Source organism: Pleuronectes platessa, chromosome 3, assembly GCF_947347685.1.
Source record: "Pleuronectes platessa chromosome 3, fPlePla1.1, whole genome shotgun sequence".
In the NCBI taxonomy this organism is placed as follows: Eukaryota; Metazoa; Chordata; class Actinopteri; order Pleuronectiformes; family Pleuronectidae; genus Pleuronectes; species Pleuronectes platessa.
The window spans coordinates 5,913,890-6,041,803 of record NC_070628.1 but is presented as its reverse complement, the minus strand read 5'-3'; the positions used below and the strand labels follow the sequence as shown (position 1 = coordinate 6,041,803).

Genomic DNA, 127,914 nt, shown 5'->3' with positions numbered 1-127,914 from the left:
GTGTAACGATGATAATGTCGGCCAGTGGGCATCTTAGTACAAAGTGTCACAGAAGATTACACAGCAGGAGGAAAACACGCTGCTTTCCGCGGGAGACAAATTGTCCCAGTGAGGCTGCGTCAATGTGGCCCTCACTCATCGCATTGACCAGACCATATGGAGAATGCTACAGTGTCGCCTTTACAAAGGTCTGTGAGTGTGTGTGTGTGTGTGTGTGTTTTGTCTGCATCATTTAGCCACCCAGCTCTCTTCCTCAGTGGTCCTCCAGGAGCTGCAGCAGATGGACATTATCCTTACAAAGCTGCAGTTTCCCCATTCACAAGAATAATATCCCAAAAACCAGACAGCGTGTTTCAACAGAATGGCCAAACAGGGACTGAAACATACAAGTACACAAACAGATGTACACCAGAATACAGGGAACCATTTGAGTCAGTTGATTGTTTAGTAGTTGATGGCTTTGTTGTAATGAAGATCTATTTTATCATGAGGAACTTTAAATATTTTACTTAAGAGGGCTAATGTCACATCTTGGAAGTGATCAATCTTCAGTCACATATGTGGTATTACGTATGTTTTTTAATCATTTTTAAATATCAAATAAATAATTTCTATATTACAATTTAGATTGAGCCTCTGTCCTCTCACCTGAATCTCAATCTCCTTTTGTAAACTGTCAAAATATGAGTAGAACATATACCCCAGATTGCAAAAGTGTGCTGTTGGAAAACAAGGGAAAGCATCACATTGCACACACACATGAATTTCAGTTCCCTAAATATTCCTGATATTTATTTCATCACGATCCTCTGATTATTCCCTGTGAAATTTGGGGGAAATGCCAGATTTCGCGATGTTGGAGAAAGTGATAAGAAATCCCTTCGCTCTCTCCGATCCACGCCAAAAGTATATTGAAAATCCTTTAATTATTTTTTATGTAATCCTTTCTTTAAAACAAACAAAACCAATGGTCGAGGGGGGAAAAGATTTCTCAATCCAATCCTCTACTCCCGAAATACTCTCTTCAACAATCACTCCCTACAAGAGAACTGTCTCTCTGGTTTCCATTAGCCAAACAAATAACCCCATTACCTTTTTCTCTCCCCCAGATAAGCCAATGACTGATCATTGTTCTCTTTATTAACCCAACGGTCTGATGCCAACTTCCAACCACAGCATTCCCCACCATCACCAGGAGAAAGTCTCGATCAGCAGTTGGCCGATGGTCAAACCGGGAGCTTGTGTTATTGTCTTCAACGATTCATCCCCATTAAGGGCTACTATCCCCACATAAGTCTAATCTAGGTTTAATCAACAACACTGAATTTTTAAACTGCTCTCCTGATTGAAATCGTTACATGTGCTCTTTCTCTCCAGTTTTTTTTCGAGTTGTTCGATGTTAATGGAAAAAAAGTGGCACAAGTGTGCTTGTGGCTTTTAAGAGCTCAAGGGGAACCTAAAAATATATCACCGGAGTGGAAGAGTTCAGCTGTAAATATTTTCAGGTTCACATGTTCACTCCCAATTCCATCGAGCATCTGACTGAACCTGTGTGCTGACAGTCAAACAGCCTGACCGGCGTTTTATCCTCACTGGAATACAAACAGCCACAGTTTCATCTTTCCACCATAAACAGCTCATAAGTGCAGACAAACTTTTCAACAGTGAAATGAATCTTCTATGCAGAGGTCATGCAGTCTGTCCTCTTATCAACAAAATCTCAGTTTATCCGGAAATGAACAGTGCTTCAATCTCACACTCGGCCTTTTTGTTATCGGCAGTAAGATAGTTAATGTCCCCTCTGGCTACGCTGATAAAAGAAAAGCCATAAAAAGTTACAGCCTCAAGATGAGCTACGTTAAATTGTTCTGTGGACTGAGACAATTAGTTTGATTTGGCTACTGCCTCCGACATGGAGACGCTCTTCTGCACCAGTTCCTCGACCACAGCGCCCCCAGGTACCAGATGTACACTCCCAGCACCCCAAGAAGTTCCCCCTCTTCATATGCAAAGGGGATTTCCTGTTGCTTTTTGACTTCCGAGGTGTTAAATTGGGAAACCGGAGTGTGCCCTGGTGCTTTAGGTGCAAATTAACTAACACAGTCTAAAAAGTGTACTTCCCCCAGATCGAGGCCGTGTCCTCGCAGCGTCTCTACGTGTGAGGTCCCCGTGCTACACCGTGACCTCCATATCACAGCAGCAGGCATCAACTTGTGCACGCTCGAGTTCATGAAACCTGCAGGTCAGTGCAGAAGTGTTAAAGACACATTTAAACTTTCAGCAATCGGTTTATTTGCTCTCATATCAAGAGTTAGATGACAAGATGTAAAGCAGTGTCACCTTAGCCCAGTCGATATGAAGGTGGTGTCTGGTTAGTGAAGCACGAAGAAAGGAAAGCAAGGGAAACAGCAGACTTGACTCTGTCCAGGGCGTAGTGATGTTGGGAAGGAGCCACGGTATCGAACTCCCTCTAATTCACTTGCTTGCCCAATTGCAAATCAGTCTGAGCTGTCAATCATCAAATAACAAATTAAACCCCAAACTTATCAGAAACATGAACACTTATATTTGTGTGATGAGACCTAACATGAGAAAACATCTTTGGGAAACTTTTTGTTTGACTTGTATCTTTACGGCTGATTCCTCCTTTGTATAGAAGATACACCAGTGTGCACAGCGCCAAGTATTCATAGTTGTGCGTAGACGTGTGTGAGTCGTGCTGCCTTTACTCCACCGAAACACTAGAGGTGGTAGAGTTTCTATGCTGGTGTTGAGTCTCTTCAGGTTTCTGGTCCGCTTATTTACAAATGCTCTGTTTACTTCAGTGGCGAATGTGCGGATTGAGTTTGGATTTGGAGCTGATAGATTTAAAAGATCAAATACTTTTTCTTGAAGAACTGCAACAAAGCAAAGAAAGACATCGTCCTTATTTGTTCCTTCAACTTAATTAAAAATGATTCTGTCTCTGCCAGAAATGTGACGCTACCAAGCGGACCAATCATAGCTGGTGTGATCTGCGTCACCTCGATGTTTGAAGTTTTTGGCGAGGTGCACGTTGGTACAGCGTAGGGCTCTGTAGGGTAAAGTTCTACGCGTAGGCTCCGATGTAGCTTTGATGCAGAAGCATAAATTGGGCTTTATTTTGTTCCAAGCCCCATCCACTAACATGGGGGAGGCAGGGTTTATGATCTATACTTCAGCTAGCCACCAGGGGGCGATCAAGACCATTTGGCTTCACTTTTGTCTTCCATCTTTATACTACTACGGTCTTTTGTCCAAAAGTAAGACAACCTGCCCACGTCCACTTCCAGCCAAAAAGGGATTTAGATATTTATGCAGATTCAGTTAATCTTATGGTTCATGGTTCTGTTGGGAACGTGAGGGCAGATGATTTTCATCAAGACAGGTCCCAGTAAAGCCTCAGAACTTTATAAACTCTCTCTTGCAATTAATTTAAAATTAATTAATAAATTATTGACTGACCTTTTCGAGCTAAGGATAATTGCTGATGTAGCCAAGTGAGGAGGACACAGCAGTGCATCACTCGGAGTTAATTGATTTGGCTGCTGCACCCCTGAACTTTTCACTTTGATCGGCACTGTGACAGGAAGCAATCACCCATCGGCTCTCCGGTGATTTACAAAGGCGCCAGAGGTAGATTGATCAGGATCATCCTAAAGCTCGCAGGAGATCCAAAGCACAGCACACTGCCCCTGTCTGGCAGCAGGAAGCAGTGCCGTCTGTGGGAGAGCTCATTCCAGGTCACCCACTCTCTGTGGGCGAGAAAGCCAGAGAGGGTGGAGTGTTCCAAACGAGAGAGAGAGAGAGAGAGGGATGGAGAGACGGAGGGGGGGAGAGAAAAAAAGCCAACGATAGAGAGAGAGAATATATCTATAACTCTAAATGCCAGCTTTCACACTGTTCTGCTCCAGATAGAGAGCCCTGAATATATATCTTATTTTGTTGCCATTTATTGACGGAGTGATTCATTTCCTGAGTCTATATAAAGCCGTGTACTGTAGCTACAATGCCTTCGTGTCTTTGCCGTGGCATTGGCATCGGGAAGAAGAAAAAAAAAAAAAGAGAACCCCTTGAAGAAGAGTCACGATGGTTGAATGAAAGACGGCAATGTGTTTTGTGGGCTCGCCTCTGAGCTCATCACACACTAATTAGGCAGAACGCAGCCCACCTACCTTCTTCACCAAACCAGCTTTACTTCCAGCTGCATAGAAACACTGCGAGTGAATCATCGCACTTTTGTGTTCGCCCGTCACTCAGCTGCATCAGATAAGACTGTCAGATAAGCTCCAGTGTGAGCTGGTGTGCGAAAGAGGATTTAAAATAAAACTGGACAAACTGCAAAAGAAAGAAAGAAGAAGAAGCAGAAGAAGCTGTTCTTAAAAACACTCGCACTCCAATAGTAAAAACACAACAATGAAAGTGTGCCACCAGGTAACAAACAAGATTAAGATACATGTATTTGTCCCAAACAAATGCAGGTAGGGCAATTTAACCTCTGCTTTTGACCCATCTGGTGAAGGACACACAGAGCAGTGAGCAGCCATGTACGGTGCACAGGGAGCAGATGTTGGGGGAGTAAGGTGCCTTGCTCAGGGGCACTATACAGGGTAGGCAGAATCCTCTTGGATTTTTGGACAGATCAATCCAGGTTCGTCTTTTTGTTGTTTCTCCGTGGAGTCGAACCAGAGACCTTTTCTGCCCATAGTCCAAGTTTCTGCCACTAGTCCACCACCTCTCTCACAATCTGTTGTGTTGTGTTTTTCTTACTAGAGAGATTTTTAAACCAAGTTGACAGTTGCAGGTCTGTTGTTGGACTGTGTGTTTGTTTGTTAGCCGCAGAGCTAATTAGCAGTGGGTGCTTTCAGTCAGTTCCATGCAGATGGCTGCAGCCGGGTGGCGTGTGATCACCGGAGCTGCAGCACATCAACGTGTGAATGAGCGGCAGCGTCTTCTTGGCAGCAGTGAGCGTGGCCACTTGTTTATGAATGGGGGGGGGTCCTCATGCATATGTCCACCACCTTTTTTGGTATTTAGGTTTTGCCGTAAAACAAAAGTGGTAACACTCGGAAGAAGTCAGTTACCATGGATACAAAAATCTATTGTGTAATCGTTTTCCCTGTAATTTATTTATCTATTTATTCATGTTTTTATTTATTTGAGTTTGTTTGGGAGCCTGCCTGCTGGTTTCATACTTGGAGTTTCTTTAATTGGACTCTTCCTTCCTTCCTTCCTCCCTTCCTTCCTCCCTTCCTTCTGATTCATTGGAGGAACACTGGCGCCCTTGCGTCGGCTATTAGGCAAACAACGTAAGTGAAGTGAGCTTTTGTCTTCAATAATTATACAGAGTAATAACAGAATCTTCAGCACGCCGCTGACGCACTACAAGGCAATAATGGCTCTCCCCTTGTTTTTCATATTTCATAATCACACACTTGAATGAGCTATTAGCAAGGGCCTCGTGAAAATTAATCAGACAGCCGAAATGAAGAGGCAGAAGTGCGATTGGCTCGTCCGGGTGTTCGGATGCTCCGAGTCGGGTTTTGTGTCCAGACTCGTCTCATGCCTCGGTAACTTCACTTCATTGTGCTGCTGAAAGATGCATGACGCCTGAGCCCGGCAGTTATAAAACAGTTCAAATAACAGGGACATATGTTCAGACAAGTCCAGCACTTTGGACTCCCCCCCCCGCACCCCCACCCCCCACCCCCACTGCTTAAACAGCAACAACTGTCTGCAGACAGGACGGGGCTGACTCACCATATACAGTGCAAGTGTGGTGCTGGTGTGCACGGGGGCTGAGTGCATTATACTGTATGAGAATGGGAGACACTTACATCTGTGTGCACGCAGGATCCTGAAAAAGGTCACGTCCCTGAAATGACTGTAGGGAGGTCTCCAGGCAAGCACACCCTTGAATGAGATTATACTCAGCAAAAAGGACGGCTTTCAAAATCCTATTTGTGGTGGCCCGCATGCATGAACAAATGATTTTATTTCCTTGGCAACAGCTTAATGTTTAAATATAGAATAGGAGAAGCTTAGCATTATCTTACCGGGGTTAATTTTTGGTTAACAGAGTAAAAGTGAAAAAAGCACAGCGTTCTCCTCGGTTCCCAATAGGGTGTCCTGAGTCCGACTGGTCCCAACAGGATGCCTGTAATGGGAAGATAGCAGGAGGAGATGGCGGGCGGGCGGGTGGGTGGGTGGGACGGTATATGAAAGAAACGCACAGCTATTATATTTGGAACCCCAGGAATTGTTCTTTCTCTCAAAAGAAAAGTAGACCATCATCCACTCTTCCTGTGGTCCTTCTCCCTCTCTTTTATGTCCACGTTATGCAATCGTCTGTTTCTTTTATTCAAAGCCTGGAAGGCTCGGGCGCTGACGGAGGAGGATGGAGGACCTCAACAGGTGAAGATTTTTTATTCCAGGGCTGGATGAGGAGGAGGAGGTGGAGGAAGAAGAAGAGGAGGAGGAGGAGGAGGATAGTGAAGTTCTTTTAATAATAAGCCATCTGATCTGCTCACAATGCCCTATGAGTGCAACTCATGCTCCTGACAGCCGGTCCTAGTGGATCCCCGGCCCCATGCTTACATGACCCATGCAGCGTCTCCACCATCTGTCTGCAGTGGGACTCCAAGGCAGCACTCAGAGGGAGAAGCAGGGGGGGGGGGGGGGGGGGGGGTTGTCAGCTCTCCCTGAGGACCCCCTGTGCTGCAGTTTTGATCTGCTAATTATGTTTAACTGAGGCTGTGTAATTCTCAAAAATTCCTTTTATCTCCGACCAAGTAGATTTTAACAAACTCAGATACAGACAGAGAGAATATGACACATCATCATCCTCTTCATCATCCTCCTCCTCATCCTCATCCTCATCCTCATCCTCATCCTCATCATCATCATCATCCTCTTCATCCTCATCCTCATCATCTTCATCATCCTGCTCATCCTCCTCCTCATCATAAGCAGCAGAAATCGTCTCGGTGCTGTTGTAATTTCGAAGGGACCAGTGTTTTAAATGGGGGGGGGGGGGGGGGGGTCTGTTTGTGTGTGTCTAATTGTGTGTGTCTGCTTGTGTGTGTCTGTTTGTTTGTGTGTGTGTGTGTGTGTAGATCGGGTTCCAGCAGTTGAGGCGGATATTGAAATGTTTTATCAGTTGTGCGCAGCAGCGGAGGCTCTGATGAGCGGAGGCGCGACGCGGCGACTTGTTTGACGCCGAGACAGTCGTCACACAAACACACACGCACACACACACACGATCTCTCTCTCTCAAACACAAACACACACATAGGGAGAGAGAGGGGGTGCCTGCACAAGAGCGCGCACGCGGTCTCCCTATTCAGCGAGATGGAACCAGGCAGGTGATGCCATAACCGACGGATGGTTTTGTGCGCCATATCTCTCTCATGCGTCTTTTCTCTTTTTGGATGAGACGCGCCAGCACAGACGCAGAGGAACCCCGGCGGCGACAGACGAAGAGGACACGTCAGTTTTTAACGAGCTGTGAAGTTGGGGGTCGCTTTTCTCTTCTAGGGGGTGAAGGGCACAGACATGGCGCGCAACCTTCCTCCAACTGAATCTTTTAGATTTTTTGAAATGGCAGGATGAAGTCACATAAGTCTGCACCCCTGTCACCACTACCCCCCACTCCGACACCATCCACTCCTCCCAGTCAGGCCCCGGTGCCCATATGTTTAATTAACCAGGCTGATGTGTGAGTACCTTCAGCCAGCGAGGCGTGGGCGGGCGGGCTGCGGGGTAAAGAGGCTGCTGCTGCTGGAGGATCTCTCCTGATTCCTCTGCCTGCACCGGGGCAGCCGCTCGGTCTAACCGGAGCACCACCGACACCGACACACATACACACACAGACACAAACACACAAAAACAACAACTCGACCTGCGTTTAAACTTGTTCCCAATTGTTTCTGGTTATTTTTCTGAGGGGGAAGCGCGGAGCTCAGTGCGCGTAAGGGAGGACGGCACGAGTGAGGATAGAGAGAGAGAGAGAGAGAGAGGAGAGAGAGGGAGTGTGTGTTGATGTATGTGCGTGTGTTATTTGTGACGGAATCCCCCCTTCGGTCTCTAAGAATCCGCGAGGAAGAGGAAGAGGAGGGCAGGAGAAGAAGAGGAGGAGGAGGAGGAGGAGGAGGCGCGCGGACCTGTCCACGAGCCCAGCTCACTGCGGAACGCGCGGGGCTGCTGCCGCTGGAGAATCCGAACCCACGGTTCCTCTGGATTCTAGAATCGCACTGATCCCCCCCCCCTGCCCCCCCATTCATCGCAAGGCTACGGGATTTTTAATTTTTTTATTTCTTTACCCCCCCCCTCCCTCCATTCTTCTTGTCTCTGTCTCCATCGCTCAACGGACGGTGTGTGACAGCTTCACCGGGAGGAATACTCTTACCTATCCACCGGGGGAGAGGTGCCTCTGCTGCTGCTGGTGCTGCCGGTGGAGGGGGAGCTCTTCGGGGGCAGACAGGTGGATTTATCCGTGTGCTGGTGCTGGTGCTGCTGGTGTGTGGTCTTTCCCTGTATTTTTTTTGGGAGGGGGGGGGGGGGGATTGGATGGATGGATTAATCTGACGGAGGAGAGTGGTATGTGACTCCCACTCCTCCCCGGCCGAGGGCACCCGAATGGAGTAACAGGCTGCAATGTCATCTCCACCTGGCCGCCTGGAGAGATGTGTCACGGGAATGGGGTGAGTTAATATCAGTCGTGGTGTCATCGTTTTTTTATTTTATTTTATTATATTCACTTGAACTCCTCTCCTCCCGCGCACCACACGCACACACGCGCGCACTCATATCAAAGTGGAGCAGTGGCGGCAGGTTTGTTCCTCCTCCGCGCGTTCGAGTCCCCGACACACAACCTGCTGCATGTCCTACATTCACGAGTCCGGTACCGGGGAGAGGAGCGTGAGGGGAATATTCACTGGGAGCCACAGGCTGTTTTCAACGCTCCCCCTCTCTCTCTCTCTCACACACAACACACACACACACGCACACACACACGCACAGAATGTCCTATCTACTAATTTATCTTACTCGTGGTCCCATTCCAAGAATTGAACTTCTGATTTCATGACACACGCTCTCCATCCAATAAACCCGTGCATCTCCATAGAAGAGGGGGACACCCACACACCCACACAGACAAACACACACACACACACACACACACACACAAACACACAGTTTTAATGAGGAATATAACGACACCGGGCATCAGCCTGTGTAAGACGCGCGTCCTCAAATTCAACAAGTCTGCGCCTTTTGTCGAGCTGCGTCGCGGCCGAACCCACTAACGGGCTCGTTGTGTGTCTCCCTTGTGTTGCAGATCAAGTTTGAACACTTTTCCTCTGGTTTCATTGACGCAGTGAGAAGGAACAGAAATGCCAGTGAGCAGCGGACAGGTCACGGTGGCTGCGCGCACGGGCGCACGCACCGCGGCACCAGAGCGCAGCATTCGTTCTCGCACGGACTCCGCAGAAGAAGGCGCAAAACCCCCGCCACCGCAAACCCGCAGCTGCCGCGCTTTGTGACACCGAAGGTAAGGACCGCGACTGGTGACGGAGATCAGGGGGGAAGGAGGAGGAGGAAGAGGAGGAGGAGGAGGAAGAGGAGGAGGAGGGGGAGGAGGAGGAGGACGCGCAGTCAGAGTCTAAGAGCGGCTCACACATGGTGCCACCGTGCGACGCTAAGCGGCGCTGTTGCATCACATTCTTCCCCTGCTGCTGATGAGAGGAGAGGGAGCTAGAGAGAGAGAGATAGAGAGAGAGAGAGAGAGAGAGAGAGAGAGAGAGAGAGAGATAGAGAGAGAGAGACCCTGTAATGAATTCATATCTCAAATTACGGTTTTCAGGCTTTGAATGCAGTCACGTTGTAGAAACACATTTTCTTCCGTTTCCCTCCCGCTGCCCTTGCCAAGTCTGACACACCAAGTGTCTTCTCCTCCTCTCAGGGACGAGGAAGCCATCGCACACACGTGCACACACACATGCACACACACATGCACACACATGCAAAGATGCTACACCAGGGGCAACTATAAGAGTCTGACTTTATCGGAGCAGGATATATGACCGAATAAAGAACCCATAATCCCATAAGTCTCCATCAGACTAATTATCCCAGGTTGCGGAGCGGTGCCCTCATTTCTACATGCTGAGTATTGTGTGTGAGTGTGTGTGTGTGTGTGTGTGTTGCTTCCATCATGATCATTTCTGGCAAATTATCATTCACTCCCTACCAGACTCATTGTGGTGTAGTCGGGAACCGGGGAGGGAGACTGATGATGTGCTCAGCAGTAGCCTATTTTCTTGAATAGTGGGATGACACAAAAGGAGATCAACTCTGTAGGGCATAAACTGAGCAGAGTGGGGAGCAGTGAGTGTCTGGAGCTGTTGCTATCTTCATTAATATAAATATCTTGCGCGAGGCTGCAAGGAATTCTGGGTGTGATGTCATAATACCCTTTTAAACCTTCAAAGTGCAGGCCCACTTTTTCGGTTCACCTTCTTTCTTGTTGTTGTTCTCAGCCCAGAGAGCGTTTCCCCCTTCAGCTCGGCTGCTCCTCACACGTTCTCATCTCCAACCGCCCAAGCTACACCAACAAAAGCTAACCAGCAAAAGCACGAAAAGCTGAAAATTGTCAGTGGTGTGATAGATACAGTATTCTGAGTCCCATCCTTTGACTCCAGCATGAAATTGCGTGTCGAGATGCACCTCAGTGATCTTCTCAGCGAACCAGCTCCATCGTTGGCACCGTAGATCAGAACTCATCGTTTCGCAGCGGCTCGTCTGAAATGAAACTCTGCTCTGTTTTCTCTGCAGGTAAAGCTATTTAATCCCCGACATCAAATGTGTTGTTGGCATCCTGTTGCGCTGCCTTTAACAGGATGGCCCCCTCGGGATTATTTCTGATGGCTCCATAACTGAAACAGGTTGATATTCACATCACCGACATTAACATCCTGTTTTTTTAACGTAGATCTAAAAGATTTCCTTTCCCACCGCTGTGCTAAATTCATTTTTTCCCCCTGTAGAAACATTTTTTGTAAAGTGGTTTCTTGCAGAGAAAGGGCATCGAAAGGTAAGCGCCCACGCTGCGCCGTGTCACGTCCTGGGCAGTGCTTTGGTTCTTTAATAGCGTGCATGACTTTCCTTTGGCTGCAGCCCCACAATTAGCCCAAAATCTAGATATGCCTGCAGGCTGGGGGGAAAGGTTCAGGGAGCAATCGGGCAGAAGTCTCAATATTTTCATGAAAGATACATGGAGAGTTATTTTACTGGGATCCAAAAGTAGCGCAATTATATCACAGGGGCAGATCCAGGGGTGAGGCCAGGGGGGGGCGCTGGCCCCAGCAACAACCCGATTGGCCCCTGCAGTCCCCTGTCCTGCCAGTAGTTGAACTATATTATTTAATTTGTTTATTTTCTAAGCTAACAGTAAACAAGGAATGACTTAAATGTGCTTGGATGTGTGTAAAGTGGGGCACCTTTCAATCACTGTTATAACAGCTGTTTAGTAAAATACTTATTTACCATACATAACAGGGTAGTGTGGCCGAGCGGTCTAAGGCGCTGGATTAAGGCTCCAGTCTCTTCGGAGGCGTGGGTTCAAATCCCACCACTGCCAGGCTTTACTTTGTTGTTCTGGGTTTGAACCCTCAGAGTTGAATGCATTCATTCTAAGTCACTTTGGATAAAAGCGTCAGCTAAATGAAATGCTGAGCTACAATGTTTGGTGTTTATTTTTCCAGAACTAGTTGGTTGACTTGTGTAGCTCGGTCGAAATTATTTAAGACACACACACACAAGAATACGATTTCTCATATCCTCTTCTTTACTTCTTTGCCTCCATTTTCTCTAACAAATACAGGATTTTAGGAATAAACACGCAAGATTTCAACATGGAGCTTATGAGGAGTAATTAAGGAAACAGCCAAAGACCCTGTGGGTGGAAGTTGCACCTTCCTGCCCTGTGTTGTAGCTGTTTTTTGTCCCGACGGAGTTATTGACGTATCCCAAGATAAGAGCTACAGCGAATAATTCCCTTATCTGAGCTGAGTTTTTTGGTTTGGATCTCGCTATCCAAGAAGTTGACACACTCCATGTTTTAAACAAACAAACAACAGATATTAGAAAAAGGTTTTTTTCTGTGATGAGGCTCTGCCTGGAGCGTTAAGCTAAACCACGTGCAGCCACCGAGCCCGTGGCGTGGCCCTTAGCCTTCATCTGCCGAGCGGGTGCTTTCTTTAAAGTCAATTAGACCTGCTGCCATGTCGGCGCTGCACTGCTTTAGATGGTTTTTGTCTTGGGAGCATCCAGCGCAAAGATTTGCCCACGTTTGACTCTCGATGTGGAATTCAACTCCGTTTCTCACTCGCTGTCAAAGGAATGTAAAAAGGAAAAACAAACCGAAGTGACGCCCCTGCCCTCACAGGTCACGTGCTGCTCACACGAGCCCTGATGACTGTTTTCATTGTTCCTGTTCCTCGCAATTAACAGTGTGAAGGACTGAGTGACATATGATAACGACTCATTTGACCCCTGCTGATCCTCGGTTTATTGATGTGATGGTGCCGTCTCATACACGAGTTAATAACCCCAGAAGCCTCTTCTGAACGTGCTCTGTTTAATCATTTAATCAAAACACTGTCGGTGGGCTCATTTAATGAGTTAGTCAGCCACAGTGATTTTAAGTAGGTTTTGACTAATTTAGGCTTTTGAACTTGTATTTCAGAACGAGGTCGATGCTTTGAATGTGTGAATTTGACCGTTTTCGAACAGTAAAAAACACGAGAGCTCGTTTTCTGAGTATTGAAGTGAACCCTCCAAAGATTTCACTGTAGAAATGATATGAAAAGATGCAGCATTCATAAATATATACGATTTCTGTAACTCCATCCCAGTGTGTGTGTGAGCTGCAGCAAACATTCACACTTCATCAATAGTCTGACATGCTCGTGAGCCTGTGACTGAATGTTTACAGCTGCACCTTCATTGTTTTCATCTGCTTCAGATTCCAGATAAGTCTCATGCAGTTCCAGCCCACTTTCCCCCCAAAACTTCCCTGATAGGATTTACCTAATCCTGTTGGAATAAATCGGAAAATTGGGGTGTTTCTTTTTTTAAAGCGAGAAATAATAATTCTCATCGCTCAGGCTAGGATTTGGATTTAGGAAATCAAATCCGACTTTTAATCAATCTCAAAACTTGTATCTGTGTTTTTCACGGCTCCAAGGCACGATAGTTTAGACGCCGAGAATCAGGATAATCTTGATCCTGCTTGAGAGGTGGTTTCGGGGGGGGGGGGGGGGTAGAGACATGACAGGCATAATGGAGCAAGAACCACCTTTACTATTTCCATCAGTAAATCTGCCACAACAGTTTCTCTCTCTCCTAACGCCATTGTTACAGATGCAGGGGCCAGTCCATGAAATGGCCTTTTGGACCTTTTATTTTTCAAATGAATAGCTATGAATTCCTGCTGCTATGAGGCTGTGTTCCCTCCTTCAAAGTGACATGTTGAAGAACAGAGTTTTGAAAGATGTCGGCCATTCACCGAGTCCCTGAATATTGCCTGTGGGATATTATTCACTGTACAGTAAAGTGGGAGTAAAGAAAACTCTTTTATACCCTTTCTCACTTTCTTCACACAAATCCTTTCTCACCGAGCAGAAGGAAGCTATTGACAGCATCATTTATTCAGGAGATGCCAGATAGACTTTAAATGGATGTTGAGTAATTCATGAGTTTGCCTGAGACCTGCACTCCTTGTCTATCCCCTCCTAACAATGTCATACGCAGGTGTACAACAACTGAAGTCGTATTGACAACAAACTGAACTAGGACTTGGGATCATGTCTAATAAATCATTATTAAAGCTGGATCAACTGAGTTCTTTTTTTGGCCACTTGACAGTAACGCAACAAGCTGTAAACACAACACTGACAAATTATCACCTCGTAAAGTCGTCTCGGTAAATGTGTCAGCAGGCGATTGGTTATTTACACGTTCAGGCCTCGAACAACAGTGGATTCAATACCTTCGCCAAAGAGGTTATGCTTTCACCGCTTTGATTGTCGGCTTGCTGGTTGGTTAATTTGTTCTTTCAGTGTTATCATGTAGAAACTGCTGGATGGGTTTCTACAAAACTTGGCTGGAGGAGGCAGAACGGGTCCAAATTGCAGGAACCTGTTTGATTTTGGCACAGATCAGGATCAAGGGGGGGATGTTTTCACTTTCTTAAGATGCAAAGTGTTGTTTTAAGTATTTTCACAGATTTCCTATACGTAAAAATGTATTTATCTTGACAGAAAACAAATCATGTTTCATTTTGTGCAGCTTGATTGGATTTAAGTAGATGGTTCGGCCTTAGCAGAGGTTTTGGGTTCAGCAGGATACCTCAACAACTACTAACCAGATTTCCACGAAACTTTGCCGAAGGATGGAACACGGGTCAAGAAAGAACCCATTTAATTTCGGTGCAAATCCTGGTATTTTTCTTTCAATCGTTTTCTTTAACGTTGCGAAAAAAGAGGGCGTTGATTTCCCCTGATATCTGAGTGTGTGTAATTTGGTGTGGATTCCAAAACGAATCCAGATCTAGTGGCTGTAAACGTGATTTTCTTTAGGGAACTGTTGAGCTTTGGTAGCGGTTAATGCTCTACTGTGTGATATTGTGGTTTTTAGATTAGATTCAACTTTATTGTCATTGTGCAGAGTACAAGTACAACGCTAATGAAATGCAGTTTGTATCTACCGGGAAGTGAAACTGTAAAGGCTGTATTTTTACTGATAGTTGCAGGAAAGTGAGTACTACTATATATAATTTACAATATTTACATTGGGGGAGAGTGTAGCCTTCCATATAAAGATATATATATATATATAATAGTTAATAATTTACTACGTTTGTTAGCTGCTCTCTAACTGTCGCACATTGGGTTTATTCGAGCTATTTCACTTAAAACTTCTGCTCCTGTTGTGATGTTGGAAATGAGATTGACGAAAGCAACTGACACTGATCCCAAAAAAGTAAACTTGCAGACTTTATAAACCAGAACAATGACCAAGAATCTAAAGGACTCCACAGAGCTGAGAGAAACTGCTACACCTTTGTGGTTCACAGGGTAATTTGATCCATAATTAATGCTTAAGTGTTGATTAGTGCAGCTTTAAAAACCTCCCTACAGGAAATGCAGCCTTGATGTTGGCAGTCAGCGGTCATTGTTCCAAATGAGAGACACACAGATGTGCTTCGGCTTTGATGTCAGTGTTCATCTTTCAGTTGGAAGCTTCAGGCTTTTAAGATGGTGGATGTTTAGTTTTGGACCGTAGCCCCCCCACTGAGTCTATTTGAATACTGTGCTTTTGAATTAGCTTGATTAGTATCAAGCACAACATGTGTGGTTGAGAGCGAGAACATTCCCGGCGTCCTAGGAGGCTTAGTTGTTACCTTAAATGATGCCTTTTGCACATTGTCGGTCTGAGGGGTTTCTCCAAGCTCACAAAGAGGCTTAGGGAGGTGTGTGTGTGCGTGTGTGTGTGTGAGAGTGTGGCCAGACTGGTCTCGACTTCTTGGTCCACTTAACACCCAAAAAACCCATATTCCAATTTTCTGCTTTCCCAGACAACAGGTTGTGGTTCAGACTGGTTTAACACTGTCCTAGTTAAGACTTTCTTGAGCTTTTAAAACCCAATTTGATCAAGTTCTCCAGGGCTGCGACGAACAAATCGGTCATATAAATGTACCGGTGATATTAAACCACTTTTATTCCCTCCATCTCCAAAAGGGGATAATTGCACGAGGTCTCACTGATTCCGTGAAAAAGATGGTTCCCACTCCTGTGAATCCACGTCGTGCATATGTTACGTCACAATTAGCCCCATGTGTTACTGAGATGATTAACACGCTTTCTCCTCAGTGAATCATTATTATGCCAGAGGACAGTTGGGTTGTCTTTAAGCAGTGGAACTATAGCGCTTTACAATCCTGCTCCACTGTCACACCGGCGTTCCACTGGCAGGAATCCGAAGGTGTGAAAAGAATAGTCGTTGTAATTCTCTTGATGAGCCGGCAGCCACGTTGTGAATGAGGAAGTCAGGTACTGTGCGCTCGGTGCTAACGATGGCAATGATGTAAAGTCAGCACTCGTACTGTATCGCCTGAATTGTCAGACTCTGCCTGTCTAGGGCCTTTTTTGGATCTTTTATTATCCCGAGTTTATTTTATTATCTGCTTCCCTGTCTGTTTCTTGGATGTTTGACTTCCTGTCTGTGTCTATTTTCCCACTTTTGTGATCATCTATCCGCCCCTGATGTGATTCAGCTGTTTCCAGTTATCCTAGTCTGTCTTGTGTGTTTAGTCTCTGTGCCCTTTCTATCCTCTTTCGTTTGTTCGTCTCTCCAGTCTCACCTTGTGCCTCAGCTCAGCTCCTTGGTGCTCCTCGAGTATTCTTCAGTTTGGACTTTTGTGTTTGCCTGTATGCCTGGCAACCTACCTCTCATTAAATCATCTCAATAGCACCTATCTGCCTTTATCAAGCATCTGCATTGAGGTTCCAGTGAAATTGATTGAATAAAAAAAAGTGGTGTTGAATGACCTGAATGTTTGAGTGAATCTAACCGCTTCAGTTTTTATTTTTTAGCTTTCTTTGTGTAAGTTGAAGACTTAGAGTTACAGGTTCATGAACATGTTGGCTGTTTGCCTCACGCCAATAAACCGAACAACAGGTTAGCTAGAATGAGCTTAATGCTAGCTAGCACACGTTTAGCTTAGCTGTTGACCAAAGGACCTATTGAAGGTTAAGGTTTAAGGATCATGCCGGCCAACAACAAAAAGTTTTGAGCCTATTTACTTAAAAACCTGCTCAGTGCTGCAGTCAAAGTATAACCTACTTTATTTTAAATGGAAGACGATGATTTTGGTGCTAAATCGAGGTCGACCAACATGTTAACTCACTTGTTCCACTGAAAGTTGCGAACTTTATATCGTATATATATATATATATATATATATATATATATCCCTTTTGGGGCTGGTGTGTTTATTGTTCTTTTAGTTTCATCTTGTTTCGATTCTGTGATTTTGAGAAGGTTGCCAACAGCAGTCCAGGTCAGAGGGAAGTGATGAGTTGTGTAGCGTTGCCTGGTTTTTCCTTTTGCTGAGGAAGGATTCCTCGTTAGCTTTTTACGTCAGGCCAATGATTTTGTTACACTTAAGAATAAGAAGGTACGAAATGTCCCATGTGCATTAAGGCTTAATAAGATATCTAACACAGACGTTAACATGGACTCCTCCCCTTGTTTCATTGGACGAGCCAGGTTTGCTTCTGTACATCTGTGGGTCTTTCGTGTCAGGGTCATGTCTTTACCTCTCTTTACCTCACTTTATGCAAATTTGGTTCAAAATACAATTCTTTAATGAGTTAATTGCAAACACCTTCTCCACCTACAAACATCGATACCCCACAGTGTACGTACAGATGCGCACACTGAAGCACCTGTTCATGAGAACATCCGGGGACGAGGTGTTTGAGCTTATTTTCTCCAAAAAAGAAATGCTGTCAAAATTAAGATGTTTTATACTTTATTGATCCGGTGAATGTCAACCACACTTTAATCTCTTCTCATTTAGACTCACTGGAGTTGTGTTCTTCAGCTCAGTCAAAGGTCTCTCTCCTGCCTCTAGTTTGTACAAACACAGCACCTGGGAGACCTCCTCCGGCACCGACTCTGCTTTCATCGATTCTGCTGTTGATTTCTTTTTGCGGGTTATTTATCTGTTTGAGACACAGAGTGTAACTGTGGTCTGAAAAGTGCTGTATAATAAAGATTAGTTTTGAAATTATCTAATTGTAGATTAACCATTAAATCTGTAATGCATTTTTTTATATAAAGCCCAAGCCTCAATTTTAACGATTCACAGGGGAGATAAAGCACATTTTCATTCTCGCATCCCAGCGCACAGATTTTCATCTGGAGATTCACAATGATTGTTATAAATTAATAAATTAAACTCATAAACCTCCAATCTGTGTAGCTGGTTTCCCATTTTTAAACACATTTGCATACCAATAAATCCCCTGTAATATAACAGGATAATCAATAACTGTGGAGCGTGACAATCCTGAAAACTAAAAATAACATTAAATGAGTCGGATTAATAAGCCTGTGATTATCTGGAATATTAAACAACTTGACACATACACAGCAAACATCGTGGCTTGTTAATCTTGTCAATGTAATTTTTTTTTAGGCTTCATCAAATGAAATGCTTCTGCATTCTGCCAAGAAATTGTCAACATGGACCAAAATGTACCAGATCTCAACTAAGATCACCGCATGATTTAGTGAGTCAGGGTCTGGCCGGGCTTCTATCTTTCTTTTCCTCTAAATGATGTCGCTGTGAAGTCTGCCAGGCAGCAAGGGGCCAAAAATATTCAGAAAACATCTGCAGATCATACAAAATATATAACTCCAGGTATACGGTAATGCTCCCGTCGACTCGGGCGACAAGCCCCGTCTCAGCCAGACGGGGGCACATGGTGATGAACATCTGAAGCGTCCCTCTCCTCCTGCCAAGTGCAGCTTTTAATGGCAATGACACAACACTTCAAAAGCATATTTTGACCAGACACTGGCGCCCGGAGATGAATAATCAAGGGGAGATGGCAAGTTGGCGGCTTTTGAAATGAACGCCCTGACCCCAAAACTCAGTTACTTAAAATTTCATAGTGACATTATGTAAGATAATAATACAGCTTTTTATATCTGCTCCAACTGCCTGATAAAAGGAAGAGAAAAGGGAAATGTTAGGAATACAACTAATCATGTCTAAAACCAGTAAATGACACTGTATGTTGTTGAAGTGATGGCATTAATGGATGTTAAACATACAGTTAGTCTTCTTATGTGAATCTAATATATATGACCTTATTTAAATATATGATATTCAACAAATCTTGATTAAAAAATCTAAAAACATCTTAAATTATGCTATATATGTTGTTAACTTGTGCGTGTGACATTATCTAACATGTTTCCAGCAATGTGAAGATGAATCCACAAATGTATTCAAATTAACAGCACATATTTTTTCCATCTTTTAATTGCGTCATAGCAGATTTGCCCACGACTCTACTCGCCCTGGTTATAACTTCGGTGTTTAGGACAAAGGATAAACTGCCGGCCAATTATTTTAAGCTTTAAAACATTTACTTCATCGGTGAATAGAGATTTTCATGTAGATTTTCATTAGCAATGATGGTTAAGAGAAAAACTCCCATGATCCCACGCTGCTTCAGACTCTGTCTTTTATTGTTGTTGTGATTGATAGGCCCCGCCCCTAGTGGCCATGTATTGTTCACTTAAACATGATGGGACCATTGTGGAAACAGTGATGGGATATCACATCAAACCATATTTAAATTAAGAGTTATTAGAAAATTGAAAGGAGTGAGATGTCAGGTCTGATTATTCTGGTTTAACTTTTTGGTTTCTTCCATCCTTTGAGGTGTAAGGTATCTATAATCACTGTGTTTATTTTTTGATATCTATCTCTTTGATATATCCGATATAGAGTTTATATCTTTAAGATTTTATTCCATGAAGAGCTGCTGTTCTAAAGTGTTTCAGGTGTCGGCTCGAACAGACTGACGTGTGAACCCCGGCAGCTCATTTACATGATAAGGTGTCTGTTTGAAAAAGGGCTTCAGGGGAAGAACATGAAAGAGGAAAAGAGCAACTTCACAGACTCTGTTTCACTGTGAAAAGTTAAAAAATCTCTCCTTTGTGACATCACATCTGAGACTTTATTTCTTCTACTTATTACATCAATATTTAGTCTTTGTGAGGAAAAAAAATGTGTGGATTAATAAATGTCTCTTCTTGCATCAATAATGGATCTGTGGAGAGACCGGTGCACTTGTCATGCATGAAAACGAGTGGAAATTCCAGTTTGGGGTTAAAAATTAAAGAGAGGATTCATTCCATCATGACATCAGACTGTCTAACAAGGCTTACCAGTGATTGTCTACAACCGTCCTGTGTCATTTAAATGTTTCAGGTCCTTTCAATAATTAAAAGCCAGAAAAATCACATGGTATATTCATAAGGACGGCCTAGTCTCATACTGTGCCGTACTCTTGAAACCTACTTTTACACTTTTCACGTACAAATGTTTGATTAATATGAATTTATTCTGAAAGTTCCTTTACGTAAACAAACAAACACTTCAAACTGCACCAAACCTAGTGTGAGTTATGTGACTAAAGCATATTCGGGAGGTTATATCATTATTTCAAATATTCACTCCCCAGGCTTCACTGCTATTCCTCCTCCACACCCTAAATACAATAGAGTTCAATTTAAAAGGAAAATATATGAAGCCTAACAAACCACCTCAGCATATGGCCTCCCTCCATCCTCCCCAAGGTCAGAACTCTCCTGCTTGAGAGTCTTGCAGCTCTGGCTCGGCTTCATAATAACTTTATATTTATTCCTCTTCTCTCACCTTTTCCTGCCCCACCCTCGGCCTTCGCCTGCACGGGGGTGGATTCTTTACATCTCGCCCGCAAATACCCTCAAAGTCAAACACATGGAGACAAAGATGCAGACACAAACACACACTGCAGCCCCCCCCGCATGATGAGTCAGGGAGTGTGTCCTCTCTGGTGTTTGGCATTGTCCTTGTTTATTCATATTTATTCCCGATGAAATATGAATGACAGAACTCTTGCGGACATTTTCTGTTCCCCTGGTTCCTCACGTACCACGAGATGCAAAAAAACAGAGAAGACAGAATTGGCCAAAAGTGTGTCCCCCTCCGACACATGTACACACATTTCTCTGCATCGCTGAAATTTTGATGTGGAAAGAGGCGGTTGGGCTGTTAAAAGAGTGTCTAGGGGAGGGGGGAGCGGGCGGGCGGCTTCTTTATCGAGGACGAGCAGAGAGAGAGAGACTTGGAACTTACATCAATGTTAAACAAATAAAAATGTAATGTTTCAAACGAGACCTTCTCTGCATACTCTGCTGTCGAATCAAGACGACAACAACAAGAGAAATTGTGTTTTCGCAGTTCAGTGTCTGGGTGGGTGGATAATGATACAAATAATGTGCCTTTAGTAAATGCAGAGCAATCTTTGGAAAAAATACAACCCCCCCCCCCGGTGCTTCCAGGTCAGGAAGACGCACATTTAAGCATATTATGTGAAAGTGCATGTGTATTAAGATTCATTAAAGGTGATGTGCTGCATTTGCATGAAATTTGAGACCATTCTTTTATGTTGTTTTATGTAAAAGAGGTAAGATGGTGTTTGGTTTTGAATAATTCTCGGGTGAGATGTATTTGTTTATCTGGCACTGCAGACACCATTTGTAATATCTACATCTAAATATTCAGCTTAAAGTAAAGATAGAATCGGCCCCTTGTCATGCTGCAAAATACGTTTCCATCCTCTGACTCCAGATCAGATATATATTTGGTCTGAGGTATTGTCAGTCTTCTCTTACATTAATAAACTACAACATGTCAGAGTGTGTTAGCGACGGAGACATTAGGTCCTGAAGCTATTACCATCATTGTCCCAGGTGCGCACGCAGTTCACCAACCTCCATGAAGACGGAGAGACGAGACCTTCAGCGGCCACCATTAAGGAACATTACAGAACACGAGCTGAAGCATTAAAAAGAAATCATCATCATAAACACAAACAATCAATACGGTGTTTCTGCGAGTATGATCGTAAACGCCCATAAAATCTATCGTTTCATATCGGTGAGAATAAAAGTAACGCAAAAAATAACGTGATATCCAAATCCTGTCATAAGGAACCACTTTCTAATCTTTTCATAGCCTCTTGAGATACTTGCCGGAAGCCTTTTCAAAGTAAAACCCTGCGTTTAATTGAATTTGATTTGATCGGACTCTCCCGGAGGCCGGAGAAGTTCTGAGAACTGACACCTGCCAGCTCCGGCTCCCAGCTCTCAGCCTCAGGGCGAGTCTGACCTGTATGTCTGGTGCTGGGGCAAGTTTCAAGGTTTCTATAAGGGGGATATACACCACATGTATAAACCACATAGTTGAAGTAGTACCGGATCAATAAACCCCTCCAGTGTGTAGAGCTGTCCGCTCGTTAAACAGAAACGTCTTGTTCTCTGTTTCTACACGTGTTAAATAAAACAGATATACACAACTACATCTTTGAAATACACAGAAAACAAGCAAACAGTTTTTAACAAGGTTTCAACAATGTTTAGATTTAATTCAATATGTCCGTGAAGACGTCACCGAACCATCTGCAATGTGTTTTCATTCTCTTCACCCAGCTGAGACACAACCTAGCACAGGCGGCCTGGTGATGTGACGGAGCTTGGAACTTCTCTCGGCTCCGTCGCAGCCAAATAAAACTTAGAAACTATAAAGGTGGGTGGTGGACTCTTCTTTTAACTTCTGTCAATGACAAACATCGCAATGAACTCCTATAAAAAGAGACTCACTACAAGTGGAGGGAGGCAACGTTTCCTCTTCAACTTTGTTATTGTTCTCAGTGCTCTCCACGTCTCAGAGCTGTTTCCTTCCCCAATGAGGTTCAGTTTTCATTGTTAGCAGGATAACGCAGAAACTACTTGGATTAAAACTTTGAAATTTAGTGAAAGAATGTGGTAAAGATCACCGGGTCGGTCCAGGATGTTTTTCACTTCCTCTGGGAGCCAGGGCGTTTTGCATTTTCATAGATATGATCTGTATGTTTGTATTTCTTGTGTTTTTACTTGATATTTAGCAAAGTATTACAAAGAAATCTTTATTTTTACTATGAAACTGAAATGTTTTGGTGTGGATTCAGGACGTAATAGTAATCTTAATTTCTTAATTGGGAATTATAATTTTTCCAAATTTTCCTTGATTTTTCAGAGATTTATGACTGAATCTAGAAATAAAATGACAAAAAACTCATACATATTTAGGTGGTTGGTTTTTTAACAAGTGTGTGCATTTCGTTCAGTTCCAAATTCATATCTGGATCTATTGAAGTTCATAAGGATGAAGGCTTATTCAGCCAACAAATAGGGACAACCTGTAACTACCACCAAAGTGTATTAAGACTAGTTTTAATTTTACAGACACAGTTGGGTCTTTGGCCGAGGTTTACACTCTACTGGATGAAACATATCTGAAAAACTAATTTATACATTTTAAAACTTGCAATGACTCAACTTATAATGAAACCTATGATTCAAATGATAATTTAATCAATTTAAACAGGCAAACCCATTGTCAATTTATTCACATATGTTGTGTACACGCCTCACCAGCATCAAACAGGTATTATGCAGCGGCTTCTTGCTTTTGTTCGGTGACAAACACAACAGAAAATCCACTTGATTTGGAAGTTATTCATCAAACAGGCGCAACGGGCTCTGAAGTTTTGGGTTCCTGTCATCCGAGGCTCAGCTTGATCACTGGGATCCTCCTCTTCATGTGTTTAGCACTTAAAGGAGGAGAGCACAGATGACAGCGGGAGGTTTGATTGACGCGGTCGACGGCACGTTCCCTTTGCATTTATTCAGACTCACCCTGGGTCGGTTCTACAACACGGATTGTTCAGATCTATTCAAACCGTATATTAAAGGGAGGTTGAAGACTAAAATAAATTAAAAATGCAGCTTTCGGGACACATTACCATAACAACAGAAAAATGTCTCGGGGCACAGCGATGAATTATTTAGAAGTTGCGAGTGACAGTTTCTTAGAAAGGAAAGTTACAGTGGAAAAAAACAACAACAACATTAATGCAGCATTTTCCTAAATAAACAAAGATGGAGTGGAGTTGTGGTTTTTGTGGTTATTTAACCTCAAAGGTAAACTTGAGCAAATTCATTACGGTGATTAAACTCCTGACTTTCAGCTGAGATGCTTGTTTTACCAACATTTTATATTTTGACTTCCCACCGCTCTGGTTTTACCAACGTTGTGAATATTTCCCAGCGACAGAAAGTGAATCAGGACCTTTAATACCCACTTAGAAAGTTTAAATTTCATTTTACGGATGTTTTTATTTCAGCTTCACTACATTTCTATTAAATCCTTCCGGTCTTGATGGATTCTGTCAGAACTTATTCCCCCCATCGCACACACATCCCCAGTTTCACCACTCCACTGTGTCTCTTTTTGAGATCTTGATCAGATGCAGAATAAACATAAACCACAGCCCCAGTTACTGATAATTAGCCGCTGCTCTGGTAAATCAGACGGTAATTTCATGCAGATTGCCAGAGCAAATATGTGCATAAATCTGGCCCAGGCACTCAGAGTGAGGAATTTGCAGGAAAGTGGACATTAACAAACCAGAGTTGGAGAAATATAACGTTTGATGATGGGGGGGGAAAAAACTTTAAACTGGAGAGAACTGGGTGATAAGACATTATTCCTGCTCGGCTGCTGATATGCCGGGCTGCCCCAGTGACTGAAGCTCTGCACACAGGAAATGATGATGACGCTCTACATTATTCAGCCCTGAGACCGCAGAGAGGTGTTATCTCTGATAGTGCAACAGGCCTAGGTTCATTCATCTGATTGTAATGACTCAAGATTAAGGAGTAACGACCTCTACAGGCAATCTGAGTGTTTCCAGGTTGAGCAACAACATCTCTCAAGTTCTTCTATAACACAAATGACTATACTCTCATAGACGCCAATAACCCGACTATTGACCTTGTTCTGAGTAAGACATTCTTTTGATTGTGATGTTTTTTCATCATTTGTAAAAGAAGGCGTCTCGACCACTCGAAGCTCTTAACAGGACAAGTAGCTGTTTCAATCACTGATCCACACATTCACACAGAGCTTATTCTGTCACACACCACTAACACACTGTCAGCGCAGCCGCCTGTGGAGCCAGGGAATCGAATCAGGGACTTGTAAGTGGACGACCCTCTCTACCTCCTGAGCCACAGCTGCCCGTACTCCATTCATATTCCTGTTTACATGCCACAGAGCACAGTCTGATTCGGACTCAGGTTAAGATTACTTACATTACATCGCACAGTTTAATATACGATGTTAGCGTTTACCCTTTTGTGTGTTTTCAAAATTTAGCAAAAGGTTCAACTCCTCCAGAAGGATGTGGAAACTTCATTAGGACGTTATAATGTGATACAGACGTCTACATAATTCAACTACGGCTGAAATACTCCACACGACATAATTAAATTATTGCTCATCCAGAGTTTGACCTTCGTAAGGTTAAGATGATCAAACAATCCTATTTACAGGGCAGTGACTTGTCTCGATATAATAGGGTTAATATAGGAATAATATAATATACATGTAAACACTTCTAATGTTGAGTGAAGAGCAGTTTGCTTAAGAATCATTTAAATTGGTGTTTTTGAAGGATTCAATCAGCGTCCAGAGATGCTTTAAAAGTAATTATCTCATTTAACGTTTACTTCTTGCATTGAACACCTGACTATTGTGCAAAGAGAATATGATTGCAAAATAAAATTAAATGAAATGGGGAGAAAATAGTTAATTGTTCAAATAAACATGTTGCAGGTGGTTACTTGTTAAAAACGCCACACACAAAATAGAAGTCCTGCACAATCACGGTACAATTAGAGTCTTCAAGTTAAACTCCACCCACATGCATTTGCATAATGAGCCACTTCAGACAAAGCAATGATTCACTCGATTATGATAAACTGAGAATGAAGTTGTTTTAATCAATTTAAATTCCCTCTCAGAGCAAACAGACTTCCTGCCTCCGCATCGCGTGTCTGCAAACACAGATTTTGGGGGGGGGGGAGGGGGGGGGGGGGGGGGAGTGTCTCTTTAAGATATTTGGGGGGAAACAAGGCCCACATAACCAGGAGCCTAATTTGTGTTGTCATCTAGAGACACTGTGCGGAGCTGCTTCACTGGCGATGAAGGAGAGAGGGAAACTGTGGATGGATGGATTTAAGCAATTACACCCACATGAGCTTTATTTAATCGGCGTTAGGGCTAACATTGTTGAACCAAAAAATGTGCTCACATGCGAGGAGAATCACTCAGGTTGCGTTGCAGCGTGCAACAAAGATGTCCCTCTGATTCATTGTCACTGGGGCCGCTCGAGGGCCTCTTATGCCAGCTCCCATTAAGGCACCGGGTGTGTTGTCTGGAGCGGTGACTGGGATATCATATTTCACAGATCCACATTTAACTTCAGCCCGAGAACCACCAAACTCTTTTGGACAAGACTCGGTTGCTTGCTCGGAGGCAAATTTGTTCAATTCAGGAAACATGTTTTGAATGAGGACAAACAAAAGCTTCGCTCAGTGTCTGTGCCTGTGTCTGTGTCTGTAGCGCAGTGAAGTGGTTATTAAAAAACTCACCTTTTATAACGAAGTGAACATTCAGTGTTGGCAGGAAAGCAGCTAATTATGCCTGCTGAACATTATTGCATTATTTAGATCTTTCATTTTTTCAGTACCATGGAAATATCTGCATAAGTGCTCACACACAGGGAAGCAATTATCCCTGGTGACGTCTTTTTGGACGCGGATCACATGAGTCAGCAGATCTGGTTTTTGGGGACAAATGCAAATACAGCAAATACAGCGAGGCTTTGGTAAAACGTGGCACGGCACAGCACGGCTCCTGGTTGTCTTAGCACCGATGCTAACTCCGGGGAAAGTTAGTGTAAGCCCGTCCCCATTGGTCGGGGGGGGGGGGGTTGACACTAATTCCCTGGGACAGGAGCGTAGCGGTGTGTGATTTAGCAGCGTATGCTAAGTGCTGCTGCAGCTGCAGGCTAGTCTGTGGGCGCCGGGGCAGAGAGAGCAAGCTGGGAAAGTACGGACTCGACTAACTGGCCTGATTAGACCGGGTGTGAGATGACATGGATCAGACACACACACCAACCCAGCCGGAAAGACAGATTGGCAGGATTAGAGGACGGGGGTTTAAAAATGAAAACTGTATTAAAAGAGAAAATGAACCCGACGTGGATGCAAAGTTTTAAAATTCAATAAAGTGAGTGGAGGATGAAGAGGGATAAAGAGCTCAGGTTCATTCTGCGGATGTGATGTCTCCTCCCGGGTGGAGATATGTGTTTTTCTCTTCTCCTGCTCTGCTGGACTGTGGTGGTGTAAGAAATTGGCTGAGATGCAACGTAGCGTTCAGCGCATCACGGTTTCATTAGCTCTCATTCAGCCCCGGGCGTTTCACACTGCATTTCCTTCCACTCATCTGCTTCTCTCAGATCTGCTGCCTTTACAGGGAAAGGTAACACAGGCTGGAACTTGGTGCGGGGGGGATATATCGCCCTGAGTTGAAAGAAACGCTATTTGTCACCCGGGTGAACGTCATTGATTGATGCCGACACTCGTGCGCCCTCAGCCATTCTGAATGTTTCCCCTCAAACCCCCGCGAGTGGAGTGAAATCAGATTAGGTTTATTTCAGGGTTATTTTATCCATTAATAGTCGGCACTTTACAGTGAACACCGCCTGCAGGCTTAGATTACACTCAAATGAAGGCAGGCGGTGGAAGGGAGATCCAGAGCGTCTCGTGAAGCTCCATTAGCACGAGATGAAGTTCGGTTGAACCCTGTTGGTCTGATGGTCGCTCACTTTGGAGCAGAATGAAGTGATCTTCAAAACAGAGGAGGACAGACCCTAGAACTCTCGTGTTTGGGAGCCAATCACGTGATCTTAGTTTTTAGTCGTATTACTTCTGCACTCGAGACTTTCACTAGTGATTAAATTCAAGTCACATCTCTGAGTCACAGATTTCTCCAAGATAAATACAAGCCAATCTGTGAGCGCCCCGGCCGATCGCTTTGCAGCTCTTAGTGTGTTTTTGAAGACATGTTCGGAATACTCCAGACGCTTATTTCCTTTCGGTTGGAAAATGTATTCAGTCCACAGCAAAGTGAAATAGATTTTTTACTTATTTTTTTTTTCAAAAGGTGTGGATAGATTATTTTCAACAAAGAAAAACGAGATGTGGGAGATATTGCTTATGTTGCAGGACACGAGAAAAATATGTGTTTATGTATATTACACATAATGGCTATCTTTTGCTGTTCTTCATATTCCTTTTATCTTCTCCTTATGTTATTACTTTTTAATGTTAGCTTTTTGTCTAGAAAACAAACTTTTGTTTTCTTGTCCTCTTTTCAAAGTACTTTGTAACAGTTGTTTTAAAAGGTGCTATAAAAGTATATTTATTATTATGGTACGAAAATGGAGCAGAAGAGAAGAAGACACAGTAGATGGTGGTGAAGCTACTTTATGTTACCTGCTACCCACTAATAAACTGAGCAGAGAAGAAGAGGAAGAATATGTATAATAATATAAAATAACAATATATTAGAGTAATGGAGATTCAATTTGTGCATCAAGTCTTTCAGGGGCCACTGGAGAAGATGATATAGGTTTGATAGGGTTTTATCAGTTTTTGGAATTAGAGCACATCAGTATTTCTTTGACCTTGACAGAACATATAACCTCCCGTCCCATGTGTCTCAGTGATCATCTCCACAGAGAGAGAACTGTCAGGGTAAAGGCTTCAGCCGCATGGCAACATAAAGTCAGGCTTGACAATATTGTGGAGATCGCACAACTTCTACAGACACAATTCTCTGCTCATTTCTGGTGCTTGTGTGTGTCTTTCAGGGTATGATGGGTGTAGTGGGCTGGATTTTACTCCTACTCTCCCAAATGATGGTGCCTGTGGCGTCCCAGAAGCCTCCAGGGCTCAACGTGGGTGTGATCATGGGCCAGACGCGCCCCATATCCGATCAGGAGTTCCAGCCAGAGCGGCGACCCGATGATGCCCTTGACGTCTCCGTGGTGTCACTGAGGATCAACGAGACTGACCCCAAGTCTGTGATCACGCAGGTGAGAAATGCTTTTACACCCACACACACACAGACACACACATGTGCCTTTATCGAGGCCTGAGTTTGTTTCCCTGTGTGTCCCAAGGTGTGTGAGCTCCTGTCACGCACTCGTCTCCACGGCATTGTGTTCGCCGATGGCACAGATCAGGAGGCCATTGCCCAGATCCTTGACTTCCTGTCCGTTCAGACCCAGCTTCCAGTTCTGGGAGTCCATGGAGGCTCCTCGATGATAATGGCTGACAAGGTGAGTGACCGTGACACGAGCACTGACCGGTTCAAGCACCACACACACACAGACACATGCTTCTTTGTATGCACAGTGTTTGTGCTGGGGAAGCGAGATTGGGAATTTGTGATCCCTCCTCTCGGCTCTGGATCTTGGAGAGTGATGCTTTTCAACCTGTGTGATTTTTCAAATGTCCCGACGTGTGTGTTGGCAATCTAGTCGCACTCTCACTTCCCTCAGAGACAGGGACATCGTTCACTTCCTTCCTATAGGAACTATAAGAGGATGTTGCAGTCAGCATGTTGTAGATTAGAGAATTGACGCGCTGGAGGCACGAGGAAGCTTGTTTGTGCTTCCGGGCGCCGCTCTGTCAGATTATTTTATACGTTCAGAGCTGAGAACTCTGCCAAGCCTGCGAGTTGGTACAGGCAGAATTTAAATCAGTCTGTGGATTGACGGCGGGGCATAAGCAATTCTATTTTAATCAGCCTTTTATAAAGAAAGGAGTACTTTCACATTTAGAAAGTACAATATTCAAAAGGTCAGAAGAACTCTTTGCAAAGAGCACGCAGCATTCCTCTGGTTTCCTTTTAACTGTTTCTGCTCGGTCGAAACTGGGCCACGCAAAGAGGAGAAGAGGAAACGTCTGGTGCTCAGCGGGAGGCCGGAGGAATAGATTCCTAGATTTAAAAAAGAGAAAAGAGAATATTTCCTTTCAGGGTGGATTTCTGTCTGAGTGCGGTGTGACGCTCGGTGCAGACTCATGGATGTGTGTGTCTGTGGATGTGTGTGTGTGTCTGTGGATGTGTGTGTGTGGATGTGTGTGTGTGTGTGTGTGTTTCCTCAGCAGAAGCCTCTCTCCCTGCTCCTGACTCTGTAGACCTCGCTGACTGACAGACAAACTGAGGAAGCTTTGATAAAAACACAAACTGCTTCTTTAGCTCTTAAATCTCTCTGGGCACGGCAGCCGAAACACAGGAACCAATAACTGCCGCAGTACAGCAGCCGTTTGAAGTGCAAGTTGATGGGGGATGCAGTGTGTTTGTGTGTGTTTGTTTGTGTGTGTTTGTGTGTGTGTGAGAGAGAGAGAGAAAGGGAGGCTGAAAGAGAGAGGGAGGAAGGTACAAGGAAACAGTGGGAGTTGGGGCTGCAGTGTCAAGGTTATCCAGCTTTCACCCTCCTCCCAATGAGAACATAATGATAGACAGAATAAATAAGTAGTTTTTCCCACCACCAGTCGCTGCTGTTCCCCATTAAACCAGGTGTTTAACCCCCGACTGCTCTAATTGATCTGTTTGGTGGCCAAAAGCACTCGAGGGCGGTCAACCATAGCAGCTCCCGGCTGTGAGTGTGTGTGTGTGTGTGTGTGTGTGTGTTCAGTCTGTAACTAACCAGCCCCCCCGCAACTGCTCCTGCAGACCTGTCCCTGTAAATTAAAAAATTTAAAACAATCCCGCCTGGTTTGAATTAAGCACAACTGGCAGGTGTGTGGAAGCTCAGTGAGTCAGCAAATAGTTTATTAGATCAGTTTGACTACACCTACCTGGTGTGTGTGTGTGTGGGGGGGGGGGGGGGGTGTATTGATGATCCTCCTCCTGGGTGTATTTATGAATAACAGCCTAATCAATAATTTCTCATCAGTGAATCATTCATTATTAAGTCTGCAGCTGTTATTGGTTCATTCTTTGTTATTAATTGGTTAATAAGTGGTGTTTGTTTTCATTTCTTGGATTTGCATCGCAGGCGTTTTTAAGATGTTTATTGTAAATGGGACCGGGTAACAAGGTTTTATTTTAGGAGCCTCTGCAGGCAACGAGGTTCTGTGTTCGACTAGTTTCCAGAAAACCAAAAACAAAGGCAGGCAGGTGTGGAGTCAGAACCGGTTTCCAGTCCAGGATCACAGACGAACACAGAACTGGACATGTCTGGATATTGCAGGCGGCTGAGTGATGGACCTGGGGCGCAGGCAGACAGAGTATTAGCAGGGAAGTAAGAAAACAACTGGCAGAGAAGTAACTAAAAAATCCAGGTATAGAGAGAGAGACTGTGGCTGTAGAGTTCACACCGATAGAAGAGGTTGAATGGATCTGATGGAGTCTGGATGGGATGAACCTGGGGTTTAAATACTGCAGGTGGCTTTGGAGAGTTGATTTGAAGATGAGCCTCGGGGGGGGGGGGGGGGGGGGACCAGAGACCCTGCAGGAGACACACATACAAACTAGAATGGCGTTCAATAGAGCACATCCCTCCACCAACACCCAACAGTTCCCTTACATTCAATATAAGCTGAACTGATTCCACACCTTTATGGAGATCAGTTCCCTAAACATGCCTGATTTTTAAAAGGTATAAATCTTATTGGTGAAGGTAAAACAGAGAACCAGTGTCTCCCAATAATGATCTAGTCCGTGCTGGTCCGCCATATTCTAATGAGTCCCCCAAAACTTTTTACACAGGCAGTCTGACCCCATAGTTCCAGTTCCAGTCGTGGCATGTAGCTCAGCTCTCTCTCTCTCCCTCTGTAGACAGTGAATATGTCACTCTGAATCTGATACCCGTCAAAGTGACCTTCATGCTCCCTTGTTATCGCCTTAGATGTAATCAATTCTGTGGGGAAAGGCTACACAACTATTAACAAAACAAGGATAAACACACAAACACAAGGACAGTGACAAACAGCAGGAAAAGGGGGAAGATACAGAGTAATCCAAATGTTGCTCTGTCTTACACCATCCATCTCTGACAAGGTGAATATAGATATGACTCAGTATCTCAATAAAAAGATGGGGTAGGGACAGGGGGGGGGGGGTAATTTCCCAGATCTGAAAGTGACCTCGTCAAAGTGCTTCTCTTCCACGACTCCACAGTCCAATGAAATTAAATTTGTACTGATTTAAACCAACAAAACACACAAATTGACACAATGGAGAAGCTGCGGAGGTTCGGTGCTTCTCTCTGATGAATCCCAGAAACCACTGAGTGTGTTTATCAAAGCAGTTGGAGATCGATTTTCCTGTTGATCACCTAATTGATGAATCGATGAATCATCCCAGCTCCGAACACGATGGTGCCGGGTTTCAATCTTTCCCCCGGTGACAGCAGCGACCCTCATCATTACCGAGGTGATGAGGACTCTCGGGGAGCCGACACGTGTTCCCGCTCCGCTGTGCCACCGCGCTCACACACATTAGCTCCTCTCAATCATTCTCACTGTGTGATGCACGTGTTAATCTCGATGGAGGGTGTGAGTGTGGTTAAAATAAAAACCAGACCAGAGCCGACAAATGCATTTTGCTTGCGGAAGGCAGTCGGGGTAATTCCTTATTGGATGTGTGACTGTAGCCTTCATACCTGCTGTCAGCGGCGTGTGCTGTTAATCTGCAGGATCGAATGAACTCCCAGCGGGCTGGTAACAATTCAGCCTGATTACTGTGGGCTAACAAACAATATTGTGCTTTTGTGCAGCCAGAGCGGCTCAAGCCCTGGGCTCTCTCCCTCTCTTTCTATCTCGCTCCACGCACTCAGTCGCTCTGTTAATGTCACAATCAAGTCCAGAGTACAGGAGAGAGAGATGAGCAGCTGGTCCTGTGCAGCCTCGAGTACAGTGCAGCTCTGCACGTCGGGTTGTAGATGGCGAGCAAAGAATGGAAGAGGACGGCGCCAAGAAAATAGAGAAAGAGAGAAGTTGCACTCGCAGGCAGGCAAGTGCTCTGAGATAATGGATGTATGTGGAGGTGGGCAGTGCGAGTGTGAAGCTCTCGGTGTTGAAGCGGCATTAAGATGCCAAAATGCAAACTTTACTGTCGTGATTATGTCACATTTCAAGTAAAGGCTTTCTCCACTTGTCATTTTTATCAGCGGCTGGTTGCACAGCCATCACGCTGCCTCACACAGACAGGGCCTGGGAAACTGTTAGGTACATAAACAGGATTGTGGAGGCCGGGAACTCACTGCAGCAGCTCCTCAGGTTTTATTTTTAAATGACAGTTTTTTATTTGTAAAGGTTTTTCTTGAGTTTATTCAGCCGGTGGATTCTGAGCTCGGGTGTTTTTCTTTTGGCTCTTAGCTTCTTTTTCGGTTGCTGATAAATGTGTTTATTGGAAATGGTGTCGGACCAGGTGTCAACTCACTGGGACGTGACCCACTTGTTTGTGAGCTGCCGTTTTCAAGCCAAGAGTTTGGGGATTCTGTCAGTGGAGCCTGACTGGGAGAGGCGGACACTGCACTAATGCACTGGCACCACTTACACCTGCGACTCGCACCCATTGGTCGGTTCCTGCGCCCTAATGCATCCCGAGCTTTATCGTCTATTCAACGTGAATCTGGAACGTAAACTATGAAATGAACATCGTGCTGTTTTGAAGAAGATTTAAACCAGACTCTGTATGAACATGTTGCTATACATCAAGGGAGAGGTAAAGTCATTTTCTCATAGACTTCTATATAAAACTGACTTATTTTTTCAGTCAGTGCCTCTACTGGTCATTAGATAGAATGCAGGTTTCACGCACTTCTTCATTGGCTCCACTTTTAAACCCGGAGTTTACTTTATGACTTATGCATAACTTGGCCTTGGTTCTGCCTTGGTTCAAAATCCTTCTTTAGGATCTGCTTGTAAACCACAGCCCTGTTTCCACTGGTCAAAGAACCCACTAACATCCAGCTTTTGTCTGGGGAAACAGGCAAATGGGAAATGATTCAATCGCCCTTTGTAGCGGGATTATCCTCGTATTAAATAACCCGCCTATAACTTCAGATCTTTGTGAAAAAGACATATTTCTAATCATTTCCTGAATTTGGAGTTAATACACATCATATACGATAAAGTACTCGGCGTGGCTCCTCATCATTTTTAGCTCCTGGGCTGAAATCCAGCCTCATCCGCTGCCTGCTACCGACCAAACTGTGGTGCACATGAAGAGGACCCCAGACCCCCCCCCCCCCCCCCCCCATATAACGGGCTTTCACAGATGTTTAGCATGAGAGTCTTGAGGCAAAAATACTGCCTGCTTCCAAGCACCGGGTGTGAACGTCCTCAGATGACTCACACACAGATGCTCACACACACACACACACACACACACACACACACACACACACACACACGTCCACAGATTATTATGTCCGGGATGCTTTTATCAGCTAATGACTGTGTAAGTGGGCTTTGTTTTGTTTGTTGTTGTGATGTAGGACGAGCGTTGATCTGCTGGCCTGGGACAAAACCCTGGAATCGTTTCTGACACTGATGTTGTTTTTTTTGCGTTGTGTTGCAGTGCTTGTGTTTGTGTTTGTGTTTGTGTTTGTCTCCACTGTTCCGCCTGCACCGCTGCCAGAATGCTCCAAAAACAGATTCCACCCCAATTGGTTTCGGCTCTTATCAAATCAAACAATCGTCCATTTTAGTGTTTCTAGCCAAACCCATCTTTTTATTTCAAATGCCTCTGCCTCGTGGTGCATGTCAGTGTGGAGCAGTCAGGAACGATCTACAGTGAGTTGGATGGTGAGCTGTGGGAAAGGGCGACATGTTTAAGGAACACGGTCTTGATGGGGAGAAAGGGCTTGTGTGTGTAAACCCAGGAGAGGAACCGGATTAGTTTGGAATGTTGTACTTCCATTACCGAGCGGCCGCTGTGGGAAATAAGAAACGATGCTGGCTTTTCCTCAACCCTGTTCGTCTCTTCTCTCCTCCGCCGCTGTGTGTGTGTGTGTGTGGGGGGGGGGGGGGGTCACAGTGTGTAGCATAGGAACACGAACATGCTGAGATGGAAGGTTGTGAATTAAACATGCATGTTCTTTCTGCTGTGCTCTGCCTCTGTGGTGGGATGCAGCCCTGGGTGTCTGCGTATGTGCGTTTGTGTGTGTGTGTGTGTGAGACAGTGTGTGAGTCTGTGTGTGTGTGTGTGTGTGTCCCAGCTTGGGATGTCCCATATCAGTATAGGCCATTTGCCCAGGTTCTCTGCTGAGTTGCTTTAATATTTAACACCTGCTCCCCTCACCTGCTGTCACTGGCAGAGGATTTGCTGCTGTGTCATTCACTCACTGAGTCCCTCCACTCCTTCACCTCCTTTCTTTTATTCGTTTCTCCCTCTTGCTCTCTAGCTTTTACCTCCTTCACCGCTCCTTCAGCCCTTTTCTCATCTTCTCCTCCAGTTTCCATTCCCCCCTCTCCACTGCCACCTCGTCCTTCTTTTCTGTCTTCAGTTTGTAACGTCTCGCCGTCTTGGTCTTAAACCTCAGGAGCTTTGTCTTTATATTCCACCTTAAACAAAAACACACAATCAACGAAGTATTTTCCAAGTTGTGAAGATGTAATTGTTAAGCAGATATAAACATCAATCAATATACACCTTCTAATAAAAATAAGGGTGCAATTATATATTTGTATTTCTCTACAGCTATGCCACTGTGCTGTGGAGCAGAATCAGCAGATTCACACAGATTCTAGTTAAATCCAACATCTGCGTCGTCCTGTCTCGCAGTGTAACTTTGCCCATTAACGCCAAACAGAAACCAGTACAGCGTTTCCAGTCTGAAATTCAAACCAGCAACGATCGCGTCCTGAACCAGCCGCTTGGGTTCTGATCACTCTGGTGGTTAATCTCTGTTTTGGGAGAACAAGGAACAACTGGCTACGGTAGAAGGCTTCGGGGGAAATCCGGCCAACCTTGAACCAGTGCGAAGCCAGACTGGGTGATATGGTTACTATGGTGACTAAACCAGACTGCAGCATTTAGTTCTGGTTCCCTGGCTGCGCTCACGCCACAGCTCTCCATGCCCAGTTTCCTCCCAACACAACTGGAAGCTGTGAAACCCACAGATCAGCTCCTCGTCACTGCACAAGCGGCTACGGCTGATTTTAGAAAATGCGATAAACAGCGTCAGCCGCGTGGAAATGACCTCAACGCATCCCGTCATCAACACACAACGGAAAAAACTGATGCACGGTCAACATCTGGTGAACGGCACGACACTCTACAGCCCGGTGACTCGGCTGAATCACAACAGATCTCTTACGCTGTGTTTAATGCTGCAGCGTTTACGATCTAGTTACTCTCAATTTTCTCTTTAAAGACCACACACAGAATATAGTGGTTAGATAACCAGGAGCTCTGCTGCTGTGCTATATGATCACGGATATTAAATATCAGATATTATTAAAATCTCTTATAATGGCGGTTATCTTATTTGATCAACATAAATCCAGACAGAAGGCAGAGGGAGACATAGTGTGGCCACGTTCATATCCGTCCGTCAAAATCCCACAATTACTTATCATGGCATTAACCAGTAGTCTCACTAATCTCTTTTCAATATAAGTTATGCAATTACAATCACTGTAAATTGAAACAAACCTTGTAACTCATTCGTCAACTTCAGACTCCAGCAGACAAATGCAGCCGTCACCCGATGTTAAGGTCACACAGACGAGTGAATCAATCAGGATCAGGCCAGACACCGGCCGACAGTCCGAGGAATGGGAGCTTGTCCCTCCTGGAAAATATGGACATAACCCCCCTCCCCCCCCCCCCCCGATTCTCAAGGTCAAGACAGAAACACCGTGTTGAGGTGTGTGTGTCTGTGTGCGGCTGTGAGGATTTTTCTCTCCACCACATCAGAGAGCAGTTATATTTTAATCTTCTGAAGTACCTGGTCAATTAATTTCCCAGTGTCAGTTGTGTTTCATCGCTCTTGTACATTATAGTGATAACGAGTCCGGTGAGTTTGACAGTGATCGTGTCTCAGAGTGTGTTACAGGCTCATCTACACTAAAACTATCAGGTTGTTTGTGTATTAATGTGAGTAATTCCCCTAATAACAAATTAACATTAATAATAAAGCAACTTAAATACTTATGACTATTGAAACCGTAGATAATTGCTATTTTTTAATTGAATTTTGTTCAAAAACCAAAGCATATATATTACAAAATTGATTTTTTACATTGTTATGTGCACAGCTGCCTAAACCAATCAGCAGAGACGTGTCATTTTTTAAGGAGATGCTAACTGTTAGCAAGTAAAAAATAATTTATTTCCTAGAATGTTGATATATTTCTTAAACAAAACATGTTTTTTATCAACAGAAACCTAAAAGCAATAACGTCTTTTGGTTTCCACAAGTACGTTAAAAAATATCTTATCTATTATATTGTTGGTAATTCTAAAGTTCCATCTTGAAACCAATCTGTGGACGTTGCATCACAGGGACGAGATGAACACACAATCAACTCGACCTAAACACACAATGAAAATCTCCAGCTGCAGTGGAAGCAAACATCTGCAGTTAGCTCCCAGCTAACGGCTCCAGCTCATCAAAGAGCATCATTCATGTTGGTTTTACACGTCACCCTGTTACAAAAGAAAATCCAATAAGAAGTAACACAAAGACACCAAAGTACTGCATGTATTTTACAGTTTCAAATATTAGTATTGTGTTGTGAGTGTACTTCCTGTCACAGTGTTTGTTATTGTGTCTTGTCAGTGGGGGGTGTGATAATGAACCTGATCCCCAGCTGTTATTAAACATTGCTGTTGATGAAAAGATGATTTAAAACTCATTAACTCACATGTATTTGTTAATAGCAGCTGTATTTAAGAGTTGGGTTTATTTTTTATTTAACTCCACACGTCTATTTCCGCTGTTTTGTGTTCAACATGAGATAAAATGTGTGTAAGTGTGTGTTGCTCAAACACAACTTCACATAACTGTATTCATGTGCAGTCCCATGCACTTCAGTAGATTTGTAACAACAGCAAACGAGTGGAAAAAGGAAAAAAAACTATAAAACACTTGTGAGTCTCCACTGAACTTGTGTAGAGGATATTTGTACTTCTGCTTGTGACTGGGCCTCGACGCTCTTCTCTGTGTGGAAGTTAGAAAATGAGGAGCTGCAGCATCTTGTCGTGTTTCCTTGTCTCGGAGTCGTTTTCATCTTTGCAGTGGAAATCCGTGCTGTGGTTTTTTTTGTGCTTTGAGACGGTTGCTCCTCATAGTCTCGTTTGAACTCTGAGTGCCTCTCATCTGTGGACGGGGGGGGGGGGGGGGACGTTCACTCACAGTCACTTTACTTTCCTCTGGAACTTTCTGCTGATCGACCCCGGTCACTATCTTTGCTCTGCGCTGCCGGCACAGCTCTCGTCTGAAGCCCGGGGCTCCAGTCTCTCCCTGCTCGCTGTTTGCCCAAAGCCCAGTGGAAATAATTGTCGAGCAGTTAAATACGCCTTCAATCAAATGACAGGCAGATTTGTACAAAGGATCAATTCAAGAGATTTCTTCTCAAGATATTTAGACACGCCTGAAGTTAAATTACACGTTTGAGGAGTAGATGAAAAATAATCCAGCGTTTTTTCTGGGTTGATTACATTTCACTGGACGGGACCTCCGGTGAGCCGCGATGTGCCAGGAAAAAAAGATAACAAATTCCAGCAGAAGGCAACTGAGGGACGGCGCTAAGATAACAAGACACCCGGCGGAAAATAATATTGTTTTTTTCTTCTACCTCTCCTTTCTCTTTTTGTTTGTGCTGTGGTTTCACAGAATCCCCAGCCCCGGCAAAGTGCACTTAACACACATATCTTTTATTTGCTAGCAGTAGTCTGTTGTCGTTGTGTCGCTCCAGCCATGAAATGCCGCCGATAACAAAAGAGAGAAAGGAGAAGTAGAAGAAAAAAGAACAAAATCTATGTTTCTGCAAAAACCTGCCCTGGGCCACAGCGTAAAGATCCCATTTTTTTTTTCCCCACACAAAAATGACTTTGCGTTATCTGGTTGTTGCTGAATGCATCAGTGTCTGTGAGGATGAGGGAGCAGCGAGGCCTCCGGGGGCTCCGGGGGGGGAAACCACACCAGGCTGCTCCCTCAGAGTCCAAAGGGTCAACGCAATCCATTTAAAGTTGTTACCAGTCCCGGAGAAATCACAGTGTTCCTGCACAAAGCGTCCGTCCCTCGCTGCCTGTGTGTAGCAGTCGAGTTTAAATGAGTTTAAATGTATAAACCAGCCTGTGAGGGAAGACTCCTCATCATGTAAAGCACGCGTTTATGCTAACCAGGCACGTATGCACACACAATAATAATCATAACAACAATGGGTGCTTTTAATGCATTGGGGAAGGGTCGGGCAGTAACATCCATATTGTGTGTCTGTGTGTCTATGTGTGTGTCTGTGTGTGTGTTAGCCATTTCCAGCAATTACAACAACATCAAATCACCCGTCTACTGACTGGCGGCTGCATTATTCACTTTCATTTAACATCCGCTCTCAGAGACCAGCTCCACAAAAGAGGAATGTTTTTTTCAGATCGTTACGTGTCCGTGTACAAATACGTCTTTTGAATACATTTATCAGCTCGGTGGCCGGAGCGCGGAGAGAGAGAGATTCAGATGAAGGAACCCGGAGAATGAAAAAACAGTACGGGGGGGGGGGAATGAAAGGCCCGGAGGGATCGTGGCTCGGCCTCGCATGTTGGCAGCCTTTGTTCTGACAAGGCAGTTTTATTTATGAAGCAAATTAGATAGAGGTATATTGAATATGCTGAATGAATAGAATAACGGAGTCAATGAGAAATCTAAAAAATCTAAAGAATAAGCAGAAAGAGACGAGGACAAGAGGTTCACAAAAGGTAAATCGGTGTAAAAAGCTAAAGGAGAGAAATAATAAAAAATAAAATGACCTTAGATTCAGTGAAATATTTTAGCCAAAGTTACTTGTCAACAAAAAACTGAATGTCGTTTTCAATCCTCTCCAACCAAACACAGACGTGCTTTGGCTACTTTTGCGTGACCGGGACTTCCTCTCGGTTATCTTTGAAGAAAGCTGTAAGCCCCCCCCCCCCCCCCCCCCCCCCTTTGTAACACAAATAGCTATCCCTTTGTGCGGGTGTTGGATTAACCAGCCACAAACAAAAACCGCTTATGGTAACACTCTCAGCGTCATTGTGCCTCGGTTCATCTCGACACTGGCAACCGGAGCAAGAAGAAGAAACACTGTCTCAGTCGATATCCAGCGGCTCGGTCTCGGCCCCGTGGAGCCGCTGCTTTATTCCCACAGTGGGGACCACGGCTCAGACCAGTCAGCTTTGACACTGACGACCAGTGGCGTTCACGGGGGCAGCGATGGGTTGCCCTTTTCTCCTCTTGGGTGCAAATTGCCCTTTTCAACTGGTAATCAAAAGTTTTCCAGGCCCTGCCCTGGCCCTTTCATAGGCCATGACCTTCTCCCGCTCACTTAAGTCACAGCTGAGGCTTTTTTATTTATTTGTTCTGCCCCCGTGCTCCTGGAGAAACTGCCTCCGTGAGACACTGTTGACAACTTAGTATTAAATGTGAAATAATCCACGGCGTCATTTTGGCCAGCCGGAAAGGCCGCCGTCAGCCGAGGTGCCCTCAGTTCATCAGAGCTGGAAGGAGAGGAAGTGAATGTTATCTTTAAAATAAACTCCCCATGCTGCTCCTCCACCATCAACTGAAGTCAGGAAATATCTCTGGGTGAAAATACTTCACCGCTTCTGGCCACAGTGATAGCGAGAGACAGCAAAAGATGTCTCTCTCACCTCTCTATCTGTTTATGGCAGGAAGGTTGAAATTCAGCTAAATAAGTTCCTGGCAGCAGGTTTCTCTGTTATTTACCGTCTCTAAAAACCCCACTTACCTGTTTTTGCCACTTTGCAGATATGCTGAGTGTTCAGGCTTTTATGTTATTTTTTTATTTTTGAAGTTGCACGACGTCATCACATCCCAGAATGCCAGACTCAACAGGGCACTAACTCAGCGAGGGACCAATCTCTCATAGCAAAGCAGAGATTATTAATTCTGAATTCTGCTGATGGGTTATCAGTGACATGTCACGGCCTAAATTAGCGAGTGTACGCTGGGTGTTTAAACATGGATAAACTTTTTTACCAGGCGGTCCTGTTTCACCTGAGAGGCCCTCTCACCTCCCAGTTTAACCAGTGTTGAATCTTGCATGATCCGAGAATAAACTATTTAGGTGGCAGCGGTCAGGAGTTCAGGGCACGTCAACAGTTTGTGCCTGGGAAAAGTACAACCATTAGCATCTAGACAACTAAAATAAAGATGAGGAAGAAGAAGAAGAAATAGGCAGGTTCATGAAGGTGCCATGTTTCCACCACTGCTGATTGGAGCAGGAGAAGATAAAAAACCTGTGTCTAATGAATAGTCAAAGGTCAGATGGGTGTTAGTGACAGACAGACATGTAAAGTCCTCACAGAAAGACCCGGGTTGGACCAGGGTTCGAGCCCAGAACCTTTCTGCTGTGAGGTGTTAATCGATGCTCCATCATGCCCCTAGCTCTCAAAAATGATAGAATAAAAACATAAATACCTCCAAAACAAATGGTTAAATGTATAAAACCTAAAATTATACATATAGAGATAAGACAGCAGCACCTGTAGGGAGATAAAGAACAGCTATCAGCAGCAGCAGCAAGAAAAAAGACTGTGTCACGGCCCTTTGTTAACAAACCTACTTGGTGTGTTTGCTCACTTATTTCAAGGGCGAGAGATTCATTGATTCTGTTGAACTACACTCGACCTCAGACGTCTTGATTGGAAAGAAGAAGTGTCTGAGATGTTCAGACTCGATATCAAGAGGAGGAGATGGTCGGATTAACAAAGAAACTGATCTGAGATGTCCTGACGTATAAACTATGACACTTGAACCCATGTCAAACTTTATTTGAAAACGTTTTATCCCAATGTTTTCTATTGATAATATTGAGTGTGGAGTAAAATGACACAGTTCCAGCTCAGGTTCCTCGTTCCTTGCAGTGTACCAGCAGAACCCGTCTGTTGACGCGTGTCTGTGCTCTGTTTATCTGTCTGTGCTTGGCAGCCGATCACAGTTATTGTGGTTTGCTTGTTGGGAGACGGCTGCTGAAGATGTCACTCGCTCCTCAGCTGCTTAGCATACATCACGGCTCGGCTGGTGTGTCCTGTTGTCTGTCTGTGCGGCGTGATGGAACAGCAGGATGACACCGTCAGCCCAACAGGTCCCTCTGTCACTCGCACACACACACACACACACACACACACACACACACACACAACTGAGCTGGACCTGCTGTCGAGTGTTGTCGTGTCACTCGGATCTGCTCGGCCTCATCACACCACTCTGCAGCGGTGGTCCCACACAGACCAGTCCCCTATAGCATCATATCTTTCTTCTTCTCTTTTTCTTTCATCACTGTCGTCTCTCACACACTCCCCCCCCCCCCCCCCCCAGCAGCAGCATCACTCTCTCTTAGCTTTTAGCTCCCAGTCATCCTCCATGTCTTTTTACTCTGTTCCCTTTCTTCCCGTCACCTCCCGCCAACCTCATCCCCTTCTCCCTTTCTCTCCTCCTCGCCCCTTGCTCTCCTCCTTCTCTCACGCCCCAGTTGGGGAGTACAATGAGATGGCAATAGCAAAGCTGTGGGGTGTGTGTGTGTGTGTGTGTGTGCGTGTGTTTGTCTGTGTGATGTCACACTACAGAGGCTCTATAGTAGCTCTCTCTTTTTTAATCCCCGTGCACACGGACCACACGGCTATTTTAAGATTCTATAAACCTTTTCAAAGAAGCATCAAGGGGGAAGCTTGTTCATGTGCTGTGTTCTGAGTGTTTGGGAAGAAAGAATCTGTGGGGGAGAGGCTGTTTAGGTATGTTGGCACATGTGTGAGCGTGTGTTTTTTTTTATATCCTAGTTAAATAAGATAATAACGCACACAAGGTTCATATTAAACTCATTCCTGTCAGAACCTGAGTTGTAAATGAGTCTGGATGCGACAGGTATCTCAATATTTCCCCCCAAACTTGATCAGAAATATAATATCTAGATTTTCCCCGTCAAGTCCCATCATCACCCTGATCTCAGCCATTCACTGAAATAGAGGAAATTTCCCTGAATACTTCTGGAGAGGTTGTGTGTGTGTGAGAATGCAAATGTCCGAGTCAGCTGCTTTGGACATTTGCTTGAGCTTCCCCTTTGCCGGTGTTAATATACAGCAGGAAAACGTCTGGGGATATTAACAGAAAATGCGCCGATGACGTTTTCTTTAAATCGTTACGCTCATTAACATAAGACGTCGTAGGGATGTCGAGATTCGAGATTTGAAGTTGGATCTATTTGTTGATTTGCTCCAGATAAGTACTTTCAGAGGCTACTCCCAGCTCCAGCCTCCATGTTCTCCTTCCTGCCGGTCCCATCGTGAGAGAGAGAGAGTCTCAAGGAGAAGTCAAGTTGAATATTTAGAAGTGCTGCTGATGCCGTGTTAATAAAACAGGCCGGATCTCAAGGCAATAAACAGACAATAAACCTGGCAGTAAACCTGGCTCCAAGTATATTGCGCGCTTATTATTGCCACAGCAATATAATACCTCCAGTCCTGAACTGTCTGATGCATCTTCCCTCATCATATTTAAATGTGTTACTCACACAGAGGAGCAGTTGACTGGATGCGGTGGCACTTGGCTCCTGGGTTTGTCTCTGGATGGATGGCTCTGCCTCTCGGTCTTCACCTGGACTGGAAGAACCGGGTTTGCTTTTAAAACACCGGGAGCCTCTAAAGGTCACGATATAAATATTATAACCTCACCTGTTAGAGCAGCAAATATCCAAAAGTCCTCAGATATCAAAATGCATTGATAGAGCAACTTCTGGCTCCATGTTGTCAACTTGGTCAACGCCCTCTAGTGGTTGTGTAGCTTAAATTCATGGTAACGTAAAGGACGCATCTCTTCTCTATGCAAAGGCAGCATAAACAATCTGGCTGCTCTATTAAGCATTGCTTGAGATATTCGATATAAAAACAAAAAACAAATCGTTAAATATTCATACCGAACAGCCAAATCTAATTCAACTGACACAAGTCTCAATCTGCTCCAGCCCTCGTGTTTACTCGTATAGCTCTTGTTGTGATATCTTCCATTTCCTGAGGGGAAACATCTGGCTCTTTACTTCCCAGCTTCCAGGTGCTGTGTCTCTCTGAGGTGTTTGAAGAGCAGTCTTTGTTTTTAGTCCTTCTGCTGTAATGGAATCATTTGTCATCCTTTAAGTGCATAACATCATAATGTTGATATAATCCAAGTAAAAGTCCTGCATTTAAAATAGAAATAATACATACTTAGAGTTTCTAAAAGTAGAACATGTAGGTTTGGTTAGTAGGTTATACTGTAAGTACTTTGAGGTTTATATTATGATATCACACAGCATGTTGCAGCTGATCCAGGCTTTACATGTTTCTATGGGCTATTTAATATAGAATATTGTGTTATTATATATCACATGTGTGTCTTATTACACATATATTGCAAGCTGATTATACAGAATGTTTTTTTTTACATAACATTAATATACAAGACACCACAAAGTAAATAAACATTTGTAAATACACACATTTGGACTCAGTAAAGACAAGGTGCAGCACCAGCCTCATGATTGACAGTGATTCAGTACAGCGACAGGAAATGAGTAAACGCAATAACTATTAACTCCTGTAAAATATAAGATACTTGCCTCTTGAATGCAGTAGTATCGTGTAGTACTGTACTGGAGTAAAAGTACTTTTATCTAACCGATGCTGCTTCAACCCGTTACACCAACATATGCCGTTTAAAGCTGTTTTGAACCAGTGCAGTGGTTTCCTGGACTGGGCAGTGGTTTTCTGGACTGGGCGGTCTCGTGGGTCTTGTTCCCCACTAATAAAATGTGCTGCCCCCTCCTTCCTCTCACGCTGGTGCCCGTGCCCTACAACTGTCACCAGCATTTTCACTTCACTGGAGCTCTGTGCTTTCCTGAATGTGCTTTGAGTGCTTTCTTTCTTTCTTAATAAAGACATGAAATCTACAACCTGCCTCTTGACATTATCCCCACCAGCCTCCTCAAGGCCTTGTTTGATACCGTCGGCCCAAAGTGTCAGCTCCACTGTAAACAGCTCCGTGGCCACCGGGGCTGTTCCGTCCTGTTTCATACACGGGACGTTTCAGACTCATCTCCATATCGCTGCTTTGGTGCTTGAAGTAGCACTGCATGTTTTTGAATGGAAGCAGTATACTAGAAATGGAAATGAGTGGAGTTTCGGGGAGTTTTGAAACAACTGCTGGTTCCCACTCTGATGCTCTCTTCCAGCGTGTTCAGTTAAAAGTGACGGTCTTGAGACTGGTGCTGGTGTAAACAGAGCTCAAGTCAAAGTTAGGGGACTGAACCAGTTTGGCTGTTTTTCATCCATGTTGTCAAAGTTCCTCTGGGTTCAATCCCCAAAATATATTTCTCTCATGCAGTTTGTTTGCTGCATCGCTGAGTCATATTATTGAGATTCACATTTCCTTTCATTGCGGCCCCTGCTAGAACCCATTGATCAGGACAATTTAAAAGCTCTATTTACATCAGTGTGTTCACTAGCCCCAAAACTATTTTTAGATTAAAAAAAGAATACATCTCAAGGTTTTTGGATTTCCTTTGTCTGCCTTAGTTATTTCTTTAAAGTAATACTGTATCTTTGACCATGGAACCGGCTGCGCTGAACCTTATAAATATTAATTCAGACCTTGCAGCTATAATCTGCAACTTTACGCGTGTTGTCACCCTCTCCAGTGTCCAGGGGGATTTGAAATTATATTTGAACTACAACAAAGACGGCAGAATTGATATGGACGACTCCGGGGAAGGATTTTATTCTATAAGCCTTTGTAAAACCTGAAAAAAGGCTCCAGCTCTCCACACTCAATTTAATAGCAGAGTTGGGAGATAATGTCAGACTAAGTTAATTAAAGTTAAACTTTAGAAATCCCACTGGGGGTATATGTCCTTTCCTTGTGACCCTTAGAGCCATTGTGCAGCTGATTGGCTGTGCTGTCTGTGGTAAATGCATTCAGATACCCCTACCCGAAACGTTTAACCATAAACTATAAACTCTACCCAATTTTAACCCTAAACATACTAAGGAAGCACACCACTGCAGAACCAAAACAGACAGAGGATGGTGTTATTTCCCCCGGTGGGTGATTGGCAGCTTTCCTCAGGTTCGAAGATCGAAATGGCGGATGGTGGAACAACTTGAGTATCTGTGGAAATTCTGTGTAGCAAAGGAACAAGAGAACTGTTGTCAGAGGATGCGACGAAGGTGAAGACAGTGAACGACAGAACTGAAGGAAAAAACTGGAGAGAACTCTGTCAAAGCAGGAAAGTTGGTCAAAGTTAGGCTAGTCCCAGAAAACACACTTAGATCATGCTATCATGCTATTGTGCTATCATGCTGTTGGCCACGTTAGATATCCCCTCGGAAGTTGACAATTCCAACCACCAGCCCCCCTCAGTCGTCTTGTCATTCTCTTTCTTTTATTCAGTGGAGGAGTTAGTGCTCCTTTCTTTCACGCTGCTCTGCAACGTGATACAAGCAGCTTTTTGTTTTACACTTAGTATCTGTCAGTTAGCGGTTTGAGCATGCTTTACTTTAGAGGGATAACGTGGCTTGGTTACGTGAGCGTTGCTGTCACCCTCAATTTCCCGCAGAACGCTTCTCCCAAATATACCGGTACGGCCCTATTTTTACATTTTACTCACCGCTTTCACATGCACTACCTGCTCAGGCCTGGACAGACACTGTTAGCCAGTAGCTGGGGAACATACTGAATCATTTAGTTGCTAAAGAGCCAAATATCTCCCTCGGGATCTGGTGGAGACCAAAATCTGAGCTATATATATCAACCTAAAAGGTTATGACATGTCGATATTGAGTTCACAACCGGTTTTCCGATGCCCCTCGATGGACAAAGCATGCAGGTTTAAAAAGTAACCTGCATGAACTTCACTGAAAAACCCAGAATTTGTTAATATTGGAGAAGTTTTTTAACCCTGAAGTTTAACAGCTGGACACAGGGCGTCTCTAATGTGGTTGAAAAGTCCCACAAGTAAACTTTTGGTCAGACTTAAACTTGTACGTGATTTGCTCCCAGAACATTGGTCACAGAATCAGCAGAAGAATGTGAAAACAGCCCTCTAGTGGCAAACTGTGATATTGTACCTACCTCTCTACAGTGAAGGTCAAACATCGAAGTGAAGTAACAATGAGAAAAAAAATTAATTTTCAGTTGTGTGCTCCTTGAATCTACACTTTATGGATCCTCTTGAGAAAATGCCTCTCGTGCATTTCACCAATCAAACATCTCGAGCCCCATTTCCAGTTCTGCAGCTCCCCCCCCCGCCTCTTATCTCATCCCCACTGGATTTCCATAAATCCTCTCACATATGGATCCTCTATGGAGCCAGAAGGGCAACGTGCTGCCAGGCGTGCATCCATCCTGCATCCAGAAAGGTGCTACGCATTTCCCCCGTTGGCATCTTCATCGTTCTCCTGCGCTGCCACGGCACTAATGTGATGTGTCAGGTCTGCCATAGCAAGACTAAGCATTCTGTTGTTTTGTCATTAAGTCTCTTAATGGGTCGTCCCCCCCCCACACACACACTTTAGACTTCAGCTCATATATCTGGAAGATTGAGTTCACGTCATTCGGTGCCCGGTAATTTTCCAATGCAGCCGTATTGTGGCTTTGTGTAGATTATCGGAATCTCTTATTGTATTCAGAGATTGAGTTGATCCGCTGAGTGGCTCTTCTCAACAGCAGCTTCACGCCCTCCGGAGCTTTGCTGATTAGCTCCCACAGACTCGGCCGCTCGGCACAAAGAACCTAATGGCCTCTTGTGTCACGTTGGTCCAGTCGACATCGAGATTATCTCTTATATCTGACTGTGGTGATAATGACCGTGATGTCAGATTTGATGACGAGTGCGGTGACACTGATGATGATCGTGATGAGGCGCCCGGTGGAGTCACTGTGAAGACCACGGAGCTCTGATGGAGGCAAACAGCTCCAAGGCCATTCTCTGTAATTAAATTTCTTATTGAAAAGGATTTTATATGCGTGTGTGCGATAATCATATTAACGAACAGTAAACATAGGAAGAGCAAAACAACACTGACATCAATAATGTAAACATCTGCTGTTGTGTAATTAAAAAGGCTTTTTCCTGAGAAACAACACTCTCAGCTGCATTGTCTGATTTAGAAGTGTTTTTTTATTATTATTAATTCTCGGTGATTCCATTACTTTCAGTGATAACAGATGATTCACAGCGTTTCCCAAGTGTCGTCATTAGGAAACAATAATATATATGATAAATGATGCAGGATTTTAATGGGAGGAGAAAAAAATGGGAAAGACAAACAAATATCAAATAAACATCAATCCACAGTGAAAAAAATCAATATGTGATATTTTTTCTTTCTATAAAACAAATGATAAATGGACAAATGCCCCACTGATGGCTATGAATTGATGAAAGACCGAGCTGTGCGGCTGCTGCTCTGTCCTCTGAACCACTGGAGATCTTTAACCCGTCGTTACGGTTGTATTATTAAGGGGGGAGAGGTTAAAGATTTAGTGTGAGGGTTAAATGGTTTGTCTGGTGACAGGCGCATTAAGCTTATACCACCATTTCTCTCGGCAGGTATTGGATCCCTGAATCCTCTGTGATGGATGAGCTACCGACTCAAGGGTACCCTGAGGAGCTTTTGACCTCTAGTCTCCTGTGTGCGAGTGGGTTTCTGTTTTGTGTGTATTGGTTTATGAGGAAAAACCCCTCAGCGTGTTTGTTTGGCCTTAAGGTTAAACTGTGTATTCTTTGCGACGCTGTAAACAATGTTCTAATTGTTGTTTACAAGAAACCTCCATAGGGAATTGAAGACTGCGAGCAGGTGACAGTTGTTTGTGTGTGGACTTTAAAGTGTGTCTTTGCCACAGTGTTGTTGGCGCCACGGCATCGAACACCAGCTAATGAAGGCACTCATCCAATCGCAATTTAGTATTCAGCTGTCAATCAGTTCATTTAAGGCTGTTTTTATAGCATCAAATATATAATTAAATCCAATTTTACTAGAAAACTAAAAACGTTAACGTACATCCGTGTGATAGGAACGACCTAAAATGACAAGAAAGCATCTTTGAGTAAAAAATATTTGATGTGACATTTTTAGTTTGGTCCGTGTCCCATGCATTAACATGGAGAAGGCGGGGCTTATGGCCTTAATTGCAACCAGTGATTAAGACACATTGGCTTCGGTTTTGTGGAGCTGCCATTTTGTCAATTTATATTTATTTTTGTATTTGTGACAAATTTGGCCCGACTCATTTGGCTGAGCCTGGTTTTGCAAGTAGGAAGCTAATCAATATTAATCTTTTAAATGCAATAGTCAATGATTTCTCCGTTTAAAGTAACGCAACAGTTTATATAAAGTTTATCAATCTCTAATAATTGGATAGCAACTCAATGAGGTCACTGGATGTCAATCAACCAGACTTTATTTATACAAGACACAAAATGAAACACTAAATGAAAAAAGAAAAGTGAACAGAATAGAAATAAATGGAAATATATAAAACAGGATATAAAAAAAATTCAACCCTAAGGGAGACTAGATGTATTATAAAACAAGATCATTTAAAAGGATATAAAGCTAATTTTCACCACTTGACGATCATATACCTTCACCGTGGGGCCGGTGTTACAGACTAAAGGTTCTGTAGGTGTTGACACTTCTGCAGAAGAGCTGCTGCTGAAGCACTCACTCACTGTAATAGCTGTGTGAACAAAGGGGAACATTCTCCAGAGCAAGTGCTCCCTATAGGTTGCGTAGCTCCAAACTTTTCGATTGTCTAATAAGCCAATTACGGCAACAGGCACACAAGCCAATCAATCATAGTTAGTTAGTGTTTGACAAAGTTGCAGGACTTGAGGGACCAGAAGGTTCCGCTGCTTCATCGTCTCACATCAATCATCTCTCAACTGTGAGCAAAACTGCTGAGGACGAGTGTGGGCTCTCCTAGTCGCCTCCATCTAAACAGTAAAGGGGGAGAAAGAGGGAGAGAAGGAACAGAAAGAGGATAGAGAGAGACTTTTGTATTCATGCGTTATTAGAGTGATTGTTGTAGTGATTATAGTAACAGTCATTCTAATAGGAGTAACTGTGTTATTAAAAAGAACACTACTAATCATTGCAGCACCAATTAGTACTAATGATAATGATTACACTTATTATGGTTATTATTATTATTGCATGTGACACCGGGCTGAACCAGTCACCTTCACTTGATCCTCTCTTTTATATAATCAATACATCAGGGTGCTATTGTTTAAAAACTGTTCAAGCTGTCATGGTTACAGATGTTGAATAACATTAAGCGTGCAGTTATGAACGATATCCTCACGAGTCGCTGCACAGATAAGCTGCTGCACCTCTCCACAAAATAGACAGATACATAAAGCAGAGGTCTTCAACAGGGGGTCCGCTGCCCCTAGGGGGTCCGCGGAGGTACTGCAGGGGGGTCGCAGCATTTTTGGTTGATACATTTTTTTAGAGATTAAAGTTATTTTCCAACAAATGTTTTCCCCACAAATTGAAATGTCTGTAAATAGACATTAACATTCATCCAACATATTGAGAGGCTTGTTTAACATCTGCCTGACAACCTCCATCCGTCCAAGGTTAGATAAGTTGTGTGCTACCCATCAGGGTCCAACATCTCACTAAGGTGGGAGTATGTGTGGCATCCACAGATGGCTTGAGGATTCACTGTCTCTTCTACATGTATGTTTAAAATAAAAACATAAATCTGTGAATTACTTTAATAGCTCAGTGTTGTATGCAAGATGTATGTTTATAAATGGCAGTGCCAAGGCCACCCTGTACCTTGCACATGTTTAATTTAAAAACATGAATATATGAAACCGTGTAATATTGAATAGCTTAGTATTGAATGCACAATAACAGGGTATCTATGTTTATACATGGCACTAGGCCCAGTTTAATATAAAACACAATTTTATACAATATATATAGTAGGGGGTCCCTGCTCCATCTCTCCACCGTCTTGGGGGTCCTTGGCCTGAAAAACCTTGAAGACCCCTGCAATAAAGGATTTCACTTGCATACATGCATAGTGGTATTCCCTTTCCTGTGCGGAGCCATATGTGCTGAGAGCACACGCCTGGAGGCATCCAGCATCCATGTGCTTCACATGTTCTACTTGGAGAGGAGAGGGAGGCGGGACAAGGGAACCAGACACGGAAAAGGTGGAGAAAACGGGAGACTTGAGTGAAGCTTGTGTCAGAGACACGCTGTGTTGGTGTCAGTTCCACTTCTCTTCCTCCATGTGAAGAACTTTCTCTCTCCCACGGAGGGAAAACACACCAGCTGGTCCTGAGAGAGAGGCGGAGTGAGAGAGACGAGTGATGGAAATAATAAGGAGGCGAGTGCAGGTACAAGAGGAGTTAAAAAGAGAATAATGAACGAAAAAAGGAGCAGAATCATAGATGTATTAATATAACACGACATGCTGCAGTGATGTCCAATTATATGTCACGGAGAGCTGAGTCCTCCTGGTAACGTGCAGCGTTTCCATTCAGCCAAACAACGGAGCTCTTTCTCAATATTTGTTCCCGTGTCCCCGGTGACATGTTATTCAGTCTGAAGCATCCAGTGCAGAGAGAGCTGAAATGGCAAGCCATTGATCGTGTGCAATATTAAACTCACAGCCCATCGTCCCAATTCAGCAAAGAATCGCTGTACTTGTTCAGGAGATAATTTATAGATGACTCTCTCCCTGCAGTCGCTTGGCATTCTGGGATTTTACAGTCGACCCCACATCGGCTGATGTCGCTGGTTATCCACCTTCAGGCGGAGAGGGTGCTAATTAGTGAAATAACCTGACGTAGTAATAAGGAGGAAGAAAAATGCTGTAAATGGTCTATTTTAGATCCTCTATCGCGTCTCCATTGCAATCAGGAAATCTTACTTTCATTACTTTTGATTTGACATCACTGAGGCTCAGATGCAGGAGTGGGGCCGCCGCTACAACACGTGAGACACTTCTTGTGGTGTTTAGTGAACATTAACAGGGAGCCTGGCTCTCTCTCTTGGAGCCAGGTCGGGGGGGGGGGGGGGGGGGGGGAGACGAGCTCGTAGTCAAGCTGTAGACCTGGCGCTCGTTGTTGGAGTAACCTCAGAAGTCTGTGGAGGAGCAGCCTGAAGGAGCAGCAGGACGCCGCCGCCGCCTTGTGGCCTCACCACCTGGGATATCACTGCATGTTCTGATGGTGATACGGCAGAAGAGGGTCAGTGCAGTTATGTAGAAATAATCCAGGTCGTTGGGTCCTGGACAGATCAAGGGTTTTAAGAGTCCCCTCTGCTGCACTTGGCTTTTACACAACCCATGTCTCCTACAAAGTAAAACGTATATATGGTACTCAGTAGAGCACGCACCTCCACCGAAGCCCAAGAGTCGCCTTAAATTCAACAAGCACAGATATCAGTCCTCTAAATGTGACTGACTTTTTCATTAAGATCCATGAAATGAAAACGATTTACAAAAAAAAGAAATCCTGAATGTGTCCCCTGATCTGGATCTGCACCGAATTTACTGCTAGTCACAGAAAATGTTCACTCTGACTTCTGACACGTGTTTATTCACATGAAACCAGAACCAAGCGCTTAGTTTGCCTCAAACTCAGCCACAGGATTATAATTATACTTTAAAACAAGAAGACAGAGGTGGTCTTATTGACAGTGGACAGTGAATTGCAGGTGTGATTGTGTCTTTCTAGTAAATTCCCGATGGTGCTGTCCTTCTGCTCTGTGTTGAGCAGTTGAGCCGTTCACTGCAGAGTGTTGCTGAGCTGCCGGTGAAGAAAAAGGGTTCGTTTCTCCAAATCTGAGGTTGTGGTTCTTTCACAGACGTCCTGCTGTGCTGAGATGAGAGGGGAGCTGCTGCGGCAGGCACCTCAGGGTTCACAGTCACGTGTGAGCATGAGAGGGGCCCGCTGATTGACAGGTGCTGTTCCTCCTGTAGTGAGCTGAACTGTACCTTTATCAACTGGAGGCTGTGTCCTAAAGAATGATATTATTGATTTGGACTGTGGACCTGCTGCTTATCCAGAAGTTTGCTGGTCCTTCTCTGTGGGTGTGAGAACATCCGACATGATTTACGTGTCAGAATGTTTCTCTTCCTACGGAGCGAAGACGAACCAAAGGAAGGTGGTGTTATTTTCCAGCTGGCCCTGGAAATCCTGAGAGACCCTTGATGAGTAGGTGGAGGAAGTTAACTGGGAGAAGACTCTTGTGCGTCATATGAATCTAACTGTAACCCTGAGAAACACCAGCACCTACATGAAATGTCTCTGTATATGTACGTCTTTGTATCGGCAGCATCAATGTGAGCAAGAAGCTGGAACTGACATATTCAATTTAATATTAAATTGAGAACACATATAATTTTTTATGTTATAGAAAAATACAAAAAAAGGTTTTGTTTCCGCCTCTCAGATGTGAGAATTTGCTGCTTTGCTGTTTGAGACATCATTTTGATTTAATAACTTCAGATCAAGACATTTTAAAAAGTCCCAAAGATCAACCAAAGTAATAATTAATACATTAATCAATAAAGAAAATAATTATTAGTTATAACCCTTACTACGAATGACCATGATACCTGCATGAGATGTGACACTCAGGAGGGCAGGTACCTTATCTGTTAGGGCTCTAGAAATGTTTTTTTGGTCAAGAAACATTCACAACACCCCATCATGCAACGTTAAGGAAAGCGACCTCCTCTACGGATGCAATAAACTGAGAAAGTGGAATCTTGCCTCCATTTATGAAAAAAACAAGGCGTCATTTTGTCTTTTTACACGTACTGTAAACTGGATATGAGTTTTATTTTGTGGGGGGGGGAAATGAGAACAAGAGGAGAAACGAGAGATGCAAACGACGCTGATAGAGGAGAAGACACCAGATGATGGGGTGAGAGCGGGGAAGACGTATTAGTCAGGTAGTGGGTAGATGGTGGGATTTATTTCTCTATTTATATCCAGGCGAAAGTTGAGAGAGTGTGCATGTTATTTTTCATAAAAATTTCCCAGCCAGTCAATAATTCACACCGGCAACCTTTGAGTCACAGTCCCACTCCCCTGACCTCCATCCAGCGCTCTGACTCACTCCACATCATCTCCATCTCCATCCACAAATCAGGAGGATGTGCTGCATGGAAATGAAGCAGCCGCAGCGTTAACATGACAGATGCCTTCGATTATAAACTCGCCGCTAATTCTTCGTAATAAATATACTATTCATAAATCATATTTCATAAGGCTTCAGATTTCCTTGCACGTTACATTCTGCGTCAGCTCAGGAAGCTCTTGTGTTCCTTTGGTTGAACGTTGTGCGTTTAATGTTTTCGTTCCTGCTGCCGACGCTCCGCTCTCCATTTGAGATGCTGCCCTTGAACTATTAAATATTTGGTGCGCAGCCTCAATGAGGGCGAGAGGGAGAGAGAGAAAGGGAGAGAGAGGAAGAGGGAGAGAAGAAGGAGTGCAAGCGGCAAAGTTGCGATGAGATGAAGAGACAGACAACAGAGTGGTGCAAGGATAGATGGAGTGAGAGCGAGGGAAGAGTTGTGTTGTGTTTCTGAGGTGATGCCCACTTTGGCAAGTCACACTCCCTTCACCGCTCTGTTCTGCTCCGCTCCACTCTGCGTGGGCTGTTGCTGTATAAATAACACTCTCAGAGCAGATCAGAGGGAGAGAGAGAGACAGGGAGAGGGCGAGGGAGGCAATAACGGCAGAGGGAGAGAGGGAGAGAGGGAGATGGCGAGGGAGACAGGGGAGGAGTGGGGGGGGGGGGACGCACGGGGGAAGCAAAGTGGGAGAGAGAGAGAGAGAGAGAGGGACAGATATGGAGAAACCCAGTTGATCAGAGTGAGATTAGATGTTGAAGAGGAAGAGCGAGCGATGAGAAAGGAACTGCAGAGAGAGAGAGAGAGAGAGAGAGAGAGGGAGGGAGAGAGAGAGAGAGGAGATTGAGAGGGCTTGTGGAATAATTGAACCATATATGGTAACATCGAGTACGAGGCGATTTGAGAGGATGAGAGAGGGAAAGAACAAGTGTGAGAGAGAAATGGATGTGAAGATGTACACTATGAACAGCATGAACCCTTCAGAGAGAGAGAGGTGTGTGTGTGTGTGTGTGTGTGTGTGTGTGTGCGCGCTGTCATGACATGGCCTGTCTTATGACAGTTAGTCATGAGGAAGATGATTAATAGTGTAAAGATACTGCAGCAGCTCATCACTGCCAAACAGCAGATCCACGATTTGTTTCTCACTCACTTGCACAGCGGCTGATTCTGACGGACGTTTAACAGTGAGATGAACGTGACGCAGAAAAGGTTTTAAACTGGTTAATCTGTTGGTTTTAAACTGGTATTAAAGTTTTTTAAGGCTTCCATTTGACTTTAGGACGACCATCCTGTTTAGATTGGAAGTTCTATACCGAGGCAATATCCAAAGACAGAGGGGGGTGCTCACGGGCGAGTGTGTGTTTTATTTGATGTGTGCCACTTTTGACACTAGATAAACACTATACCTGAAAAAGCCTATTCTCTAAGAATGCACTAAGATGAATTTATTAGTGTAAAGTTAAATTCTACTATTCCTCCCAGTTGCTATATTTAGTTTTGCTTTAAAGTTAAATTTGGTTCCAGAAATTGATGCAACTGGAAAACGTGCAAATGATTTTGTTGTGATGTGTAATTGTAGAAACAGGCACAAATAAACATTTGTGATTTGTCTTTTTGTAAAACCTCTGGCTGAGTTTCCAAGTTAGAGTTGAGTTAGTTACACGTAGGAATCTGTTCCACACGACCCAGGTGAAACAGCGGCTCTCACAGAAAGTGGTGAGATCACGTTCCTGCTCATCGAACCTCCCTGAGACCCGCTGTGCCCCTGTGGACGAGGGCGTCCTCATGCCGGGGAAGAGAACACTCTCATCAGGATGCAAATGTTTCATCGCAGGATAAAGGTGACCACTCGGAACGGCTCTGTATTGATTTACAGTCTCCGCCTCCCTCTGAGGGGACACGTGGACCCAGGCCCTGCCAGCAGAGTGACCCCCCCCCCCCCCCGCAGTCACCCCAGCCCCTCACTGTGGAGGTCGAGCATTCAGGCCGCCACTCGCCCACTTGTTGAGAGCACGGTGGTGGATGACTCATCTGACCGGATCCACATCTGCCTTTCAAATGTGCATTCGTCCTTTTTAATGAGGGGTTTATGGACCCTGCTGTAATATCCCTCTCTATGCAGATGTCCACCGACTTCCTGCTGACGCAATCAGATCACGTCCTGCAGTGACATTCACAGAAGGGTTTCAAGGGACGTCGCTCCAAAGTTCAAATAATTATTTTAGTTTTAAAGTTATAAAGAAAGTGCATACTCTGCATAAACACTCGGTCTCCTCCAGTGGAATCACGCTGCTCCAGATTTCACAAATTCATAGATATCAATCCGCTCCATGTGCCAGATTTTCTTTCATCAAGATCCAGGAACTGTGCCCTTTGGAAAATGGTAAATGTGGAAAAACACAATATTAAAGAAAGTTTAAAAAAAAAGGCTGGGTCCCCCAAGTCATATCCCGATTTGCCCCCCTCCCCCCCCGTTGCAGCGCCCCTGGTCATTCACTTCCTTCACTCCAGTCACGGCTCCTATTGAAACACAGTTGAGCAGTTTGTAAATGAGCCTCCCTCTTCAAAGTCACTCAGATCTTTTCCTTTTGCCACCTTGATAACAAATCGGGAGTCAACACACCTCGCTCAGCAGTTTTCTTTATTGGTTGCCACAGAGGACGAGTGAATGTTAAGTGCTTCGTTGTGCCAGGCGGTGCACCGGTGGTGTTCACTCAGGTTTATCCTTTTAATCTGTAACCCGTCTGTAAATATCTGGAACATCAGGGAAAGCCTGGTTCACTTGTCATTAGTCACTTAGTGTTGCAATAATTAAAAAATGTCTTATTAACTGTGTTTACATCCGTGGCTTCAATTAAGATGTTTCCCATCTGCTCCGGGATTATTCTCCATCATCTCTATCCTCCAGCTCATCTCACTGGGGTTTGGAACTTTCACCTCACAGCTGGATGGTTCTTGGTTCGACTCCTGGTTCTGCCGGTGTCTTTTATGTGTGGACTTCATCTTCTGCCCCCCCGCACACCGTTTACAGCAACTGCTTTTATAACCTGAGACGTAAAGACAGAGATAGGTGTTTTGGGGTCCAGAAGACATTTTGTCTAAACAGACTAAAAGCTGGTCCGTGTCAGTTAATGTGTTCTTCCTCCTCTTCCCCTCCACACGGGCTGTTTGCTCACGTCTCGCCAGGCGTCAGCTGGGATCGGCTCCAGCCCCCCTGCGATCCATAAACAGGATAACTGGTATAGATAATGGTTGGATGGATTTCCTATAGGAGATGAGTCTGTTTTGTGTTGTAAGTAAGAAAAACTAAACAACGGTAGCTGACCTTTCCAATCCGTTTATGTGAGTTCAGTCTCCTTAGTTTCGGATTTGTTAGAGGTCGGGCAGTAATTATATTTGAGGAGAATATGAATGATTTTAATTCTGCAGAACGCAATCATCGAACGGTGAAAGTCCATTTGTTTATATAAACTTGTTTGGAGGAAAAACTATTTGAGAAACAAATATTAAACCATTATTAATTGCACTCTGGCAGTGTTTGTGTGTCTGTGTGTGTGTGTGTGTGTGTGTGTGTGTGTGTGTGTGTGTGTGTGTGTGGAGAAAATGAGCAATATGGAGGAAGATGGCCTACCTCACTGCAGCAGTTTAATGATGGCCAGAGGTGTTGCTGGGCTAGATGATGGTGATGCATCCTAGAACAATGTTCTCCAGACCAGTACTAATCAGCTGTTATTGGTGCTGGGCCAGTTAGCAGAGGATTTGGATCGGAATAGTCCGAGGGAGGCCCACATCAGTAAGGCCAGTTAATGATGGCCAGGGGTGGTACAAGCCTGACACATCCTAAAAGATTACTTAACACATCAGCACGCGGCAGATGCTCCCTTCACATGTTATTGCTTTTTATAGATTATTATAGAACTTGATTAGTTTTATTACAACACAGGCACTGGGGAGTTTGTGCGTCACAGACGAGCCTCTGGCAGGAGAGTGTTGGAGCTCAATATTCAGGATTTTGTACTTTCCGGTCAGGAGAGAAATGATCAGGACGTTCTGCATCGTGGGATGTGTCTCCCAAAGATTCTTTATCCTGTGTGAATGAACCGTGAAATCCTGCTCTGAGTCAAACTAATCCATTTTGAATAGTTTCATAGTCTTCATAGACATCGAGGCTCGGTTCCTCCGCTGCGGCCAATTCGGTGCCAGTGCAAGTAAACCCTGGCAGATTGGCCCAAGTCGAGGCTAATGCAGGTGCCCAGTGAAGTGTTAAGTGCTCGGCACGTGATGCAAGCCTATGGCTCCTGTTGCTGTAATGAGCCTCGCCCGGCTGCTGCTAATTGCCTTAATTGAGAGAGCGACCTACATCTGAGGGAGGCTTCGGTGGATCAGCGGAACAGCTGGCGAACCTGCACAAGGAGCGGGGGGGAGGGAGGGAGGGAGGGAGGACGGATGGATGGATGGAACGAGTGAGGGAGAGATTAGGAGAGACAGAACTGGAAGTAGCAGTAAAAGAGAAACGAGGCTGCTCTGTCTCTTAACAGATTGTTGAAATGAACTTTCTTTTAAGCGTGACAACTTTCTAATAGCGCTTAAACTTTTTCATTTTTTTAGACTTCAGGTTTCGAGCGCACGTACTCCAGTGCACGCCTCATGATTTTCGGAGCCAATTAGGCATCAAATGTGCCATCAAACCCAAATTTAACCAGTGGAACGAGAAAGAGGGGGAGAGGGTGCAAAAAGCACGTCAGAGGGATGGAAGGAGGGAGGAAGGGAGGAAGGGAGGAAGGGGACGGGAGGAGAGGGCTGCTGGTGACATCATGCTTTTAGAGCAGAGGCCGGCCCTCGGGCCAGCGCTGAATACACTCCTTACACTCTTGTGTACTTCCCTTAGACTGAATTATTCAACACATTCCTGATGGAGAGACTGGTTGTGACTGTGTGTGTGTGTGTGCGTGTGTGTTTCTGCATGTCTGGGCGCTGCGGTGCATGTGTGCATGTAGGTGCGTGCATGAATGCATTTGTCCAGAGAGCAAGTGAGGAGAATATAAGTTCTGTGTGCATACGTCGCCAAACGTGCAACTTTTCTCTGTGTGCTGGGACGAGTGGAGGAGAGAGAGAGAGAGAGAGAGAGAGGAGTCATTGAATGATGTGTGGGTGGCTGCGCGGTGGATGTGCGCACACACACACAAACACACACACACACACGTACACGCGTCTGTCAGGTCTGTTAAAGCAAACGTGGATTGTGTGTTTATCAGATAAATTTGTTCTGGTACTTTGTGTTCTCCTCCAAAAAATAAATGGTTCTCAATCAGTCTTCTGTCTCTCCCTCAATCTCACTCAGCAGACTGCTCATCAATGTCCTCCCCACAACACACACACACACACACACACACACACACACACAGACACACACACACTGTCTCCCTCACTCCGAGTTTTGGATTTTAAGCTGCCGTGCTCTTGTTTGTGCACCCATTTCTTGTTTTTGTGTGTGTGGGTGTGTGTGTGGGCGTGTGGTCTGTGTGCTCTCTCGAAGTGTATGTGTGCTTTAGCCAGTCTGTGTGTGTGACTGTGTGTGTGTGTGTGTGTGTGTGTGTGTGTGTGTGTGTGTGTGTGTGTGTGAGTGTGTGGACAGTGAGTGGTGGGGTTTGATCCTGTGCTAATGATCTCCCAGTGGCTCAAACTTCTGTAAAGTGTGTTGAGCAGGAAGGCAGAAGGAGGGCGGGAGGAGGGATGGAGCGAGGGAGGCGGAGGAGGATGTGGAAGTGAACGAGGAGCAGTGTCTGATCATCGTCGTCATCACTAATCCTCCCTCTCACCACTTCTGTGGAGTAACCCCCCCCATCCCCACCACCCCCCCAGCCCAAGGCTCCACCACCGGAGCCTCCACCTGTCGGGATCCGCTCAGCTCTCCACCCGAGCAGGAGCAGCCACGTTGGCAGGAGTCTCCGCATTTAAGCGCCGGCATCATCAAACCGGCGGGTGACAGAGGGATGAAAGGAGGAGTGGATGGAGAGACAGATGCATGTGGGGAGGCGGCATGTGACGTGTGTCACACTCTCTCCTCAGAACACACGTGCACACGGCCGCAGACACACACATACTGGAACTGAGGTTCATCTCCTGTCTCTCTTCATTGAATGTCACGCAGAGGGGGTTTCTCGCCCCTCTCTCACTCTCCCACTCTCTCACTCTCTCCGTCTATCTCTCTGTCACTCCCTCGACCCCCCCCCCTCAATTCTCCCTGTCAACTCTCGGCTCATGTTCTTGCTTACATGGACTGTAATGCACTTTTGTTTTTCCTGAACGTGTGAGCACTTCCTCTACTTCCTCCCGCTCCCCGAGTCTTGCCTCACCTCTCCTCCCGCCTCCTCCCCCCTCCCTCCATCCCTCCATCCCTCCCCATCTGGAAGAGATCTGTCTCGCTAATAGGATACGATGTCTCCTCCCTTCCTCTCTCATCCGTCTCTCCAAGCATGCGCTGCCCAGTAGAGCTCGCTGGTGCACACCCACAGATGCAGACACAGGAATGCAAGAGTACAGATTTCGCCCCGTTTCTCTCTGTGTGTGTGTTTGTGTGTGTGTGTGTGTGTGTGTGTGTGTGTGTCTGTTTGTCTCCAGGTTGGTTACTGGCTAATAAGGCGTAGTAGGTAATGGCAGCCGTAGCCTATTATCTCTGCTCTGCTGTCTAATAGCCACTGGCTTTAAGCATCTGCCATGTAGCTGCTCTAACTCCCCCAGTGGACACTTAGCAACTCAACGCATACACACACACACATACACAAACACACACACACACACAAAAATATACATCCAATCCCCACAGTTTCCCAGTAGAGATAATATACACACCGCCAAAGGTAATTTGTGCAGAGAAAAGTGTGTATGTGTGGGTGCATGGAAAGAAATTGTGTGTCTTTGGTTATCGCATCTCACACACTGCGCCCTGACATTCAGTCTTTTCCTTGAGGAGCTCTGCCTTCCTTTAATTAGTAAAGGAAATAGATTTACTTTATCTGATCTTTGACACATTAGCAGCACACATGTTCACACTCGCACTCACACACGCACGCACACTCGCACACACACACACACACACAGACGCACACACACACATGCACGCTCGCATCTGCCCGTTTGCACTCGACCACACAGAGCATCGACACCTATCCATTACCAGTGTGGTGGAATGCCAGAGCGGCAAGCAAACAGCGTGAGTGTTGTGTGTGCATGCGTGTTTGTGTGTGTGTGTGTGTGTGTTTGTGTGTGTGTGTGTGTGTGCGCATGCGCTAGGGAGAAATGAATCTGCTCCCATCTGTAGACTGACCATTGATTTACCATGGTAACAGTGGATGGTAACTGTCGTGTGAACAAAAGCGATGAGAGCAAGTGGCTGGATTGGAGAGGGAAGGAGGGAGGACACTGGGGAGACGGCTGGGGGGGGGGGGGGGGGGGCATAATTGAACTTTGGGGAGGAGATGGACTCAGATGTGGGCCAACTCAGCACAGGAGAGGGGGGGGGGGATAAACGAGCGTTAGCCTGTTGCTGGTAAAACTAAATGTAAGATTTGTGAGTGTGTTTCAGAGAGAGAGAGAGAGAGAGAGAGAGTGTGTGCACCATTGTGTTGTGGGAGTGTTTTTGGTGTAAAAAGCTTACACAGACCTGACTAAGGCTTATACATAATGAATGAATGCCCCTTCAGCTGCCCGTTTTCTCCCCTCTGCAGAATTAGCGATTTGTCCAACCTCCTCTTTTACCCATAAAACAATCTCTGCAAAAAAAAAAACTTTTCACTTCCGCCCCCTGCACACAACCCAGATGCCCCCCGGATGTTTGTGTCACTGTATAAACTTATTCTAACATATTTAGTGAACATAATACCGCGGCTGTCAAGAACGAACTTAAGAAATACTGGGCTAATGTGATTTTAAGCAAAACAGGGGTAAAACAATATTTGAGTATTCAGCAGGGCCTGCAGCTCTTTGTGTAGCAGCAGGACGAGTAACACACTCTGAGTTGTCTAATTCATCTTGTGGCTCGTGGTCTCCCTGCACCAGCCAGACCCCCCCCATTCTGTTCTGCAGCGGCACTGGACAGGTGCCCCGACCCCCCCAAACCCCCCCCGACTGGGCGTCCTGCTCTCGTACCTGCGGCGCTTGGCCTGTTTAGCCTGATCCACCAATCAACGCCGAGGCAGTCAGACGGGACGGGTTGACTCACTCGGCCATTTTTACACCAGGCCTAAGGTTTTCTAAAGTCCAACAGAGTCACCATCAGTGGGCTGCGAGGGAGAGAGAGAGAGAGAGAAAGATAAAGAAAGAAAGAGAGAGAGAGAGTAAGAGAAAGAGTGAGATTCTTTTTTTTCTTTCTTCCACCTAAAGGCATTTCAGCTATAAATATCAAACTGGCAATACATATGTGATTTGCCAATGGAGGCTGCGGAGAGGGAGGAGGAGGAAGAGGAGGAGGAGGAAGCAGGTTCTCGCTCAGTTCTTGAGCTGTTTTAAATTCATTCACTGATAAGGCGGAGGGGCGGGGGGGCGGGGGGGGAGAGAGAGAAGGGTTGAGTGTGTCATTTATTTTCCATGTAGGGGGATGAAATAACATTAACATCGCTTCCGCTCCGAAGCTCTATAAGTCAAACAGTTATTATTATTCAAACGGCAGCGGCAGCACACACACACACACACACACAGTCTCACACACACACACACACACACACTCACACTCCATATATAGACACGTCCTCTCGTGCTCCTGCCTCCCAGGTGCTCGTGGTTGGATGTCACACGCTGGACAGACGCTTCAGTTTTAATAAAGCCGAGGCCTTTCAGCGCTCTGGCGGATCCCTCTGTAATCTCTCCCAAACAGGTGTTGTGATTAGTCTTCTGCCGTGAGCTGCATCCTGACACTCTGGATCGGCGAAGGCCAAAACCCCGTGCACACGACCAACAGGCTCCCACACCGGGAGACACACTGAACCGTTGGTGCTTGGCGAGCATCCGGCACATTGTGCAATCGTCGAAGCTTCGCCGAGGAATTAATTTCCCCTTCCCTCCGCCTGACAATCCTGTCGTTTCTTCTCAATAGTTAGTGGTTGAGTGTTTTGCACAGTGGTGCAGCGCGGCGTGTGATGGAGTCAGCCGGGTCTCGCTCTTGATTCACAGACGACAGCTGATGGATCGTTTCTTGGGGGAAAATGCAGCTGAAACGACTCCTCATACGCTGGGTATTTATCGACAAATTGCAATATCAAATTAATAAACTGTATAGACCCGAGCAGTTATTCAATGCCGAGGTTCACACTTTGATTAATCTACAGCAACCAGAAAGCAATTTCTCAGTCTGCTTCCCGTCCCAATTAGGAATAATTCTCCTCCTAACAACGTGTGTGTTAGAAAGTTTTGCTAATTGAACCAAAATGTTGCAAGAGCCTGTTTGTGTTTCACAGCCTCAACCGAAAAGAACGAGGCAAATCTTTACTTCCCATTTGTCAGAGTCTGACAGCAGCTCGCTTATTTACTCTGCAGCGATTATTGTTTCTTTGGCACTTTCCCTTTTTCATTGAATACATATTACACTTGAGAAAAATATATATTTGCACAGCATTTGGATGAGGAAGTAAATGTGTTGCAAAGGAAAAGGGCTTTTTTTTTATTATTCTAGTGATATGCAACAAATATTAGACCTTTAATAGTTGAACCTTAATTAGGTAAGAAACTAATTTGATTGAACTGCAGCATAATGTCGAGTCACGTCAGATTAATTCATTTAGCAGCAGTCAGAGTGCTTCACAAACGAGACCCAGGAACAACAACACAAAACGGCTCGATAAAGACGCACAACATAAAAAGTAAAGGAGTTGAATAAGAGAGACAGTAGCAGGATCAGGCTGAATAGAAGCAAGATTAAAAGATGAGTTTTTAAATTAGATTTCAAATGATCTGAGGTAATGCAGAGCAGGGCACTATTCCAGAGGTTAGAGGAAGCAACAGAAAAAGTTTGGTCCCATTTAGTTTTTTTAGATGAGAAGTTTGGAGTGAAAGGATTTGTACCGAGTAGGACTTTATATGTACTGTGCCAGTAGAGGACATTGCCTTTCTGTTTGTTTTTCCCCTGGTGTGTGAGGCGCTCTCTCTAACCCTAACCCCAATGTCTTGCCAAATGTTTGTGTTCAACCGGGTGTCACGTTCCCATCGCAGCCAATCAGAGCCCATTAAAACCAGAGTCTGCTGCAGAGTGGTTTGACCGAGGAGTGAAGGCTGATCGAATTCACGTTGCAGACAAAAGCCCGATGTTAGTGGGTTTTATAACTTAGTGGCTTTAGTGGCCATTCAGAGCTTTATGGAGTAAAAGTAGTATATTAAAATCAGTTTGAATTTATGCAAAGTTGCCTCATAGTTTCCCTTTATAGTTCATATGTTGTTTTGTGTAATTGTTTGTATTTGTCCTCTTTGTGAAGCACTTTGTAACAGCTGTTCTAAAAACACTTCTTTATATGAATAAAGTTATTATAGAGCCGGTGAGAAGTCGAGGAGCTGCATTGGTCTCAGGTGTCAGAATATGAAACTGAAGAAAAATAAACATTTTAGCAGCAGCATATGAAATATAATAAACACACAAATACAGTCAATAAAAGCTTGTGTTGATATTAGTCTGGGGATAACATCTGATGCCCCGGTTCAGTCCCGACTGTGATAACACTGGATTAACAAATCGATAATCTCCTGCTAATCTCATCACACATTAGTAACTGATAACTCGTTTTTTTTAGCTTCAATAAAATGAAAAATCCCTGCTTACTGTGACAGGAAAGAAATATAAGACACGGTTGTGATGGATGAGTGTTCGCTCTTCACGGCGGCTCCATGGCTGCGAGCGGTTTTTAATGGATTTTTGAAAACAAATGTGAGTTTATGACTTCCCTCAGAAAGCTATAAGGTAAACGAGTGCAGGGAGAGAGTGTCAGAGTCTCACTGTGGCAAATGCAAAAGGTGGGTCCTCTATTTTTTTATGACAATAATGGTAAAAAGTCAAATTAGAGTGATATCCCGCTTAAATATTTGGCTTAAAAATGCTGGAGGCAGCACATCAGAAACCTAAATGAAGTGTCTTGGTTAGAGGTAATCTATTCTATTACCACTTCTCTCGGGAAGAATGCCACAAGGATTTCAGTCTAATTAGAAACTAAATAATTTTGTATTTAATCACTGCTGAATACTTGATATTGAAATTTTAACTCCACTGCGTTTATCTTTGAAATATCCTCTGCTTTGAATCATATTTATCGGAACATTTGGGTTTTGAATTTCACTTTCTCTTTGAGATTTACAGTAGATAAAGTCCAGTTTCAGCTATAAAGATTTACGAGTTCAGAAAGAAACGTGACCGATATTCCACGTCTTTTCATCAAGATGCTCTGATGTAATTGATCATTTTCAGATCTAAAAATTCAAGATTAAAAAACGTGAGACTCAGTTTTCAAAGTACAAAGGAGAAGCGTCCTAATCCTCAGTGGGATTGAATCCGACTTTTGTCTCATAAATTACATTCTGTTCGTTGCATAATCCATATAATTAAAATCCTTATGGCATTTCCTCCCCATAAACACTCTGGGTTTTTGCCTTGCTCAGCATTTTTCTCGGCAAAACACTTCAGTATTAAAACTGCTGACTTTTATTCTCCCTATTGGCATTAATGACCATTAACCTTAATCCACCATCAGAAAGTAAAACACTTCTTTCTGCTGCAGGTTTAACTTTATCTCTGAATAGAACATTCTTTCCATGTTTACTGTGCTCCATTAAACATGCTTCTATTGGTCCATCATCAGATCTCACGTGTACATACATATTTACCAGAATTCTATATTTATTACCCCCACTAGGATATGGAACCTTTGGGCCTGTGTAGCACCAGAGACTGAGGCTCACATCCATTCACCATCATGAGCAAGATTAAGTTGGTTACTGGTTATTAAAGTGGTTTTCGAGACATTTTCATGAGCCAATCCCAGTTTAGATTGGTCGAAAGGCAGGATTCACCTTGGACAGATCCCTCAAGCGTATCTCAGGGCCAACAACCAGCCAATCAACTAACACTCACATTCACACCTATGGGCAATGAACCTAACCTGTCAGTCTTTGACATGGGAGAGGAACCCGGGAGAAACCTCCACATAGACACGTGAAGAACATGCTAACTCCAAACAGAGAAGACCCATCTGTGCTGCTGCAGTTCGGTTGCACACAAATGTAAATGTGAGGAGACAGTAAGTAAGTTGTGGAGGAGGTCAGTGTGCCTTCAGCGTCTGGAGACATGTTGTATTCCACTCCCTTATTACATTCGGAGGTTTTTTTTTGCTGTGACACTGTGAGCGCCTCGTCAGCTGCAGGCCGCGCTGCTGTCCATTACATGCATGTCTGAATTACCAGTGAGGCCCAGAGCGCCACGAGCCCGAGCTAGGCTACGCTGTGTTAAATGCTATTCTGTGTTAGCCTGGGGAGCGCGAGGCTGTTAAATACTACAGTAGACTCCGGCAGCGGGACTCAACCCCATGTTAAATAGTAAAGTAGTCTTTGTTAGCATTGGGAGCCGCCGTCTTCGGGCTAAATGCCGCGGCTCTCCGGCAGCCCTGGGAACGTGGAGCGTCTGGCGCTGGGTGAGTGGATGTGGGCTTTGGGACCTGTCTCCTGGTTGGAGAACTGAAGAGCTTTCTGAAGAGCTTCAGGGCGGGGCCGCCGCTTGTTCTCCATTCAGGGACCTGCCTTGACATTCTGTTAGTGTCGAGAGGATCTCTTCTGCTGCGCTTCATGCTGGAGGTTGCTGACGTGCTCACAGCCTTCAGAAATGCTCAGAGAGCAGCACTTGATGTTACACGTCTGACGTACGCTGGTGAAGGGTGTGCAGATCTCCTGCAGTCGAAGCAGAGCTCCCACACGGAGAAATCAATAAACGAGTGCGGAGACTAGAAAGTACAACCTCCCTCGGATTCTTCGTCTGTGTCACTTCCGATGCCGGTCGAGTGACAGCCGCCTCCTGTGTTACCCTCGGCGTGTGTGTGTGTAAGTGGCTTTGCCGGGCTCAGTCTTTGTTGGCTGGATGGATTCAGCCGTGGTGTTTGTGAGCGCGACACTTTGTAGAACATCTGCTCGGCATTTACGGAGAATTAGACTGCAACAGAAAAAACGTGTCCCGGCGAAGCAGCCTCGCTCTGGAGTGAAGTTTTAATGTTTCACAGGCCCCGGGTCTGTGTGCTCCCAATTTCAATCCTCCTAACATACTAACCTGCAAGGGTGTAATGACTGTTAATGACTCGGATGAGGTTCAACAGTACAGTGAGACCTCAGCTGCAGAGGAACATCGACCTGACCGTGTCTGGATCGAGTGAGGAGTCAGGAGTTCACACCAGGTTCACTCCACTTGCTTTTTCAGCACATGAATTAAACAGAATACGCTGCTTCACTTTGATAAGCTGCCTTCAGGTCTATTGAAAAAAATATTTTTATTTATCCCAAACACATGCACAGACAATTGTAGGGAAATTTAACCTCTGCTTTTAACCCATCTGGTGCAGGACACACAGAGCAGTGGGCAGCCATGTACGGCGCACGGAGAGTAAGGTGCCTTGCTCAGGGGCACTAGACAGGGTAGGGAGAATCCTCTTGGATTTTTGGATCAATCCAGGTTCGTCTTTTTGTTGTTTCTCCGTGGAGTCGAACCAGAGACCTTTTTTGCCCATAGTCCAAGTTTCTGCCACTAGTCCACCGCCTCTCCCCAGTCCAAAAGACATTTATTCCAATATTTGCCTTGTTTTTTACTCTCTGTGAAAGTATTCGCCTGGCTTCCTGTATGGAACTTGACGTAGGCACATTCACATCCTTCTCATTTGATTGGATCATACATGACTTTCATGGTAATCTTGTTCTCAAACCTGCCAACTAGCTCAAATGATTTCTGCATACCAAGCTAATGGTGTTTTGTGTCTTACCTGCACCTCTCACTCTCAGGGACACATTCTAAAGATCAGTTCACCAAGAATCTGTTCAATCTTTCTACAAATCAGCTTTGATCAAAGTCTGGACCGACTCATTGTGTGCGTTTGACCCCTGAAGCGTTACTTTGTTGACACGTGGACGTTTTGTTGATGTGCTAGTTTTGTTTGCAGACTTACTTAAAGCATCTGGGGGCCAGACTCTGTCATCGCAACCAAATGCATCTGCTACATCCTAGCTGACCTACTGCATTAAACATTTAAATGGCACATTGCTGGCCTCATCATCCTCCTCCTCTTCCTCCTCCTCCTCCACCACCCCCATCTATTCCTCAGTATTCTGCACACCAGCTCCATCCTTACGCATTGTTTCATGTCCCTCGGTTCCTTTCTTCCAGACTTTACTTTTTGGTTCCGCAGCTCTTGTCCACTTTGTCCTCTCCTCGTCCGTCCTGACCACGTGCAGGACTCGACTCCTCCTCCTCCTCCTCCTCTCTTAACCCACATGACTCCTTCCTCCTCCCAGCGATTTCTAGAAATGTGTCAGTTCTTCTCTCATTAGCCTGAATCTGCACAGCTCTTTCCACACCTTCATATTATGATTTAATCTGACGGCTGTAAACAAAAATTTACTTTGACATGGAATAGCAAATGTGTGTCTGTGTGGGTGTGTGTGTGTGTGTGAGAGAGAGTGAGTGTGTTGAGGGACTTTGTGCATTATTCATTGGTATGTTGGCTCACTGTATGAGTAAAGATATATTTTGAGGGTCTTTGTGCATGTGCATGGGTGTGTGTATGTGTGTGTGTGTGTGTGTGTGTGTGTGTGGCGTGTGTCAGCATGTGGGTGGATGTGAGGCTGTACATGAAGTTCACGGTATTTGTATAATTGATGCACGATGTCATCAGTAAATCTCTAGGTATGTGGGTTATAATGTGGAAATACATTTGTGTGCCGTGTGTGTGTGCTAGTGTGTGTGTGTGTGTGTGTGTGTGTGTGTGTGTGTGTGTGTGTGTGTGTGTGTGTGTGTGTGTGTGTGTGTGCATGAACGACCGCCCTGTGCATTATTCATTTGTGAACTTCTTGGTGGACTTGTGTGATTTGATGAGAAGATGCAGGTCTGTGTCAACGAGTCTTTTTATCTTTTATAATTCAACAACTATCATCCTGAGCCCTTCACCCCCCCAGTCTTCTAAAAAGACTTGGCCCTCATTCATTCTATATTCTTACCACATCCTCACTTCTCCTCTCCTCTCCTCCTCCTCTCCTCCTCTCCTCCTCTCATCCTCTTGTCCCCTTGTTGCCTTCTCCTCTCCTATCCTCCTCTTGTCCCCTTGTTGCCTTCTCCTCTCCTCTCATCCTCTCATCCTCTTGTTGCCTCCTCCTCTCCTCTTTCACAGTATCCTCTCCTCTCATCCCCTTGTCACCTCCTCCTCTCCTCTTTCATTGCCTCCTCTCCTCTTCGCTTCTTGTCCCATTGTTGCCTTCTCCTCTTCTCTCATCCCCTTGTCGCCTCCTCCTCTCCTCCTTCACAGTATCCTCTCCTCTAATCCCCTCGTCACCTCCCCCTTTCCACTTTCACTGTCTCCTCTCCTCTCCTCCTCTCGTCCCCTCATCGCATTTTCCTCTCCTCTTTCACTGTCTCCTCTCCTCTCCTCCTCATGTCCCTGTGTTGCCTTCTCCTCTTTCCCCCTCTCCTCTCCTCTCCTCCCTCCTCTCCTTCCTCCTCTCCTCTCCTCCCTCCTCTCCTCCCATCAGTTTGTGAAGGTATCTAAAAGGGTTAGGGTCACGTGTGTGCAGTAGACCACGATGACAGGTGTAAATATTAAACATGTTAAGAGCATGTTATGAACATGATACGTTTGCCATGTAGCACCGTCTCTGCAGCAGCCTCATCCTGTCACCATGTACATGCTGCCATATATGTACGTCTTATTAATATAGAAATAAAAAATATAACACTTCATTACATCAGTGATTTTGTGAATAACATCACTTGAGGTTATTGTCACTGTTCATGATGTAATTAGGATTGTGGCCTTTCACACGTTAACACCTCTCTGGCACCCGTTGTCCTGCCCAGTGGGTGTTTTTAGGTGATGTGTGTTGCCTTCTCCTCTCCTGTGTGTGTTTGTGTGCGTGCCTGTGTGCGTTCAGGCCTTTAAGTAATTATTATTTGCTATCCTCAGTTAATGAATACTTCAAAAGAGGGTAAGTAGTAATAAATCCCACATTAAAGCTCAAGGTGACACTTTAAAATACAACGTCCAAAGCAACAAACCAAAACCGACGGTTAATGAAGTTTTGAGAAGCAGCAAAATATTTGGCATTTTTTAACTGATGAATTACCTAAAGGGGAATTATGGCTCTTGATATTAAAACTGCAAAAAATTATACATATTTCAAACAAACATTAAAAAAAACAAGGTTGAATGGAACATTACTTTTACTTCCAGCTCAATTCTGGTGTGACCTCACTTTCTAATTTATAGCCACATCAAGTGATTTATATCATGCAGCTCAACAACTGTCCAACTCGCTTGATTGTGTTGTGATGTAGTCATCTGTAGATATATATTCTGAAAACATATAACTAGAATGTCAGGCAGTAGAGGGCACCAAGTTACACACACAAACACACACACACAGACACAGAGTCCTCTTAATAAGGGAAAAAGCGCATATTCCTTATCGGGATCCACACACAGATGTAATGGGTTTTTCCCCCGACCCATCATGCATCCTTCCACCAGGTTCCATGTGAATCCATCCAGTAGTTGTCGTGTAATCTTGCTCACAAACAAACTAACACAGATGTAGACATAACCTCCCTGGCGCGAGTAATACAGCAGAATTATCCTTTTAGCAATTACCAGATGGTTCTGTTGACTGAACACCTGACAAACAGTGTATCAGCACTGATGTGTGTGCGGGTATACAGTTGTACGTGTGTGTGTGCGAGTGTGTGTTAGCGCCTGTTTGTACCTGTGCTTGTGTGTCGCCGTTATTGGGTAAAATTGAGTGTGTGCCTGTTGCCTAACACTGAGGGATATTTGTCTTTCCCTTTTTTTCCTCCTCTAAATCTGGATAAAGTGTGACGCTGCACACACCTATAGACACACTCACACACACACACACACACACACAAACACACACGCACACACAGATGGAAACAGTGAGATAGATCTTTTGAAGTACAATTTCATCCTCTCCTCGCTTTCCTGCCTCTTCTGTAGCGGCGGAGTGAGGGGAGCTAAATCTCTGCGGGGCCATGATTTATGTGTGTGTGTTGGCCAGAAGTGAGAGCTTTATGTTCAGCTAAAGACAAGACTAGAGCCACAAAGCCTACATGCATCTGCACACAAACACACACACACACACACACACACACACACACACAGGTGGTGGTGTTTATGGCAGAGACGGGCTGACAGCTGATTCTCCATGTGTGTTTAAGAGAGCTTTGATGTTTATTGTGTCACGTTCTTTGATGCCCTCTGTGGAAGTTGTGTTACAGCATGTGTGTGTGTGTGTGTGTGTGTGTGAGTGTGAGTGAGTGAGAGAGAGCGAGAGAGAGAGAGAGGACCTTGTGAGGAGATTTGATGTTTCAGTTTTCCTCCAAAGACTCTCACTCTCTTGCTGCAGGTATCTAAATCTCACTCACAGGACCAGAGCATTTATTCTCATTCACCTTTTTCAATTTGTCCTCCCTTCCTCTCTCTCTCTCTCTCTCTCTCCCTCTCCCTCTCTCTCTCTTCCTCTCCCCTCCCTCTCCCCTCCCTCTCTCTCCCTCTCCCTCTCCAGTCCTCCTCTGATTGCGTTGTCGTCTATTGGTTGTTTCCCACGGGGGAAGCCCAGCTCACACTTTATGCAAACATTCATTCTGCAGTCATTAGCAACTTATTCCATCTACACTCACTTTGGTCTGTTTTAAAGCTGCTTTAGTTATTTTCTGGTGACGCTCGCTGCTGCCTCTTGTTCTCACACTGAGGCTAAATTATTGAACTGAACGTGACATTGTGAATTAATGCTGTAAAGTCTGGAGCCACAGTTTCTGGAGGAGATCCTCGGACTCCGAGTGTAACGGCTTTTAAAAAAAAAACATCACCATCATTTCCTGCAGCTCAGGAAAATCCCATTCAACAGTGATGGCTGTATTTGGCTCAATTAGCATTCCAGACGATGCACATGTTGTTGTTGAAAAGGCTTCTAGAGGGTGGAAGGGAATCAAACCTGTGAGTTCTGAGGCGCTTGTGTCCGACCGTTAGGCCCCCCCCCTATTGCCGGCGCTCACTTCCTTTGCTGTGCAGTTGTGGACTTCTCTCATTGTCTCTCGCTCTTTCCCCCATCTTCCCTCGCTCCTCGTCATTTCTCCAACACTCACACTTTCTCTCATCTCCCTCTCTCTCCCGCTCTGACTCACTGATCGAACAACTGAAAACATTTCCTCCAACTCCAGCTCCTGTTTCTTTTTGTTTTATTCATTGTCTGTATTAACTCATGCACCTTGATGAGTGTCCACTGTCTGTCTCGTTGCAGGATGAGAAGTCCACGTTCTTCCAGTTCGGCGCCGCTCTGCAGCAGGAGGCCCTGCTCATGCTCTCCATCATGGAGGAGTACGACTGGCACATTTTTTCTATCGTCACATCAAAGTTCCCCGGGTACCAGGATTTCATCAGCACGCTGAAGACAACTGTGGATCACAGGTGATGAATACACACCCCTCCCGTGTACACACACACTCACCGACACACCAGACACACTCTCTTAACCTTTATTTACTGCAGCCGTCAAGATGAAGTACCTGGGAATATTTAGTGGTGTGTTGTTACAGCTTTGTGCGCTGGGACCTGCAGAGTGTGGTGACGCTCGATGCCATAGATGGAGACCCAAACTCTAAATCACACATCGCCCTCAAGAGGATCCAGAGTCCTGTTATACTGCTGTACTGCTCCAAGGATGAGGCTTTGTGAGTGTTTGCTTCTTTCTCATTTTCTTTCGATATGTCTGTCGCACACCGTGGATCTTTAATAACTCTCAGACTCTCCTCCTCCTCCTCCACAGGTATATAATGGAGGAAGCTCGCTCTCTGGGTCTCATCGGAGCCGGTTACATCTGGATCGTGTCCAGTCTCACCACTGGCAACCCAGACTTTACCCCCGAGGTACTGAGGCCCCATATGTGGTAACAGGTGGCCACATTTCAATGGTTTGACAGGACAAGCCGTGTGTCTGATTCCAGGCTGTTGCAGGTCGTCTGCTGCCTCCTCCCTGAGTTTCTCCTCTCCTCTCCTCTCTGCAGCTAATAGGAAACACATTAGAGCAATAACTCGATGTTTCTGGAAATCATACTCAGCGAGCACTTCATGAGGAGCACCATAAAAAATAAACAGATTCTGCATGTGAGGGATTATGGGGCTGGTAGTCTTCTGGTTTCTGTTTCTAGTTTGACCATCAGGTAGGGATTCAGCAAAAGATGCAGAACACAGTGACTGAAATGCATCAGCTCTCTGCTTTTACATTTGTTCTGCATTCAAAAGCACATAGCTGCTCATAGAGATCAGGTAAAAGGTCACCTGGACTCAAGACATCTGCAAAAAGAGAAACTAGTTGGACTGTAAACGGTTTATGGAGAATGGAGGATTATGGGTTTTTGTTTCCTAACTTTATTCAAAAGCTTCATGTTCAGATTTTAATATGCTCTCACTCAAATATACCCTGTTTGTGCTTAGCTTTCCTGCGCTCCAGCTCTTTGGCTTGCACTCAGCTTCTGTGTGTGAAACATCTAGAGCTCTGATTTCTCCCCTGCTCATGGAGGGCGGGACAATTCATCGCTCAAGCCTTCTACGGTCGGGGGGGATTTGAAAGACTTGTTGCACATGAAAATCAAAGGAGCAGAGGAGAAACCCAAGAGTTCTGCACTTGCATAGAAGCAATGTAAACGCAAGAAGAAGAGCTAAAGCTGTAGCGCAGGAAATCCAAGCACAAGCATATTTGAGTCCGAGCTCAGGGTTTTGAGTGAGAGCATTACAACCTCCCGCCTTTAAACCTTAAAGTAAGAAGAGTCCCTTGAGTCTTGGTTTCAATCGTCTACACCCTACAGCCTTGAAATATTTTGATTGTTGCCCCCAGAGGCTAATTGGTCCTCAGATGACGACCTATCACTTTAAGAACAGCCTCATTGCTCTGTACCACAAGATGCTGAAAACATTCTGTTGACCTGACTGCACAACCTCCTGTTCTGCATCATTCCAGAGGCTTTCAACTGGATTCCGATCTGAGGCCACTGAACTTCGCTAAGCTCGTGAAATCAGCATAAGAGGATTTTTGCTCTTTGGCTTTGTCCATTATCTTTCTGGAAGTAGCCATTAGAAGAGGATTGTGGCCATAGAGGGGCACACATTGTCTGCAACAACACTCAATTAACGGGTCCAAAGTGTTTCATTAAAACATTCCCCACATCATTACACCACCACCCGCCTGGACTGTTGACATAGAGCCGCTTCTGTCCATGGATTCGTGCTGTTATCGCCAGACTCTGACCGTCACCACTCATCCGAGCAGGTTTTTTAGTCTTCATCTGTCCAGTTCTTGTTTTTTTGGCCTGTGCACACAGCAGCCTCACGTGTCTGTTGTTGGCTGACAACAGTGGAACCCAACATGCTCTTCTGCTGTTGGAGCCCATCTGCCTCAAGCTTGGACGTGTTGTGCATTCTGAGATGATTCAGTTGTTATGTGAGCTACTGTAGCCTCTTCCCAGTCAGATTTAAACCAGTCCGGTCATCCCCTCATCATCGAGGTTATTCCCTTCTGCAGAACCTCAGATCACTGGATAGTTTTGGTTTTATGCATCATTCGGGATAAACCATAGAAACTGTTGTGTTTGACAGTGAAGTCGACAGCTTCAGAAATACCTAAACCAGCCAGTCAGGTACCAGCGATCATGCCGTGTTCTAACCGAAGCTCCTCACCTTTAGCTGTGTGACTCAATATTCTGCACTGCTGCCTCATGGCAAGAAGGTTCCTGGTTCGAATCCCAGCTTTCTCTTTGTCTGCATGTTATCCCTGAGATATGCTGGTGACCTGTTCAGGATGAACCTCTCGCCCATTGTCAGCTGGGTTCGGTGTCAGGTAGCCCTGATCCAAACATCTTCTAAGTACACAAATAGAATCCGCTCAAATGTTCCCCGATCAGATTAAAACTGGAAACATCTCCAGTGTTTGCTTACCTTTCCCCCAACACCTCCCAAACAGATGTTCTCCTCCTCCTCCTCTCCTCCGTCTTTCTCCTTCACTCAACGTTCCTGTTTGTGTTTGTGTGATTTTTACACCTTAGACAGGATCTGATTCTACAGTCGGAGACAAATTAAAAACAAAATGTTGAGGGGTGGACTGACAGATTAGAGCGCTGGCATCTTCTCATGTTTGCTCCGTCTGCTGCTGAGATAAATCTAAAGAGCTCTTTAGTTATTCTATTGGAAAAGTGACTTCTTTCATGGCCAGAGATGAATAATGTCAGGTCGACACAATGGACAAATAAATCATCCAGTTCACACCTTGGACGGCTACATATGGATTTTTTTAAATCAGGAGTGAAAATGTCAAATAGAAGACAAATTGCATTTTAACACAACATATGTGCCTCTTCTCAGATCTCCTCTTCTTCCCGCTCAGGTGTTTCCCTTGGGGATGATTTCTGTGTCCTACGACGACTGGGAGTATCCACTGGAGACCCGGGTCCGCGATGGAGTGGGCATCATTACCACTGCAGCCACCTCCATGCTGCGGGAGAAAGGGGAGCTGCCGGAGGCCCAAAGCAGCTGCTACAGCACAGCATCCGACCGGAGCCCGGGGAAGCTCCCACCTAGTGCCCTGCGCAGGTGTGTGTGTGTCTGTGTGTGTCCGTGCGTGTGAGTGTGTGTGTGTGTGTGAGGTGATCAAGGTCTAGGGACTTGCATAACTCTGTTTATCTTTGCAGCCGAGTGTCGAGCGGTCTTACGTAACTTCTTTTGAATGTATTAATGAGAGGGGTGGAAGGGAAGAGAGGGAAGCAGAGATGACAGCATTGTGTAACACTGTGATGTCTAATGACATTTAACACTATTCACTGTTGTGTACACGGCTGCTCCGTGTGTGAGCTCATTACGACGCTTTAGTTCAGACACAAAGAATTGAACTTCAGGCACACCTCCCCATTGTTGGTGCCCTGTGTTAACTAGAATCGTTGTGTGAGTGTGTGTGTGTGTGTGTGTGTGTGTGTGTGTGTGTGTGTGTGTGTGTGTGTGTGCACTTTGCATCACGTGACTGCACTCACTGTCTTCAAGTCAATATTTAAGCAGCTTTTACCAGCTTTGTTCTCCGTCTTTTTTCTCGTTACAATGCTCAGTGGGTGACACATATATGTTAGTCTCTGTGTGTGTGTGTGTGTGTCTGTGTGTGTGTGTGTGTGTGTGTGTGTGTGTGTGTGTGTGTGTGTGTGTGTTTGTGTGTGGTGCACGAGTGTGTGTACACGTGCATGTGTCTGTCGTCTACCAGTCTGCGTGTGTGTTCTCCTCTCTGAAGTTCCTGCGGTGAGGAAACAGTGAAATCCATCAGCACACACACCCACACACACACACACACACACACACACACACACACACACACACACACGACGCACATTTGTTCTGCATATTCACAAATGTCATCGTCAGATACAGAGTCTGTCAGTCGTATATTTCTCAGGCTTCCTATATGAATATGAAGCTCACACTGGCTCAAATATGATTAATAATTCAGGAGAGTTAAAACATGACGGTCAGGTTTCCAGCTCCCGCTCATCCATGATGACTTATGAGCTGCCTCATTAGAACGAGAGCCACAGCATTATTATTTTCTCCATAATGGCTTTATCATCCCATTGCCTCTCTTATTAACCCAACTGCGTATATATCAAAGCGTACACAACCCTGCAGCTGTTGACAGGTTGATCTAATATAACACAAACCTCAATTGCAGCTCAAACCTTTTTCTGAAAGAGTTATTTTATATTTTTTCCCCTCCCTGTCAGAGGTGCCATTTGTTTCACCAACTTATTAGATGGAATTTGCATATTTGACAAAACAAGCGGGCGCCAATTTTGGTGGTACTCATCTGACAGGTTGGGTTTTCCCTTCTCTGATTTGGAAGTGGTGAGGCTGTGATCGGGACCCTGCATACATTAGTCTAGATACAGTCTTGCCGCAGTGTAAAAACAGGAGAGGAAAAAAGGGGACAACATAATCCGGCTCTTAGAAGACACTATCAACGCCGTCAGTCCTGCCTGACAGGAATGAATATCCCTGACTCGCGCTCTGTGTGTTTTGGCTGCACAATAGAGCAGGTCTTTATCGAGGCTTGCCCTGGTAGTAAATTTCAAAAGGTTATTCTGCTTGATGGAGCCACTGTACCATGCAAACCCCTAAGCTGTCACTTTTCCTCTGAAAAGATGCTCCTTGCTCCGATTTATACAGAATGGAAGGAGCCTGAGTTCTTTCTTTATTCATACTTCTATTAGGAAAGTTCTCACAATGGCCGCCCCAGTACTTTGCCGACTTCTAGCAGCCGATTTTAAAGATGGTGTTTTACAGTAGCAGCTATTTTATATTTTTCTCTCCGAAGCTGATTCAATTAAACCCTCATTGAACTTCTGGTTAAAGCAGATATAGTTTTGCATAGAGAAACGTATAAATCATTGAACTCCTTATTTGATGCAGCGCTACCTTTTTGTTTTAAAAGCGCCATTAACGCGAAACATACATATTCATGCCCACGTGAATCTATAAAGTGGAATCTGGCTATTTTACATACCTTAAAAAAAAAACCACCAGCCTTATATGCAGGGATGGAAATATTTCCCCAGAAATGGCAACAAACCTGAAACCGGAGGAGACAGCGGTTTCCCAGAATAGACCGCGACACTGTTCCTGCTGCATGTGTTCAGCCACGGCAATGCACTGTGACAAGGGCACTACCTGCTGCATCGTGAGGGTTCTTCACACACAAAAATAGGTATTTGTCTTGTCGCTACTAATAGTGAGAAACATCTTAATCTACAGTGACAACAGAGGGATTTTTTTCGTTTAGCGAAAAGAGGTGCTCCTTGTGTGTAAATGTGTTGTTTTTTTGTATTTAATTATGTGTGTTTGCTGAGGGAACGAGGGGAAACCCACTGCAGGGAGGTTCAGTGTTTCTTGCAGGGACACGAGGAGCTTTTATTTACTCTCGTCTCAACGTGAGAGCTTCTGCTTTTCAGAAAGAGCACAGGCCTGTTTCCAAGTCTTTGTGAAAACAGACGATTAATGAACCGCTCTCTGATCCGCCGTCCGACCACAATATTTCTGTGCGTCCACTCGGATTCGTCTCCCGCAGATGAGACGATGTAAAGTCCCACCTGTTTGAACTGCAGTGTAATTATCACGGTTCCCCCCCGCCCCGCCGCAGGGTGCATGTAAAACAGCACTCAGGCGTTTCTCCTCATGCGTCTCGACTTCCTGTCGCAACATTTGAGTTCATGCATGGAGTCCTCCGTGGGACTGTGCCCTGTCTGACCTAAAAACAGACGTGTTGTTTTAGTTTCCCTCCTTGACTCTTTGTTTCAGAATAATGACACGGTGAATATGTGAATATTTAAAGCATTTAACGTACATTATTAGATGAATAAATGATATAGAGCGACTCACAAGTGAAGAACTCCTCTGTAGATGTGACACTGGAGTAATGTGGATTGAAGCTGAAAGATAGAAATGTTCTGTTCTAGTCCGATGATATTTCAGTCATATGGAATTACCCGACCAACCCTGTTAAATATTACCGCGTCAAAATGAATCAAAGCACTTCTAATGAAACACAACACAAGGCAGAGAACTGAGAAGTTTGCTCTGCTGTCCCTCTCGTGATTTGGTCTTAGCAGTAAACTTCCTTCAACACCCCCCCTCCATCCCACCCCCCACCCCCCGGGGGGAACTCAGGCTATTATCGCCGTCTTAACAAGCCTCTAACCTCTCCTCCTGAAAACAGTTTTGCAGGGAGTGAGTGTATTCTTAATCCCATATCGCTGCGTGTGATGGCGATTCATTTACTCCCCTCTCCGGCTTCTCTTTAGCGAGTGTGTAAGTGTTTCAGCTCAGGATGTGTTTGCGTATGCAAGCTGGTGAGTAAGAGAGCGAGGGCAGCCTCGTTTCACAGGGACTTGTCTTTCAGGCGAATATCTGCGGAGAAATCAATGCAGAATGTTGATGGGAGAGATATGTGGCCTCTGACTCTTCCCCCTCCTACACACAAATAGACGTGTGTGTGTGTGCGCGTGTGTGTGTGTTCAAACGCGCACACACACTCAGGCATGCATGCACTGGCAGTGGGTGAAGACAGCATTGATTTGAAGTGGATGCTCTTGCAGTGATTACAGAGTGCTTAACTTGTTATTTCAAATGTATCTGCTCTCGTGCACACACGCTCGCAAACACTCTTTAACAAATGCAACAACAAAAGCAAATAACAGCTTCCTGCTCTCTGCCCCCCCCCCCCCCCCCGACAGACACATGATGCATGTGTGGAACGAAGGGCGAGACTTATCGTTCACTCCAGATGGTTACCAGGCAAACCCCAAATTGGTTGTCATCGTCCTGAACAGTGAGAGGACGTGGGAGAAGGTAACAAATTGACACAATCTATTTGCAAAGAAGCAAGGAAATTAAAAAGTCACAACACTTTAATTAAGATGGCTCCCCCTCTGATTTGTGTGTGTGTGTGTGTGTGTGTGTGTGTGTGTGTGTGTGTGTGTGTGTGCAGATGGGCCGCTGGGAGAACGGGACCCTGTCTCTGATGTTCCCCGTGTGGCCGCGGTACAACTGCCACGGGGACGAGGACGCGGACGAGAACCACCTCTCCATCGTCACCCTGGAGGAGAAGCCTTTCGTCATCGTGGACAACGTGGACATCCTCACCGGCACCTGCATGAGGAACTCGGTGCCCTGCCGCAAGCACGTCAAAGAGTGAGTGCCCACACACACCAGTACGCCCACGGTCAGATTCCCCACCCAGCGCTCGTCAAATCAAGAGCCATCTGGAAAAATGCTCCCTGAACCGGAGGTGTTGCAGATGTTTGTTCTGGACAGAGGTTGTGTTGTTTCTCTTTCTTGTGTAGCCTTCTGCTTTTGTCTATTAACATCAGAGCAAGCTGTTGCTCCACGACATTCTCCCTTTTGTTAACATCTGCCTCCCCATGAGGTCACATGAGAGACGTGAGGTCACGTGAGAGACGTGAGGTCACATGAGAGACGTGAGGTCACATGAGAGACGTGAGGTCACACAGGAGACGTGAGGTCACATGAGAGACGTGAGGTCACATGAGATACGTGAGGTGCCAAGAGAGACTTGAGGTCACATGAGAGACGTGAGGTCACGCGAGAGACGTGAGGTCACGCGAGTGACGTGAGGTCACGCGAGAGACGTGAGGTGCCAAGAGAGACTTGAGGTCACACGAGAGACGTGAGGTCACGTGAGAGACGTGAGGTCAGATGAGAGACGTGAGGTCAGATGACAGACGTGAGGTCACGCGAGAGACGTGAGGTCACGCGAGAGACGTGAGGTCACGCGAGAGACGTGAGGTGCCAAGAGAGACTTGAGGTCACACGAGAGACCTGAGGTCACGCGAGAGACGTGAGGTCACGCGAGAGACGTGAGGTCAGATGAGAGACGTGAGGTGCCAAGAGAGACTTGAGGTCACATGAGAGACGTGAGGTCAGATGACAGACGTGAGGTCACGCGAGAGACGTGAGGTCAGATGACAGACGTGAGGTCACGCGAGAGACGTGAGGTGCCAAGAGAGACTTGAGGTCACACGAGAGACCTGAGGTCACGCGAGAGACGTGAGGTCACGCGAGAGACGTGAGGTCAGATGAGAGACGTGAGGTGCCAAGAGAGACTTGAGGTCACATGAGAGACGTGAGGTCAGATGACAGACGTGAGGTCACGCGAGAGACGTGAGGTCACGTGAGAGACGTGAGGTCAGATGACAGACGTGAGGTCACGCGAGAGACGTGAGGTCACGCGAGAGACTTGAGGTCACATGAGAGACTTGAGGTCACGCGAGAGACGTGAGGTCACGCGAGAGACGTGAGGTCACACAGGAGACGTGAGGTCACACAGGAGACGTGAGGTCACACAGGAGACGTGAGGTTGTGTGTCTGGAGCAAAAAAACCTGTGGAGGTTTTTAAAACTCCTGTGGTCTCAGCCGAGTCATGTTTCCTCTGTAATCTCAACTTTTACTGGTTTTATTTTTCCCAGTTGTGTTCTGTGCTGCATTCCAGCATCTCGCCCTCTCACGCTCAATCTGTCTGAGAACATAATCGTCAATCAGCCGCTCTGTGCTCGTCCACTTCTGCTCCGCACAGATCTATACTGGGCCCACTCAGTTTTACTTTATATAATAATGACTCATCATGTGTTTGTCCCTGAATCACATGCTATGTAGCTGTTACATCCAGTGTGTGTACACAGCAGCACTGGAACACTACTCTGTGTTGAGCTCAGAAACTCCACATGACAACTTGTTTAAAACTGTTTTCATGATCTTTACCGAGACACGTAACTCTTGTGTCGTGTGTGTTTATATCCTGAAAACATTACACGTGTAAATCACATTACAAACTATTTAGTGTCCTTTGTCACAACAATAAAAACTTCTGTCACTGTGTTTAACACATACTGGCAAAGTAGCTCTGTCCACATTAATAATGCATTGCTCTGTGCTGGTGTCAGCTCGCTAATGTCAGTCTGTCGGTGAACTCGATGTTGTGTGTGTGTGTGTGGGTTTGCTGCGTGTGTCGCTCCGTTGTTGTCATTTTCTCATTGTGTCATTAATTCGGTGCGATTTTGTGTTGCTTCAAATGAACTGAATGTGCTGCTTGTTTGCAGTTACTAATTAATATCGCTGCTCATTGTTCCAGTTCTCCTTAAACAGTAACGTTCAAATTATTCATCAGGATATTTCAATGTTGTTTGTTTAATTTTTTCTAATTTTTTTTATGTTTCATTTGTAGAGTGTCACACATTATTCAAAATGTTTCTTTGTATGGGAGCAAAACAAGTCTGTGAGGATTTAAGTCTTTTACTCAACTAAATAATCTGAAGACTTAATTTTGAAATTGAAATACCACTAAAAAGACTTTAAATAATTTGATATTGAAAAACATTTAACCTTTTTTTGTGTTCTAAGTTATGAATGCAATTTCTGAATAATTAAAATATTTAAGTTTAGTTTTTTTATTTAGATAAAATTGTCCGCCTGGTCGCCCGGTTTTCCAAATGTAGATACACGAGCGATATATACAGACATAGAGATTTCTGGAAATATATAAGTGAAGTGATCAGGTTTTGGATTCCCTCTCATCTGAACGTGTTCGACTGACAAATGTATGAATTTTCATATTAATTCCTAAGCCGCAAAGTATTCCCGGGATGATTCAACTTCTGGGATTTCTTTATGGCATTCTTTTGTCCTCCATATACGATAGGCTACCTCTGCCACATTGACAGTTAGCCTTATAAACTGTGCAGCCACTTGTCAGACATGTAAAGAAAGAAATAAAACCCGAGCCTGATGGGAAATAAAGTCATGTTTAACATTATCATCTCCCCTCTGGACGTCTGCCTCGGCCCAGCCTTGTGAATATTCTGTTGAGCCGATCCCTGCAGCCGGCCTCGTCTTCAACCTCCCCCGAGTTCTCCTTTGGTGCCTCCCCTTGCTCCTCACCTCGTCTCCCTCCTGGCTGCCGCTGGCTGTTCACATCAAATTCTAAATTCTTGTCGCATCGTTCGAGGCTCCTCCGGGACCCGCATGTCCATAACTCCAGGCTGTGGTCTCTGCGTATTCTCCAGCCTGTGCTCCACCATAACCGTCCACTTAGCTCTGTGCTCCCTGCGGCGGCTTCTTCGTCTCCTCACCCGGCCTTGACTCCTCTTTCTGCTGCTCCTCGGTGCTGAACTGTCCTTCCCTCTCCAGGTGGGATGGAAGAATTAGTTTGTTTCAATTCTATGGAGAGTTTCCATTTCCCGTATCCTAATTCTGCACCTGCTACTTAGAAAACATCCCTCGTACCTGTTTACAAGGATTATTCTCTGCTTATTTTTAGCATCTTTATCATCATGTGATATCAGGAATCTGTGTTGATCTGTTATCTGTGCACGAAGTCGCTCCAGATAAAAGTATCAGACGATGTTTAACAAATCCATGCCACTTTATCTTAATATTTTTTAAGTCGATATATGTTTTTTTTCCACCTCACCACTCACAAAATTACGCATAAACACTTTTTCCACTGCAGCAAAAGCAAGTGGGTTGAATTCAACCTTTGATACAAACACACAGTTTCTAACTTGATTTAAATTCACGTCACAGTCAAACTCATCATGTATTTAATCATTTTACTGCAGATTAACTGTTTCTATAGATTTATTTAAGCTAAATTCTAACTTTTTGGTTTAGATTATGGTCACATCATTGTTATATTTTAGATCAGATCAGTACTTTTTAGGCTTTAAAGTTGTAAATATAATAAATATTACAGACTCGGTCTTGAATATCCTATTTATGTTAATATCCATTTAAAAGTTTCAGCAGCATACTTAGTTTATAATGTTGTTATCAATCATGATTCAGATTTTAGCACGGTGCAAAACAACAACTACAAACAGGACTAATGAGGAGCTGATATCTGATGAATGGATCTAAATACACTCGGCTCCAACTCATCGAGTGTAATTAATTCTGGGATATTCCTTCATATTTGTCGTACTTGACATACGTCTTAAAATTTAATTCATCACGCCCTTAAAAAAAGTGCTAAAGTTTAACTACAGGGAACTTTCCAAATCCACACATCAAACACAACTATGGGATTTTCTCTCGTTTGTAGAAAAAGCTTTAAAAGGAATTATTGTGCTGGTTGAAATGTGTGGCAGCTCTCTCAAGTGTGTAAACAACAGAAAGTAGTTCTCAAGTAGTCGGTGACAGGAAAACTTTCTCAAAGAGTTTTCTCTTGAATTCTTTGACGTGTTTGGGTTTCGCTCCAATTATCTGTGATATATGGACGTCTCGATAAAAGACTCTGCGTGACAGGACGAGGCAGCTTCTCTCTTTCTCTCTCTCTCTCTCTGCTAATTTCTACGACTGAGCTCAGCCAGTCTGGAGCATGTGAGTATATATCAGGACTTCTGCAGGTTCTGTGTCGGTGTCGTGCTCCTGATCGATCGCCGGCCTTCACACGGACCAGACGCTCAACTGAAATCCATTATTTCTAAGGAATTCTACTCATGACTGCCTGTGTTACTGGCGCATGGTCAATTAATGTCAATATCGCGGCTCGGCGGTTGGAAATTGTTGACATTTTTCAGGATAATCATTTGCTTTAAGCAGTGGAGGATAGAATATTGACTTTTCTTCCAATCAATTCCACCAAATTAAAAGTTTTCTCTGTCGGACGGACCTCGGAGAGAACGCCTCTTATCTACGGCAACACGACAACACACAGTTTTCAACACGGACAATTACACAACTGAATCACTACACAGAGCTTCTCAGCCGCTCTCTGGCCACGAGGACTCGTCCCTTGGTCGGCCTTGGTTTCCACGTCCAATCATCCGTGTGTCCAAACCGAGGGTTCGTCCATAAGGGCTCCACTCACTCAGTCTCTACTCCCACTGTCCTTTGTGTGTGTTTGCCAGGACAAATGTATGACTTCAATCAAACAGATGTACTATATGGACACCTCAGGGAGTCTGTCCTTGTGTGTGTGTGTGTTTCTATGTGTTTCTGTGTGTGCACTCTTGTACAGATATCTTTGTGAGGACCAGTTTGAGCCTACAACCAATGGACTGAGGACATTTTGGCTGGTCCTCACTTTGTGCCCCCCCCCCCCTTTAATGGATTATTTGGGGGTTTAGACTTGGTTTTAGGGTTAGAACCAGGTTTAGGTTAGGCTAAGGGTTAGGGTTAGGCATTTAGTTTGTATGGTTAGGGCAAGGGGCTAGGGAATGCATTATGCCAATGACTGTTCTCATTAAGATAGATGTACAAACATGTGTGTGTGTGTGGGGGGGGGGGGGGTGTGTGTGTACATAGTAACATAAGGACACAGTGATGGGCTCAGCTGGGAAGAGCTTATGCATACAGAATGTGTGCATAAGTACACCTGGGGCACACACTATATATACTCCCTTTCTCTTTTCCACACACACACACACACACACGCACACAATGCTGTGCCACAGATACAGATGACTGCTGTTAAAAGCTCTTTTAACTCTCTGATGTCTCGGCTCTTTGACGGTCGCCGCCCTGTGTTCCCCCGTGTGTTCAATTCCCCCCCCCATTCTGTATGAACTTTCCCTCGGAGTTGAATTCAGCTGAGACGGCGAGCGAAGGGAAAAGGTCACAGAGCGACTGCTCCAATCGATATGTGCTACATCAAAGATGGCTGACACGGGACGCGGGAATTAGTTTTTATGGAAATGCTTTTGGAAATGTGCTGCTAGCGTTTAATAGATCACCGGGATTATTTGATTTGAGGATTCAATTTGGTTCACCGCTCCGGAGTCCTCGTGGACGGGCTGTCAGAAAAGTTTACTGAAGCATCCGTTTCCATCCTGTGCATCACGTCTGTACGACCGCGGTGTTTGTCAGTGTGTGTGTGTGGAGGTTCGCTCTGAGGTTTGGCAAAGTGGCTCCTCGCAGACAGGAGGAGAGACACACCGCGAAGGCAGGGAGAGAAGGACAGAGGGAGGAACGAGGAGGGAGACGAGGGGAAGGACAGCTGATATTTTAATCATGCGGGTTGGTTGTTCTGCAGAGCCCGGCTCTATTTAAAGCCCAGCAGCATCTGCTCAGTACCCCTGTGTTTTCATCTGGTTTGGTTAGCTGGCACTGAGGGGAACGCACACACACACACACACACAGACACAAACACACACTGTACATGCTCTGTCTGCCCTTCAGCAGTATTTACGGTTACTCGGTACTGTTGTAATTCCAGTTTTACAGTGTGATGGAACCACCAGATGTGGAATGAGCAGGCGGGACGAGTACAGTTACAAGCTCCCTCCACACGGACGCTTGTATAACACTGACATGTCCTCTGTGATAAAAAAAAGAAGAAGAAATATGACCTAATATTGTGTGTGTGTGTGTGTGTGTGTGTGTGTTTCAGTAACAGCACGGTGGGCGGCGGCTCCTACATCAAGCAGTGCTGCAAGGGCTTCTGCATCGACATCCTGAAGAAGATAGCGAGGAACGTCAAGTTCACGTACGACCTCTACCTGGTCAACAACGGGAAACACGGCAAGAAGATCAACAACGTGTGGAACGGCATGGTTGGAGAGGTACTGCCCCCCCCAAGCTAAGACCAACCTCATGTCCGCTGTAGATACAAAGTTATCACCAACATTCTATCTTCAATCTAACCTCTTATATAATGAACTAAGCCTGTTATCTAACCTCTCATTCAGTACATAGGGAGGTCTATGAACTTTCTCTCTGCGTCTGTGTTCACGTTATGTCGCTGGATTGTGCAAAATTGACTGCTCCATTTGATTCAACAGGTGGAGAATCCAACAATAGTCTTTAAATGTTTATCTGACACTTAGTATTAATGCTTTTAGTAAGGGTCCGTGTTTACATGTAGAAATAAACTTTTCTGCAGTTTGTGCTGTGATGCTCTGCACGTATTTACATTTATGAGACGGGTCGGGCTGTTCCTGCTGCCCCCCTCCCCTCTTAACGTCTCTCCGCCGCCAGTGCAATGCATGATGGTATAGATTACTCGGTACCTGACCATTGGTTTTACTTTACTTTTCAGGATGCATTGTAGGAAACAATGAGGACACTTTATAGGGTACAACAGATTTCACTGACCGCTACTGCCGTATCTTTCAAGCGGCAGTGTCTTGTCGAAGTTGGTGTTTGAAGAGAGGAGACGCGGACCCAGAACCTGCAGCATAACAGAATTTATTACACAGAAGTTTCACAGGTCAGACGGGCTCCATGGTATGCCTGGAGAAATCACAAAGGCCAGATAGTGAAAATCTGGCTCGCCTCTGCCAGGCAAGTCCTTTTAAAGAGGAGGTGTTGCAAACAAAACTATAGATCAAATGACGTAGCACATAGGATCTATGCCTAAATTTGCACATGTGTTTAGTTACTGTAAGTTGAAGTCACCTGCTAGATCTTTGGCCCTCCCTTAGCAGGTCAGATACTATCCCATAGGTCAAAGATCATTCCCAAGAGGGTGACAAATAACCCAAACACATGAAATAACACTTACAAAGCCTGAAACTTCAGAATCAAGTAACTTGACATGGTAGCCTGCCATCATGGTATATGACCATGTTAGAAAGTTCCCTTAGCTGAATTTACGACATATTCCCCCCTACGAGGCTTAACAAAGTCTCGTCAACATACAGGTATATAATTCCAATAATTAGGCAACTGTCTGTAGGAGTGAGAGTGAAAAAACTGTCAGGCAGCCATCTTTCCTGAAACATCCATCAAACAATTTAGACAGGAAAATTCTCTCACGGTCCCTCTGCCCAGGCAACCATACATAGTACTCCTACACCACTGAAATGAGGAATTCTAGCAAATTGTGTAAGGAAATGATTTTAAGCAAATACATATGGAACGCTCAGCAAATAAAAACAAAACAATGTCCAGAGTCAGGCTGGTCGACCCATCGATCCCTCCAATGGACCTTTTCCTGCCTAACACCACTTTCCCTAACCATCACGAAAAAGAAAACATCTGAGGTCCCAGTATATTTACCCATAACTGAACATCATTTACAAAGCAATTAGTACACAGAGAATATAATTAACTTTTAATATCGCACCTTCAAAATATAAGAGAAAACACAAAGATATAGAACACTGCAATTTCTTAGCAGCATGGCCTCTCAGTTGTAGTATCGATGACTTGTTGAATCTGGATATTGTATCGTTGTTCAGAGTCCTTCAGTCCATTGGTATTGTTCATGTTTGAAGTGTCTGAATCCATTCAACACATCGGAGTCCCTGAACAATACTTCCCCCAATATGGTCTAGAATGAAAGAAAAGAAAACCAATATCTTTGCATACAGGACAGATACAATATCAAAAACATCAATCTGATTAACACTCTTTAAGTAAATGAGAAATTATAAGTCACATTTTTCATTTCCCCCCTGGAAACACATCACTAATGTAATGAGAAACTATGAAATAACTAAGCAATAACCGAAGTAGCCCCCCTTTCTCGTGAACTGCCTGTGTGGGAGGCCAGTCAGGGCCTGGAGTCAGGATAAAATGCTCTTCTTAACTCTCTTTTAACTTTCTTTTAACGTCTGGTCTTACTAACGGAATTTAAGTATTTGGAACAGGCGAAGCACACTGTTGTACTTCCACGTTGACAACTTAGAAATCTTGAAAGAATCACAAATCATGTCATCCTCCGCTCTTCTTTTAGCTGATGTTTCTTCAGTATTCTTCTCCTCCATATTCTATCCAGCTGTTGCACTCACAGGCAAACTGTCCACAATTATAACATTCTTCTGAATGCTGTTCAAAATTTGGATCGAACCTTCTACTCCAAGTCTGCGCTTGATCAAAAGCTGACTCTTGGTAGGAGATGACTGGAGCCACCGATGATGGCTCGAACGATTGGAGCTGAACCTGGTTCAGCTGTGATTGTAGTAATGATTGATCTAGTGGAGCCTGATTCTGTATAACCAGAGCTTGCTTCTTCTCAATTTTCTTATTACCCACCAGTTGTATTTGATGGAGTTTTCTAACAACCTCTTGGTCTTGTTGTCTCTGGTCATGTTCCTTTTTCCTATACAGCACCACCTGATGGGCTATATGATCTGTATAAACACCTTTTTCCATGCTTCCCAGACCAACAACCTCTGCAAGTTTGCTCCTCACTGTTAGGGGCAACCCCTTCTGTATTTTGGCTCGCAAAATTGACTGCTCCATTTGATTCAAATCATGGTCATTTCCTGTGATATTTCTCCACACTTGATGAGCTCTTGAAACATAGGCTCTTGGGTTTTCTTCCTGTCCCAGTGGTTCAATAAGAATGTTGTCAGGATGTAAATTTGTCGGAAAGGTCTCTTTCAGCGCTCTACACCCTCGACCTCTATTTGCACAGAACAGCTCTGAATCATTCACAGCAGTTCCCACATAGTGATCAGGTCTCAAATCGTCTCGGTTCGTGACGCCAATTTGCCGTATCTTTCAAGCGGCAGTGTCTTGTTGAAGTTGGTGTTTGAAGAGAGGAGACGCGGACCCAGAACTTGCAGCATAACAGAATTTATTACACAGAAGTTTCACAGGTCAGACGGGCTCCATGGTATGCCCGGAGAAATCACAAAGGCCAGATAGTGAAAATCTGGCTCGCCTCTGCCAGGCAAGTCCTTTTAAAGAGGAGGTGTTGCAAACAAAACTATAGATCGCACATAGGGTCTATGCCTAAATTTGCACATGTGTTTAGTTACTGTAAGTTGAAGTCACCTGCTAGATCTTTGGCCCTCCCTTAGCAGGTCAGATACTATCCCATAGGTCAAAGATCATTCCCAAGAGGGTGACAAATAACCCAAACACATGAAATAACACTTACGAAGCCTGAAACTTCAGAATCAAGTAACTTGACATGGTAGCCTGCCATCATGGTATATGACCATGTTAGAAAGTTCCCTTAGCTGAATTTACGACACTACCATCAAGAAGTATTTTCCCAAAATATTTCCTTTACAGTGGCAGATCTACTGTATCAGTCTGGCATCACCAGAGCTATTTGACATCTGCTCTCATTTCCTTTTTCGATTTTCCAAGTCATTTGTACTTCTATAGAAAATCCACTATCCACTTCCAGCAGACCCCTCCACATCATCAGCAGCAGCAGCAGGTGCAGCAGCCATATTGGTTTGTGGCGCTAAAGCATCTTCCGTGCTCCAGCGATACACTTCCATTGTGTGCTCCAATCAAACCTTTCCCCCATTTGAGATAAATGGAAGTGTCCGACGAGTTGGAAATGCGACTGAATGCGAGAGAGAGAGAGAGAGAGAGAGAGAGAGAGAGAGAGAGAGAGAGAGAGAGAGAGAGAGAGACCAGACTCATCAGCGAGAGAGAAGAAACGCTCAATGATTGCTTTCCAGAATAATGTGTATGCAATCAGTTGCAAAATGCCACCTCAGTATTTTTGCTTTATCGCTTCCTCCACTCTACAGTTTAATGCTGCATAAAATTATTATAAAATGTTATGCTTAAGGCTGATGTTATTCCATTTTTTTTTTATTGTCCACAAATTCCATAAGCACGTCCCTTATCCTGTCTGAGACTCCCAGAGCTAAGGGTCGCAAAGACAGAGAGATGACAAATTAACGGGAAACACAAAGGTGTTGGTTTCGCCACGATTCATCAGCTTCAGTGCATCTTCCCTGTAAATCAGGGAGGAACGTCATCTTCCTTTATCAGGTGTTTTGACGATGCTGCTGCTGCAGAGCGTCGTCAAACTCCTCAGTTAAAAATCCTCTATAAACGCTCATGTTTAGGATCCGGTGACTACGAAGCCCAAACCATCATTCTCATTCTCATTAAACCGTTCAGTGACCCCTCGCGCCCGGTGAATAGTTCATCGTCTTCCGGTTCCAGACTCATTTCTCAGATCACCCGACTGTAAACGATTGCTTTTTTGCAAAGGCTCAATAGTTTTCCTTTGAACTGCAGTAGGTTTTTCTTTAATTTAAAGTAAAAGGTTACTTTAACAGAAGTAAATTTGTTGAAGAATATTTTCAGCTGTTGAATTAAAACTAAGTTTGTGTTCAAGTGCGTATTCAGGTGACAAGAAGGTTCTGGTTTCCTCCCAGTTCATTGGTTGGTTTTTGAACAGGAGGATGGGATTGGGTCTCAGCAAGACCACATTCCATTTTAGCACAGATCTGAACAAAATCTAGAAATATATGTTAAATAAAACGAAATAACTTTGTGAGATGGTGGGGTTTTTTTTCAACCATTTTCCAGGGAAAGGTTTTTATGATTGTGTGTAATTTGTTGCAGCTTGATTGAATTTAAGGAGACTTCCTTTTCGGAGGGATTCACTCTGGAGTGCCATTCTACTTTTTTAATAGTTCTTAGGCAACAATAGAGCTCAGGGGCATAAAAGAACAACACAATACAGGCTGGTATACACAGACATTACTTCATAAGAATATAAATTCATTGTTATCTTGGTCTTCTTATGAGATTTGTTGGCTTTAAGAAACATGGAAATTGGACAGATTTCTCCTTTAAAGCTACAAACTGTGATCTAGCCGTAAACCAGTGACACGTCTATACAGGACTGGAAGGCGATAAACATTTTAAATACAGATTGTGATAACGTTCTCTGATGCTGCATAATGTTTGTTTATTTTGTCGTCATAAAATCACCCATAAATTTGTATCTGTACTTTATACGCTCATTAAAGTCTCTTATTGCGGCTTTAACGGGAGCAGGAAACCTCGGCTTTCCCGATCACTCCTGTTTATCTTTGTTGGAATTTAATTATTCAGTCTCAGACTAAATTAAAACTAAGAGCTGTCATTGCAAAAATCCTTAAATATGGAAACGGGAACGTAAAAGGTTGATAATAGCACCTGACAACGTGATCAAGAGATGCTGGTCGTGTTTATGGGGCCCGACGGCGAGAGGCCATCAGACAATTTAATCTGAAAAAACATCATATTTTACCACATAGTAAATATGACAGCTTTATGAGTAGAATCTCCGTCTGTCAGAAAACATTCACACACACACACACACACGCATACACACACACGCAGACATGGTGGCACGACAAAAAAAACGACAGCTGCATTTTTACTTTTCATCTGATACGGGTGGAAATGCCCTCAAACTACAGATGACATTCTGCGATCATACCCTCACAACCACTGTGTTGTTTCCTATCCAGTATACAAAGCAGGGACATATCAAAGAGAGAGCTGGTGATGAGTCATGTGCTCAATGTGTCTGTTGTTCCCTCTGTCCTCCAGGTGGTGTACAAGAAGGCCGTGATGGCAGTGGGTTCGTTGACCATCAACGAGGAGAGGTCGGAGGCCATCGACTTCTCCGTGCCCTTCGTGGAGACGGGCATCAGTGTCATGGTGTCTCGTAGCAATGGCACCGTCTCCCCCTCCGCCTTCCTTGGTAATTATGTCTTTCTCCGCCGTAGACTTTGTGTAGATGGATGACGTGTCTCTACTTCCTCCCGCTATCCAGGACTGAAGCCAACATACTGGGGATACAAACGCTGCCATCTGGCACCGAACACATCATCTGGAGCCAGGGTCCATTATCTATGTCCTGTATAGGGTCAGAGCTGGAGCGGATCCCAGCCGACATGGGGCGACAGGTCACCAGTTCATCACAGGACCAACACACACAGACAAAGACTCATTCACACTCACCTAGGGTCAATTTAGAGTCTCCCACACCTATACTGTTTATGACCTGTACTGCAGCCAGCCACCAGGGGGCGATCAGGACACTATGCTCAGTCTGTGTTTGCACAATGTGAGTTCCCCTCTTCTTTATCTCAGCCAGTCCCCCAGTGAGCCGACTACTAGAGGCAGCTAAATAAAAGGGAGGTGCTTACACGATGCTAGACCCAGTGTATGAAATGGAATATTTGACTCAACACCCTGAGCACATTAATATTTCGACCCGAGCAGAGGAAGTGGAGCGTGCCAGCTGTTTTTGGAGAAGTCAGCCCAGACAAAGCAGTCTTGATATTTGCCTCCTCTCCTCCCTTCTCCTCTCCTCCCTCCTCCTCCTCTCCTCCCTCCTCCTCTCCTCCTCCCTTCTCCTCCAGTTGTTCAGATGACTACAAACAAAAGCGCTCCTTGGCGCTCGTCTAATGTCTTGTATTGTCACTGGAGCGATGTGGGGAGCGAGGGGATGTACTGGACCATGCGTGTGTTGGTCCCTGTGTGTCAAGCCATGTGTCAGAATGCATGTGTGCAAGAGGGGGGGGAGAGAAAGTGAGTGATACAGCACGAATATATTAGAGCATTTGAGTATAGAACCAGAGATGTGTGGAGAATGAATACGCTTTGGCTCTACATATGTTAAGTGTGTGTGTGCGTGTGTGTGACGTGCGTGTGTGTATGACGTGTGTGTGTGTGTGTGTGTGTGTGTTGAGCCCGGGCCAGGGTATCAGTGACGGTTCAGTATCTCTCACACTCATATTAGAGGCACCTCAGCGCACAATCGCTCAGGGTTGGCTAACCCTGGTAGTCACATACTTTCACTCACTCACACATACACATACACATACACATTCACATACACACACACATACATATACACACAACACGACACACACGCACAACACGATTTGTCTGGGTTCAGTGTCTCTGATACTCATCCCGCTCTCTGAACTCCTGCCCTGCTTCACACCAAACACATGCGGACTCACACACGTGCACACAGATCACACGCGAGCGGATCACACACACACACACACACACACATGCCCACAGCAGGGCACATCAGATCACTCAAATCGCTCTCCCTCTTTCCTCCTCTCCCCTCTTCCTCTCCCCTCTTCCTCAGCCCTCTCCCTCGCTCCGGGCTTCTCCCTCTCTCAGCCCTCATCCAAGGGAATAATGAGAAATATGGAAATGTGCTCCGTCAAACTCTCTGTGACTAACTCCCCCTCTCCTCCCGTCCTCCTCTCTCACTCCATCTGTCTCCCTTTCTCCCCCTCTCCATGTCTCCTCCTCGCTGTATCTCCCCCCTCATCCCCGATGTTCCCCTTCTTCACCTCCCTTGTTTCTGAGCCCCAGTCTGTCTTCCCCGGGCCTCACTTTTTATATGCTCCTGCTCCTCCTCAGCGACTGTCCGTCTCATGTACTCGATTTTAACTCGCCCTCCTCCTCTCTTTCGTTCTCCCTCTTCCTCCTCTTCCTCCTCTCAGAGCCCTTCAGCGCGTCGGTCTGGGTGATGATGTTTGTGATGCTGCTCATCGTCACGGCCATCGCCGTCTTCCTCTTTGAGTTTGTCAGTCCGCTGGGCTTCAACCGCAACTTGGCCCAGGGCAAAGGTAGGCTCCCACACACGGCTCCATGAACATCACACAAATCATCCCCCCCCCCCCCACAGTGCAAAGAGCACGAATCCAAATTTACCCCGGAGCGAAACAAGTGACCTGTTATCACCCAGGCCTTAGAGAGTTGGGTTGATGTTTCAGAGCATTAAGGGTTCTCTGTCCCACAGCGAGTTCCCAGCGCTGGTATCCCAGGCTTCATCAGAATCAGAACCTGCAGCTTCCCCCGCCGGCAGAGTATTACGATTATTGTTGTGTTCAGCCCAAACGCGGCCGAGCTCAAGGCCTGTCTGAGGTCTGAGTGCAGATGAAATGTTTTTTGCCTGAATTTTCCTCTCGGCCCTTTTTGAGCACGCCTCAGTAAATCTGTGCGATGCGTTTAGTTTACTTTTTACCCTTTTCCGTCTCGCACTCTGACTTAACAACAAATGCCAGCCGTGTAATTTTCTAACTGCATATTTCCTCGACAAATACTTTCACCTTTCAGGGGAACAGTGCATCTCCGACGGAGCAGGTCCACATTCTCATTATTCACTTTCTGCCAGAGCGCTTACACGAGGACATGGACACGACTCCCGTGTCTCCAGGTTAATATGAAGCTTAAGCCAGAGAGTGTGATTGTAGCGTAGCATAAAGAGTGGAGGTGACTGAGTGAAGTGGTGAGGCTACATGAAGCGGCTGTGCTTGAGAACATCTGTTGACAGATACAAAGTGGAATACTCAGCGCTCAAAGTTCCCACCTTCTGTGTGAGACACTGAAGTTAGCAGCACAGACCTCTGCACTGAATTCATCTTTTTATATTTGTACTAAGGCAAATCTTTTTACACATAAATCTACATGAGGAACTGAATTAAAAGGTGCATTTACAGCTTCACACTTGAATATTTATTAATATTACTTTACAAGGTCAAAGAGAAAGCTCATTTCTAGCTCAAGACCATAAGTGACGGTTGGACGACAGATTAAAGGTTCAGTGTGTAGAATTTAGTGACATCTAGTGGTGAAGTGTCATGTAGCAGCTCACCTCATCCTCTCCTTCCAAACATGAAAGACATGAAAAGCCTTTGGTAAACTTCAGTCGTCATAAAAAAACTCAAAAGATTAGTTTAGATTGTCCAGTATGGGCTACTGTAAAAAATAAAAACATGGCTGCCTCCATAGAGAGGACCCGCTCACGATGTAAATATAAAGTATTTAAATCTAAAGGCCCATTCTAGTGTGAAGAAAACAACAAATTGTACAATTTAGATGAAACACACTAGTGAAAATATCACTAGGATTATTTTATATTCAATTTGTGTCAATAGATCCTTGCACCTAAACCTTTAAACTCACAATCTTCATACCACATGACCCTTCAAACCAGAACCTTACCTTTAGGTGACAGTGGTGACCACTGCTCCACCGTGCCACCCAAAAAACAAAAACTTCTATACTTTCATATTTTGTACATTTTTAATTGTTGTTTTTATATATTTTCTAGTGTTTTCATACAGTTTTCTAAATCTCAAGGAGTGCTATCACAATTAGTGTTTTGTGGGCTACAGCAGCACAATGACTGGACCTTGAATCTTCCTTGGCTTTTCTTGGCTCCTCGGATCTTTACTTTTTGATGCTCTCTCTCTCCCTCTCTCTCCCTCTCTCTCTCTCAGACCCACACGGTCCATCGTTCACCATCGGTAAGGCCGTATGGCTGCTCTGGGGTCTGGTGTTCAACAACTCCGTGCCCGTGCAGAACCCAAAGGGCACCACCAGTAAGGTCATCGTGTCGGTGTGGGCCTTCTTCGCCGTCATCTTCCTGGCCTCCTACACTGCCAACCTGGCTGCCTTCATGATCCAGGAGGAGTTTGTGGACCAAGTCACTGGACTGTCTGACAAGAAGGTGGGATTTAACTCACACACACACACAGGAACAGACTCACAAGCACACACACGCATGTATGGAGAAGAAACTAAATGCATTCACAGTCCGGGTTGCTCTTGTAATGGATGCCAGCCCTGCGGCCAGACTGGACTCTCCGGGGAGCACCTCTGGGCTCCAACAGCCCGAACCCTCTGGTCGGAGCTGTCACCACACTAACACTGCCAGCACAGCACAGCCACAGGCGCACACTCACTCACACACACTCACACACGCAACAAAAATACAAACACACGGTCTTTGATCTATGCAGTGTGTGTGTATGTGAGTGTGTGTGTGAGTGTGTGTGTAGTTTTCAGAGGCTGGCAGTGTCAGCAGAACCCCGGACACTGTTACGCTCGACTGGACACACAATGATGATGACTGATGAGTCCACTCCCTCCTCATTTCTCCTCTTCTTGTCACCCTTCGCTCCTCCTCACCTCCTCACCCTCTGCGTGTCTCTCCTTCACTTTCTTATTTTTGGTCTTTGGCTCGGACTCCCTGTCATCCTCTTCATCCTCTTTTTGTTTCTTGCTGTCTTCCATCGCCCTGCACGTCAACTCCCTCTTTGTGTGTGTGTGTGTGTGTGTGTGGTTGTGTGTGTGTACAAAATATTTAAAAAATATATTTAAAAAATCCTTGGAAGTTGATGTGAATGTTTCTTGGGAATTGATCTCCAGATCTCGGTCAAAGGTCAAGGTCAACAGAATGGAACAAAAACACATTTTCTAAGATATGTCAGCAAACAGTTTCTCAAAGGAAATTACATCATATATCAAAGTTTAAATTCCATTTTTCGATGTATCTCTACATCCTACAGGACTATAGACACAACCTAAAGTTCACAAACCATCAGATCCAAACATAACATTCGATCTCATCAGTTAAGAATCATCATGAAATCCTTATGAGGTCCCAAAATAAAGTCATATAATGAAGTGATGCGTTAGTTGCGATCTAGAGCTTAAAGAGATTAACCAGTCATTCGATTTCATGTGGTATAAGTGACGCCATGATGACATCACTATGAAATGTCATTATATCTGCAGCACATGGAGGGTTTGCATCACACCTCAGATGCTTTTCCTTCCTTCTCCTTCTTTATTTTGTGTTCTTCTTCCTGTCTCCTCTTCTCACTTGTTACTTTTAACGATCCCTCTCTCTCTCTCCCTCTCTCTCCCTCTCTCTCTCTCCCTGCAGTTCCAGAGCCCGTACTCCTACTCCCCTCCATTTCGCTTCGGGACCGTTCCGAACGGCAGCACCGAGCGCAACATCAGGAAGAACTACCCCGATATGCATCAGTACATGACCAAATATCACCAGACCGGCGTCCAGGATGCACTAGTCAGCCTCAAGACCGGGTACTGTAAACCTGTCGAGCCGACTCTTTGTCAAGCTGATGTTCATTATATCTGAGAGGGTGGTTCTGTTTGCAGACACCGTGTACGCTTAAGAAACATGTGAAAACAAACACAAAAAAAAGGCATTGCATCAGACAGAATCTCCAGCCCCATGGGGCCCCGGCACTAGCTCATGCTAAAATGCTGCAGAGGCTGTGCTGAGAGTTTCTGTCACAGACGGTAAAATGCAGATGTTGTCTGTGAGAGCTCATTATACAGTCGTGTGGCTGCCGGAGAGGAGGGAGCTGCCAAAACAGAGCGGAGGTAATTTGTTCTGGAGTTTGCTACCTTTTATTCTGCGTCCTGCACACACACTAATGGAGGGACGTCTGCGGAGCTTTTTATTCCTTCATTAGTTTTGTGTGTTTTGATCTTTCGAGTATTTTCTCCAAACATAATATCGCTTTTTGCTTTTTACTTCCTGCCTTACTTTTATTGATACTAAATATGAAATAGATCTCTCAAAGGTTTGATGCTTGTATTCATCATGGACGTGTATTCAGATTAATTCTTGGGTAACATTTCCTTGACTAAATTAAAGCTGTCAGGATTTCAATTAAGGTATTAAATGTAATACGCGTATAAAATACTACTTAAGCTGCAATAGATCTACAATATGTTGTTTTCCAGATGTATATGAATATTTACCTGGAATTCAATCTGGTATAACATTAGATACTCCATGTGTTCATTTAACATTTGCCCTTTGGGGTAAAGTGTAATTCAAAGTGGTTTATAATTATGCATACACATCTATAGGTGTGTGTGTGTGGGGGGGGGTTGCCTCACACCACCACTTTGTTATATAACGAATAATGAAGTTCAAAAGCTGGATCTGCTGTTATATAAAGGCCGATTCCATCAGGTTCTGGTCACATTGTGTTTGGTTAAGAGCAATACATTCAATTTCAGTTTGTGCTGAGCTCGGATGTGTCTGCCCCCCGTAAGGGGATTGGCTTGAATTCACCCTGTCACTTCGGAATAATGACAAAAACCTGCGAGTGCAAGAGCATCGCTCTGCCGGAACAAAGACGTCCTCGTGCACGGGAATATTTACTCCTGCAGCAAACACACTGGAGAGTGCTCTGTCATAGCCCGAGTCCAAATCTGATCTGCATGAGAACATTCAGCTACAAGAAGCCAGAGCGTTGTGAGTAATCGGAGCAGTTTGTTCGTGGATCTGAGAACGAGTATAACACCCAGTGCATTTAACCAACATAGATTTAAGAAGACACAATGAAATGTAAATGTTTTCAATAATGATTAGATTATAATAATAGATGCTTGGAATCCGAGATGAACAGGCCAGTTTATATAATGTATAATATACATTTCTGGACTTTTTGACTTATACACAGGATTCCATTAGCGGTCTACTTACAATAGTGGGAAAAGAGATAGAAATATAACTGTGGTCATTCTCTTCATTAATAGGTTATTTGCTTATTTAGTTCATTTCTGACACCTGTTTCACTGTCATTGTACAAGTTTGATAAACAGACGAGTTGAGTTGCCCTGAATGTACATTTTCTTTTGATATGACAACAGCACAAACTAACATTAACTGCGTTTAGACAACATCAGCCAATAAGATCACACCCACCAACAGTTATTTGCATGTGCACACGGAAGACAATGAAGTTAGACGAAACCCAAAGTGAAGTTTTTCCAATACACAGTGTGAACAACTGCAGGTGAATTATAGCTGATGTAAAAAAGACCTTAAACACGAATTATTAAATTTGTTCAAAAGTGTAAATATGACTCATTGGTTTTGATTTAACAGTTGTTTTAATATTTGTTCAGACAAAGTAACTTCCTGGAATCTGCTTCATATGGAACATAGGTTTTACAGTAGATTCTCTTATTAGGTGCAACTATCCTGAATATTCAATTAAATTGAGAGAACATAAATTAGACTGAGGAGGATTATCTCAGTTCTTCTGTGGTGATCGTTCCACAGACCCTTGTGGTCCTTTGAAGGTGGGAGCCACTGTTCTTGATACTAAGCCCAGACTGTGTCCTCCTCTCACAGGAAGCTGGACGCCTTCATCTACGACGCTGCCGTGCTGAACTACATGGCCGGCAGAGACGACGGCTGTAAGCTCGTGACCATCGGCAGCGGCTACATCTTCGCCACCACTGGTTACGGCATCGCTCTGCAGAAAGGAAGCTACTGGAAACGCCTGGTCGATCTGGCCATACTGGGCATCATCGGAGACGGTGAGGCGCTCCCACACGTTTCACATCCGTCAGTCACACTGGGCCGAAGTTTAAGATTCTTATTAGTAGGATTATAGCGTTATTGCAAATGTGCCGTTGCTCGGCTTTCATGCCTCCTTCTCCCGCCCTCAACGCCCTCCCTCTCCTCCCCCCCCCCCCCTCCCTCCCTCTGTCAGAAAGCTATCAGTGGCCAGTCTTAACACACCATTTCATCATCATTACGCCGTGTGGGTTAGTGTGTGTGTCTGTGTGTATGTGTGTATGTGTGTGTGTGTCGGTCTGTGTCCACCGTGTCCTGTTATGTTTACTCCTCCAGATTGTTCTGTATAATAAGCCGTGAGATGGTGCGAATGGAAGAGAGAGAATGAGCCAGACAGAAATCCAACTGCTGAAACCACTAAAGCGCCTCGCTTCCCACCGGCCGCTCTATTCAGTGCAAACACCTGCGCGCACACGCACACGCACAGACACACACACAGACACACACACGCACACACTCAATCTGATAATAATTCCTCCCATCTTTCCTTATCACTCAATCACTATCAATTCTTCCTCCCTCCTCCTACAACCCTTTTTTCCTCACTCCACCTCCTGTCCACTTTCCATTACTATATATTTACCACCTCACCTCCCTCCCTCCTCCTCTCCATCTTCCCTCGTAATGATACACCCTTTTTTCCCACCACACCTCTTATTCCCTCCACTTCCCATCCCCGCCCCCTCCATTTTATTCCATGACCTTATTCCTCACCCCTATCTTCCGCTGCCATCTTAAACCTCCCCACTTGCCTTTTCTCTCCTTCTCCAACAGGTGAGATGGAGGAGCTGGAGGCCCAGTGGCTGACGGGGATCTGCCACAGTGAGAAGAACGAGGTGATGTCCAGCCAGTTGGACGTGGACAACATGGCGGGGGTTTTCTACATGCTGGCCACGGCCATGGGCCTCGCCATCCTCACCTTTATCTCCGAGCACCTTTTCTACTGGAGGCTGCGGTACTGCTTCACCGGCGTCTGCACCGGGAGGCCGGGTCTGCTCTTCACCATCAGCAGGGTGAGGAACACCTCAGGAGCCTTTCTCTGGAGCTTCAGCTGCACATTTACAGCAGATGGTTGGAGTTTGCTTCCTGTGGAGCAGCCTGGTCTGCTGTGCTTCATGTGAAGGACTCTCAGGTGTTGGTGTGTTTGAATTTGACACGTCGACCTTTTACTTAATGAACAAGCCCATTACTGCAGCAGCGCAACAGCTAATGTCCAGGATTGATTTTTAGACCACTGGTTGTTGCAATATTAATATCAGGACTGTGAATTAGATTTCACAGTGACCCTGTGGGCTGCAACTTTAAAGGGAAATTATGGTATTTTTCAACCTGGGCCCTTTATTTATAAATGTGTGTGTGAATAATTGATAAAAACTTTTTGAATCACTCAATAGATCGCCTCCGCTGGCTGCTGTAACATAGCGGCAGCGGCTACAATGTAATGTAATGGGGCAACTGCGACACTCTATGTCCAAACAGCTAAATAACCGAGTCCTGGCGCACAGTTTGAGCACAAGCAGAGCAAATCTAAGCCCAAGCATCACAGAATCTAAATAATGCTCTTGAATAGAGACGGGAAAACAATCCTTTGCAAGTAGGACACATAAAAGTGCTGAATCGAGCTTAGACCTTCTCACTGGTTGATTTATGACTCTGGAGAAGTTTCCCAAGGTGTTGGAAAATGAGTTAAAATGAAAGTACCCGGCTGGCTTCCCTCACTTTTGTATTAGTTTGTATACTTGGTTGTGTATTTGCGATGTTAAGGTCTATTTGGTTGTGTCGTGTGTAATTGCAGAACACTTTCCTAAGTGGCAGTTTACTGAGCTCTCAGGGTCACCTCAGATTTCCTTTTAATTTGTTCTTACTGATGGTTAAACAGCGAAGCCGACTCGCGGACTGACATGAAGAGAAATTTAGCTAAACACACAACAAGGGAAACAGAACCAAACAATACATGCAGATTGTTTTAATGCGACTACACACTCAAGCAGAAAAATAACAGAAGGAAAACCCACAGCATGTTATTGTGACATTGAGCCGTTGTGTTGTTTAATATCATTAACACAGTCAAAGCAGCTACTCTGTTTCTGCCTTGTTCTGCACAAAAGCTGCATCTCAAACAAAAGCAGGCAATGTTTAATCCTTTTAGTCTTGACAACATCCGAAGATCTGTGGACTTCTGTTAACACTATGTGTGTATTTGTTAAACACACACACACACACACACACACAAACACAATAGTAAATGTTAAGAGACAGAGGGAATGTGTGTTTAAGCTGCATGTGTGTGATAAAGGAGAAAGAAATGGAGTTGAATCCAACAGCTGAAACACTCGTGTACATGCACACAAAGCTCTCTCTCACTCGCTCGCCCACAGACGCAAGTCTGGTGTCGAGTTGAAAATGGTTCCACATGTTCAGGTGCAGTGAGTCGCGACTGGCTTGACCGCACACTCGCAGGCAGCTTGACAAATACACACACGTACACACGCACAAACACACAAACCTAAATATACGCACGCAATACCGAAATGGGCACAACCAGACAGACCATTCTTCCATTATTCATATGTCATGTCTCTGTGTTGGGCAGGGCTTTTATTCCAGACGGGCAGCATTTCACACATTAAGCGTTTTACAAAAAGAGTGCGATGTGTGTGTGTGTGTGTCTCTCTCTCTCTCTCTCTCTCAGTGTGTGTGTGCGTGCCGTTAGAGCAGCGATGCTGGAGGTTAAGTGACTCTCGGAAGAACATCTCCTTGCACTCAAAGGCCCCCTCCACTGACATCATCGCCTAAATTTAATCTTGGGGTGCCTGAAAGCAGTTTATCTAAAGAAGTGGCAATTATCTCTTCTGGCCACATTAGAAAACAAAATGAGGTGAAGGTTTGATGGTGAACGCACCGGAGGACGAGATGCAGAGGTCGCTTCCTGATTTACTCTCCAGAGGAATGAGCTGTAAACTTCAGATTTGAATGTCTCTCTCCTGAAGTCACAGGATTGAGAATAAAGTATTCTATTTCTGTTATTTCTCTCACCTCACATCTTCTCCATCTCATCTCCTCTTCTCCTCTATCCTCTCCTCCTCTCCTCAGGGTATATGGAGCTGTATCCATGGCGTTCACATCGACATGAAGAAGAAGGCCCCTGAGCTGGGCTTCAGTCCTCAAGCCAACATGCTGCACCTGCTCAAGTCTGCCAAGTCCATGGCTCTGTCTTCTCCCAAACGCAACACTGTCCTCCTGCAGCCCAGCATCCTCGACATGATGAAAGGTACTTCTACACACTGAACAAACAATATGTTGGGTAGCATTCAAAATGAAAATCTGCCTGTAGCACTGCTGGAAAGATTCCTAACACGCACCGAGGTCACCCTGTCTTTTTACCCGTCCCTGTGTATATAGGTAAAGGTGACTCCCTTCACCTTGTTGTGTAATCGCATTGGCTGTCATGCACTGGCTGGCCTCATGATTACAAACACATTAGGTGGTATACACAGCGTGCCAGGGCAATAGATTGTGTTTCAGCTAACTGGCTGAGCATCCATCGAGTGTATCTGCTGTCTGAGGTGCATCTCTCCTTGTCTCCTAGGTAACTCACTCCACAGTCAGCCTCCGAAGGGTCCTGGTCTCTATAGCAACGCCGCCGGTCCACAGGGTTTCCTGTCATTGTCCGGGCGACACAAAAACCTCCTTAACAATGCTACGCCGTTTCCTGTGCAACAAAAGTCCCCCGCTCTCCAGACCAGCCCCAACAAGCCTCAGCTGTCAATCGACAACGACAACGGTAAGGCCCGCCCCCCCGGGCCGGCGGTCGCTGCCTCGAAGCCTCGAGCTCTGTGGAAGAAAAGTGTTGAGACGCTGAAGACGCAGCCCGCCGTCGTGCCTCCTGGCGCCGGCGCGAGCCCCACCGCGGCCGCTGGAACTGGACCTCCACCAATGAAGAGCCAGCGTTACCTTCCCGAGGAGGCGCCGCACTCGGACATCTCCGAGTGCTCCAGCCGGCCACAGTCGCACAAAGATTCTGACTCCATGGTGGCGAGGGGCGGATTTAAGCCTGTCAATCAGTTGAGGAAGAGGGCAGGAGGTGGAGGAGGCGGGAGCGTAGGATCCAAGATCTACTCCATTGACTCTGACCAGGGCAGCCTCCAGTCAGCCCCCCCCTACCAGCGGGACAGCCAGGGGGGAAGTGACGAGCGCAGTTACCCCCCTGACCTGTTTCCACCCGACAACACTTACCCAGTCACTCACACACACTCCCACCAGGGGGACGCACCCATTCTGCAGCTGAGCGCCACCCTGCTGCATCACAGTCACAGCGCCGAGGCCGACCTGCACTCCCTGAAGGACAAGAAGTACAGCACCTACACACACAGCAGGTAGCACGCTCAGAAGAACACACAAAATACACATATTTCAGCTTCTTCAATTGTCTTCTGTGTCTAACTCCTGTCGTCCTCTCTACCCCTAGTTCCAAGGACAAGTCTGGAGGTTCGTTCGAGGCTCCAGGTGCAGGCACGGGGACACAAGGCATCCGGCCGGGTCACTGTCGCTCCTGCCTGACCAAGCTGAGCGGTTACTCCGGTCTCTACACCGTGCGCTCGCCTCAGGCTCGATGTGACGCCTGCGCCCACCTGGGAAACCTGTACGACATCAGCGAAGACCACTTCCACTCGCACTACGCCCACACACAAACTCACCCACACAGCGGGGACATGTTTACACACTACCTACCCCAGAGCGAGCTGGGCCTGGTGGGTGAAGGGGACGGGCTCGTCAGCCACTTTGAGCCCTCTCCGCCCTCTCCATCTCCGCTCCCCTCCTCCGCGTCGGCCCAGCACCTCCAGCTGAGTCGTCAGCACTCCTATGAGAACATGATTCCAGACAGCGTTCCGGAGCGTCAGTCGCAGGCGCACGCCCACCTGCGGGGGCTGAGCCTGCCCGACAGAGATAGGGAGCGGGAGATGATGCTGGACGAGGGGGCCTATGCTAATGTTCTCACAATGCGCTCCGATCGACCGTTTAGCAGCCGCAGCCCCCCCTCTCCGTCACCCTCCCACCACCACAGTCTGGACACCCCCATGCCCCTGCCCCGGCGCTCGAAGAGTCTCTTCCCCGATCGGCCGTCTCACAACCCTTTCCTCCAGTCGGCCCCCGGCACGACACAACGAGAGCCCGCCCCCCAGGCTGCCACACGCATGCCACAGAGAAATTCTGCCCACGAGCTCTACAAGCAACGGATGCCGCTGTCGCTTACCCTGGGGAACCACGGCAGTCATCACGTCAACCACCATGGCGGCCATGTTGACCAACAATTGTTCTACCCCCAGCAGGAGCCCCCCGTGGTGGCATACATGGTCCCGCCTGCTGCCTCTCAGCCAATGAGCTACGTGACGGCACCGCGAGCCTCCAGCGCGGGCGGCAACCGGCCCCGGCTCTACCGCCGCATGCCCAGCATCGAGTCGGACGTCTGAGGGTCACAGACAGCACACGTACTCTCACCAACACACACGCATGCATGCAGGACAGAGGTGTGTGTGTGTGTGTGTGTGATAGGACCGGGAAGCTCTGACTCTAAGCACACATACAGAAACACACACACAGACACACACACACACAGGTGAAAGACGGGAAGGTCTGCGCCGGACTCAAAGGTTAATGGTGAAGTTGAGTAAATAAATTATTTGTTTCTTTATCACACCCTCTATAGGGCAGGGTTGTGGCCACAGGGACACCTGGAGGCACAATACAAGATGAAGAGTGCGTGTGTGAGTGTCAGTGTGTGTAGTCGCCTCGAGCTGTGGGCAACGAGGCAAAGACTGACAGTACGTCTTACAAGACAGATTCGAATCCTGGTGGAATAAGAAAGACACTGTGCACGGAGTCCAGCGGCGACAGTGGGACATGACGGAGTGTTTGGAAGAAGATCCAACCTGTCCTGTCCCCCCCCCCCCTCTCACCAGCCTCTCGGAGATGATAGGGACACAGTGAACCCCTTTCTTTCTGAGAAAACACACACATGCACACACACATTTCACCCGAAACACACAATCCCATATGTTGTCTGAGCCTCAAAACTGCACTGCCGGCATGGCTTAAAGAGTAGTTCACTACACTAGAGTAATCCTCGACGTGAATGGAAATTACTATCTATGTAATAGACTCGACCGGGAGACGGGCAGCTGGTCCGGACACAGGTCTGAGTGTGTCAGCTCCTGCCCGCAGATGTACAAACACTGGAACACACACACACTGTGTCAGTTTTTTGGGGGGGGAAGTTAAAAAAAAAACATAAAACAACCAACGACTGTTTGTTTTTGTTGATGTCAGTTAAAGGAACATTCCAAAAAGTGGACCAAAAAGTGTCCGCCAGTAAAAACGCCTCTCAGGATGAGAGTGTGTGTTCTAGTGTTTCTAGATCTAGAGACATTCAGTATAGCATTGTTGCTTCCTCTCTTAGCTAGCCTTCAGGTCATACTGCATGCTTCCTACTGCCCTGTGTTACAGTTAAACTCCTATACAGGGTCATATGTGCACACACACACTCACAAACACACACACATATATATGCACACGCACACACACATGCACATACGCAGTAGTCTAAGATAGTAGTTTAGGGTGGGTGTGTGTGTGTTGAGGCTATGAGATAGCTTCTATTTGTGCACTTTGTAGATTTTATACCCTGCCACCTACACAGACGTTTGACCAAAAACACTTTTATACTGGAAGATATGAATATTCTCAGTCATTCGCTGAATAGATGTTTTTCTTTTCTCTTATTTCTCTCGGACATTTGGGTTTTAGGGGCACAGTTCTGTCACTTTCCATTGTGAGGTCAGAAGTTCTACAGTGTTAGATAATGGGTACAGCATCATACAGTATACACGACACCGACTCTTAATCTTTCTCCTCTTTTTAAAACCTTTTCTGTGCTCATCTGTCGTTCTGGCCTCTCCCTCCTTTTCCTTTTCCTTTTTTGTGCTTATTTTTCCTATTAACTCCTTTGTCTTTGTCTTTCGGCTCCTCCCCCTCGCTTCTTTCTATAGAGTAGATTGAGTATCAGAAGAGTAAAAGTTCAGTCGTGGTGTTTAAATACTCAACATATTGTTGGAAATCACTTAATATCACTAGTTGTAAGAATTCCTCTGATTCAACAGCGGCTGTCGTAGGATGCAGAACTTTTTTACTAATTACTTTCTATGTCGAATGAAGAAAAACAAAAAATAAAAAACCCAAGGCCCATTTTAATGTGTCTGTGGTGAATCTAGAGGCTGAGTGCATCACTGTTGCAGTTTTACTCATCAAATTAATATTCCTAGACAAGTGCCAGAGTAGCTGATACTTGTGTGGCACTGAGTTCCAGCAGAGCGAGTCACGTTGCATCGCAGAGAGTTAGCGAAGTGACTCCTTACAGAGGCAACACACTCACACACACACACACACACATATATACACACACACAGACACACACACACTTGACAAGCTGGCAATGTGTGTATGAGTGTTCTAGAAATCCATAATCTACTCAGTAAGGGCATTGATTTTTGAGCACATGGATTTTGATGGAAAGGGGACTTGATTTCCCTTTAGCTGTGCATCTGTCTCTATTCTCTTTCCTTCTATTTTCTATTCTCTCTCTCTCTTACACACTCACGCAGAGACACACATATACATACACGCATACGTATATCTATATATATGGCTGCAAAGAACGCAAGACGGTTTGAAACAAAAAAAAACGCACCTTTGAACGGTGACCGCTGCCCCTCTTTTCGGTGATCTTAACAGGTGTGGTGTGTGAGTTATATGCACAATATCAGGTTGCAATATTATACTTCTGTACAGAGAAATCTTTGTTTTTCAATGTTAGAAACTGATTTCCTTTGTTTGATTTGAATGGTATTAAGTATTGAATTCATTTCAGAAACAACGTGGCTTTTTATTCTGCTTCTTTAGAGAAAAAACTAAAAAAAGAAAAAAAGACTGGCATGATTTTAGATTCTCGTGTGACTTTTATTTTTGATTTTATTTATTTGTTTCCTCTGGTGTGTTGGTGGTTGGTTGGGACCTCACTGTACAGTCCTCACTGCTGGTTAACGAGACTAGTTAACGAGACTAGTTAACGACCGCTCCGCTCACTAGCCACTCGTTAGCCGGGTCTCTCATCCCAATCACACCCAATGAATAATGATAGTCCAGCCTGTGCGGCTAATACCAACCCCCTCCCACCCACATAGTTCTCTTCCACTACGAGTCTGTGCTGTATCACCTCTGAGTGTGTGTGTGCGTGTGTGTGTATGTGAGAGAGCGAGATAAAGTGTGTGCATGCATGAGTTTTACACCATGCAAGCATTTATATAAGACAGTGGATGACATGTGTATTTTGAGGTTGTTTGCGGTGTGTGTGTGTGTGTGTACTTTTCTGTTCTCTCTTCCCTTCATCCCACACATAACATTTGACCTGGCTCTTACTCATAACACACAAATACAGTCTCACAAAACACACACACAAACATATATATATACACACGCACGCACGCACACACACACACATTGCGTCTGTACTGTTGTGGTTAAGACAGTGTGTAGATCGAGTTTCGTACGTCCACCATCACAGAGATTTTTACACCAACCTTTAGTTTTTACTTTGGGGATTTTTTATTTTAAATTGCATGACGTGCTCGTGTTTCTGGTGGTACCTATTTTGCTGCAGCACCTGAGTTCTCCCTGATTTAGACCTACTGGGCTACATGTACCAACGTCCCCCTCCACCCTGGTTAGTGCACCGTGTCAGACCGGGGGGGCCCTGGATTATTACACTCCCCCAGCTGCTGAGAGGGAACATGAGGTTAAATGTTCCCGTCCGGGCTCAGCACACTTCCTCCTTTGTCCCGAGTGTACACACACATGTTCATTTATCGCTGGGTGGATGGTGTGCGTTGGTGTTTAGTCCTCTGGGTCTCCCTGCTGTTTATCTCACTTATGTATAAGTTCAGGGGTTTCTAAGCTACTAGTTGTGTTGTAAATACTACCTTGTCACTCAGTACCTCTGTACAATCTGTAAATAAGTAAAGGTTACATTTTTCTACTTGTCTGGGTCTGGTTCTTGTTAATTATTTTACCTTTCTACCTACCTACCTACTTCCCTAGCCTAGCTAAACTACCCACTTACGTACCTAGCCTAGCTAACCTACCTACCTACTTCCCTAGCCTAGCTAAACTACCCACTTACTTACCTAGCCTAGCTAAACTACCTACCTACTTTCCAAGCCTAGCTATCCTAGCCACCTATCTACCTACCTACTTCCCTAGCCTAGCTAACATACCTACCTACTTTCCTAGCATAGCTAACCTACCCACCCACCCACCCACCTACCTACTTTCCTAGCCTAGCTATCCTACTCACCTATCTACCTACTCCCCTAGCCTAGCTAACCTACCTACCTACTTTCCTAGCCTAGCTTTCCTGACCACCTACCTAACTACTTCCCTAGCCTAGCTAACCTACCTACCTACTTTCCTAGCCTAGCTAACCTACCCACCCACCCACCTACCTACTTTCCTACCCTAGCTATCCTACTCACCTATCTACCTACTTCCCTAGCCTAGCTAACCTACCTACCTACTTTCCTAGCCTAGCTTACCTGACCACCTACCTACCTACTTCCCTAGCCTAGCTAATCTACCTACCTACTTTCCTAGCCTAGCTTACCTAACCACCTACCTACCTACTTCCCTAGCCTAGCTAACCTACCCTAGTTACTCAACTTACCTACTTTCCTTCCTAACCAAATTACCCTAACCCTATGTAACATACCTTACCTACCCCACCTACCTTCCTAACCTAGCAAAATCCAACATACTTTACCTACCTAGCTAACCTACTGTACGTACCTACCTTAACTGATCTCCCTAACTAACCACCTACATCACTTAACCTACCTACTTACCTACCGATACAATGGAGTTACGAGTGCTACTCCTTTCTGTCCGTCCGTCCTGAATCTCCAGTTTGCCTTCAACTGTGAGAATAAGAGCTTTTTAGGATTCTGCTGCAAAAGGACTCTCCTGCTCTCTCTAGGCTTCATAATGCAGCCTTAGTGTGTGTATGTGTGTGTGTGTGTGTGTGTGTGTGTGTGTGTGTCTGTATCTGTGTGTCTGTATCTGTGTGTGTGTGTTTAGATCAGTGTTCTGGTAAAAAGCTTTATTTTTATATTTCTGTCTCCCTCAGGAGACGGACGCTCTAATCTGGGCTGAAGTGGGACAGGAGAGGCGAGCAGAGAGCAGCACGTAGACGAACACACACTCAGACACACACACAAGCTTATGCATGCTGCAAATCCTTACACACCACGGCTGGAGGATCTGACACAAGCCTTAGACCAGCTGTAGCCAGAGAACCAGGACGAAGGAGGAGAGAGGAGAACAAGGACTTGAGAGGGGTCCCACTGCAGCCGTCCACACTTTCTTTCAGAGGAATCGCATGGACGATTTCACAAAACACACCGCGGAGCATACACAGCCTCACAAGCCTGGTTGTGAGGAGTGTGCGATCATGTGCGTATGTATATGTGTGATCATCTGTGTGTCGCTTCCTCTGAGACGGGGTGTCGAGTCCTCGGCGGCCTAATTCCTCCTGACGTGATCCATATGCTGCGATCTAATGGACGGGGTAACAACACACACTCAGACACATGCCTATGCCTCTTATTTAATTAATAGAATTGAGCTGCCCCACATGTCAGCCTGTAATGTAATTACTGTATCACAGAGGAGCAGAAGATGTGATCCATGTACCCCTGCAGTAACATACAAGACGTAACACACTCGCAAGTACATACATACATGTGTGCACTCCTGCTGCTACACAGACAAAGACCCAGGGCGACACACAAACACACACACGTGGGGTTTTACCACATACATAGCCGGCGCTGTGGGGATGTGAGATGAAGCAGATAAATGAAGATAATTAATTTCTTGGATTAAGAATGTCTCCATCTGAGCAACCCTGAGGCAGGAGGGGAGTCGGGAGGAAAACAAGAGAGGAGCGAAGACGAGCGCACGATGGAGGACGATGAGGAAGATGGTGTGGACGTTTACAGGCCGGCTGTTGGCTGCTGGCTCTTCCCAAGACTCCAAACATCCTCATTAACCAGCAGTCAGCCTACACACTTAACACGTGTGTGTTGGCATGTACACTTGTGTTCTTAAACTGTTGTGATTGTGTGTATGTGTGTGTGTGTGAGAGAGAGAGGAGAAGAAGAAGAAGAGGAGGAGAGAGAGAGAGAGAGAGAGAGCAGCGCGTCAGCCTACACACTAAACAAACCCATGAAAATTCATAAGGACCTGGCGACGCCTACTCACAAATACTAAAAATACTGGAATGAGTTGAGCCTAGTCAGAGGAGAGGAGAGGGGAGGAAGAAGAGCGAGAGAGAGAGAGAGAGATGAGATGAATAGAAAGAAATGAGAGAGCAGCAGCAGCAGAGGAGGAGGGAGAGAGAGAAAGAGAGATAGAGAGAGAGAGGTGTAACATGAACCAGAGAGCAGAGCAGTAAAGGATGAAATAATAGTTACTGCGTCCAACTTGGAACATCTATTCTCAGCCTCCGGTGGTCAGCTCTCACTCTGTGTGTGTGTCTGTGTGTGTGTGTGTGTGTGTGTGTGTGTGTGTGTGTGTGTGTGTGTTTGTGCACTTGATATTACTTTTGTTGTGGGGACCTAAAGCTATTTTCACAGTCACAACATGGGGATTTGTCTTCTTTATGGGGGGGGGAAATACCAATTGTCCTCTGAGACATGACTTTGTGTCTGTGTGCTTGTGTGTGGTCCAAGTGTGATTAGGGGACCTAAAGCTGTTGACGTAGTCACATAATGGGGACAAATAGCAACTCTCCTGGAATTTTTATGTAAACCATTGTCCTCTGTGAGATGACTCTGTGTGTGTGTGTGTCCATGCTCATACTGATTTGATGGCTACTGACAGAATTTACTGTCAAAGTCATCCATCCAGCAGGGGGTGGGGTGGGGGGGTGGGAGGGACGGGCAGTTTTGATTTTGCCTTCAGAGCTGATATATAGTCAAAGGAGACGTTTTATTCTGGGCGTCTGAATCGGGACGAAGCAGCGGCTCCTTTCACAGCTCTGATGGTCGACTTTCTGCCGGCTCCCCCTAACGCTGACAGATGATGCCTGATTGACGGCACAGCCTCGTGTACTTGTGGATAAGTTCAAGGTTTTCTGAGCAGCTGGTCGTGTATATGTGTCCAGCTATCGATCAAATACTGCTCCTCCAGGCACAAGGCATCTAAGTACGAGACGATCGATCCGTTCAAACGTGCCTGTTTAGGATAAAGCGACAGCCAGCAGCTGTTTAGCTGAGGTTGGCACAAAAAACAGGAGGAAACAAAAGAAACACAATCTGTGATCCAGCTCGTGTAGAGCTCCTTAATTTACACATAGAAAACTGCAATCTGTCAGAAGAAGTACTGAGACTCTTTAATGGAATACAGAGTATCACAGTGCAGAATAAACTGTAATAAGTAATACATTTAAAGTTTCAAAGTAGTTAAATGTACTTAAAGTAGCAAAAGTAAAGATATTATGTATAATACCACATTTTAGAATAATGTACATTGTGTGTCTTTGTGAATATCTGATGCCATCAAGTGTTGTTACTGCTGCAGGGTTATAATGTTTAATCTTATAATAGATCAAATAATAATAAAATAATGTTTGTATTTATTGATATTATACTTTGCTCAATCAGCAAGCCTTGGTTAAATAACAGAGAATGTAAATAAATAAGAATAAATAAATCCTAATACATCCTCATTTATTTATTTGGTGTGTTTAATTAAATATATTTTGTTTTATTAATCTGAATATTCATATTGTCTAAAGCTGTCAATAAAAATGTCGGGAAAAAGTACTTGTCTCTGACCTGTTGAGTAGAAATACAAAGTAAGAGAAAAGGTAAATGCTCTGTTAAAGTAGTAGTACATTAGTATTGTACTAAAGTACTTGAGTAAATGTATTTTGTTACTTTTCACCACTTCTCTTTTTCATAGAGTTTAGAAATTCTCTATTTACTGATGATTAACACAACTTGACAGATCATCACCTCTTAATGTGCTCATGGTTAATGTGTTTACAAACTGTTTGTTCATCCAGTTGTGTAACGTTAATACTGGTTCTGAACGGTGTCATGAATCTGTTCACTCTGCTCGGAGCCCTGCGGTGATTCTCCACTAACTCCTGAGGGAAGTGTCCATCTCTTTCTCTGGTAAATGCTCGGCTGTGATCAGCCGCCTCACTCTGTGCTGTTTGCTGCTGAGTGGGCAGCACAGTGAATTTATGCTGTTAACGAGAACTGTGAAACCAAACAGAACAAGTTGTGGATCACGAAAAAACCAAAGCAAAGAGCTGAAAGAGTCCAGATTGAGAGAAGGATGATTCTCTGTTCATCACGAGAAGTCTGTGACACTTTTCATGTATTTGTGATCTGAAAACAAAGAAGTGAACTAGTTGAGACAAAGCCTCAACCACACCTCTAATCCCTCATCTGTTCATCTTTCTGCCTCGTCACTCTTTCTGCTCATCACTTCATCTTCTTTCCTTCATCCCTTCATCCTCCTTCTATCATCACTACCCACATCTGTTCATCCTCCTTCCTTCATCCCTTCATTCTCCTTCCATCATCACTTCACTCTCCCTTTCATCATCACTAACCACATCCTCATTCCTTCATCCATTAATCCTCCTTCCATCCTCCCTACCCTCATCCCTTCAGCCTCCTTCCCTCATTCCTACCCTCATCCCTTCATTCTCCTTCCCTCATCCCTACCCTCATCCCTTCAGCCTCCTTCCCTTATACCCTCATCCCTTCAGCCTCCTTCCCTAATTCCTACCCTCATCCCTTCATTCTCCTTCCCTCATCCCTACCCTCATCCATTTATCCTACTTTCCTAATCCCTTCATCCTCCTTCCCTTATCACTTCATCCTTCTTCCCTCATCACTACCCAAATCCATCCTTCCTTCCCTCATCCCCTCATCTATTCGTCCTTTTTCTCTCATCCCCCTCCCTCCATTCCCTCGTCTTATGCCTGAGAAAGAATCCTGAATCTCCCTCGGCCTTGTCAAACCTTTAAAACACATAAAAACAACTTGTTTACTTCTATCAAATGAAATGATGAGGTTTTAAACTGGAGAGTAGGTTTCTAGTTGCATTATGGGAATTGTAGAATTAAAAAACTTTTGCATGGCTGCACCAAACTGATCTTAAATGAGCTTATCTCAGTCTCCACTGCTTCGGATTGGAACCAAACTTTATTTAATCTGTGTTCTGAAAGTCCTTCAACTTTTGGGAAGCGCCGTATTAAATCAGTGGAGCACCAGTGTAATATCTATGCTAAATGGGCCCTTTCACAGCTCTGATGGTCGACGCTCCGCCGCCTTTAGTGAACAGTGACAGGTGATGCTTGATTGACACCACAGTCTCTGTCAGTCAGCTCACTTTGAGCAACAAACGAACACAGCTTCCCGGGTAGAAAGCTATAAACCTCAAATATGCACACAGAGGAGAGATGTCATGCATGAATGATGACAACAAGTCCCTTCCTCCTCTCTCTCTCTCTCTCTCTCTCTCTCTCTCTCTCTCACACTCTCTCTCTCACACACAGACTCACACAAATAGTTCTGTCAGGCTGTTTTTAATAGCTGTATGCTAATCAGGATACTTCCAGGTGCAGAAATAGGCGCAGAACATTTAGAGTAAATTTAGCTTTAATAACCTGGCTAATCACACTGTTAATGTTACATCCACTGTGACTCACACGTACACAGTCTGTAGCGTTGTTGTTGTTGTTCTAATAGGAGAGTTTCCGACTGACTGCCGCTCGCTGAGGGATGCCGGGAGGCAGGAACAAGGAGTTGGACAAACTCTGCCTGCGTGTGGATCCGCAGATACCTTCTCCGTGAGGCGGTGCTGTGTGTGAGAGCTGCAGCGCCACCGACTTCACACCGTTTTGTTGTGTTTGTTTTATTTTGTCTCGTCTATAAATGATGAAGTTCCAGGCGGGGGAGAGAGGGAGAGAGAGAGCGAGGCACTCAGCGTTCCCTGGGGGGAGAGTGCTGAGAGCCCGCTGGGCATCGTCCCTTCAGCGTCACCCATCTCCCCCGACCAGGAGGCCTGCATGACACACACACGAGGACAGATTGTGATTATGTGCGACTGAAACCAACGATTATATGTGAAACCGGGTTCTAATAATCACAGGCTTCAGTGTATCGTGTGGTTGTTATTGATAACATTGAGTCTGTCATCGTAAAACAAAGTGACATATTAGTCATTACTCATCGTAAATGGTGTCATTAATTTTAAATGATGTTGCTTTATTCATTACTTCCTGCAAACAGCCATTTGTCAACTCTGCCTGTAAAGAACCAGCGTTTTCATCTCTTCAAAGACTCCTGGTGACTAAATTGCCTTGTGAGTAATCAGCGTGACCGTCAAAATAAAAGATTGTTTGTTGTTCCTGTCGTCTGTTTGCAGAGTAAAGAAGAGAGTTGTGGGAATAATTTGCAGCAGAGAGAAGGTAAATCATCCTGTGAGAGAGAGAGAGAGAGAGAGAGAGAGAGAGAGAGAGAGAGAGAGAGAGAGAGAGGATGAGGGCAAAAGATTTCCTTCAGTTCACTCGATAATGATGAGTTTCCCATGAGTATATTTTACTTTTTAATATTGTTGATGATTTATTTTTCTTTGCAAAGGTAAGTAATTCCAATTCTCAGCAGTTAGTGTGGAAGAAAAGTTACACATTTTGGGAGTTGTGTCTCATTTCTTCTCTTGGTGACCTGGAGAGATGCAACTGTCATAATTCTCACAGCAGGGAATAGAATCTACAAGGATTCAAGGATGTTTATAAACTTTCCAGTTTTTATATCATATTTACATTATTTATGATATTATATTTGAGGGTATGGACTTTTGTTTTCTTGGGCTTTGGAGTAGAAAACTAGTATTTTTTAAAAAGTAATGATTCAAAATCTAAATGAATACATGCAATTAATCAAAAATGTATAAGTTCAAGTTTGTTTGTGGCTGTGTTTTGTGGTACATTTCATAAAAAGTACAATGTACTATCTAACATTTGTAAAGCAAACCAATGAACACACAATATCGTGTTTGCTTCATGACACAAACAAAAATGAAGAAATAAGGTTTATATAAATAGCTTCACAGGCTTTAACTATTCCTGGGAAACAACACTATCTAGCAGATGCCTCTCCCTTGTTTCTCAGTCTTTATTCTGTGGTTTCCAGTTTCCCCATCTAAAAGTAGCGAGACTCCTTTAATGCTGATGGACTTGAAATAATCGAGTTAACAATTTAATAAAGTGCAGCTGAGTAAACATCCACAAGAGCCACAAATGATCTAGTTGCCAAAGCCCTTTGTGTAGTTGAGGTGAGCCCTGCTTCTTTTAAACGCCACTGAATTATTATTTTAAAGCTTTACGTGGAAGGAAAAACCGAGAGGCTCCTCCAGAGGAAATCCTTGTAGAAACTTGTATTGAATTGAGTCTTGTTTTTTAAATGAAACCTACGCCTGGGCCTCATTTATGTTCCCCACTGGCTGCATGTGCTGGATATGGATTTACACTTTAATCCCTCCAACTGTGGCAACGAGAACAATATCTTATCCCTTTATCCTCAAAGTCCTCTCCCACTGATTCCTTGTCTTTGTTGCAGCAAATACAGGCAAATAAGATCCACCTGTTTTCTTTGTTTTTAAAGTAATTAGATTTGTTTAAATTTTTAAAGACTTCTGCAGAAGGAAAAGCTGCGTCTCTGTCCGTGGTGCTGGAGCCAGGCAGCAGAGCAGGAGCTGTCCAAGGTACCTGAGGAGTCTCATGCTGAAGCACTAAGCTGGTGATAGATCTTTCTTATTTATTACTGAGACATTATTTGTGGTTGTCTGCTGGTGAATACAAGCTGTGGGAGCTGCTTTCCTCCCTGAGTATTAGATTATAATGTCAATTTTCGACCTGTTCTGTTCGCGAGGCTGATTCTGTATGTTTCCTGTTAGTCTCCTGTCTGTCGCTCAGACCCACAGACACATTTGTCTTGTGAATATGTGTTTAAAACTACTGACACGAGCAGATTTACCTCTGGGAGCTTTCAGTAATATTTTTAACTCCGTGTCCTTGTGCTCAAACAGTGGAGGACAAAAACACGTTTTTCATTTTTCAGGCAGAGCTGCTGATGTTACTCTAAACTCTAATTGAAACCAAGACCACCTTCCACCCAGTTGGTAAAACACTACACAGTGCCTACAACCAATGTAATGAATTAATGATTAGGCCCAAGTTGTGCTTCTCGCGTATGAACATATTTTAGGTTGGCTTTTATTTTAGGTTACAGAGTTAACCGTGAACCATCAAGGGCCCGAGGAAGTGTAGTTTTGAATTTGCTGAGATGTGGACATGAAATATGTTTAATATTAATAAACTTTGAATAAACAGAAGACTAGAGCTCTGTAGCAGTGGTGGTTGGGATGAGTGAACGGCTCCTTGTGCAGTCGCTAAATTACTGCAGGTCATTTTAAGAGTTTCAGAAAGAAAGCTGCATAAAGAAACTGATGGTTACCTCTGAAACCCAAATGTAGGCTAATAATTAAGAAGTACAAAATGTGACTAATTGATTATTCTCCCCCTGGCCTTTGGTTTGTTGTATGTTCATTATCTATAAATGCTTAAATGTGTAGTTAACAGGTTAGAGCAGACAAACACATTTTTTTAATTCATCTCCTACACTTTTCTTTTTCCATTTTTGGTTTCGGAAAGCTTTAGAAAATCCCCTTCCATCTCTTTAAAGGTCAAGTATCGTTCTACAATCTTAAACTTGATGGTCCTTTCATATATAGTTGTAGTTGCTAAGCCATGATTGGACAATAGCTGTTCGGGGGGGAGGGTAGCAGCCTCTTGAAACAGCAGCTTCCCCCTGTGACTGCTGATGAAGAGGGGCACAGACTCAAGGTCACAGAGTAAGTGGTTTTCAAGTAGGTAACGTCTTTTACTTTATCAAACAATCCACGTTTTATAATTTAGCCTCACATTCATCTATTCACAGACGTCTGGCAGAGCTGATGAAGGTGATGGCCCATCAGGAGAAACCTGTGGACATGAGGAGGCAGGGATTTGACCTTCCAACCCACTAATGGACGACCTGCACTTCATTCCCATATTCAGTGGACGTTTTTCACAGCAGACGTTTTGGTTTGTCGTTACAGGGAAAGTAGAGATGTGAGCGATAATGTAAAAACAGCTGAGCTCCTGATATTGGCCGTGCTCCTTCCCTGTCATTACATGCTGGGATATTTGAGCTGAACCTCTGTTTCCTGCTATCATAGTCATAATTTCTGAAAAATGTCTACTCAGGTTTGAAGTGCAGGTCAGCACCTCAGCCGAAGACCTGTGGACGTTTGAATAATTCATTTACCTTCCCCAGCAGTGAAGAGAGGGTAAGACCCAAGCTCCTGCTGGGAACCTTTAATCAGGGGTTGGCTTAGAGCAGAAGGGGGGCCGGTGACATGTGAGCTCTACGACCGCCCAGAGGAGCTGATTATGTTTGCCATTTGGTCTGACACCTGGCTCAGAGGGACACCTGTAGCTGGGAGAATAATGAGGATCCCGGGCCCATCATGCAAATCACGGAGCTCTTAGCAGACAGGAGAGGCCGTGAAATGACCGACTGCTCCTCCACTTCATCACAGGTGATTGCAGCTTAAAGTCTTTTCGTTTAACCTGAGCTATTAATGGCTTGGAGTCTCTCCTGGTGGCTGCAGCCAAAGAGGAGTGTGTTAACAAAGTGTTTGTCATCATCATGAAGAGTCTATTGGAAAACATTGCCTCTCTAAATTGGATTAATTTCCACTGGGGGAATTATACTGATTAACTAAAGTACACTTCCACTGGTTCCTCGGTGGGCCTTGCTTCTAATGGCAAAACAGACGAGATGCAGCAGGGCACGCTTCAGCAGAAGTCAGACATCACTATCTGGGATAATATACAAACAAACAACCAATCACAACAATCAACCAATCCATCACAACAACTACACAAACCATATTTTCACTTATTATTTCAAATCCATCAACATCCTCAATTAATCAACAAAGGTGTAAAACAAATGATGTTCTTGCTCTTCCTTCTTTTTTAACACAAACTAATCTCCAGCTCCTCTGATGACAAAGATGAGGGATCTTGTTTTTCTTCTCTTGTTTTTCCTCAACTGGAATTAAACGTCCCCTCTGGTTTCAGACTGATTCTGAAACCTGGAAGCAGGAGGTGTTGGCAGCCTCCCAGAACTGGTGGACACCATCTTACATTTTCAACACTCTGCCGTCATATCCTTCCACTCCGGCTCCAGAAATGTGACAGCGGATGTTGGGTTCCATTAGATTAACACAGAGGAAAATCTGCTTAGCTGGAACTTATCCTACTTCAGGACTGTATTTATGATACCTGTCAGAGGGTGAATCCTCTCAGAGGTCAGGGCTACACACTCACAAGTGGACCAGCAACTGTTTGTGCATTTAGCGTGAAGCAGCGGCTGGTAATGGAGACAGTCGTCTTGAGGAGGTGACACATGAAGGGAGTCGACAATCCCTTTAACGGCCGTGCAGCAAGAGAAGCTCCTGCAGGTCTTCTCTGGGCTCGGGTGGTCCTGTCTTCATCTGGATCATATAAATAATTCAACACTTCATGAATGGTGCAAAACACAAATATACAGTTGAGGCTGATGCGACCACCGTTAGTTTAGTTTAATGGGTATTTGTGTTGGACAAATTGTAATCTTTAACCAAGTGGTGGAGAAAATGAAGTAACACTAAGATCATAAAGATTCATCCTCTGGGAACCATGAAGTTAAATTACCTACAAATCCATTCAAAGCTGTTGAGATATTTTTAGTCTCGTGAACCAACAGATTAACATTGTCATCCATAGCCATGATGCTATCAAGGCTAATGGAAAATCCTTAATTTTAATATTTAAAATCCAAAGAACATGATGTTTAATTGTCTTTTGCTGTAGATCCTGTGAAATTCATTTTGTACATGAAAGGTGCTAAATACTGTAAATACAGTTTATCCTTATCCAGCGATTATTACTATTATTAATAATTCTGCAGCGCTTACACTTGCTAAGCATAAATTAAGAACTTTTGACTCATCATTTTCGGAGATGTTTTGACTGCACAACAACTTTCTAAACTCAGCACAGACAGAAAAAGCGTTGACGGCACAGAACCTTAAAGGAGCAACTGACAGCGACAGAGTCCAGTGACCTCACCAGCTTGAGTGAATGTGTCCTCACAGTGTCAATCAAGAAATAACTGACGGGGCAAACCCAACGCAAAGGGAAAGGTTTGATTGACTGGCCGACAAATCTGCTGTAAGAGGTAAGTACTCTGAACGTTGTACTTTGCTAATGAGGTGTGTTTAAGGCCAAGTCAAGGTCTTTCACTGTCGACTCTGTTTAATTCCCCCTTATCGCTGGATTCGGGATTCTCTGTGGATTCATTAGGGAGCTTTGTCACCTCCCTGCTCCTGCACTTGTCGGTCCCTCAGTACGTGCACCCCCGACAAGCAGAACTGTCACTCAGGCTGAAATCAGGGCAGTAATTTGCTGCTTAACGAACAATAGTCTCTGACGGAGAAACAGCCGCCAGCCGGTACGGAACCTAACAGAACCGTGAAGATGATCCGTCCCCTGAATAGAACAATTATCCAACACGTTTGTTTTTCCTCTGGTTTACAGTCGGCACATTTCCGCTGTCTCTTTAAATCTGTGTTGTCACTCACTCTCATGCAATTTCTGCCTCTTATCCTCTCCCACGCTCTTTTCAGCCTAACAATACCCACAACGCACTGCCCCACAAAGCCTCCCTGCCCCTGGCGCTGGGCAGAGCCAGCTGAACTCTGGAGGCCTCATCTGTGCATGTGTGTGTGTGTCTCTGTGTGTGTGTCTCTGTGTGTGTGTGTGTGTGTGTGTGTGTGTGTGTGTGTGTGTGTGTGTGTGTGTGTGTGTGTGTGTGTGCGTCTCAGAGAGAGTGAGAGGATGCAACGCCATCTTCTGCTGGTATATTGCTCTTATCAACCCTGTTCATCTGCACACACACAGACACACACACACACACACATGCCCACACACTCTCAGACCTACGACACACACACATGCAGACAGCCATGCATGAAAGATAGTTTGCATTAAATACTTGATGAGGTGTGTGAGGCTGTCAGGCGTCGCTCTGCCGCTCAGTGAGAATAGTTGTCGCATCAAATGAACAATTTTGTCCCGTGTAAGGTCTCCTGAGCCCCGATGTGGAGATTCAGCCCCGAGAAACAAAGTCCCAAACAACCTGCTCTTATACAACACAGCAGCGTACGTACACACACTTAACAATCCACCACCGTGTGCGACAAACAACGCTCAGAAGATTACAGAGTGTTCTGTTTGGAGCGAACACACGGCTCACAGCACAACCTCGCAACACTCAGATTATCCATCTTGTATTTTCCTAAAGTAGATGAGGTTTGACAAAGAATGATCTCATTCTCTCTCTCTCTCTCTCTCTCTCTCTCCCTCTCTCTCTCTCTCTCTCTCTCTCTCTCTCTCTCTCTGACAGTATCTGTTAAGACCTGCCGGTCTGAAGATGCTTTCAGACGGGCACTGAACTCCGTACACCCTCCTGGAACAATCTGGAGGAGCTGGAGGAGGGAGAGCACAGAACGTCCCAGTCAGGTGCTCCAGTCATTCTCCTGAGGATTTCTCACAAGGCAAAACTCCTGAGAATGTCCGAATTCCCCATGAGCTAATGGGCGTGGCGTGCTCTTTACCATGTGACCGAGGTGGGAGAAAGAGAAGCCACACACGTTGAAGATGCCAACAGACTCTCCTGCTGAGTCACATGCGAAAGGCAAAGTTCACGTCGGAAAGAGGCTTGAGTAACTCTTCGCCCGGGCTCGTATTTATTTTCTCCTCTTTTATTTTGAAATGCCGTTGTTGTGTTTCTTCCTGTCTGTTTGTGTGATTGCCGGTCACGCCCTCGTTAGTGTCACTGTGTCCTCACCACAGTATTAAAGTCTCTGTTTCCCCTTCAGTCAGTTTGTCTGTGTCGGTTCCCTCGTGTTTCCCCGGTGGATTTGTTACCTGTGCTTGGATTATCTGTTGTGTTGCTGATTGTGTTCTCTGGGTTTTTGCTTTTGTGTCGTTCCCCTGTTGCCCGTGTTCCTGGAATCGTTCCTGGCCATTTTGTTTCATCCAACTGTCTGGAAGCCTGTGTCAAAAATGACTTCACTCATCCAGCCTGCCTCTTTGTTAACCTCCATTTGGCTCCTTCCCTGTGCTCCTGGCTTTGTCCTTTACAGTATCACACTGCACTGGGTAAATGAGTATAATATACATATGAAGTTACAGCACATGAAGTTTACGGTGAAGAATGAACCTATACTCATCTGAGGGACATACTTTAAATCTTGATCTTGTGTACACATATGTCTAGATAGATAGATAGATAGATAGATAGATAGATAGGTACGTAGGTATGTAGATAGATGGATATATGGATAGATGGAAAGATGGATAGATAGATAGATAGATGATTGTGGAGGTGCACAGCATGTGTTTAAGGCCTTCAAATAAGAGCAGAAACTATACAGCACATGTCTGATGAAGGTTGTAGTCTTTATACAATCATTAAAAACCCGAAACAACTGTTCATGATTCAGGTTATTCTCAGAAATGCATTCAAACAATATATTTTCTAACTCTGTTGCAAAAAATATATTTGTACCTGATCCGAATGGCCTCACTTAAAGGAGGCAAGATGCAATATGATTTAAAGCAACACCATGTAACTCTAACTGAGTAACAGCGCCCTCTGCAGTCACACATGGGGATTCATTCTGTCAGGCTCCATTTTAAAACGATAAAGTGGTTTTCACGTGAAGAAAAAGCAGCCTACCAATGCGTTGAGTGGAGCTCTGACTGTGTCGGTGGATATTACCCATGATCCTCTGCTTCCTGAACCGAAGGAGCTGCTGTAAAAAATCCACCAAACTCTCTTTAGAATTCTACATATTTTAAAATATGTTTTTTTTAATGACTTCTGACTCTTTTTAACTGATTCACAGTTCAGCTTTAGTCTTCAACTCGCTGGACCTGATTCTGACTTCCCCAGGAGATCGAACCCACTCACCAAAGTTTCTAAGAACAGACGTTCAGGGTGAAGAGTGGGAAAGAAAGAGGAATATTCTCAAGTTAGAGAAGCATCCAACTCAGTTTGCAGCTGCTATGCTGAGGCAAAATGTTGCTTTAAAGATGAAGATGATGGTGCAGAATTTTCGACAGCCTCTCCTGGAACACATTTATTCTTGAAGACAACGGTTGTGCAACGAATGAAAAAGAGCTAAAGCGAGAAATGTGGTGCCCGTCTCCTTCTTCACCTCTGCACAGCAGGAAGTGGTTGTGAACATCGGATTGTCAGTTTTCAGAAAGTTACACACAATCACCCGCAAACCGTGGCTGGAAAGCTGTGGGGTTGAGTGAAAAGTCAGTTTTATTTATATACCACCAAGTTATCTCAGGGCAACTTTTCACACAGAGCAGATTTAGACCAGACTCTTTACGATATTATCTACAGAGACACAAGATTTCCCCCATGGGCGAGCACTTGGAGACACTGGCAAATGAAAACTCCCTTTCAACAGGAAGAGACCTTGAGCCGAACGTGGCTCTGGGTGGGCACCATCTGTCTCGGCTGGTTGGGTGGAGAGAGAGGAAGAGCGAGGGGGAAAGAGCGAGAGCAGGAAGAAAGAGAACGCAACACAATGCAAGTTCCACATAGAGTTATATAGTGAAAACAATGAAAAAAAAAGTGGAAGAAGACGACTAATGATAATGATTGGAGCAGTGGGGGTTGAGAAGGATCATGCAGGTTTCTTGCAATCACAGGTTCAGTTCCAGAGGAGAAAGCATCAGGAGGAGAGAGACGAGAAAACACAGAACTATGGGAGAGGGAAGATGCTGAGTTAGTAACAAGCATCAATGAGATGAACATATACAGACGGGAGAGGAGAGGATCTCGGTGCATCGTGGGAAGCCGCTTGAGTCCTAGAGCAGCAAAACTGAGGAAAAGTTCAAGGAAATACTTTTAGCTAGTTTAAACAATAGCTGCATTTGAAGACAGAAGGCAGATTTCAGACACTGGACTCGCCAGTTCCTCTGTGTTTTCTCTGCCTGTGTGAAATGTCAGAGTGAGAGGCTCAGCAGCTCCTGCAGACTTTATCCACCTGGCCCCCCTGAAATAAAGAATTGACTTGAAACAAGGTCATTTACACCATGTTTTTAGCCTTAAATTCAACTGGAAGTGGCTAAGCTAGCGCACGTAGAAGGTTAAAGCACCTCAAAGACACTTTAAGGCTTAAAACATGATGTCAATGAAGCCGTTTCGAGTGGAATATGAATGCCGGGGCCTCTGGACACTTGGATGACACCACAGGAGCAGTGTGGAGACGTGTTGTGTTTTTGAATTCAAATGTATTGGATTTGGCTGCAACGCTGTTTACCCCTTAAACTCTAGAAGTTGTCTTGGGACTGAAACACTGAACTATCCCTTTAAGATACGTGTGTGGGGATGTGTGTCTTTGTGTGACTCTGTGTTTTTACAGAGATGTGTATGACCACATGCATTTTCCCTTTGTGGGATAACAAAGTTGACCTTCACACACACACACACACACACTCACACACACTGGAGGACTGGCTGCACCTTCAGGCCAGATTAGTCTGAGTGACTCAGACTATCTCAACTCTCCCGCTGTGTAACTTAACACTACCTCTGTGCCCTCTCTGCTCACACCCCTTAAATACATAAACACAAGGTCATGTTTACGTGCATGAAGGTCACAGAGTTAAGTATCACACTGTGGAGAATTCTGGAGGAAAAAGAGAAAGAAAGTGAGAGAAAAAGAAAAGAGGACAGGAATATTAGAGTGAGGAGTGAAAACAAGAGAGAGGGGCACAGAGAGATGTAAGATAGCAAGGTGAGAAAAAAGCAGGGGATCCTTCTCTTTCCTAAATCCTCCTGCTGAGATGCTGCTCCGCTGATCAAATGCTGAGAGAAAGGAGGTGAGGGGGCGCATGTGGGAGGAGGAGAGAGATGAAGAGAGAAAGGGAAATGAAGAGAGAAAGGGAAAGAGAAGCTGCTCGACGGAGAGAATGAAAAGAAGGTAGGGAATAAGAGGAGCAGTTAGCAGCCGTCACATTAGAACCGTAAGAGGAGTGATCGCACGGACCAAGATTTGACTTGTACAAGATACATCAGGACCCTCTCGGCTCTGTGAGCGGTCCACTTCTCCTTCTCCCTCTCCGTCAGGTTCTGTTTCATCACAGACGAGTCAGTCACACACACCTGTAACACTGACATCAGCCCACCGGCACTCGGCTGATGTCAGTGACACTGACGACCGCCATCTTAGGGATCTATCGCACGGAGGCAGAGAGGGAGACACTGTTTCGGGGTGTCCTGCTGTGTGTGTGTGTGTCTGCTTGTGTGTGTGTGAGAGAGAGAGAGAGATATTGGGTCTGTCCTGGACTTTTGATTATCCTTGGGGTCATTTCTTGAAATTCTATATTTAGATTAGGGTTTTCAATTCTTGAATTGACTGTGAAGTAGGATTGTGGATCCCTGAGCCCTTCAGGAACTTTCCCCCAGCGTGACACAATCTCAGTGCAGCTTAAATTCACTGCATGCGGCTCGGCTTTGGCTCGTTCACAACAGATGAAGAGCTCGGACAAGTTTGGATGGAAAAATTAGGTCCTTGTACATTTGAAGTTTAATTTTGATACTTTAGACTTGATATTTCCCTCTGTTTGGACTTCAGGTGTTCAGATTTTTTAGTTCCTGTTTTACTGTGAAGTTTCTTATCTTGCTTTACTTCCTGTGTTTGTCTTATTTACCACTTCTGTGATTGTCTGCCTTGCCCTGACCTGTTCATCTTCCTGCCTGTTCCCTTAATTGTTCCTTAGTTTTGAAGGTTTTGCATGAGGTTCTTTGGACAAATTACTCTTGTCTTGCCTTGTCCATTGTCTGCAACTGAGCTGCACATGTCAACAGATCTCTAGGGCTTGTGTTAAGTCTATAGGAACTAAAAATAAGTCTCTGCAAATTCTCAAAAGGTGACCTATCACAGCATGTATGTGTGTGCTTGCATGCATTTGACAGTTCCTTAAAGAAAAGCCTACCCCTGTGACCTCAGCAGCACCCCAGAGCCTCATGCCTTCACACACTGACCCCAAATTCAGGCTTTAACCTAAACTGACAGTCGGAGCACACACACACACACATACAAAAAGGTTTGCACAGTTATTTGTAAATTCTTGAATTCAATTTTGCAGACTGAAACTTTTTGAAACCTCCTTCAATAGATTAGAAGTGTTAACTGCCTTTATTTGACTCCATCACTGCCTCATTAAAAGAAATGGGATGAATGGCCCTTGAAATTCAGACGACACAAACATGGACTGAGATACTTGTTGAGAAACATTCTAAACAAACTCCCTGCTCCATCAACATGGGCACTAGGCTGAAATCGAAGGCAGAGGAAATTGGTATTGTTAATATTAATGTGTGCCCTCCAGTCTGTTGCTCGGTTGTTTTATTGTTTCTGTGAGGAGATGTTTTCCATCTTTAGTTCCTTCGTTTCTCTCTTAAAGTCTAATTTCTTTCTTCAGCTAATGTTTCTGCATTACTATCCTTCGCTTGCTCTTTGTAAATCAAGAGTAATTCCTCCCAAACAAAGTAGAGACTGAGTCGGTGAAATGGCCGAGACTGCGTCTGGGAAAACTACCCAGACGATTGTTTCTGTCGATCTCAAGATCAAGTGCTCCCTGAGCGCCTCACAAACACTCCACTGGACGCCACCTGGCACTTCAGCTGTGAGATCCCCTGCAGTGAAATACCACCAGAGAATATTAGGGAGGTTCAAGAACCAAAGAGCAACCAGAAGGACAAGAGAGACTTGAAGTGATTCACCTGATGCTGGTGGGAATCTTATCTGCCCGACCCCTGGGAAGTATCATCTTCGTGAAACAGTTTCAACTCTTCCTCTGTGGTTCACAGGTGTTACTGAAGTTGGAGGTAGTAGTTATGACTCTTATCCAGCACTGCCGAGCAGAGTTGACGACCTGGTGGGTCAAATAACAGGAATCAAGTGTAAGTGAGACAGAAGACCTGTCTTCTAAGATGACGAGACTGGACACATGTTGGTGTTTTAGTTGGCAAAGGGAAGAAGAGCAGAATAGAGGAACATCCTAGCAAGCCGGGAAATCACCAAAGTGAAACGTCTAGATTTGGATCGTCCCCGATCTGTTTTGCTGTGTTTGAATTAAATTAACGTCTTTCCTTTGAAGTGATGCGCTTTTATCTTTTTGTCACTTTTGTTTAGAAAGAGTGCCTGTTCATTATGGGACCACATCTGATAAATACAACTGTGGGATGTCGGTTTATGGTTAAAAGATACATGTCAGATTCTTTTTTGTGCGCTGACCCCAAAATTTAAAACCCTGTACCTGGTAGATCTTTGAATTTACTTGTAGAATATCTCAGAGCTCATTTAACTGATAAATGTGTTGTATTAATTTAGCTCTGTGACCAATTATAATAGATATTTGAAAACAATTGAGCTAAATGACTTACATAATACGAGTTGGATCTCTGATCTCTGTCTACAACACTGTTGTCTGTGTTGTAGAATAAATGTTAAGTTGTGTTTCGGGCAAATAGTGAAAATAGGAAAACGTCCTCTTACCTGAAATAAATAGATCCAGTGCCAGTGAGACAGAGGACTGGAGCTGTGGAGAATTATGAGCTTAAAGGGACAGTTCACCCAGAAATGAAAATCCACTCATTATCTACTCACCACTGTGCCGATGGGGTGTTTGAGTTTCAGGGCCAAAC

General features: G+C 44.8%; 1 protein-coding gene across 1 annotated transcript; it reads left to right on the top strand.

The window, feature by feature from the left end:
• Positions 1–8,582: 8,582 nt before the first annotated feature.
• grin2ab (glutamate receptor, ionotropic, N-methyl D-aspartate 2A, b) lies at positions 8,583–105,366 on the top strand. The gene is made up of 21 exons (XM_053418710.1): positions 8,583–8,720; positions 9,359–9,571; positions 28,692–28,916; positions 29,004–29,162; positions 72,732–72,898; positions 73,027–73,161; positions 73,257–73,356; positions 75,866–76,071; positions 79,746–79,860; positions 80,000–80,202; positions 86,417–86,588; positions 92,275–92,428; positions 94,200–94,325; positions 95,982–96,211; positions 97,433–97,593; positions 99,668–99,855; positions 100,670–100,908; positions 102,989–103,166; positions 103,298–103,303; positions 103,485–104,271; positions 104,364–105,366. Exons 1-21 carry the CDS (start codon positions 8,703–8,705, stop codon positions 105,364–105,366), a joined length of 4,785 nt encoding a protein of 1,594 aa, XP_053274685.1. The 5' UTR covers positions 8,583–8,702.
• The last annotated feature ends 22,548 nt before the right edge of the window (positions 105,367–127,914 follow it).

Bases quoted from the DNA above. Each gene is read 5' to 3' on its own strand.
- grin2ab (XM_053418710.1), top strand. The intron at 28,917-29,003 runs GTGAGAAATGCT...GTGTGTCCCAAG, and splicing joins CCAAGTCTGTGATCACGCAG to GTGTGTGAGCTCCTGTCACG. The intron at 86,589-92,274 runs GTACTGCCCCCC...TCTGTCCTCCAG, and splicing joins GGAACGGCATGGTTGGAGAG to GTGGTGTACAAGAAGGCCGT.